The sequence below is a fragment of the Myripristis murdjan genome, chromosome 16, assembly GCF_902150065.1.
Source record: "Myripristis murdjan chromosome 16, fMyrMur1.1, whole genome shotgun sequence".
In the NCBI taxonomy this organism is placed as follows: Eukaryota; Metazoa; Chordata; class Actinopteri; order Holocentriformes; family Holocentridae; genus Myripristis; species Myripristis murdjan.
The window spans coordinates 25,652,760-25,795,733 of record NC_043995.1 but is presented as its reverse complement, the minus strand read 5'-3'; the positions used below and the strand labels follow the sequence as shown (position 1 = coordinate 25,795,733).

General features: G+C 41.3%; 7 protein-coding genes across 14 annotated transcripts in view; 4 read left to right on the top strand and 3 right to left on the bottom strand.

The window, feature by feature from the left end:
- Positions 1–33,495, top strand: part of gramd1a (GRAM domain containing 1A) — a 44,138-nt gene extending 10,643 nt beyond the window's left edge. The window contains exons 2-21 of one of the 4 annotated variants that reach the window (XM_030073482.1): positions 8,984–9,023; positions 12,030–12,246; positions 13,029–13,049; positions 13,420–13,504; positions 15,371–15,474; positions 15,660–15,755; positions 16,225–16,305; positions 17,445–17,563; positions 18,308–18,611; positions 19,411–19,564; positions 20,697–20,843; positions 23,686–23,807; positions 25,040–25,182; positions 26,014–26,117; positions 26,630–26,854; positions 28,145–28,229; positions 28,990–29,001; positions 30,071–30,178; positions 30,545–30,665; positions 31,743–33,495. In XM_030073482.1, coding sequence (XP_029929342.1) covers positions 9,016–9,023; positions 12,030–12,246; positions 13,029–13,049; positions 13,420–13,504; positions 15,371–15,474; positions 15,660–15,755; positions 16,225–16,305; positions 17,445–17,563; positions 18,308–18,611; positions 19,411–19,564; positions 20,697–20,843; positions 23,686–23,807; positions 25,040–25,182; positions 26,014–26,117; positions 26,630–26,854; positions 28,145–28,229; positions 28,990–29,001; positions 30,071–30,178; positions 30,545–30,665; positions 31,743–31,844 — 2,358 coding nt within the window. In that variant the 5' untranslated portion in view covers positions 8,984–9,015 and the 3' untranslated portion in view covers positions 31,845–33,495. Of the gene's footprint in view, positions 1–2,818; positions 4,097–8,686; positions 9,024–12,029; positions 12,247–13,028; positions 13,050–13,419; positions 13,505–15,370; positions 15,475–15,659; positions 15,756–16,224; positions 16,306–17,444; positions 17,564–18,307; positions 18,612–19,410; positions 19,565–20,696; positions 20,844–23,685; positions 23,808–25,039; positions 25,183–26,013; positions 26,118–26,629; positions 26,855–28,144; positions 28,230–28,989; positions 29,002–30,070; positions 30,179–30,544; positions 30,666–31,742 lie in introns of those variants that run through there. The other 3 variants (XM_030073478.1, XM_030073481.1, XM_030073479.1) reach the window with 3 other exon arrangements.
- Positions 33,496–37,056: 3,561 nt separating this feature from the next.
- On the bottom strand, positions 37,057–59,395 carry scn1ba (sodium channel, voltage-gated, type I, beta a). Of its 2 annotated transcripts, XM_030072181.1 has the most exons (6): positions 58,111–59,395; positions 46,759–46,925; positions 42,825–43,062; positions 40,643–40,784; positions 40,128–40,199; positions 37,057–39,625 (listed from the first exon to the last, which is right to left on the bottom strand). In XM_030072181.1, exons 1-5 carry the CDS (start codon positions 58,202–58,204, stop codon positions 40,133–40,135), a joined length of 708 nt encoding a protein of 235 aa, XP_029928041.1. In that variant the 5' UTR covers positions 58,205–59,395; the 3' UTR covers positions 37,057–39,625; positions 40,128–40,132. The 2 variants fall into 2 exon arrangements, with proteins under 2 accessions (XP_029928041.1, XP_029928043.1); XM_030072183.1 differs by lacking the exon at positions 40,128–40,199.
- Positions 59,396–65,260: 5,865 nt separating this feature from the next.
- Positions 65,261–71,226, bottom strand: LOC115373681 (uncharacterized). Of its 2 annotated transcripts, XM_030072179.1 has the most exons (5): positions 71,109–71,226; positions 69,844–70,209; positions 68,902–69,180; positions 67,167–67,226; positions 65,261–66,761 (listed from the first exon to the last, which is right to left on the bottom strand). In XM_030072179.1, exons 1-5 carry the CDS (start codon positions 71,197–71,199, stop codon positions 66,655–66,657), a joined length of 903 nt encoding a protein of 300 aa, XP_029928039.1. In that variant the 5' UTR covers positions 71,200–71,226; the 3' UTR covers positions 65,261–66,654. The 2 variants fall into 2 exon arrangements, with proteins under 2 accessions (XP_029928039.1, XP_029928040.1); XM_030072180.1 differs by lacking the exon at positions 67,167–67,226.
- Positions 71,227–73,586: 2,360 nt separating this feature from the next.
- On the top strand, positions 73,587–83,427 carry psmc4 (proteasome 26S subunit, ATPase 4). The gene is made up of 11 exons (XM_030072723.1): positions 73,587–73,675; positions 74,334–74,432; positions 75,122–75,308; positions 76,323–76,469; positions 77,548–77,657; positions 78,574–78,667; positions 78,972–79,139; positions 79,763–79,839; positions 80,864–81,032; positions 82,713–82,768; positions 82,924–83,427. Exons 1-11 carry the CDS (start codon positions 73,643–73,645, stop codon positions 83,035–83,037), a joined length of 1,254 nt encoding a protein of 417 aa, XP_029928583.1. The 5' UTR covers positions 73,587–73,642; the 3' UTR covers positions 83,038–83,427.
- Positions 83,428–86,055: 2,628 nt separating this feature from the next.
- On the top strand, positions 86,056–111,257 carry LOC115373984 (beta-1,4-galactosyltransferase 3). 2 transcript variants are annotated; one of them, XM_030072662.1, is made up of 8 exons: positions 86,056–86,262; positions 96,465–97,127; positions 97,570–97,907; positions 103,799–104,034; positions 104,853–105,040; positions 106,135–106,257; positions 106,363–106,467; positions 107,799–111,257. In XM_030072662.1, the coding sequence occupies exons 3-8, from the start codon at positions 97,634–97,636 to the stop codon at positions 108,055–108,057; spliced, it is 1,185 nt and encodes a 394-aa protein (XP_029928522.1). In that variant the 5' UTR covers positions 86,056–86,262; positions 96,465–97,127; positions 97,570–97,633; the 3' UTR covers positions 108,058–111,257. The 2 variants fall into 2 exon arrangements, with proteins under 2 accessions (XP_029928522.1, XP_029928521.1); XM_030072661.1 differs by having other exon boundaries at positions 96,465–97,907.
- Positions 111,258–114,654: 3,397 nt separating this feature from the next.
- LOC115373216 (serine/threonine-protein kinase nekl-2) lies at positions 114,655–120,536 on the bottom strand. Its single transcript, XM_030071487.1, has 5 exons — positions 120,398–120,536; positions 119,198–119,343; positions 118,527–118,665; positions 118,084–118,191; positions 114,655–116,911 (listed from the first exon to the last, which is right to left on the bottom strand). The coding sequence occupies exons 2-5, from the start codon at positions 119,341–119,343 to the stop codon at positions 115,916–115,918; spliced, it is 1,389 nt and encodes a 462-aa protein (XP_029927347.1). The 5' UTR covers positions 120,398–120,536; the 3' UTR covers positions 114,655–115,915.
- Positions 120,537–128,911: 8,375 nt separating this feature from the next.
- Positions 128,912–138,382, top strand: lsr (lipolysis stimulated lipoprotein receptor). Of its 2 annotated transcripts, XM_030073465.1 has the most exons (11): positions 128,912–129,128; positions 130,119–130,448; positions 131,674–131,793; positions 132,289–132,345; positions 134,107–134,253; positions 134,552–134,752; positions 134,960–135,016; positions 135,139–135,255; positions 135,738–136,029; positions 136,891–137,356; positions 137,605–138,382. In XM_030073465.1, the coding sequence occupies exons 1-11, from the start codon at positions 129,089–129,091 to the stop codon at positions 137,638–137,640; spliced, it is 1,863 nt and encodes a 620-aa protein (XP_029929325.1). In that variant the 5' UTR covers positions 128,912–129,088; the 3' UTR covers positions 137,641–138,382. The 2 variants fall into 2 exon arrangements, with proteins under 2 accessions (XP_029929325.1, XP_029929326.1); XM_030073466.1 differs by lacking the exon at positions 132,289–132,345.
- Positions 138,383–142,974: the final 4,592 nt, after the last annotated feature.

Here is a 142,974-nt window from a genome sequence, read left to right as displayed (position 1 = left end):
AAGTCATTTTTGACAGAAAAAAAATGCTCCCTTCATATTAACACTGAAACTATGCTGCATCAGTGGATTTGCCTATACATACTCAGTTTGAGCTTAGCTAAAGTAAAGCAAATAGACGTTTCCTCTTGCTGCCTATGTGGGACTTGAAAAACCGGCCAAAATGTTTACAGCATTTTACAAGAAAAACTGAACTGTGACTTTCATTTTTCGTGAAAATAGTATAAGGTGAAGGCTTGTGATTTCATAGGAAGCAGAGTGACTTTTATTATTGCATGGTCCGGTTCGTGTGATCAGCGTTGAAAAATAAAAATAAAAAAGGCCGATACAGTCAGAAATAGTTTGTACACACTTTATTGATTTTTATTTTGGAGTTAATTCACAGGATCCTACTTTACAGGAGATAGGACAGTGCTTTACCAGATTTCGAGTGCATCTCGGTGGTTGCAGGCAGACAGTCATCTGCCCACATCCTCTGAACAGTTATTTTCCCTGGACTGTACCACAAAGTTTGTTGTGGGGGGATTCGCTCTCCCTTTGTGGTGGTTGTGTGAGCTTTATAATATAATAAGAGGCTTTTAACCTCCTCTTTTGTTGAAATTATTGCATTTAAAAGCTATTATTTTAAATTACATAGGAATTTGTATCGTGAAAATCCGTCAAAGACAAGACTTCTGTGGTTAAGTTTACATCGCTCCCCCCGGCTTGCTCAGTTTCCCAGCCGACTCTCTGACTTCATTCCATTTTACATTCGACAAAAAAGCTGAGAGTTTAAAAGCCAGTTAACGTAAAGCTAGCTTTAGTGGTTTGCCGGACGTTTAGTTTGAAAACCGAGTTTTAAACCGGGATGTTTTTAAATTCAAGAAATAAAATGGAAGCTCTGTCTTTGCTGGAAATGATAGCCTGCTGACGAGATAGTCATCTTTTTGGGAGCCGTCGGCCATCAGAAGTCGGGGTTACTTGGCTGCCTACGTTAGTTAGCGTTAGCTGGCTAAAGCTAACCGTTAGCTGCAGCCGGTAGATGCTTTCCTGATAATGTTGATGTGTTCCTGTGAAAAAGTGGATTTTAATATTACCTCTCGCACCGTGGCTCGGCTTGTTTATGAGGCCGAGCAAGATCACAGAAACGGAGGAAATTCATCCAATGCGAGGTAGGAGCTCCCAACTTTTTGCTTGTTGGGGTTTTAAAAGTTTAACTGAGTTGATGCCAAGCCTTGAGGCCTTGGGTGTTGGACTGCACCCCCATGTAATAATAACAACAGGTGTCGAGGACTGTTCGCCTCTTGTCATATCACTGTAGATAGTTTGTTCGTGTTTGAGAAATGTGTTTCCTGACACAAAAGTAAACACAGCAATAAAGTCGACGAGTCAAAGGCGTGGGATCCGAGCATCATCTGTTCTTGGAAAAGCAAAGTTTGGCATGTTTGAACGTGTTGGTCTGGATCTGAAATGGCCCTGTTGTGTGAGAGATCACGCTGCTCGCTGGGAGCAACTTCACTTTTCCCGAGCTGAGTGTCTGCTAGATGGCCTGTGTGTTTTTAAAGCGTGTGAGACAGACAGGCCTGTGTGTGGACCAGAGAGGGAGCTGCACGGGGATTATGATGGATTACTCTGAGCAAACAAGACTGTGCCAAGATTGTTCTTGTTCAAACAGATCACAGCAAATACTGTCAGGCTTTGCTTTGGCCATTGTCTTAAAAGTGCCCTCTTTTAAGGCAAACAGTGGCGTGAAACATACACACACACTCAACACACACCTTCCTTGTTGGATGATGTTGGATGATAGGTCTGCAGTGTGTTTTCATGTGGTTATTTTTGCTTTGGTAGTCTATGGTAACAAGTAGACCAAGTAGTGTAATTATTGGTGTCTGCTGCCAAGCGCTGGGCAACAAAGTCAGATATTATGATATCTTTTCACAAAATATCTCTGTATTGATATCGTAATGATGATCGATGCATACATAAGGTATTTACACTAGGGCTGAAGAATTAATCTAAGTATTCACAATATGGCCAAGAGCACTATCTAAAAAAAAAAAAAAAAAGATGTGTGGCAAAACACTGTTGTATGTTGCTCTGGCCTACAAATTGAATTTTCCAGATGTAAGAAAAGATGTTTGTGTGGTACACTCAAATTAAGCCGTATTAAGCTTTAGTAATGAGGATATGATAACCAATTAGGTAGAGGCAAATAATACATCAGCTAGAACAGTCTAAAATCACACCCTTTTACTATAAAGTAGTTTCTGAAACCAGGAAAAGGCAACCCTTAGTTTCATGATATATCATGATCGCCCAGCCCTTCCACTACCGCATCTGGCTTTTGTTAGGTGAAATAATGTCTCTACGCTCTGTCCTTTCAAGGAGAGTTTTAGGACTTGTCTTGTTTTTGTGTGCATATTGGAAATGATGGCTTTCAGATTGCTGGTTTCCTGGTTTGAGGAGGGGCTTGTAAGGCTTTCCCTGCACCAACAGCGCTGAAATTCATCTCAGCATCTGTTATTGTGTCTGTCTGCTGGCAAACACACTGTTATGTGGTCTCCGTCTTTTCTTCTCGTCTTCTGTTCAACCACATTTGGCTGTTTCTGAGTTAATATTTGAAGGGAGCAATGCTGAATTATCTCTCAGTAAAATATTAAACAAACAATGCCATAAAGGTGGGCAATATTAAACATAGAACATACTCTAGCATAAATATAGCCTATTGATCTGCCTCCTAATGGGAACAATATTTCATGACAAACAATCTGTCATATGATACTACATATTCCTGGAACAGCTCAGGCTGACTATCAAAGAATGGACAGAAATAGCCTCCGCCTCACAATCAGTTGTCTGACTGGTGGGTTCCTTAGGTTTTATTTCAATAAGGATCATCACAGGATAGGGTAATGTGATTAAGGCTAGTCTTTTGAATGCAAAGTTTCTCCTTTCTTCGCCCCCCAGGTAGCCAATTCCAGACATAGATCTGTCTTTGTCTGAAAGTTCAACTCTTGCAAAGATGAGCCTGATTATGCAAACACATGCCTTGAGAAGTCTGCTGAAGGGAGGAGAGAGAGGGGAGGCATACTGAAGAAAGAGTGACACTGGACAGTGTGAGAGGTGCAGAGGAAGGGGTGAGGCATATAAGCTAACCACAAACGAGATGACAAAGCAAATTAGTCTTATCCAGACCTATGCTATACAGACTGGACCACTGAAAAGGGATTGCCATAAGAAGATGATTTCAGAAAGCTTGTGATGGCCCCCTCCCATCTTCTTGCTGCATCATTCTTGACTGCAGAGGAACACATGCTACATTGTCATCAAGAGTACTCTCCACCACTTTTGGAAAATTTAACTTGCCTTATGTGGAGGAATTTCTTTTAGCTGCCTAAAGTAACTGGACACATGGGAAGAACTGAATTGTCTTTGTTTCATGGTTAATGTTTGTTGAAAGGGTCACAGCTGATTTACCCAGCGGCGGAAGTTGGATGTTTTCCCAGAGAGTTCATAGAATAACTTAAATATAGGCATGACTGGAACATTCAGGTCAGTCATGGTTAGCCTCACCTCTCAAGATGCAACATGCCCTCGTCAGGGCCCTTGAATTGACTGAAACAGAAAATTGGCCAAGGTAAGTTCTGAGGATGACTATGTCCTCTCCTGCGGGACCAGAAGGCACCACTCTGGCTCAGCCCATCCCTATCCCCACGCTGACTATCCTGCCACCGTCTTCAGACACAGAGTCCTGGTCTTGCTCCCCCAGCCCCAGACAGTCCCGGTTTAGCCACCACAATCGACCCCACCGCAGCAGGACCCGAGCCAAGAAAAAGAATAAGGAAGAAATAGGCGGCTCTCCTACGCAGCAATGGGACGAAACACCGCGGATTGTGATACAGGAGGCTGAGGAGAGGAAGAACGCTCAACAGCGGAGCCCATCGCCTTCCCCCTCTCTGGCAAGTCAGACAGAGGGGGAAGAGCCTGGCCAGGACAGCCCTTCGCAGGACCTCCTCTTGCCTCCGTCTTCCTCCTGGTCGCGTAGTTCTTCCCCCAGCCGGCGTTCCCGCTGGTCCCTCAGGAGCCTGCTCAGCAGAGACTCCGATGGGGACAACTGCAGGTTAGTGCTTTGGCTTTGTCCCAAATATCTTATTGGAAGGAGGCGCCACCAAATTTAATTCTACTAGTACCCAAGCAGTGATAGAGGAACATAGGGCTCGTGTTTTCTCAGTTGTTTTCTCTCTCACAGAGTGGCCCAGACTGAAGCGTAATTTTTAGTCATGCAGTTACTGTCGAAGGTCCTCCCCTAAGGGTTGGGCTTGTTATCTTATAATAACAGCAGCGCTTAAGGATCAGTGGCTTAGAACAGGTTGTTCACACCAACAGCCCCACTTGGGACTCTTCACATGGGCAGTGAAGGCTTATAGTGCCACAAAACCACAGCCAATTTGCATTCAGGCCTGCTGAGACCAGATTTGCATCTAGTGAGGGAGTGGAGCAAGTGGCCTGTCATCTGTGCATGTTGGTTTCTAAAAAGAAAAAAGGAAAAAGAAAAAAGCTAACATCTGACAGAGATTTACATTTGGTTGAGTTTTCACAAATGCCAAGTCAGGCCAACTATGATGGAGCATACTGGGGTTAATTAGCTAATGGCTAAAGCCAGAGAGGACAGATTATGCTGTTAAAATCCTGATTAAGTCAAGTTGATTCATGCTATGGTATGACGTCAGACAAAAGCAGGCCAACAGTCAGATCAGAGAATTTCAGAACTAGCAAGTATTCATGCCAGGCCATACTAACAGTCAATACAACTACTTAACTCTAAGGATATGACTTATTCAGAATGCTCAGCTTCTGAATATTATTTTAGAAGATTAAACAGATATAGTTTTTTTTTGTTTTGTTTGTTTTTTTTTTTTTTTTTTATAAATGCACTATATGAAAAAAGACAAGGTTATGTAAACTGTAAACAGAAAGGAAGACTGCAGAGAGAAAAACAGAGCTGGGCCAGTCACAAGGAGTTAAAGGCGGGGTTTATGCGCCACTCATCCTTCTCCTTAAGTATGACATCACCTGCAGCCAATGGGAGCAGGCTCTCTGTCTGATGATGTCACGCGTGTCCAATCAGAGTAGGTCCCTGTCGGTGCTGCAGTGTACTCTGTGGGCCAGTCAGTGGGCTACCAGGGCAAGCAGAGGGTGTTTCTCTCCTTTGCTCCATATGAACAGCTGTGCCCTTGTCCTCCTCATTCACCCACCAGTTTATTGACCCACTTATATTGTTTTGCTTAGTGGAACATATTGTCTAGACCTTGGTTAGGATTTCATTTTTCTTCATATGAAGGTTGTTTGACATTTCAAAATGTAATTCTGGGATGCCTTGAGCTGAAAAAGACACTGAAAGATTTTAGGTTTGAAAGAAACTGGATTCAGCTTTACACATGGGCTCCTGTACTCAGATTTCTGTTCAGACTGGCAAGTGTGTAGGGCCCTCCGTCCTCCAACTCAAACCACCCATAGTGTTTTGGGTCTTTGCGACACTGACAAACATCTTAACGGCAACTTTGCTAGAGGCTTGTGTGTGTCTTTAGTCAGCAAAAACTGTCAGGTCATAAATATCCCAGTTGTCTGCTACCCAGGAATCTCAGTAAATGGGCCAATATATTCTGCATGTAACAGATCTTCCACAGAGGAGGTGAAGATAATTGACCACTTGACATCCTGATGGGTTCTAACCATGACGGGCCATAAAGAGGTTAATGACCATCACAGCTGTGAAAATCTCACCCTAAGTTAATTTGCACTAGGTTGCCCTTTTGTAATGCAGATAGACATAGATGAATCTTGATGCAAATGAACACTGCCTTAGCTGTTTTAGCAGCATGTTGTGTGGGAGGCTTAAACTAGAGAATGGCAACTGACAAAGACCAGTTTAGGGAGATACAGCATGACAGCATTGTTTTTGTAGCAAGGTATGTTCCTACTGCACAAGCCACTACATCAGTATGCATGTTTTTTTTTTTTTTTTTTTTTTTTTTTTTGTTGAGACTAAACATGAGGAGGTCTGCTAAGCTGATATAAAAACTTGTGGTCAGCTGCTTCTGTTGGATCATTAACAGATCTTAGGCACTCAGTTTGCTGATTGTTTGCATCTTACTGTTGTCAGAGTTGGCAAAGTTGTGTTTGTCTGCTGGAGACAAATTAGTACTCTTTAATGACTTTAACACTCTCAGTCACTGCTTTCCTGTTGATGTTTGAGTTCTGCATGCTCACTTTGCAGAACGCAGCACAAATGTATGTTCTATCCTTACACAGAGACCTCATCCTACTTACTGTGATGTAAACATGTTGTTAAATTGCTATAATTGTATGTCCAATGTTTTGGGACTCACAATGAGATAGATTGATAAACGGATCATTTCTAAGTTATTGGGTTTGTGTTTGACTTTGCAATCTTATGTTATGTCTTGAACATAAATTTGTCATGTGGCAGCCAGGCATAGGAGGATGCTGTCCAGATCAGGCCGCAAGATGAAGACTGTGCAGGAACTGTGTAACAAGAACAGGGGTTTTCCATCACATTTATTTTGGTTAAACCATGGCTGCCTTTTTTTTTTTTTTTTTTTTTTAAACCAGGGTCAAAACCTATCATATTATGTTGTCAATCAGTGCAACTCTGGAACCAGTCAGCTTTCATTTCCACCAAGAAACACTACACATATAAAAACATGATAGATTGGTGTTGAATTTACCTCAGGTTTTCAGAAGTTTCATACTTATTTTAAAGATAGCCTACCACTCTAGCTCTATTAGACAGTGTGCAGTGGTGAGTTAGACAGAGAGGAAAAGACGCTGACATGACAAGTAGTGAACCATCTTCAAACCTTCAGTGCTGTTTGTGTTTCATGCCTTCATGACTTTGTCTCCTTACATTGCATGGACCATAACAGCAAACAGCCAAATCTGAAAAGTACTTCAACTCTGAAACTTCAGATGAGGGGAGAGCTGCTGGCAGATAGTGGTTGATGATGATAGTGACCTCTTCTTCTTTGTCTGTTACACCCTATCTGTTTAACCTTGTGACCCTCTTTTCACTGACATTCCTCTAATGTTGTTCTTCTCTATGTGCTGATAATTTGTGCATTGTCAGCACACAATGTTGCTCATCATTTGTCTCCAGGCCTGAAACATTGTATCTACTGGGAACCTATTTTCAGCAGTCACTCTTGTTAGTCTTATTCAGAATTTAGACTTGCATTATGGATTTTAATGCAGCTTTATGAAGGAGAAAGCTGGCTCTCTAGACACAATTACAGGATTGCAGGCACTCCTGAAAATGTGCTGAGTGCATACCTAAAACAGCATTCTCCTAATTGGCCAAAAGGCATTGATCTGCTGTCACAGACTTTGACTTGCCTCACTGCCCTCTTTTATTTTTCTTTTTTTGTGCTGAAAGGAGAGATTCTCTGTCAACAAAAGCGTAAGGGAAGTGTTTAAATACCTCACACATACACGCTTACATCCATCCTACGCTCTTTAGGTCATGCGTTGAACCTTGCACTCTCTCTTTCTTATGCCTTTCATCATGCCCACTTGGCTCGTGAAACTCAAGAGATTATGACGGGCCATCGGTGAACCTCAGAAAAGCAGATTACAGAGAGGCAGAGACAGAACGGTAGAGATGCGGGCATGGCCGAGCCCAGTGTGGATTATAATGTGGTCTCTAATCCAGAGTGATGGTCAGAGAGATTGAGGGTTAAAGGATTGGGTGGGCTCTGGGCTCTGGCCAGGTGGATTCAGCCATGGCCTTCTTATTTATGATGCTATAAAAGCCATGATCTATCCTGTGTTTTTGCTTTCCCAGTATTACATATAGTACATGTAGTTTGAACTGAGGTTAAGAACGAACTATGCCGAGCAGGTTGTTTGACCCCAATCTCCAAAACATAGCTGTTTTGTTGGACCTAGATGTAATGTTTCTCAGCCGTTTTGAACGACAACCCCTGAAAATTTAGCAACACATACTTACCACTCCTTGTTGGAGCATAGACTTGCAGAAGAATGAACTTTGACACCAAATGGAGATTTTATTTATTTATTTATTTATTTATTTATTTATATGGATCTTCCTAATAATACTTAGTAAAGGCTATGTCAGAAAGATAAAAAAACAAACTAATAACTTTTATCACAGTTATCCTATTGTTTCAGTACTGGGTTGTAGAACTGTTGTTCTGTTTGACTTGCTGCCCAACATATTCCTCGTATTTTTCCTTGATGCAGCATTTCCTGTGTTATCTCCCCAAAATAATGCAGTTTGTCTATGCTCTCCTCCCCAACCACCGCGAAATGTTAAGAACAATATAGTAGAATTTGATTAACTGCTACAATAAGGCTCTGACTAGTTGTTATTTCACATGCATCACCAATAAATACATACATTGAGATCATTCATTTGTAAATTAAGAAAAGTGATTATTCACATCCCAAAAATAGTTTTGTGAGCCCCACTTCAGCCCCCTTAGTGGTGAGCCGCTGCTCCATACTGCACTGCATACTCACTGTGCTCTGATAAAACTCCTCAGCCCTGCCGTGTATAGTTTATCATCCTTATCGGTGCCCCCCTAGTTGAACATTAAGGCATCAGTGTCTCACATGGAGCCACCTCCTCCCTCACCCCTCCTCCTCCTCCTGCCCCCCTCCCCCCTTCACTTCAACGGGGATTACTGATGGACGCAGCGACGGCAGCTTGCCGGCTCCCAGAAACGGAATAGGAGCAGCGGTCGTATACCTGGCTGCGAGGCGGAGGGCGTCGGTTGTAATGAGGAATTAACCCGGCCGTGTGGTGATGGATGACGGACACATTTCTACCCAGGAGCCGTGCGTGTCTATAGCGAGGACAGCTAGACAGAAGAGCGGATATACACGCCGTAGCGTCTCGCCTGCTGTTGCTGCTTGCAGTAGCGGTGCCATATTGATACAGTAGTAGGCAACGTGTGTGTGTGTATGCGGTCATCAGCTTGATCGCGGACACCTCATGACATGTTCGAGTAAGTGATATATATGCGTAATTAAAGCTTCTGGCTGCGTGGGAGATGCGAAATTACATGTTTTTGTTTCTCTGCTGATTGTTTTTTGTTTTTGTTTTTTTGTTATCCCGTCCATCACGGTGCGTTTTGGTGCTGGTCAGAGGAGTCGCAGCTTTCATATCCCACTGGGAATATGGGTGGGACAGGCTTAGGGTTTTATTGTGAGGGGAACCAATGTGCAGCGTGCATGCGGTCGGATATTAATACCGTGAACTGATGACAGTCGACGTGTTTTCATTCTAGGTGCATTCGGTCGCGCTATTCATGACCCGAGAGTAACCCGATGTTATTTTCCTCCATCCGTTTTCACAGACCATTGTACTCTCCATCCTTGCATAATATAGTGCCATGTCATCTGCAACAACTTCATTCCCCACATATGCCACTTGTGACTCACGGTTGACTCGCTCCGGCAGTGTTTTTGCTCAGTTTGTGTATTCAAAACGAGTTCACCGGAGATGACACTTTCTGGGCAGCCGCGTGCTTTTTCTTTGCCGTTCTGCTCTAATAATCTGTACCTTAACCCGCCGAGAAGAGAGGACACTGTGTCAGACTGATAAATACAGCAGACAAAGAAGTACATGGAAGCTTCTGGCAATGTTGCCTTGTAGTCTTTCCATTGCGGCTGCTGGAGGATTTAGCCTCGGTTTGTAAACACAGGTTGACACAGATTCTCGTTGTCCCGGTTGGTCATACTGTCCATACAGGAAGCTTATTAAGGGCGCACGCTGCCCTTGTTGCCATACGTTTGCCTTAAGATAGCTTAATACTACTTGTCATAATGCCTCTCGAAATAGCACAGCTGCACTAGATAGGCTAATATACTTGGGATTTTATCCGAAACCACAAATCTGGATAGGGTAATGGATCCCGCATATTATGGGTTGGTTTTCATATTGAGATTGACAGCTCAGGTTTGCAAACTGTTCCAGCCTTCAGTGGCTGTTACTGTGGAGATGCTGATATTTACTCAAGGTACCCCTCCCCTCTTCCTCTCCAGATCTGGTCACTAAGACAACGGCAGCCCGGTTGGCAGAGCAGGAGCTGTACTGTGTCAGACTGTGAGAGACTACTGGCTGGGGAGGGGGGAAATACAAAGGAGACAAGACCAGGCAGAGACTGAAAAGAAGGCAACAAAATGTGCAGGCAGAGAGAAAATGAGTCGCAAAAAGGAGTTGACAAGGGAGTAGTTAAGGAAAAGGAGTTTGTCGTGTAAAAAAAGCATTTGGACTGGAATTATTTGTCTTTGAGTTGTTGGTTCAGATTGTCAAAATGACTGAATGTGTGTGCACCAGAAAGGTGATCAATGCATCCCACTGGTTGTACTGTTGGACAAGCATTCATCAAACTGAAGGACAGCATAAGCTTGGGCTTTGTCATTGCCCGTTTACTGATTTAGCATGTGGACGGTGACATCTGATTCATAACGTGAGCTTAGGCAAATTGAATTGACTGTAATACATAGCTAGATGTGGGTGTGATAGAGAGAGAGAAAGGGTGAGAGATTTACTGACAGCCTGAAAACAGTGGTTGTAAAGGGAAGAAATGCAGCTATGACAACTATGTTGTGGCGTAAATAGAGTCATTTCATAGGCCCATGACTTGAACATTAGATGTTCATGTTTTGGCAGCAACAGTGCCCTGATGAAGGATGTTATAGCTGAAACATGTTGGAAGCAAATGGCCCTTTTCCACTGACTAGGGTGAACCTGGGACGTGGCCAGGACCGGTGAAGTTCAGGTTCTGCCTTTTTATTTCATTTTCCACTGCATGGAGAACCAGTTGAGGATGGTGGGAAATGCTCCAGGCCTAGTGTTTTTGTTGTCTTACTTAATTTTCCCCATTTTGGCTGTGTATTGGATGCCTTGCTCTCCCAAATGCAGTGATTTTTTTTTTCTCATTCTAACCACTCATCTGTAATCTGTAATATATAATAGAGACAGTCGCAACACTCCAATGTTATGCATATATTTTTTGTTAAACTGTGCACATGAGGCATTCAGGATAGACACTCTTATTCTCCCCCAATACTGATGGGAGCTGACACCTGTTTGTACAACTTGCAGTTTGCCCTGTTTTGCCGTCTGTCTCTTTTTGTTTTTTGTTTTTTTCGCTGGCTGCTTTGTGCTGTTGTTCTCTGATATATATTTAAAGAAGGATTGCCAAGTCACCACTTGGACCAATCAAGATGACTGTCCTGCTAGCTCTTCTTAAAACTCCCTGTAACTCAGATTTTACTATCACCTCCCATGCAGGGACTAAATCTAGTTCCAGCTTAACCTCTAACCATGTCCTTGCCAATGGAAACACTTTCAGAATCTGTGAAATAGCCCTCATGCCGCGGTGCGCCTCAGGAAATTCTTGCTGTCAAAATGGCCAGAAGTGATAAGGAAACATTTTAAGTGTAACTTTCTTTTCATAACAGCAAAGTTGTAGTGCTTAGCTCAGGGATAAGACAACAGTGTAACTTTGTGCCTACATCCATGGGTAGATCAAAAACAGCTGAATGGACACACCCTTTCATTGGACAGTTTCTCTTTAATGCTTCCAGCTTGTTGTTTTTCCAATGTCACTTAAGTGCATCAGATGACAATCCTGTTGGTAATGTGCAATGACATCTTAAAATCTGTACTGAAACACAAACTTGTTGTGTTGTAGGTTACATTTCTTCATTAAGATCCTTTGCTAAATGTCTTTAATAGTAAGGTACCTGGGCTTGTTTGATTACTGTGCTAGTCAAAACGAGTTCAACTGATAATTCTGGCCATATGTTTGAAAGTCATGATATTGTTTTGGTCCTTAGTAGGGAGGTTGAGATGGTATCGTAATGTAAAATTGAAAACACTTCTTTCTGCAGAGCCACGCATCAAAGGCGCTGCAAAGCAGAATTCACCAGTGAAATATGGAAGAGTTTTTCAGTGTTGTTGCCTCAACTAACCCCTCTCTCTGTCCCCTGTCTGTCTCCAGTACGGCCAGTAACTCTCCACGCAGCACCCCTGGCAGCTCTCCTTCCCTGCGGCGCAGGGTCCTGGGGGGAGGCAGGGCCAGTGAGGGTGAGGGAGCGGGGGAGAAAAGCAGTGGAGGAGGAGGAGGTTCAGATAGCCCACTGCCCTCCATACCCTCCGCCTCCTCCCTCACCTCCGCCTACCCACTTGCCTCTCGACACTTCAGTCGCAATGCCAAGGTAATTAGGAACACTCGTGTGGATGTGGTATAGTAGAGCTAAGCATAACTCCTGGAATCACTGCTGTTAATGGGTTTTAGATGCATATGCAGTTTAAACTTTGGGAAAATTGGGAAAGAAACACCAACAGGAAACAAACGCACGCACTTCTTCCACACCAGGTGTTTTGATCCAACACTGCATGTCAGTTTTATATTTTTGTTAACCTGTTACTTTAGCCACGTCAGGCCTTATACATTTGACTGTCAGGAGACTATAAATTGATAATTGATTAATTCTGCAGCTATTAATTAGTAATGCATACAGGTGTAAAGAAGGGCTAGTAGTATTGTAGTGTTAGTCTGGTAGCTCTCATTCTTAGTCCCTGCATGGCTTCTGTGTTTATATTGAGGTGATAATTTCTTCTCACAGTGATTGTGTCTTGTTTTAACAGCTGATTATATTAGTGACTGTTCATTACACCTGGTCAGTGACACATGCACAGTTACCTCTTTAAAATGGAGAACTGCTGACAGTTCTGAAAGCTGTTATGAAGTCTCAAGGTTAAATGAAACAGGCCTAACCAAGAGATTGGGCTGACAGGATCACATGCATACAAGTATCCAACTTGCTTACTTTACCAGAAGCCTGCATGCTAACAGAGTTTCCATACCTGTAGGGAGCAGGTATGAAGGTGATTACTTGTAGCCAGTAGTAGTAAAAGAGCCTGTTCTGTCAGCTGATGTGTTTTCAGAGATCACTGAGTGCTGTTGGTCACTGAATATGCTGTTCTTTCCTTGCAGAAAATGCAGAGCTGGTACAATGTAAGTATACATTAACAGCCCCTCATTAGGCGTTTCCACTTCAGGGCGCTTGATTTTGCTGATGGTAGTCTGTTCCTGAATGAGAGAGGGTGAAACCTCTTGACGTAATGAAAGGGGAGCAATTGGCTCTGAAAATACAGCTCCCACCCCCCTCCACTCTACCGTTTTTATTCCAGAATTGAATTATAGACTCTGTGTTGAATTTCTAGAATATTGAGTTATGTTAAGCCTGTTAAAGCCTCTTTTTTCACACATGCATTTTTCATTTAGTTTAACCAAATTTCACAGCCCAGCCCAACACTGTTGGCTAATGCTGAGGCTAGTTGTGAGGTAGAGTAACAAGTTCTTACTTTTCCTGTCATCTTTTCAGGTTCTCAGTCCTACGTACAAACAGCGGAACGAGGATTTCCGTAAACTCTTCAAGAAACTGCCTGATACAGAGAGACTTATAGTGGGTGAGTGAGACGCACACAAACATCAAGGACATGTTTGTTGACAAAACGATAAACCCTGTGCATGCTGTGTTCATTAGCTTTTATCTGTATTCCCTTGTCTGCCTGTGCAACCCTGCCTCAACCACAACAATCCTCTGCCATCTGCCGTTTTCTCAAACGAGCAAGGACATAAGGAGGGAATGTTCTGTAGTGTCAGGACTGTTTCACCTTACATCACTTAACAACCAGTTTTGGTACACACTGTGCAGACTGACCACGCCTGCAGTCAAATTCAGTTTTGGGTACGTGAATTTCAGGTGTAGTGTGTGTGGTTGACAATCTCTTTAAAGGCCTGGGTGTTTTGGCTGATTTCTAACGTGGCATGTATCAGTAAATGCACTGCTGGCTTATTTCAGTAGCCTAATGCGGATGTGTTTGCAACACTGCAATTTGTAGCGTGTATTTTGTATTGAATGGTTTGTATTTTATGGTTCGGTTTTTGGTCTTTGGTCCATTAGCCGTTGCAGATTGTGCCTCTTCTGTGTTTTTGTCCTTCTCTGTCAGTCCTCTCCGTCATTCAGCCTAAAGATAGACCAACAAAATCAAAACAGTCCATTGATTTCAAAATTGGTCTATGTGGGAACAGAAGAGTTGCTCTGTGCTGACTGCTGTTCTCTGGGAGCTTACTCTCAAAATGACTCAAGGGCAACAAACCCTTTTTTCAACATCGTTAAATGAGTGAGAATGGCTACCTGCCTAACAGATTTTGAAATCCAAGAGGACTTTTTTGTTTTTTGTTGGCCAGACTTACTTAAGCTATATGATTTGGAAGCAGAGGCGCAGAGAAGACAACCTGTAGCAGCAATGGCTAATGGACTGAAGTGTGTTCATGGTTGTTAATCAGCACTGCCTTGTTCAGGCAGTGCTGATTAACACTAGCTCATTTGACCCATACCATTAAACTGGTGCAGGAACTCAGCAGGATTAAGTCACACTATCCAGTGTAGACAGTGTGACAACATGCTTTTTGCTGAAGTATGTATGCAGCCATCAAGGTGCTCTTGAGGAAAGGTACTTGACTCACTGAGGACTGTGGTTTACTGGGCAGTTCCGGTTCAGTTCAGGTGTGAGGGTATGTGAAGCTTTTAGTGTACAGCTTTTGATAAAGTATCCATCAATCTCAGACTTGCCCAAAATAGAAACAGGTCACTGTGCATAAAATGGGTATTCACTGTGTATTGTAATTGTTCTTATATTTACTCTTCATGATAGTGAGGGTACACAAAGATTAAAGAAGTAACCGTAACCTAGTGTAACTTGAAATAGCGGTGACAAAAAGTGGCTGCGGTGACGGAGCTGCTGAGGGAATGTGAGGATTTGGAGACAGTTTGGTTAGTCATAAATGTGTCAATATCCTCTAAAAAGCTTGGCACGACGAGTTTTGAAATGATTCACTTTCATAGCATTGACCGTTACATGTTACAAAAAGACATTTTCAAAAAAGTAGTGAATTGGATAAGCAAAATGGCAATGCCTTTACAAAAGCCAACACGACCAATCGTGATATTTAAACCAGTTGCAGATGGTTACACCATGGGGGTTGGTGTGTTAGGAATTCAGCAAGCCTGTGAACACTGGAGTCCAAGGCCAGTGTGGTGCTTTGTGTTTTTATCCTCAAAAGTGTTCTTCTTGCTGAAATTTGTGGTTACAGTAAATTACCTATAAGAATATGAAGTTGGCCAGTGCAGAAAGAGTACACACACTTAGTGGAAGCTGTCACTGTAAAATCAGTTTTCTGGAGTTGTTTGAATTGATTCCTGGTTCAAGTCAGGCTCTTGTGTGTGTTGTCATTGTTGGTTGAACTCATTCTCCCTTTTCTGTCCCCAGACTACTCCTGTGCTCTGCAGAAGGACATCCTGCTGCAGGGCCGCCTCTATCTGTCAGAGAACTGGCTTTGCTTCTACAGCAACATCTTCCGCTGGGAGACCACTGTAAGTCACACTCTCACGCTGTGTACACACCACCTGCCTGGTTAATATCACACCTCATCAGATAAGGATTTGTTTTAGTGCGCTCATTTGCAGAGCAATAGAGATATACTCAGGCCCTGGTGAGATAAGACTGACACACGCACAGTTGTATGCACACCATAAATCTTGCCCTTGCCTTGTTGCAGATCACCATCCTGCTGAAAGACGTGACCACTTTGACCAAGGAGAAGACCGCCAAGCTCATCCCCAATGCCATCCAGATCAGCACTGACCATGACAAGGTTAGACCCTGGCACACATCAACATAAATTGGCTCCTACTCCTCGTAGCATACTGGGATAATGCCACGGCATATAATTGACAGCTCAAAAGATTAGTTAGAAGGGATGATTTAATGGAAAATAACATGGTGTCCTAGTTCAGATATTTTCTAGAGTGTAATTTCTTCTGGGAGACTGCTGAGAAGAGCATGTGAACATTTTTTTTTACCCTTTACCAAGTTAAATGTTAACTCTTAGTTGTTTAGTCAACTGTTGAAAACTGTTGATTCAAATCCTCCTTTTTTGCTAGTGAAGCACTATGAAATGAGCTGAATCAACTCCATGTTGACTGACCGTGACAAAGCAAACATCCCCCAGAGAGGGAAGCAATCCGTCAAATCCACTGTCACATTTCTCTTTTTCTCTGTTCACTGTTTCTCTTCGTTCTTCCTTCCCTCCTTCCTGTTCCACTGGTTATTCGCCATCGCAGCACTTCTTCACATCTTTTGGAGCGAGGGATCGCAGCTACATGATGATTTTTCGTCTGTGGCAGAATGCGCTGATGGACAAGGTACCACCTCCTCTCCCCCACCCCACAGTGGTTAATACTACTGCCTCAGTAACAAAGCCAGTAGTTAATGTCTTGGAATAGAGCACAGTGTCAAGAGGCAGAAAGAGGAAAAACGCACAAAACATAAACTTCGCACTCCTTAGTTACAGGGGATAGAGGACAAAGGAAACCAAAAAGTAAAGTCTGCACGCTCTCATTATATATTGAGTAATGCCTATACTGCTGTAAGGTTTCAGTTGTACGACTGTGCAACTGAAACTTATCATCAGACGGGTTTGTCAAAAGTGTAGGTGTTTATAAATCCACCGTGGGAGCATAAGTCAGTGTGCATATTTTATTGTTTACTAAGAAGCTGGAGGCTTAGCAGGAGAATCTGTATTTGTCAAGCACAGTAAATGTACAGAGATTTGAAAGCCAAAAATCCAGCCAAGCCTAACCCTAACCCACACTGCATGAGTACACATTTATGTATCACAGTAAAAGTTCCAACACTCAGGACAGCAGTCCTCATATAAAGTGTTAAATGAACGTTCCTAGAAATACAGGGTGTCCACAAAGTCTCTTTACAATTTAAAAAATCTGTTACAAAAGCAATTGATGAGCTATGTTAATCAGATTTGTTCTATGTCTGTTCATTTGCTTTTGTAATAAATTTGTTAAATTGTAATGAGACTTTATGAACACCCTGTACATCAGATTGCAAAATGTACATGTTTGTCAGAATTTGACTTTTCAGCTTTACTACCAAGGGCTGGTAAAGTTACAAAAAAAAAAAATCCCTGGTGAAAATTTAAATGGGTGCATTTTGGACCGGATTTTTTAAGATTAAGCACAAAGACAAAAAAACTAAATTATCATTTTAAATGTTATTTCAAAATGGCAGTAACCAGTCTTATGTTGCACCCTTATTAATTTTTAGTAAGTACAAATTTTATCAGCATATAGCACTTTGCATGTGTCAATCTTGGACCTTGCTCTACAGTGTGTTCCACACACATGTAGTGTACCTATGAGTAATTCATATGCTGAAGCTTGAAATATGGCTAAATAGAGACCAAAGGCCCACATGTAGTGTAATAAAAATGTAAAGTACATTATTCCAGAAAGAAAAGCATTAATCATTGTAATTTGTCCTCCAGCCTCTGTCCCCCAAGGAGCTGTGGCACATTGTGCACCAGTGCTACGGCTCTGAACTGGGCCTCACTAGTGAAGACGACGACTACGTTTCCCCCACTGCCGAACACATGAACGGCCTGCTGTAAGTGTGTGTGTGTGTGTGTGTGTGTGTGTGTGTGTGTGTGTGTGTGTGTGTGTGTGTGTGTGTGTGTGTGTGTGTGTGTGTGTGTGTGTGCAGTGATACATGGTGAAGTGCATGCAGTTTGCATGGATTTGTTTAAGTGTGTTTGCATACACTTAGACTTTAAAAGTGCATGTGATTTGTGTGAATCTTTGGTGTGTTGGTTTACTTACTTACTAAATAGGAAGGAGTTTGCTTTTATATGTTTATATGTTTTATATTTTTTGTGTTTGAATTTCAGTATGTTTATGCAAGACAAGTATACAATCTTTCATTAGATTTAGTTGTCACTTAGGACAGCGTATGCTCCTTTCATTGTTTTTTCCCCTCCTCTAAGTACTATCGATTGCTCAGTTAAAAGCCACTGCTCCAGACAGTTAATCATGCTGTTGACTCTTGTCTCACCCTGTTGTTTCCTGTCCAGTTAACCAACTCCCACTTTCTATTATTGTCGCTCTGTCATTACTCTCTCTTCCATATCCATGTTCCTTTCACTCACGTTTGTCTCTTTTTAAACAATATCAACAAGCTTTATTAGTATCATTGTTGAGGTTACATTATTGCCACATCCATATTACCAAATATAAAATTGTGTCTGATAGGGGTGTCTCCCAAAATGAAGGGAAGTTTACTTTCTTTTGTTCTTCTGGACAAATTAGATTTAGATTAGATTTTCTCTTTCTCTGCCTTTATTCCCCCCTCCAGGCCAGGGGACGAGTCAGTGTCCGTCTCAGATCTGTTGGACCTGAGCTCAGTGTCGGTTCCCTCCACGGGCAGCTCCCCTCCGTCCCTGGTTCCCTGCGGCCCAGCCAATCCTCACTCAGCCACCAGCCTCGGGGGTTCCTCTCCCACATCCACCGCCTCCTGTCAGCCCATGGAGGTTCCCTCCTCGTCTGGCCGTAGGCTCAGCTCCGACCCGCCTGAGCTCAGCCCGCCCAGCTCCCACAGCTCGCTGCCGTCCACCACCCACACCAACGCCTCTGCCCCGGCCTCTGCCACCACCTCCTTTGTGAGTTTTCTGCTTGACATCCATGTGTCATGTATATTTTATGCATTTCTAAACCTAAAGCCCCGCCCTTTCAACAGCTCATATGAGTTCATTAGATATGGTTAGTTTTCATGCTAGTCTGATCATATCACCACTGATACATATGATAAATTATGTTATCAGGCGAGGTAACAGTCACTTTCTTGTGTGGTAAGACTGACATTGGTGGCTTTGCTAAATTAATCTTCTGGAAATAATCTACCTTATCAGATTATTCACTTCAATTTGAACTGAACTGACCTACACCCACACACTTTTCTATCAGATATCTCTGCCTCTAGCTCAGTTGTTATATATTTAGCCGGCATTTGCAGGCAGATAATTCTCTAGTGGTCCTCCTTGATGGTATCGTCGACGGTTGCTTGGAGATTTGCGACACAACTGCAAAGCCTCTGTACAAAAGAAAATTTAACTTTGATGCTTGTGTTTGTGAATCACTGGGCAGCTATTCCAGCTGGCTGTGTATCAGACCAGTGCTGCTCAGAAACAGCTGTCCTGATTGTTGCCATGCAGTCTTGAATTTTGACACAGCCAAATCAAGCCCAAGCCACACGAAAATGGATAAATGGAGTGCTCTGTTGACTGTTAATTGGTTTCAGATTAATGGCACGTCTACAGTGGTATGTCTGCTTAGGCAGCGTCAACAGCCAGTCAGGCCAGCTCGGGCCTCACTCTCTAAGTCATATGACGATGGGGTGATTTCCTTAGCAACCCGCCCGGTAACTGTCCTTTGGCATACCTTTTCCCCTCATTGCCTTAGAATCTGGAAGAAGGCGGGGACAGCCTCTCCGAGTCAGCCAATCACATGCTGCCTCCTCAGACCACCAGCCTGGGAAACCTCTCCTCATTGGACATCACCAACGATGAGGAACTGCCCACAGACCCAAGCAATTCCTCTGACACGCAGGAAGAGAGTGAGTGCTGTTTGGATGTCTAGTCTCACAACCACAAGAATCCAGTTAAATTAATGCAAACGTAGCCTGGATTTTTATCAAAAACAAGTGAGGAAGACTGATTTGAAATGCTCTGAGAATTTGAAACAGGGTTGGGATCCATTCTGTTTTTAATGCATTCAGTTTGTCTTATAACATGAAACTACACTTCATTGTACTCAGTGGTCCAACGTTTTCCTCTTAAGACTATTTTGGCTACATAATCCGTCACTCAATAAATAAATGACCAGTCACTTCACCACCAAAACCTGATGCAAAATCTTTTAACTTACTTTTTAAAACGTAGATTTATGAACTTAGTATTATATGACGTGTTTTATCCATTTGTTTTATCTTACATGTTTGTTTTTAACTGGATGTTAAAACACTTTGTAAATTCTGTGTGAAGAAAGTGCTCGTAAGGTTTAATATTTCCCGTTGCTCTCTGACCTGACAAAGCACAATTTCTGTAAAGTGCAGGTTTCTGCTCCATTGCCTCCACCTCTTCTGCCTTCCACTTCAGCGATAATTGCATGGGGGGGTTCAAGCGTTTCAGCGAAGTGATTTGCTGTCGTGTGGGTGAATTTCTCATGAACTAAATCCCAAGACTCCCTCAGGGACCTCTGTGTTCTACCAGTGCTAAAAAGAACATGGGTGTCATTACGGCTCAGTTTTTAGGCACAATCAGTTAAATCATTAACCAGAAATTACCTCCACATCGACTCAACAGGATGGCTTGAGGGTTTAATATCAAACTCAAAGTATATTTCAGGACAGTTGAAACTGTTTAGTAGGTGATTACAGATTTGTAAATCGGATATTGTTATCGGCAGTGTGTTTCCCATGAATTAATCAAGCACCACAACAAGAACACTGCCAGAGACAATGTGAAACTCCCCTCCGAAACACACAGATGTGTCAAGTATGTAAAACTGTCTTAACGTTAATGAAGTATCCAAGACATGTGGAAGCATTTGTCGCTCTGTAACCCTTACAGGAATTATAACACAGTATCAGAGGCCACACGAAAATCACAGAGGAAGTAAGAATCTAGAACTGGTGATTCTATTTTATTTATTCTAAAAAAATTTTTAATTCTGTCTTGCACTTCCAGGCGAAGTTGAGTCATTCTGTGCTGACCTGAGCGGGCGGCTGCACATCAACGTGGTGGTTCGCATGAGCGTGGACAAGCTGCACGACTTGCTGTTCTCTGCCGACACACACTTCATCCAGCACCTCTTCTCCCAGAGACACTTCACTGGTACCTAATGCACACACACACATTTACACAATTCCTGATCCCATGTCTAAAGGATCTCTGTAGGTTTTCCCTTTTCCATCACTGGATGCTCCTACACTGTGATGCTCAGTGTGTTCCAGGAGCTGTCTTGTGATGAAATGTTGTAATTTACTTTCTCAGTGTACCCACTTTATCCTTAATTACCATGTCTACTTTTGCTGAAGATAGTGATTTGGCAGAATAACTTCCGGCGACCCTCACAGCACATGAACTTGGTGTATATAGAGTTGTATAGTGCAAGAGTGACTGCAAGTGAGTGAGTTTGCTAACTGATCAGGAGTATAAGTTTTGCCCATAACTTAAAACCGAACACCCCGTATTTATAAAATCCAGCCCTGCATGGTGCAAAATCTGTTATGTGGTAGTAATGAGGTGATTGATAAAGTTACCGTTGTGATTGCTACCACTGCTGAGACACTTTATTGTAGAATTTTTGTCATGGTGGCTCAGGTGAAAGCCAATGAAAATGAGTATGCAAATTAAGGTTTCATCTGTACCACCTCCGTAACTGTCCACACCCATGTACAAGCACAAGTGAGTTACAAAGAACACAAAGAAAGCCAGCAAAAAAATGTACGAGAGGAGGTTGACACAGATCAGTCCCCATGCAATAACAGCAGTGGTTACGAATCAGACTGAATTAAATGAAGACTAGTTCTTACATACTTGAATAGCCAATAAATGCCAATTTAAAATGAAGTGTTAATTGACAATCAGTTTATCAAATATTAATGCATTCATTTCCAGCACTGGAGGAGAGCACTGAAAAACTGACAAAACATTCAGTAGCCATTAGTGATATTTTGGTTATGAAAGATGACCACTAGTGGTGCTAGTGAACAAAGGGTTTCCCTGTACAGCATCAAAAATATAATTTCTTAGCTCACACACACACGCACAAGGAGCACAAAGGCGTCATAGTACACAAGATTGTGTGGACAGGCCCACAATCTGCTCCAGGTTGTTTTTACTCTCTGCTCATTCAGTCATGTCAGCAGAAGAAAGAGACACAACTGACTTTGGAAATGTAGTGCTCTATAAAGCTTTTGACTGACGCAGCAAAGAAAAAGCATTTCATACTCTGCTATTAGTCAGTTTGCTCCTGCTAATTTAACCATTGTTACTTTTGTTATAATTTTTTTATTAAGATGGAAACTCTAGTAATGATTTACGGACGGGAAGTAGCTGAAATAGTTACCTGACACGCCTGCAACGTAACCAATGAATCACAGGGAGAGCCAGGAGCTTCCTCTCCAACCTGCTGCTCCGAGATCCGGATGTAAACATTAAGCCTTATAAATATTAAAAGCAAGACTTTTCCAACTATTTTTGAAGGTCATAAATTTATTCAGCGTAGCCACTGGGGTCCAACAATGTACTGTGTGTCTGCAAGTGAAATGAGGAATTTAAATAAATTGCCGTTGTTAATCTTCAATACACCTTTTTTAATACAGACAATCAGAAGGTGTTACTAAGCCAGCTTGCTAGGGCAAATGGTATTTTTTGTGCAGTGGTGTGCTTTTATGAGTTGCCTACAGGACACGCAAATGATCAGAAAGATAAAAAGCATAAGCAGTAAAACCAAGGTGGAAAATCCTGTTTTGTTAATAGCAAAATGCTGCCTGCCACAGTCTTAATGTTTTCTCATCAGCCCTACCTGTGATTTTTATGAATACGGGCTAATGCACAATATAGCTGTGTTGTATTATGGTTATGTATTATGGAAGCTGCTGTCTGAGCAGAAAGGGAAACTCCTCAGATTCGGAGGGAGGCTTATTGTTAATGTTTTAGATAGTTTTAAGATTGTTTTTCCATCAAACTGCATTTTAGCTGCACTGCAGATGTCTTGATGTGACATCACCTTGTCTCTGTTTGGTCTGTTAAGCAAATTAATAAGAAAAAAACACCAAAAACCAATCATGGCCCCAAAAATGCAAGGTGCATCATAGTTGTTTGTCATAGCTGTTTTTCTGCCGTGGTATAGGGTAGTTTTTTGTTCAGTTTCTCTCATGCAGGCTGTCATGCTATCCCAGCCTGGCTGATAAATGGAAATGGTAACGATTATTGATACTTTAGGCAGTCTTTATCCCCATCTCTCTTGCCCCCTCCCTCCCGGGAGACATACTGTAGGCCACTGTATTGTGCCACTAATGAGCATGCCACACTACTTGTTTACGCTGAGTTAACCTCCCTCCATCATTGGCTCTCTTTTTTCCTCTTCCCCCCGGTATTTTCATGCCTTGCCTTGGACACAGCAACACATTTTTGGGTTGCTGATTGTTGTCTCATTTGCACAAAGGCAGCTGAGTGTTGTATTCAGAAACACAGCATCAGTAAGTTGTACATTTTTCTGAATTTTGATCGCAGCAGAGGTGAAGCCGTGGAGTTCATTTGGTTGGTGGCCACCCCAGTCGGAGCCCCTGCCAGCCTGGGGGCATTGTGTCGCTCTAATTGGGGCATTTCTTTATTTCTTCAATTTCTTTATTGAAGGAACTAGGATTGACCATCTGGTTTTCACTCTCGCTTCACCACTATCACGGTCTTTCTCCTTTTTCTTCCCACTCATCGTTTCTCAAACTTTCCTGTGACTTTTTGCTCTCACTCTTTTAACATCAAATGTTTTTTTTTTTTCATGCTTTGTGTCTCTTGCATTCTCTGACTCACCCCTGTTCTCTCCTCTCCTCCTGCTTTTTCACTTGTTTTCTATCTTACTTTTTCTGATTCCCTCTCTGTTCTGTTCTCACTTTCTGTCTCATTCTGTCTCTCTTTCTATGTCTGTCTCTTCTTTTTCTTTCCTTCTCAGACCTGTCGGTGGGCGAGTGGCAGCAGGACAACAGCAATGGGAATACCAGCCGTGTGCTGAGCTACACCATCGCCATCAACAACCCTCTCGGCCCCAAGACCGCCCCCGTGGTGGAGACGCAGGTCAGTCCCAGACAAACACAGACCTTTTGTACTTCAGCCCATTCATGGTGCAGGCTTGATTATAATCAGATAAGCGGACACTAAAGCTGTGATTATTCATCCTGAACTTGCGAGGCGTCTCTGCAGTTTTATTTAACAGTGGTGTTTGGGGGTCCATTTAGTCTTGGCTTGCGGTCTGTTCCCGTTTTGTTCAAGTGCACATTACTGTGCTAACAGATTTTTTTGTTCTTGCCTTTACCCTTTTGGCATTTTGGTGACTCTTTGTAAACTTGGCTGTGCAGCAGGGGGTGTGCCCGTAACGATCAAGCAGCACATTGTAATTTCAGTGTCAAGGATTACTGGGATTTGTGCTTGCTTCGCCTTCCTGCTGCGACCGCGTCAAAAGTGCGTGGCTGAAAGCGCAGGCGTGTTTGTGGCATTGCCAAGCGATGGACACGTCAGCAGATTGTATTTTAAATCTTACCTGTTTGTGGATACGTTGGGCGAGCTGACTTGGATATAATTCCCTTAAGCAGGAAAAAATGAGATGCAGTTTTTTTTGTGGCTAAATATTTGTCATCCTACATAGGGCTGTTAGTGTGTGTCTTGACTCATAGAGTAGAGTGAGGATTGTGGAGGCGGCTGCATCCTCTTGAGAAGTCAGGGCTGTAGCCAAACTGCCCTGTTTGTCTCTACATGTAATATCATCGAGCAGTTTCATATGTTAAACAATCGTTCTCCTCGGACCAAAACAACACACTAACCAGATGTGTTATCTCCTCCCAAGATTATTTAACATTACCTACCCTCAGTGGCTTATTCAATTTACTGTGTACTAGCTTGTTCTGACTGTGCACCTCAGGCATGAAAGAAGTTTCTTTTCTCAAGCGGAAGCTGATATTCGCATCAGTTTCCTGTTGCGAAGAAGTTTCCTCTTGAGAGAAAAGAAACGTCTTCTGTGCCTGAGCTATTCCAGACTGTGCTCTTTCATCACCCATTATCAACCAGGCCAAAGTTGTTCTGATTTTAAAGTGAAGATGAAGAGGTGACTTTTGAGCCAGTTGCCACTTCCTGTGTACTGTTGACTGCAGGTTGTGCCACTGAGTAGAGCCCCAAGTGTTAAAATACACAGAACAAACCACAATCAGGCCACTGCTCATACAGACACAACAAAATACATGAGTAACACTGAATAGTAATACTGTGTTTCTCTGCTTGTGGTGTCTCACCTCCACCTGTCTCCCTGCCTCCAGACTCTGTACAAAAGCAGCGCGCGAGGTGAGTGCTACGTGGTGGACTCAGAGGTCATCACCTCAGGCATCCCCTACCAGGACTACTTCTACACCGTCCACAGATATTGCCTCACCTCCATCAACAAGCACAAGAGCCGGCTGAGGTGGGTTTGTCTGGTCTGCTGGTGTGGGTCAGATTTTTCCTTTTTATTTAAAAATAAACAGCTGACAGGCTCTGACACACCACGCTCAGACAGACAAGCCAGGCGAGGAAAACTATCAAGCGTTTAGAGTCTTGAGTTGAAAGCATTATTCTTCAGTGGGAGTTCATAGATCTCACACGAGAGAATCTGTAATTGCTGCATTATTCTGTTCCCACGTGGGTGTTGCAAGTGTTATATTTATTGTACTTACACAGCGATTATGCATTTAGAACCTAAAACAAATGTTGCTTGCACAGATTTTTACCCTGTGTAGTGTTAATGTTATACTGCTAGAGTTGGTAACTGTATGGCATCAATTGAATGTCATTACATTGAATATGGGATCCTTCTGTAGAGCTCTGCACATAATTGACAGCAGCAAAAATGATGCAAACGACACTCATCTGGTTAAATCTCCTGGGGCTGTGAACCCCCTTTGCTGCAGGAAAAAAAATCCAACCAGAGCTTTCCCTGCTGTATCTCCTTTTCTGTCTCCCTTTGCTGTTTTCCTGCTGCAAGTGTTCAACATAGAAAAGTCAAGGCTCTTGCTATTGCTACACATATTTATGCAACAAGTTCAGAGCTGTTCCCTGCACACAAATCACAAAATAATGCACTGAATATCAGAGACTGATGTATCTGAGAATGGATTTTTCTCTTACAGTAAAGTCAGAAAGACACCCTTTTGATCCTTTGTGAAAACAAGTAAAAAAAAAGACATGATCCAGGCATTGAAGTGTTTCTATGTTGCAAATGTTCTGAGCTGGATATGTTTGTTTTTCCTTCCCCTAGAGTTTCCTCGGACATCTGCTACAGGAAGCAGCCGTGGAGCCTGGTGAAAGCCCTGATTGAAAAGAACACCTGGAGCGGCATAGAGGAGTATTACAGGCACATGGGTGAGTCACATGGTCTGCCTTCAGTCTGCTGCTTAATACACACACCCTCTAGGAACCTATTAACCAACTTAGTTTTTTTCCAACTTCTTTTTTTTTTTTTATCACAGAGCAAGTTTATCATGAAACACAGTGTTGCCTGCTGTCTACTCTTTAATTCATCTATAGCTGTGCTCTGTTAATGAATGTTATTTTGGCATCTTGGCATCTCATCACACATTAAACACACATAGGTTTTTGATGTACAGTAAAAGCCATACATTAATAAAATATACACACGCAGAGTATCCAACAAACCCAGCTCTGCTCCCGAAATGTGTTGCTATACTGTTTAAATATGTTGATGATTTTGTTTTCATGGTGCAAACAATTTCCACTAAATCTCGAAATTCACAAAGCCTATTACCCAGCCTGTAGTTTGTCTGCCTGCCTCTTCCTGGATATATTTATTTTTCTCATTACTCCTTCTTCCCCTCTATTTCTTCCGTCCGTTTTCCTTCTCTTTCTCATGCCAGAGAGTGAGGTGTGCAAGCTGGAGACGCTGCTTCAGTCGGAGGTTTCCGTTGTAACCACAGGCGAGGCGGTGGGAGCCGACGCTGCCAAGACCCCGCCGTCCCTGCGCCGGCGGAAACGCACCTGCTCCCGACGGCAGGGGGAGAGAGAGAGGGAGGGAGGAGTCGTGGGCACCGGGGACCGAGGAGACAGAGGAATCGGAGAAGAGAGGGACAGAAGAGAAGCCGGTGAGTCAGCAGGATAAAAGTTTTGAAGTCCGTAGAATAAGGGCTGGAATTTCAGTCTTTGCAGCCAACCCTGAAGGTCATGAACTGAAACCGTGTAGCCAAAGTAGTGTCTTGGATTGAGCTCCATGCTCTACCAGCCTCTAGTGGAGCCGTTTGGTGCTGCATCACAGAAACATCATCAGGGTTTCCACTAACCATGGAATATCTGGAATATCATGTTTTCTCCTTTTATTAATAAATAATATAATCAGGGTTCCTACGCATCTTGGAAAACATGGGAATTTATAGACTATTTCTCCAGTCATGGAAAACACCTGGAAAATTTTAAAAACGCCTTGGAAATATTAGTGAGATCCTTGAAAAACTGTAGAGCTCACGTTTGGACGTTTTCATCAGCTCACATCGTGCATTCTATCTAGCTGCTGATGTCCTGTTTCAGTACCCATTACAGTGTCGCAGTGTGCATGAGAGGCCAAGCAGGTCCAACATGCTGTAAACAACAAACAGTGCATTGACGATGTGTGATTTCACATGTCAGTCTCCTGCAGTTTTCAGTTAGTGACACTTTGTCCGTTTTGAATCATTGTGCAGTTTTAGTGATGCGTGGATCCGCTCTGATGTTGTGTGATCCCGCACGTATGCATAAATCATCTGCCCACCTAAATTAATTATTTTCTCTGATTTAGTGACCTGCACCTGCATGGACATTTGCCACAAAAATAAAGCTTAAAATATGTTTTTTTATATATATTATTATTTTTTTTCTCATTAATCATGCATTATTTCCCCATCTGCTATTAACCAGAATGTTTATTTTTATGACTACCACCGCGATCCATGGATTATTCATGGAGCCCACACATATATCTGCATCATTAGAGTACATAAGTCATTGAGTATGTCCTCGAAAAATCTTTATGTATAAAATGATTTGGAAATGATGGGAACCCTGATAATTCAGAACTGCAATAAAGAAACTAGGGAAAATTTTTCATTTTACACATCTATTTGTAGTACCCTCATATACTTTGATCTCGCCAAACCCTCCCACTGTCCCACACATTCAAGGAGGGGGGAAAAAGGAGAGGAGAGGGGAAAAAAACATGGCGGGTTTCATGGCAAAAGACATTTTAAGAGGGATATTCCAGAAGGAGAAATTCTCTAAGGAAGTCAGAAAATATAATCAGATTCCAGAAATAAGAAATTTCACATGGATTTTAAGTTAGTGAAAATAATGAAAGTTTACATCATCACTGAAAGTAAAAAGTATTTTTATTGTTTTTGTTTTAGGTGGTCAGTATATGAAGCTGGGAGAGCGTTCACGTGGCGGAGGACACAACAGTATATCCACCATCCTCCTCATAGTCAGCTTCATGTAAGTCTTTGTATGTTTGTATGTGCATGTGTGTGCGTGTGTGTGTGTGTGTGTGTGTGCATGCATGCATGTATATCTGCTAGTATATGTCTGAGTCCATGAACAATGGCAGATATTTGTACAAGGAAGACTGAATCCTATCTTGAACTTCCTCTCTAGCCTTTTTTCATCCAAAATAGTTTCCAACGGCTCTATTTTTTTTTTAAATTAAATTGCATACCAAGCAGATGAGACATCAGGAGTCTTTTTTTTCTCCAGTCATGTTACTTGCAAAGAGTTGCTGTGGATTGAGACAATTTTCCAAACTGAGATTATCATCTGCTCAAAAAGTGGGATTTTATGTGTGTCCTTATTGCAAAACGTTAAAACATCGCTTTCCTGTATGTAGTTCTTTCCGAGCAATGCAGTCTTTGTTATATTGGTTAACATACAGGGGTGTTTTTTTTTGTTTTTGTTTTTTTGTTTTTTTTGTTTTGTTTTTTTTGGTGGTGGGTTGGGCTTGTGGTGAGCATGTTGCTCGCAGTCCTTTTGGGAATAAACAATCTTTTTTGGTTGTTTGTGTCCAGTGTGTGTCTGATCACATAAATATTTGTGATACTGTGTAGATGTGAATATACTTTGCTTTCTGCTTCCTGCTTCTGAATGCTCCCTTGTCCAGACATTGCTATGTATCTTTCCTCTGCATACTAACAGCCTCCCAATGCCTCTCTTGCTATTTCTCTGTCTTTTCCCTCCTTGTCGCTCTACTTCATATGCATAGGATCTGTATCAGGTACTGTATATGAGGCTTTGATACTATGTCATTGTCTGCTTGACTCATAACTATATTAGGATGGTGTTTTTCTTGCCGGTAAAAATCCACCCTCAACACAGTATTGTTAAATGAATTCAAGCAGATTTCTTGTGAAGTTTTTGGTTTACCCGCTTTTCTTCATCATCAACTTCTGCTTTAGTTAGCGATTTCCTGCCTTTCTCAGTGTGTCTTTCAACAGCCCCCAGAGAACAGGCGTGAACTTGTTGCAATCAGCTGTGGGGCAAGAGGTTTTCCTGTTGGGGCTAAAGCAAGAATCAGGCCCCTTACTCAAAACACAACCACATCATGTGACTGCATTGCATTCTGGTCTGTCATAACACTACTGTTGGTGGGAAAAAAGGGTACTTGTGCTTCTTCTAGGCTGTATTTCTCCTGTTTGATTGTTCAAAGTTGGTGCAAAATGTTGTGTCTATCGAAAAGCCCTCACTCTTTAATTTGGAGGGATTGACATCACTGCCTGATAGGGAATACCTTCTCAATTAACAGTCATGTTTGTAGCTGCTTTGGAGAGTTTGTCAATATTTTGTCATGCTCGACCAATTTTCTTAGAGAATAAGAAATATACTCCACCAGACAGCAAAATTCGTCCAGAAATGTGAGGTGCCTTTCCCTTAGGTGTTTATCAGCAGTGCTTTAGGGTGGATTTTTCTGCAAACAGCATGGCATTGTGCATGAGAGCTGGGTTGTGATTGAATGGATCCCCAGTTTGAGTTTCCAGATTCTCAAACATTTGAGTGTTTTGTAGTTTCACAACTCGTCATTTTGCACGGCAACCTCTGCCATCAGTGTGTGTGCTCGAGTGTGTGTGAATGGGTGAATGTGAGACAAACATTGTAAAGCGCTTTGAGTGAATGGTAAACTAGAAAAGTGCTATAGAAATGCATTCCATTTACCATTTTGTGACTCATTTAGTACTGCCGTTTTGCCTTTGACATCTTGTTGGTGTTCACTCCTTTCCTTTTTGAGCTTTTGGTGTGCATGTCAGCAAATGTTTATGATCGCCTCCCCTTCTCTGTCTCCCTATCAGTCTGGTGGTGCTGGTGGCTCTCAACATGCTGCTGTTCTACAAGCTGTACGCTCTGGAAAGAGCGGCTCATACACTGGAGACATGGCACTCCTACTCAGTCGCTGACAGGTAAACACTGTGCTATTTTCCAGCCAAATATAGAGCCCCTGTTATCACCATTTCTCACCCAGGGAATACTAGGTTTCATTAGCCTTCTCCCCCAGGTTTGCAGTTATTCTCGTGGGATCTGGAACATGTAGTGAATATAACTGCAGCTGGGTTATGAAATACTCCGCAGAGAGTTTTAGGTTATTGCACATCAACAGTTCTCGTTCTGTCATTTGTTCTGGTCTCAAAACTGTCAAAGACAAAATGTAGAAGCTGAAGCCAACTTGAATGACTCCTCTCTTTCCTCTCATCTCCTCTTCTCTCCTTTCTTTCTCCTGTCTTTCTTTTCTGCCCTCCTCCTCTCCTCTCCTCCCCTCCCCTCCTCAGTCCCCTGCCTCAGACAGCAGGAGAGTGGGCTCAGGTCCTGCAGCTCCAGCGGCAGTTCCACCAGGCTCAGCTCAGCAAGTGGCAGCAGATCCTTCAGTCCTCTGTCACACTGCTCGACCAGGTGTGTGTGTGTGTGTGTGTGTGTGTGTGTGTGTGTGTGTGTCAGAATGTCATAATACCAGAATTTTGGCAGTATACACCAGCACCAGTGAAATTCCACAATTTTCAACACCTGTTTCGATGGCACAGCAGACAACAGAAATCCTGTTCAGTACACACTCCTTTATTTACAAACTGTATAAACATTAACAAGTGAACACAAACTTTGTCTCTAATATTTAAACACATAGCCTATGTTAGAATAGGAACACACAGTCAGGAGACCAACATTGGCCTGTATACTGTACATTTAGCCAATATAGTGTCAAAAGCAGTGACAACTGCTCATGGGAAGTCAGCAGAGCCTTAAGTTGCGACCTCATATTGCTTCCTCAGTCTGACCAGCAGGTAAAAAAAACCCAAAGTAAGAATTTTATGATAAGAACAGTGAAAAGTAAGCAAGTCTTAGCGTTGCAGTGATTAGTAGTGAAGCTGCAATCAGCAGATATTTTTACTTGATAATCAGTTATGAATTCATATGAATCAGTTGACTAATTTTCCATCTTATTGACTAACTGATTGAGTGAGTAATCGTTTCAGCACTGCCTTCAAATAGAAAACAAACCACACCGACAAAATGCTGATTTAAAACCTTTTCTCATCAGAAGCTGTGGAGTGATCACAGCAGCCATGGTCATTGCCATTGCTGTTGCGCTGGTATACATCTCCAGTTTCATCTTCACTGTGCATCACACAGCTCTGGGCTGAGGTGTCAAGCTGTAGCAATACTGAAAACCCCAGTAGTGGTGCCATTTGCAAAATTTTGGTATTGGCATAAGTAGTTCATGTTTTTGTGACACTGCTTGTGCTGCGTGTCTGAAGTTGGCTGTTTGTCTCTGCAGGCGCCTGTTGTGAAGTAAACTGGTGATTCACACAAACTGTTTGTGCTCATCATGTTCTGAATGACATCACTATTTTATGTAAGCCCGACTTGCCTGACCTGATGTCCCCTCTTTCTCTTTCTCTCACTCTCTCTCTCACTCTCTCTCACTCTCTCTCTCTCTCTCTCTCTCTCTCTCCCTCACTCTCTCTCTCTCAGATGAAGCAGTCTTTAGAAAAGCTCCATCGGGGCATTGTGCTTCCTGAGGTGCAGCAGGACCCTCCCGCCGACCCCGTCACAGAGTCCCTAACTGAACCCTGAGCCCCCGTCCCGCACACCCACCTTTGGTCAGCACCCTCACAGCCTCCCCTTGTCTATGAAGAGATCCTGTTGGGACGGCTGTGTTGTGTGTGTCTGTGTGTATGCGTGTGTCACATGGTCTGCTCCTTAAAAACGGGGAGTGGGACGTGCAGGAACGTTGTTTTCCCATAACTCTCCCAGCCTGAGAGACTTGAAATGGTGAACTCAACCCCCAGCCTCAACAGAAACAACTCTCAGCAACTTTTTTGGCGACATTCAGACTGGAAGCTTTCAGGACCACAGCAATAACGTAACCACAGTGGTGAGCCAATCTGTACTGTACAGAATCAAGCCTGTTTGGACCATCCACTTTGCTGAAGCCGCTGTCCTGCTGCCTGCGAGTGAGCTCACCCCCACTGAGAGGACCCAAGAGACATTTCAACACAGCCAGCAGCATTTCAGAAGACTTGAACTCCCTTCATTTCAAAACCCTCTATCACAATGCATTTCACAGGCCTCAGCCGACAGACGATCCTTTTTGACCTACAACGTCCAGCGGGGAAGGTGATTCTGGAAAGCGGGAGGTGCTCCTAGTTCTGGTAACAGTCGACACCTTCGCCTCAGTTTGATGCCTGCTGGTGCAAAGGGGTGGAGGCGGGCCACCTCTCTCTGCAGGAAGTTTGTTCAGGACACCGCCGGCTGTGTGAACGGGAGGAACGGACACACGGACGGAGACGAAACGGGAGAGTGCTGACAGCAGCAGGAGGCGCTCAGTAATCCCCGTCTTGTCCTCCTTTCCTCTCGTTCTTTCCTTTGGGGATTTACTATTCTGTCTTAGACTCGATCCCAGCTAAACGCTGCAGCCGTCCTCTGCCTGTGTGAAGGGGGAACATTTCAACACCAAGACACTTTTTTTCCCTTAGTATTTTTAGATTTGACTTCTACATCTAAAAAAAAAAAAAAAACTGACACAGACACACTCCTCCCCACCCCTTGGGGGTTTTATCTTTTCAGAGTCAGCGTGACTGGGACATTTGTTAAGACTCCAAACTGCGTGTGACTGTTGCCTTGGACCGTTGCAGTATTTATTACCAGTGACTTTGGTTTTCCAAAAAAATAAGTCCTGTCCTGCTCTGAAGAAGTCGTTTTGTGGGTGTTTTTGTGCTCTGTTTTGCTGTTCCAGCACGGACCAAGAAGAGCGACACGTGAATTCTCTGAATGATTACTGGTCATAGCAATAAATGACTATAGTGATTCTAGTATTTTTTGAATGTTTCAGACAAAGTAGTATATAATAATGATAATTATGATAATAATAATAAATTGTGCGTGAATGTGTGTAGGGGCAGAAAAAAGACAAGCAAAAGAGGGTTCAGAGTTTGATATGACAGACGTGTGCGTTCATTAGGAGTTTGATGTTACACCTTCAAATGTTACATTTCATATCAAGAGTTTATGTTCGATTCTCTATCGCATTCGGTCGCTCACCTTTATCATAGAGCCAGACTTGAACTGTTCAGGGTTACTGTAGACTTGACCAGGTAGAAAACGTAGGTGCAAGAACAGCTACTTCATCGTCCAAACTGGGCTGGACTTTTCAAAAACAAAAACAAACAAAAAAAAAAGAGAAAAAGGACCAAGCGGAACTTTTTAGGCCCAGATGAAGAAAAGGGAACTATTTTGCAGTATTGTGTCTTTTTGTGTTTGTAAGTTGAGTACCCTTTCTCTTTTTATTGATTTCCTATTCATTTTCTATCTTCACTGACTGGTAGTCTGCAGCTCCCGTCTTTAGCTACTCTCTGCTCACACCTCTCTCCGTCCCGACTCCTACCGTCTGAATTTCTGCAAACCATCTCGTCTGCAGTCCTCCCTGTTCTTCTCATCTGTTACTCAGCCTGTGTGCTCCCTCGCTCCCTCCATCCCCCCACGCTCTCTCTCTCCCTCCTTTGCACTGAAAATATCATCTGTGGAAGCGTGTGGGCCCTGCTGTGCACGGCCAATCGTGAATTGTGGATAATGAAAGGATGCTATATTTATTAAGGGGCGGGAGGGTTGGGGGGGGGTCTGTGTACAGGGAGGGAGAGAGAGAGAAGGATGGGGAGCAGGGAGGAGAATGTACTGTAAAAGATTTGATTGTATACAATGCCATGGAGAGAAATGAAACTTCTAAAATATGCAACAAGTGCTTGGTTGTGTTTGATTCTACTTGTGTGTGTGTGTGTGTGTGTTTGGATGGATGGATGAAGTTGTATTTGTGTGTGTAACAGGTCAAAATTTACAGTTTTTTTTTTGTTTGTTTGTTTGTTTGTTTTTCTTGAGCCGATTCTCACCAGCATTATAATCAGGGCTCCCATGGCTCATGGAAAATTCTGCAAACTCTATTCCTGGCAGGGAAAGTCCCAGAATTTAATAATAGTTATGCTAGTTATGTAAAACATATGGAATCTAGTCAGTTTAGTTTATTAGTTGATTAGTTTATATGCATAACATGATAGCTGAGCCATTCTCTCCGTTAGATCATTAGTCCATTTGCATCTGTAGTTCCTGGGCAGGAAAACATTAAAGCAACTTCAACAACAACCACTTGAACAACCGCTTAAAGTCATTCACTGAACATTAATATTAATTTTCCAATGTGTTCACATTGTGTTCACTTCCCCTGCAGAGCAAACAAAGAAACTTCAACAAGACCTCTGAATCTGAAGAATATGTTCAAAATTTAGGTCAATGGCTCATGGAAATTCAACTCATGGAAATTCAACATTTTAATCATGGAAAAATCAGGGAGTTTCACGCTTGAAGTTTCAGTGTGTTTCACATGTTGTGTGATAGACTTTTCAGAGACAACAGACAGAAGTGAGTTAGAGCCCCAGCTGACTAAAGGCAGGCCTGTAATGATAAACCCAGAGGAGGTGCCACCTGCTCGGTGGTTTCACATATTTGTGGGAAATCAAACACTGTTCAGGTGCAAGAAAGTAAAAAGCCAGAGTTCGATTTCTCTAACTCACCGATAATCCTTCCCAAAGAGATTTTTTTATTTATGCTTTCCACTCAGAGAAATCCAGTGAATTGTTTGATGGTGGTCAGCTGTTTTCATATAAACAAGTTACTCTCTCAGCCTTCTGTTAACACATTTACACCGTGACTGTCTGCACGCAGGGCAGCTTGGAGGCTGTATCAGCTCTCTTGTGACCAGAAGGAATCGATTTGAATCCCTGAACCTACCGGCAAAATATCAGTGAACAAACATGACTAGCACTCTGGTCAGCAAACACTGCTGAAGTGCCTTTGGCAAGGCAGTGCGGTCTTGATGCTACTGCAGAATTCATCAGAACATGATGGCAGTGTCAGGTGGCACAGGTCTGACTGGTTTTTCACTGTTTGTACCAGTGGCTGATGTTCATCCTCAGTCTGCACAGTGAGGTTAGTTTTAGATATCAGGACGTGGATCGGCTGCCGGTCATCCTGGTACAGAAAGACGATTCCCCGAGGTAAATAATCCCTCACAGTACACGTGAAACCTTTTTTTTTTTTTTTTTTTTTTTTTAATTAATTTATTTTAATTTTCTGTTCCTACTGTGCTTTATTGTGCCCAAACTCTCACATAGCACCCCTTTTTTATTTGGGCCGTCTTTTAGAGCTGACCTAATCAAAATATGCACAAAACTGCAACATGTGAAAGTGCAATATCCAAATTGTTGCAGCGGTAGTTTGCCCTTTAAAGTTAAATGTGTGACAAAATACCAAACTAAATATTGTGGTGCTGCAGAGATGCACTACAAACTGTACTCTCCAAGGAAACATGTTTGCTAGTCCTCAGCACCCGGCAAAACTCATGATTTCAGTGCAAATAGCATTTGCATTAAATCGGTGAATCACAATATCCCGTCTTTCTCAATATCTGTCAAAGTAATTGCAATATGAGTTTTTTTTTTGTTTGTTTGTTTAGGTCAGATAACAGTGGATCTCAAACTGGGTCTAAAGTTTTGAAAAGCTAAAATGTGCAGAAAGTAAACATGGAAAACTGCACATGACCTGCAGTGCAAATTGACATAGGAACGTAAACAGTGGTAAATATGTGACACTGGTATTCTTCTTTTAAAATGAGCTCCCGAGCAACATGAGGCCTAAAAAAGAAGCGGCATGTGGTCGGTGATTGTTGACGGCCACCTGCTCCCACTCCCTCCCTGTGAGCGTTACGTCACAGAGGTCACAGAGGTCACGACCCGACCCCGGCCAAACAGCGCCTGCACATTAACTACTTTTATGTTTTGTTTTGTTTTCTTGCCCACACACACACCACTCAGCCATGGAGGGGATCATTGGAAAGTTTAGGAGAACATTTGAAAAGTTAATTTAATAAACTCTGGAGTGGAATGACCCGACTTCCCACTGCGGTCAGAGCAGCCCATCAAACTGAAAACTCATCTTTTACAAAAAACCAAAAAAAGTCCACGATGTTGCTTTCTCCATGCATCCTTCCCTTCTCTCTAATCGTGCACATAAATCCCCTCTACTTCCCTTCTCGTACGTGCCCTGTCCCTCATTTTATTTATTTTCCCAGCACTTTTCTCATGCACCATCACCCTAAAGCCACAGGAATCTGATCTGTGCTGTTTGCTGCTTGCATTGTCGTTGATCTGGGAATTACTGTCATCATCAGCTAAGCATCTAAAATGTCTTATTAAAAAAAGCTGTTGTGGCTGTTTTCACAGTGCCAGGGTGGTTAAAAACCCCACCTATCTGATGCTCCATGCAAATTAAAGCCAATGTTAATGCTTTTTGACCCGGGGCCTGTTTGTAACCCTCCTTCCCCGGGACGCTTGCTCACTCCCAGCCAGGCAACAAGTACCTGCACGCCTTATTTACACGACTCAGCACACACAGTTAGTCGTGCAACTGACAGCTCCACCCTGCTGGCCTTGCTGGGCGAGTGTTAAAAAAAAAAAAAAAGTGGTGTTTTCTGAAACTGCACAAGAAAAACAGAAGCGTGTGTGAGCGGAAAATACATAAGTAAGACTGAAAGTGCAAGAGGGTGTTCAACGCTTCAACAAGACCGACCTCGCTTCCAGTTGCATTTGTGCAAGATTGGAGCAATTAAAGTGACACAGGGGCTGGTTCTTATAAGTTTTATTTTTTCTATTTATCACTTTTTTTCTTTTTTGGCAAGCAACATTTTCACACCTACACATGAAGTGAAAAAGTGAGTTATATTTTGCTGAAATAAAAATAAAAAAAGTTGACACAGTAGACTAATGGTGTAGAGGGGGGAAGCATGTTTTTCAATTACTGGTTAGTTTGTTAGAGCAGGGAAAAGGTGCTTATTAAATGATTTATACCCAATAATATAAATCACCTGTATGGCCAAGGAGGGAGATAATACTTTCCTCTTATGGTTATATATATATATATTTTTATTTTTCCTGGGAAGGGTTTATCTGCGCTTGCATTCCCATCAGACATTCTGCATTTCGCCAGAATAAAAACATTCATTCTAATTTGGGCCTTGGCTAGTCAGCATCAGTAAAGCATGCACTTATATTCATTTCTTCTTTTTGTGTGTTTTTCTTTTCTCAGTATCTCAAAATGTATCAAAGCCAGTACCGGTACAAAAAAAGTGAACACTCGCATGCAGGGATGGCAGTGTTTTGCTGCCATCTGGTGGTAGCCGCTAGTCAAGACTGCCGGCTGCCAGAAAAGAGTGGCAAGTAAAGCTGTTTTACTGCATGTTCACAAGAGCTTTGCAACAATGCTACTGCTTCAACTCTGGACTTTACTCTAGGAGGCACACTGGACGGGTTTTGTGGCACATTTGCCCACAACGGTTAGATAGTAGCAACTGTCAAGCCCTTAGTTTTCTACAAAGACACCGAGACGTTTTGTGTGAAATTACACATTGACATCAATAAGAAAGTTTCCACTGTAGACAAAATTAAGCAAAGAGACTCTTCAACATCATGCCTCCAAGTAAATCGATAAAGTTGCCTTTTTTTTCTTTTTTTTTTTCTTCTTTTTGGGTTGGTGTGTGTGATGTTATTTTCAAAGATGGTGCACAGCAACAATGTGAGTGATCTTCATCTCAGGCATCACAGGAAGTCACACGATGGCTCCAGATGCGATGTGGTGTTTCTCACCAAAAGCAGGATACAGTGAAAGCTTTGATCAGCACTAACAGGTTGGACCAAATAGACTTTGAAGCAAACTGGGACTTTTCATGCATGTCAAATCAGAGTCGACTCCGTTTTTTTGTCTTCTTTTTTAAAAAAGAAAAGGCCTGGCTACTGTACAGCTGTGATAGTTTAAAGGGGCATTCCAACAAAACACACCTTTGATTGGTGGTTGTGCAAAAGTGGACAATGTTTCGGTTCTTCCCAGATCATTATTCTTATTTTTTTTTTCTTCAAATAATCAGGATTAAGTAAAATCCAATCACACATCAATGGTTTGCATTGTCTAAAATGGTTGAGAGAAAAACTCATGTCAGCAACTTTTTTTTTTTTTTTTGTCAAGTATAAAACATTTAAAACACGACTGGTAATATTCCATAAAAGCCAGAAGTAATTCAACGATGTCATGACTGCATTTTCCTTTATCTTGACAGCCAATGCCAAAACAGAGGACACATTCAAGTATCCTCCAATGAAAGTCTAAAAGTCTGTTTTAGTGGAATTCCCCTTTAACACTCCTAGTGTAACACGTCTCTCAGTGAAGTGACCGTGATCCTCGTATAAAATGCAACCCAGGTGGGAGGTCTCGCTCCTCTGGAGAGCTGCAGACAGATGCAGCTGAGTACATCGACTCTCACTCGATGTGTAACAGTCGTGACTCGAGTTTTGGCATCTGCTGCGATTAACCGACCTCGATGCTTAACATCCTCACAGCTGCTTGAACAGGAGCTGCTCTCAAACTCCTTTGTGTTAAAATGGCTGAACAAGAATAATGAACAGGTTTGCATGTACTGCCAGCTGGGATTTGACTGATTTGATGGGTTTAATGAAAAGCCGATATCGGCTTTTCATTGAAGCTATCAGCCAGTGATCAATATGATGGAGGCTCCTGCTTGATTACAGCTCCAGGAAAACAGTCTGCAAAACCTCTCAGTAGCGGTTTTTGGAAATTACTTTGTCATTTCTTGAAGATTTCAAGTGTCCCAAATGCTGTGCCAGCATTTGAATGTACACTGAATATTTGGCATTAAAATGTTACAATTTAAAGATTTAATATCAGCACAAAATATCAACTATTTTCAGCTTACAAAAAAGTCAGTATTGGCTTTTAAAAGCCCATATCAGTCAAACCTCGCTGCCAACACATTGTCTGTGATGAAACATGATAAAACGTTGAACTGACTGAAAACTAAGTTGAAAACATGACTATGACAGAACATCAGACGCATGTCTGTTTTTGACAGGCCTCTAAGCATGCAATTAGTGAATATACAGGGTATATTATACTCTCTAAGTGTTCATAATGAAGATTATCTTTGCATAATTACACACCTACAGTATATACAACTCTCTCACTCTCTCTCTTTCTCTCGCTCTCTCGCTCTCTCTCTGCCTTGTCGAACCACAACCTGGTTGAGTCTCCCATTCTGAACTTCAGAACGGCCGATTGCAAAGTCCTTTCCATCCTTTTGCAGAAAGTCAATAAAAATGCCTTTGTGAAGAGGGTTCTCCTCTTTGTGGTCCTAGTTTTCCGTCGAGTGGAGAGGATGGTGGGAGGCGAGCGACGGTCAGAGGGCAAAATAAGGAAACGGATATGTGATTCCTCATGGCAGCCTCTTTGAATCCTTCCTCGATCTGAAAGAAAAGACAAAAACAAAGAAAACTATGAAGAAAGTGAAACATAAATAAAGGTAGGGATAATCGGTAAAAGCAACGAGAACAAAAAAGACAAAAAAATCACTAACTCATACAGGACTCTTGATAAAAAAAAAAGTGTAATATGCAATGAGTAAATGTATTTGATTTTGCATAAGAGCATGAGAGACTGAGCGGAGGAAAGCACTAAAAAATGCACTACAAAAAAAATCTCCATCTTAACAAGGCATTTATTCTCATTCAGTGTCAAAATCATTTTACTCAGATGAATAATCTGCCACTGGCATGAGATAATCCCCAAAATTCTTCTTGAATCAGGTGTCATCTTCTTGTCTAGTGGGCTGATTGTCCTTATTCTGCCTCATTTCAATATATGTATACCAAGGAAAAGCAAGATTTCATGAGGCAAAATGTCTTATTAAAATGGAAACTTTTGCAGTGCGAAACCAGAAAACAACATTCAGTGAGAATCAAGACCTACCAGTGCTATTCTGCCACTTGTACCCCTGCACAATTATCTTTACTCTCCGATGCTATAGCTAAATACTCCGCCCTGAGGAGGAGAGAGGCAGACAGGAGAAAAGGAGAAACAGAGGCAGTCAGGATAGGTGAATAGAAGCAGAACGAGAAATCCATTGAGCAAGGAAAAGGAAAACGTTGGTTATTTTGAGACTGAGGAGCAGATTGAAACTGGATTTCCAAAGTGCAGCAGCAGGGAGAGAGGAAGGAGGGAAATCAGGACATTTGGACAGCCCAGTGGGATGTGGAGATGAACGGGATTGGCACAGAAAAGATGCTGGCTTGTGTGTGTGTGTGTGTGTGTGTGTGTGTGTGTGTGTGTGTGTGTGTGTGTGTGTGTGTGTGTGTGTGTGTGTGTGTGTGTGTGTGTGTGTGTGTGTGTGTTTACGAGAGAGAGAGAACAATAACATGGGCTTCCATATGTGCACTCCACGCCTGTGTGTGTTGCATCGCGTCTCCGAGTGTGCAGCCACTTACGCGCTCTCTCTCAAGGCTTCCTCTCCCGCTGCCGAGATCTTCCTGTAGCAGTAAATCATCTCAACCACCAACCAGAACTGCAGCCCGATGATGGAGACATACATCATCACCTCCGACAAGATGGATGCCATTCCCCTGGTGACTGCAGGGAGAGTGAGGATGAGATAAGGTGCAGCGTGAGGAGGGAAAAGGGGCTCAGATTTGATTTGTGCAGTGAAACGTCGTGCAGGCTGACAGATTTTCTGATTCCTGCTCCAGATGCAGTTACATAAACCCCTGATATCCACATGGGTTCAGTGTTGGGCTTCAAAAGTCCCACCGTTTCAAGGTTATTGCTAATCCCAGCCTGGCAGCGGAAAAACACCCACAAGTCAGTCTGCCTGCTACATGCAATGAATATGCAGGGGCCCGAGGACGGAGCCTTGGGGGACACCTGTACGCTTCCCAAAACATGGCAGCCAGCTGCAAAACATAACACTGCTGAATAACCCTGATAAAACCAGATTTACACACAAATAAATACCTAAGGTGGTCATATTTATCTTTCTTCTAAACAAAGTGCTGAGTTTCATTAGTATTTACATATTCAGAGTCTGGATTATAGTTCATCTTAGGAATTATCCATCCATTGTTTTTCCATACCTGATTATTCCTAATCAATGTGGCAGGGTGCTAAGCGCCTATCCCAGCATGCATTTGGTCAGGAGGCATGGAAACACCTAAGGCAGGTCGCCAGTTCATCACAGCGCTGTTAGGATTTATTATAATTTTATTTATGATGAACAAAATAATCCTCAGGATCCTGGCATCACTCCCATTGAGCAGCATTATTTATTTATGTTTATGAGTATGTTGGGTTAATTAAATGCTGATGAATTAATATAGAAAGTCAAGTTTATCAATAACTCATTTTCATAACTATTCTGTTAAAGTAGGGTTGAAAATAGGGCTGGTTTTTATAGTTACAGGGTCCACTGTACAGGATCATCCAGTATCAATAAATGAAAACTGTCCTAACTAGTTTATAATGTTTTTTTAAATGTTTTATATGATTTATTAAGTGTTTACCTAATGAATTAACTAATTGTACACAACTCATACCCCCTTACTATGGTAGTTTAATGGTAAAAAGGTAACCATATGCCTAGAAACAGTTCACCTCTTGGAAATTTCCAGTCTGTATCGGGGTTTGGAAATGTTAAAGAAGGAAACAAAATCCTTTACAACACTGCAGCCGTAGAAAAATGGCATGGAAATTGTAATTAAACAAAACTCAATGTGAATTCAATGAGAGCTTAATGATGATGATGCATAGAAATCCATAGCTACAGTCAAAAATCCCAGCTGGCAAAACATGCAAAGCTGCTTCTTTCATCCGCTGTCCACCGAGCGAGGCAGGATTTGTTCCTTTTGTTTGTTCTGGGACTTTTCAGCCGACCCAGGACAGACAGTGTTTAGCTAACACTGACACAGAATGTAATCACTTCTGAGAGCGCTGTCCTCGGCTCTTGGAGGAAAAACTCACCCTCCATGACGCTCTCACACACTGTTTGTGAGTTATTTGGAGATCATGTAGCCCACTTTCCCACTTTTACCCAACTTGTTTCATTTCTGTCTCACTTGGTGATTAACTGCATGAACGGTGTGCCTCCCTTGAGAAAATGGTATTTTGGGCTCTTCTACAAAGGATTCCTCCCTGTACGATTATTGAACCTCAGAGCAAAATATCAAATCCAGATATATATAATAGATTATACACATGTATATGCACACACACACAATATACATATATATATATATATATATATATATATACTCCTGTAAGTTGAATTATATGTATTATATGTACACAAGGCTGGACCAAGTCTGGGCATAAGGGACTGACTGCCACATAGAAATTACCTTAAAAATGACACATTATGATGTTTTGCAGATATATGTTATTATACTATATGTATAGGCTAGTCTATGCAAAGGTTCAAAGGTGAAAGGTTTATATGTATTCTATAGATGTATTTTAGTATATTTGATTTTTTTTTTATTACTCTTATAGGGTATGCAAAAGTTTCTCTTTTTTAAACTGATGTTGTTATTGGTTGTGCTTATTTTTCTAAAGATATATATATATTTCTCTCTTCCAGTGTTAGAAAACCCTGCTGGTTCCTCTGCCCTCCCTGCTTACGTCGTGGGACCACGTTCATGAAGATGGTCTTGCTGGCGTTGGTGTGGTACTCGTAGTTGGAGAAGGTCAGGATGCGGTTGAAGAAGCAGCGGTAGGTTCCCGTGTCGTTGTAGGTCACGTTGAGGATGTAGATGGAGCCGTCCTGCAGGTCTCTGGTCCGCTTGCTGCCGTTCCAGTCCAGACGTTCGGTGAAACGCTCGTCTGTGATCTCGCCCACCTCGTCCTCATAGCTGTATATCTGAAAAGGAAAATTATCGTTATTATTATTTGTTTAACGGGAAATGAGGCAAAGTAGAAGCTAGGGCTGTTTTGCATGAGGGGGGATCTGCTCCGCAAATAAGCCTGGGTGATATATCGGTGTAATATTTATATTGTGATATGAGAATATATACCGTCTGGGATTTTGATACCGCGATATATCCTGATATTGCACAAGTGTTGTGTTTTCCAGGTTTTAAAGGCAGCATTACTGTGAAGAGAACATACACCCAGCACATATTCGATAGGGAGACTCTGCTGATTATTTTAAGAACTAAAAATTCATTTTTAAGGTCATGCTTTTAATCTATTTAAGTAATGCAACTGATTTTTTTGTTTGTTTGTTTTTATATACAGTATATATATTTTTGTGTTTTTTATATCCAGAATTTGGTCCTACTGTCTGTTGTTTTTAATACCAGTACTCAACCTTTCTTATCCTTCTGTTTTTACTACTTTTTAACTTTCTAGAGTTTTTTTTATGCTTTTTTATTGTCTTAATATTTCCTATTTTAAATATCTGCCCCTTTGTGTTGGACACCCTTTTTGCTTGTAAAGCACCTTGAGCTGCAGTTTATGTTTTGAAAGGTGCTATACAAGTAAATCTTCTTATATAACCATATATTGCTTGGCCATCCTATTCATATTACTCGTGATTGTTTATGAAAAATAATGTCTGCAAGTATTTTATGAACGCATGAATAGTGATCTTTGCTGCAATACTGATATTGAGGAATTCAATTCATAGATATTGTGATATAGTCCCACCTGAGATCAATACAGGAGTTTGGTGCATAAAAGTATTTGATGCACATTTGGCTTTTTGTTTACACATCACACTAACAGTAATTCAAAAGAATATACAAAAGTTCAAAAGGTTTAAAATACGATGCAGCTACAATTTTGTAAATGAGGATAAACTGAGGGCAAAAAATGTTGAATAAACATGTAATTTTTCAGTGAGTCAAGAATCATGTACAACTGCCAGATGATATGATTATTCCATGTCTGTGTCAGAGTTTAATGTTCAGGGCCCAGTTTTGCAGAATGCACCTTTAAGGGGGGTCTACAGGAAGCCAAAATCTCATGGATCCAAATGCTCTGCTGGTGAGACCTTCAGATTCATTCAGTAAATATCCTTTTAACTGAGTTATTTTGGCGAAACATGAAAAACACCAGTAAAATCTTACTCTGATATTTTTGAGGTTTGGACAGAATTACGAATGCTGAATAAAACGGGACCTTTTCATAACTTCTTGCTGTCTTTGTTTGAGAAGTAGCTCAGAGCAGCGAGAAACTTGTAAAGTGAGCACAGTCCTTTGATCCAAAATCATCACGTGCTGTCACCTCCTGAATGTTTCCTGTCTGAGAGAGAGAGAGGGCGAGAGATGCAGCGTTGTGTCTCCTTCAAAGGCCTGCATCTGTTGCTTCTATATCGGCTTGACTAGAGAGAGATTTTCTAAAAATATGTCCCGCCTCGGCTGCATGTGCCATCTACTCCTTCTCTAGCTCCAATTAAAGAATCAAACAGCGTTACTAAATCCTGGAGAACAGGTTGGCGGACACACTCCTCTGTTAAGGGTGAAAGATTATTAAAGGGATAGTTCGCATTTTTGGACATGAAGTTGTATGAACTCCTCCCCGGCAGTGTCGTGCATGGTTACTGATTACTTAAGGTGTCCACTGGGCAAAGTTCTGCCCTCCTGAAGTGTTGAAATAGGTGCTCATTTGCTGGGGTCACAAAAATAAAAAGTTTTGCTTCTCAAAACAATGTGCATTCTAAATAGTAATAAATTTCCATCACAAAACCAACTCTGGGAAAAACTCAGACTTCACAATCACTTGGCACCATTTTGACGCTCCTTAGATACTGAAAGGGCAAATTTTTTTCTGACATTAAACTAACAACATGGTTACATTCCTCGAACACTCTGGGAAGGAAAGCTGAATGTTTTAGGAAAGCTGGGTGACTGTCCCTCCTTAAAATTTCTTAGATGTTTTTTTTCTGCTGTCACTGTTGTGTTCCCAGATCATTTTTGGGAACGCTCTGGACAGGTCACACAAAAATGTCACCAACAGGGAACCGATGAGTAACATTATTGTGGATACTGGAACATTTTGGGGATGTAACATTGCACGAAAACTTTTTTTGCTGCATTTTTCGAATGTGGTGTGTGGGTTAGTGAATTAGAAACCTAAAGGGGAACACTCTCAGGATGATGTGTGAGTGTGTGTGTTTGTGTGTGTGTGTTAGCTGGGCTTCTGTTTGACCTTTTCCCCGTCAACATTTTTGAGAACAGCTGAGGTCAAGGCTGCGATCCCTGCCCCTGCGCTCCTGTCGTCTGGTTTCTATTTTACAACATTCAAACATCTTCCACGGCTTATCTCGGATGTCATCGTGTGAGGAACACATTCCAGCTCCTGCATGTTTTTTCTCTAACTTTTTTGGACGCGATTTATAGTCTCTGGTTTGCGGTCTTATTTATTGATGTGTGTTTTTCTCTCGGATGGCAGCGTATTTCACACGAGGGTATGTAGGTGTCAAACAAACAGATTATTCAGCGTTGATATTGGTGTTCAGACTGAATGCCTTGATATACGTTTTGGTTTCCTTGTCGTAACGCCAGGTGTCTGGATCAGCTCCACCAGCGGTTCCTCCTGAAACTCGCTGACGAATGCTGATTGACTGAGCATTGATTAAATCCTGACCTCTAAACCCTCTGGAAAATTAGTGGAAGCAGAATTTATATGGGAACAGACCACTAATGGGACCTCAGCTGCTATCAGTCGGCTATAAAATGGCCCCTGTGCTTTGCTGGGTCAGGAGTGCCTAAGCGAGCGAGTGTGGAGTCTTCCAGCCGACACAGAGGAAAAGAGGCTATCATGAAAAATGCATGACTCTGCTCCCTCATGATAAATGCATTGCAGCCGTTTCACTCTGGGAGGAGAGAAGGCGACTCCCCTTCCACTCTGCAGTGGTTTGTGTCCCTGCTTTGCATTGCTTTTGTCCAGTGCTGTATCTGAGGCATGAGGCGTCTCACTGCAAAAATCATAATCATCTGAACAAGCCTTTCAGTCTCATATTCAATCTTGGAATCTCGTTTTTTTTTTTTTTTTTTTTTTTTTTTTTGTTTTTTTTGTTTTAATCCCCCAGTGGGTTGAGATAATCCCATTTGTGTCCACTGCAGCTTGGCTTGGTTCAGGATTTTTTTCTGGAAAGAAGTATAAATATGTTGAAAAAAAAATAGACTGAGGCAGATCGACAGACTAGGATCAAGAAAGTGACGCTTGATTCAAGAAAATTCTGGCAACAAGTTGATTAGCATTGCAGACAAGTGGGATTATCACATCTCATAGGAAGATTTATTCACTTGTTTTTGAGAAAAACAAGATTTTCAGCAGGAATATGAGACTAAATGACATGTTAAGATGGAGCAGGTCTTGGCATTTTCTCCAGTTTTTGTTTATGACATGAATTCCAGGTCAGTTGCCAACGTGTGGCAAAACATAGCCACACCCATTTTTTTTTTTTTAAACAATATAATGTCAGTTCCCTTCCAAACTCAATCCAGAGACTCTCCCCTCCGTCCCATCTTGTCATCATTTTACACTTTTATTGTTGTCACTTTACTGCATAACTAAGACAAAAAAAGCATGCCGCAGCAGGTTTACTCACATGAGTGTACTCGCTTTCATCTTGTGCCCTGAAGTACCAGTCGACTGAGGCTGTGGCGGGCACCTCGCCTCTCATCTTACAGGAGATGCAGCCCAGTTTGAAGCCTTCGTTGGCCACGGCCTCGGTGTCCGAGTCCACTTCCACGCAGGCTCCATGGCACAGAGACGCTACGGCACGGAGAGGATGAGCCACAGTTATGTAAAGTCCAGCGTTACTTTCTCACTCTATTTCTATTTCTATGGCACTGGGGGTTAAGTGGCAAGAGCTGTGGGGTGGCCATCATCCTTTTTTTCATGTACCCGTGGCTTGAGAAAAAGGTTGATAAAAAGGGCAAAGCACTGGTGAGTTCCAGTATCTCAATATTTGCAGGCAAAATGACTCAGCAGTACTTGACAAAACAGTAAAATGTTGTATTCACGTGCTTGTTCCCATCGCTCAAGACATGCTTGTATTTTTTTTTTTTTTTTAAATCGGGCATAGCTTTTTTTCTTGCATTTTTTTATTTCCACTCATCATTTCAGTTCGTTGTGAATTTTGTTAATCATGCTAAGCTATTTTTTTTTTCTGTTTTTGAAGTAATCTACATTTGATGTTTTTTTTTTTTAATTTGAGAAACTGAGGGGAAATAAACAGATTGCAGTGAGCGATGCTATTCTACATGTCCTTGCAGTCTGTCCATTAGTAATCGAGCTAAATTCATATATAGAATCATGACTCTATATATGCCATCATCATCATGGCACATACTGCTCATCGGCCGAGAGTAACACACCTGTAACTCCAAATGTTTCCCTTTCAAACTGCACCTTGCAGTTTCCACTGAGGCCTCAGCATCGCTCTCAACCAATGATCTTGTGCTATTCACAACTTTGACTTCTGGGGGTGCTTTTGTTTTGAATCGTAAAATGAGGGGGAGTGACGGGGAGGGGGGACAGGAAACACATAGCACAGGGCTGGTCAGATGGACAGCGACTGAAAATACCATCAAGTAGTTTGGCTGATATTGCAGCACCTCTGTGACACATAAAGTTAGCACAAAGAGAAATGCCAGCGAGAGAGAGGGGGAAGAGGGAGGACAGACAAGGAGGGAGGAAGGGAGGAGAGAGAAAGAGAGAGAAAGAGAGAGAGAGTTAGCACAGGCTTTCACAATAACACAGCCATTACTACAAAAGCACGAGGAGAGGCGGGAGGGAAGAAGAGGCCGAGTGCCAGCTGATGCACTGCAGGGAGAGAGGGAGGAGAGAAAAGGGGAGGAGGGAGGAGAGAAAGTTAAGATCACAGAACACAACAGACCAGAGGCACATGGCGTTCTCACTTAATTCAGAATTTGTTTTCACATGCATGGAGAACGGGTGGAGTTAGTCACACAGAACAGTACATTTGAGTAAAGGTGCATTAGATTCCTCCTGAAATGAACTCGCAGTTACTCTAACCTCCTGCAAAACACTGCATCTGAAATGCTGACATCATGCTGCACCAGAAAATTAAAATTTCAACCAGTGACGTCTTCACACAATCCTGCCCCTCGACCTATCCTCTAACAGTGATCCCTCTCCTCATTCTGCCCCATCTTAAAATCAAGTTATACCAGGAGATACATAAAATCAAGCAAGTAAAGTGGCACTTAATGGAGTCTTTAAAGCAAAACTAAACTTTGGTAAAGTTTGGGCAGAATAAGCTCATATTTTCACATAGTGGGGAAATATCCTCAGTAGTTATCCAAAATACTGCTTTCATGGTTCTCCATTCACTTAGCACATAAATAAACAGCAGATTATGCCAATGCAATGCATTATTATTATTATTATTTTATATTGACATAATGCTTTGTTTGTGATTGTTTATGTGCTGAAAGTGTTTTACCGTGCTATGGAAGTGAATGGGGACACAGAAATAATATTCTGGATTACCAGGGAGCACAGAGCGACTAGCGAGGACATTTCACCGCCATGTTGACTTGAATTTTGTGAAATTTTTAAGCTTTAAATAGAATTTTTTAGCGCCTCGTGGCACACAGAGGCTATAACATATCTGCAGGGAGTTGCTAGGGTTTTTTTTCGATGAATACAAGCTTATAAGCCAAAAAAAAAAAAAAAAAAAAAAAAAAGAAGTATAGTATTAGATTATTGTTACTACAGTATTGTTTTGTGATATATCACCTCTTCACCAGATGTTTATGTTGGATCTCTTCTCTATTTAGCTAGCTTAGCTATATGATGAACATGTGACTTTTTGTGTGTGTGTGTGTGTGTGTGTGTATGTGTGTATGTGTGCTGGCTATAAGCTGTGCCAGCTGTTGATGCTGCTACAACTTATTTGTTGCCAAACTAGAGCAATAAATGTCCTATGTTATGTAATGCCCTTTTAAAAATTCACAGGGTATTTTAGAGTTGGTTTTGCATAATTTTCCACATTTCACAACTCACCTGATGTTATCTTAATTAACAAATTATAGCGAACTCTACGAATTATTTGCAAAACACTATTTTGACCCAGCGCTGCAAGACATTTCCATCGGCTTCTGTCGTGTGGAAAGAGCAAAACACAGAGGCAGGCGGAGAGCAGAGGCAGAGACAGAGAGGTTAGGAGATCCAGGCAGACACAGGAGCGAGACGGTCCATGCAGAAAAACACAGAGAAGGGTTTGAGATGGCCGGCATATTGACTGCTCAGACAGAGAGAGAGAGAGAGAGAGAGAGAGAGAGAGAGAGAGGCAGGGAGGAGGTGGGACCTGGAACACAGAGGACACATTACAGTGCCAACACAGCACGCGTTTGACAGACAGCTCATCCAACAAACAGCAGGACAGGAGTGAAGAGGATGTCTGGAGACAGGAGAGAGAGAGAGATGGACATCTACCAAGATCTGTAGCATCACAGTACACACAAACAGTGTGAGCAGTCGTCCTGAGCTAAGTAGTGGTGACACAGCAAGACGTAAGATTTTGCAAGGCAAGCAGGGACGCTGCTGACTGTCCGAAGCTGAGGCAGCGAGTTGCGGAGGCAGGGAGAAGACGGAGAGGAACAAACAGGCCGGGAGACATAAAGGAGAGGCTCCAAAGTGCAAGCTGAACAGACTCAGGCCTGAACTGCCAGATCAGTGATTCTCACTAAATAAAAGGCAAACACACACACACACACACACACACACAGAGCGTGCAATATCCAAATCCATTGCGTAATCTGTGGAATACTGTGGTTCAGGGTTATGCAACGAATATTCCAGAAAAGGCAGATTAGGAGGTTTTTGCTGACAGAGAGGGGGGGCTGCCTGGCCGGCTGGTTAATCCCTCATATCAATTTATGCCACTGTATGCTCCTGGGACCGACAAAGCAGAAAAAAAGCTGACTTATCGCCTGAACTGCCCAAAAGGCTATCCACCCATGGAGGTTAGCTGGCTTAGTGAACAGCTGGAAGCTACCGGGAATACAAGAAGACTGGGTCAAAACCTAGAATATGGACCATGACTACATTTATAAAGCGGCTATTTAGACCTTGGTCCTGTGAACAGTGTCTGTACTAGACAGCAGTTTTCAAACCCTGATTATTTATACAGCTAAATAGCACTGATTTATTTTATTTATATGAAACAATTACCAGGGTGTGGACCTTGGTTTCCTCCTAGCTGGCTATGGCCATGAATATAATCCTGCCTCAATAAGGCCTGGAGGTTACGGCAATTGCAACAGAGCACAGTTAGCATTCAGAAAGCTGTTTTGAAGCCCTGAAGCTTTGAAACTTGTGTCAAGTAATCCAGGAAATATTTTGTGAGGCTCATATCAAGGCTTGTATCGATGATGTGTGTGCTGACATAGGAGCAGCGGCCAATGGGGAAACTCCAACACTCAGTTGACCAATCATTTAACTTTATCACTCAGCGACTCAGTGATGGACATTCATGTTTGTAAGGCTCGCCCCGCTGTTGTGCTCCAGCCAAAATGGATTAAGGCGAGGCCAGCCCTTCAAACATGAATGTCCATCATTCAGTCGTGGGGTAATTTCATCACTCAGCGACTCAGCGACTGAGTGACGTACACTTGCGTTTGTTTGGCCGGTCCGCTGTGGCGGCCCATCCTGGAAGGACCAAAGTTATTTGCTGTGCTAACCAGCTGAAGAAGAGCAAATGAGAGAAATGAATGAAGTGGACAGCATCAGTGCTCATGACAGAGTTTCCATAGACACGCACACACACACAAACACACATGCACACACATGCACAACCAGGGGAAAATGCCAAGCACCTGTGTCATTTCCCCAAACACTGAAGAAGCAAGAAACTTTCCACTTGAAGAAGTAGACCAGTGCACTGCTCCTCTGTGTACGTGTGTGTGTGTGGGTGGGTGGGTGTGTGTGTGTCACTAACATTTCACTCCACAAAGATGTCACATCTAGAGCAGCCAGCGCTAGTGGCTGGACAACTGATTGCACATCAGCTCATCGGTGTACAGGCCTGAGGAACTCCTGACTCTGACTTACAAACGATCTTCTGTCAGTCTGTGTTTTTCCCTCTTTGCGTCCGTTTGAAAGATTTCCTCTGTGGGGGAAGCAGCTGCTCCGCTGCTTTGGGACCACAGAACACAATCTCTGTTCATGTGTTCATGTTCACATGTGTCTGTCTGATTTACAAAAAACATACATGGAACAATGCTTCTTTATCTCTCCTGCCTCTTTATGTTCAAATTGTTGTCTGATCTTGCTTCAGGCAACTCGATGAAAAAACAGGAGAATGGCATTACTCCAAAAAAACTTAAAACAACAGCTTGCTCAGAACATTTGGGCAGAGTTGCATCACACTTTTATTCATTATCATGCTAACAAGTTTCTGCAAAAAATATTTTTAGCAGAGCAACATGCTCATACCAAAATACTTGTGAAAGACATGAGCAAACATATCCTTACCACATCCAGATAGGAGCAGCAGGCACCTCTATAAAAATCTAATTTAACCTGTTAAACAGCATAGTGTCAAAACATGTTTTTCACTTTTTCACTCTCAACATGTATTTGACTATCCTGTGAGTTTTGTGTTTTCAAAAAAATACATTTAGAATGGTTGATGAGGATGAAGACAACTGCCCTGCTGGTCTGGGTTGAAGGCTAGAGAGAATCTGCAGCAGAGCGAAAAGTTTCTCACCACTAAAGGTCGCAGTGAGGCTGTGCTGGTTTAAGTTATAATTGATAGGAAACAACATTTTAATACAGCCTGAGTTGAAACATGTCGAACCTATCCTCCGACTACAACTCTATAGAACAGAACTTTAAAATATATAGAAAGAAAACAGTTCACTGACGTCTTTGGTAGCACTTTGGCAGTTTACTAGTTACGTGGAGTACCTCAAGGCTCTATTCTGGGTCCGATTTTTTGTTGTTAAATATGCCAATACATTCACTGGTATGGCATCTCTTTCTACTGCTATGCCAATGATAGGTCTGTCTGTAAAGCCCAACAGAGTTGTTAAGTGGGTGGGGTTATTTTGGGCAGCCAGAGCTCCTGTGTTGAATCATAAGTACAAAACAAAGTGAATAGAATTGTTATTGGAAAGATACAAGAGTTTATACATAAAGACAACAGCAACAACAATTCCCACAGCGCATTGCCTCAAGACACAGCCAATTACCGAGCTTAAAATTCTGTTTCCTGCGCTGGTGAAGCTGAGGTACACAGCTGTTTGAATATTTTTCTTGGCTTTAGCTAACATCTTCATCCCAGTAACGGCCGATGAGGCCCAGGGGCACTGTAGTGTTGAGTGCCTTCACACATATTGAAACAACAGACAAATGTTACTTCCCAGAGATGAAGCTGAAACATTTAGAACAGCTGCCCATAACATCCTCCAGTAATATTTTTCGTTTATCCAGAAGAGTCCCGTGAGTCCATGTGAGTAATACTGAGGTTATTGTTGAAAGCAAAATTCCAAATCAGGGAAAGTCATCTGTGTTGATTCTCATCATTGTTTTTTCTGGTATGTTTCTTTTCATTGCTTGTTTATTCATTTGTAGAAAACAATAAAGTAAGGTTTATTATTACAACAATAATCTTAAGAGCACCTCGATTATGCTGGTTTTGGATTCCATTGACGACCCCGTTGCCAAAGAGCACTGTTCTATCACTACATGAACATTTTATTTCATGTTTATCACAGCGATGCTCGTTTCTCTCTGGGATTGATGCACAAAGGCTCTTAGTGAGTGTGAAGGCCCCTTTTTCCCCACTGATCTATTTTTAACAAACACAAAGGATGTATTCTTTCTTTTCCTAGTAAGTCTATGGCTCAATGGCCTATTCAGCTTGGTGAATGTTGTCTGACACTGCCAGAGCCCGTCTTGGCAGACAATATTTCATTATCTACATGAAGGGCTCTGGCAGAATCTCAGCAACAAAAAACGTGAAGGGATTTATGACAAAATACCACGTACCCACTGAAAAACGGCCTCTGGATTCAAGTAAACCTAAATAATACTTTTTCTTTTTGGTTATCTTGGATGTGAATTATCATCTTTTTCTCAGAGTGTCACAGTTTTCATGAAGGTAATATCTCATTTTGGAATAAATTTCTGCATGTCTTCTCTGTTCCATCTACCTCTCTCTCCACAAGCAAATTATCTGTCCGTGTCCTGATTCATAATGCTCATTCGTCCTTGTCTGCCCTTGTAAGGCTTTGACGTGGCCACACACACACACACACACACAAAAACAGACACACACACGAAACCACACACATATACACACGATGTCCAGGAGCACTACCTCAGTGAGGTAAGTGTACAAGCGGAGCGAGGCAGTGCGTCACTGCTGAGAAAGCACTGTGACAGGAAGAGCACTTACAAGCTTCATGTCCCTCCTCATTGGTCTCCCTGTCTCCAGGCTCAATGCAATCTTTCTTTTTTTCTTTCTTTCTTTCTTTCTCCTCACTTTCACCTTTTAAGAAACTCCACCACGCTTATGAAAGTCTTCTCAAACCTTTCATAAAAAAACAAAGTAAGAAAAATAAGGCTGCCATTTTTGAGAAAATAGAAATGAAGGTGCCGGCAGAATCACAAATTGGCTCATTTTGCTTGGAATTTACTATGTAACTACACTGAGTGTTGACTCACACGATGCACTCTTTCCTCCTTTCAAATCCTCCCGATCCATGGATTATTTTGGACTGACTCATTCATCACTAGTTGACATGTTGGAGATACAAAGGTTTCACCCAGCGACAAAATGTGGTATTAAAGCAGGTATTTTTGTGTATTTTAGACAAAGCAACTTTAATTCTGAAACAAGGGTTGATAATTGTTGGTGATGTTCAAATTCCACTGTGTCAACTGGAATATTTTGTTGGTGAATATACATATTGTATAGATTTTACTGATTGCAGTTCCAGATAAGTGATCAGTGATTTGTAATGGACACGCACCTTGCCAGTGTCATAACGTCAAGCTGTGTGGACACTCTTTTGATCGCCATCGATTCCCTCAAAGCCCCACTTTGCATAATTCAGGGCTTTGACTGCTGTCCTCCCACCACCCTCCACCAACTACAGGGCACCCTGGGACTGCTGACTTCTGTCTCACAGCTGGAGGAACAAGGGCTTAGGTGTGTGTGTGTGTGTGTGTGTGTGTGTGTGTGTGTGTGTATGAGTGATAGAGATGCATGTGAGGAGGAGACATGCAGCACACAATCACATCACAGCACCAAAGAGGCATATCTCAATTCGCTTCAGATTAGCAGATTAGAATTGATCCTGAGTGAGGTGTTACGTGAAATTGAATAATAAAAATGACTCAGTCGGAATCCCAATTAAAATTCATTCGTTTGGACCCGTGCAGCGTTGCAGTACATGCTACAGAGTCTTACAGCCGCACAAGAGTCAGTCGAATGCTCCTGTATAGTCTTTACAGAGGCTGCATAACCTTTTCACTGAAGTAACTTGCTCAAGCAGAAGCACTGCAACTTCAAAAGGACAGTTTGAGTGCAGTGTGTTAACTCTGATAGAGTCATAAACGGTTTTTAATGAGATGGAAATGCGTTTCCGTCTCCGATCATCATCGCTTCAATCCATACAGTGGAACACTTTTCAACTTGTCAGCTGTGTGACGACTCAGAGAAAGAGCGCTTGTCTGGAAAATTACACAGGCGTCGGTACAGATTTCAAAATACTTGCAAAAAAGTAGTCCAAATAGTTTCTAAAACATTAAACGATTAGTCATAACTGCTGCTTACTTTTCCTTTTAGCCTTTTGAAAAGACAGGCTGCGGTAATGATATGGTTTCCAGTCCGTGTGCATGCAGCAGTTCGGCTTAAGTGACGGAGTGGATTTCAATCAAATTGCTCAGGGCTAAGAAGGTCACGTGCCATTTCGCCTGCCCTTTTAACACTGACTTCCCTTGTCAATCAATTCATGCTCAAGCCATTTGCCAGCTAAATGGCTCTGTGCTGCATGTATAGGAGCAAAAGCATTTCCCTGCTGCAGCAGTTTTCAAGGCTGCCATCGGCTGCATTAGGCTTTATGGATCTCTTTGCTGGCTTGTTGTCAGGAAGCAGGGATGCACAACTCTGCCGATTGATCGGGGCAGTTTACATTAAGGAGCGATACAAGTCGGGAGCACTTAGGCTACCTTGCACATTGCTGTGATTTAGTAGGAGCTTAAGCGGGATGGAGCAGGGGCAGATCCTGAAATGTATGGCAGGCGGTGGGACTGAAGCCAATGTGCAGTCAAGTCCCATTTTTCTGAATATATGTGGTCAGTAGTTTTCAACTTTAAAACTCTCATAAAAGTCTCATATTCAGCAACATCTTATATATCTCTTCAAACAAGGTAAAAAAAAAATCTACCATGGGATAATCCCTCATTTCCAACACTAACCAACTTGTCTCCAGAAATTTCTTGAATCAAGTGTCATTGGAGGGGCTGATATGCCTTATTTTGCTTTGTTTCAAAATATTTGTACTTATTATCTCATCCCACTGGCAGATTTTTTCACTTGCTTGAAGATGAATCCAATTTTGAGACTGAATATGAAGCTACATAACTTGTTAAGATGCAGGTTTTTGCAGTCTATATTAAATTGGTGTAGTTTAGCATGCTGGGTTTCCTGATACCCCCGATGTCACTGGTCAAAATCCATCTCCATCTCTCCATCTCAGTGTGTGCCGTGCAATTTTTGCTAATGCTTTCCAATGTTATTCAAGTAATAATGCGGAAATGCTCTGAATAAATGTGCTTTTAAAAATAACAATAGCACGTTGCGATCTTTTCCTTTCCTCCTCTTTGTGGGGATTCCAGTCGATGCTCTCTGCTTTGTCTCATCTCATTTCCGTCGCCTTTGACCCGCTGCAGGTGTGCTCAGTCACTATGGTCCCTAACTATCCCACAAGCCAGGCGGCTGAACCAGCATCTATTTCTGTCACCTGGGTTGTATAACCTTCTGACTTCTCGCCTATAGCCTCTTTTCTCCCTCCACTGTCTTCTCCCAAGCGTCTATTTTTCTGCTCACTTGTAATCAAACTCTCTCCTTTATATAAACTTGCACAGCAGCTCACCTAAGACATAAAAAAACAACCTTGACAACAACAACAGCAGTAACAACGATAATGTGGCTGTGATGGTATACATTTATGCATGTTTGTGAATGCATGTTCTTCCTTTTTTGTGCTCCTGTTTAGCACCCGGTGCATCAGCAAATTCAAGATCATCCCTCCACCGCATGTACGAAAACCGTCTGCTGCTTCGTGCTGGGGTATTTCCTTTGCCAGGCGTAAATAGTGTTTGCAAATACTTCTAGCGTTTGCTTGAACCGTCTTCTTTGAGGACTAGACGGGTGAGGTCTGCCACACAGAACAACACAAGGGCTGCCAGAAATGCCCAATTCTATGTCAAGGTTACATTTTCCCCATTCATTCTGCAATGCATGCTGTATAATAATGTTTTAAAATGCAAACTTCATGGTGGCAAACAGCTTGAAATTAACTTTTCCAATGCACCGATTAACAGAGATGACCCACATAAAAACTAAATGGATGGGACACTAAAGTTTATTGGACGACGGGGATTATTTCCCGGCAGGTGATTGACAGGAACTGGAGCATAACGTAATGCGCTGCTGATATGAAAACTTTCAGCTACGGCACCATGAATCACAGATAAAACAGAAACTTTGACAAAAACCAAATTAAGGTTTGAGGTTTACTGTGATGGATGATTTCGCTCAGGCAGGTTTCATGTCTGCGGTAGTTTGTTTTTCAAGCTGTGCAAGAATGAGCGGAGGTAAATTGATTCTACTGAAGGGAGGAAAATGAGCACCGGTATCTCCAGCTACACAGACTGCATGCAGACACCCGCAGGAAGGGTGCAACCTAAACTACCCGCAAAATCTTAAAAACAAAAACACCAACGCGGCACCTCAGAAATAAATTCACTAGACATTTCAAGCACTGACACCTTGCCTGATGCAATCTAAATTGTCTCACTCTCTACACAATAATCTGACCCATCTAGTGGTGTAGCATTACTATACTTGCACAATGCTGTGAACCAAAGTCAATACGCATAGTGAAAATGAGATAAAATGCAGTGTAGGTTTCACATATGACAAACATCTTCCAGCTGGGTTTGTTTTTGTGATTCTGAACCTTGTTAGCAGGAAGAAAAATCTGTTTTGTATGTAAAGAGGTTTCTGTAAGAAATGAGTGGGTTAAAGTCACATGACCCGCCGCTGACATTCCATTCTGCTGACCACATTTTGGGGAGACCGGGAGGTCAGTCACCCTCTCTCTCTCACACACACACACGCACACACACAAAACAGAGGAACACTACGCCCCAGTTTTACAGACAAAGAGTAATTTATAATCGACACAGTTCCAGAATCTTCCATATTGCAGTGGCTGATCTGTGTGTGTGTGTGTGTGTGTGTGTGTGTGTGTGTCCTCCATTTTAACGCCACCACATGTCCTCATCTCATTACCCTGCTCTGAAAAAAAAAAAAAAAAAAAAAACCTGAACAGCTGGTTAAGGCTTTTAGTGAGCAATCCAGCACAATGATGAAACATACATCACACACACACACACACACACACACACACACACACACACACATCTGCATCTGTACACAGACACACATACAAACACACAGAGGGACAGCACACATTAAGTCACCCATAGGAGCACATATTTGCACACACACACACACACACACACATCTCCTCTCCAAAACAGAGCCAAACACCAGTGAGGAGCAACATCAAACAGCAGCAGACACCTCAACTATTGCACATTGACAACGAAAGGGACAGGATGGTGGCTCATGCATGCCAAGGCGTTGCCGTTGTGGCATCACCATGGCAACAAACCAGTGCCCGCTCACCTTGAAGCACCAGGAGGCCCAGAGGTAGCAGCAGCAGCGTCCGAACTGCAGACATCCTGGTAGAGGAAAGGTTGGTGGCTCTCAACGATGCCATCACACCATGCACACAAACACTGTCTCCTTCTCTCTCTCTCTCTCTCACACACACACACACACCTCAGACTGGAAGACACACACACACACACACACACACAGATTAACAAGACAGATCTGCAGGGTCTTGGTGTCTATTCCAGGTGTGACAACAGCTCAGCTCTTCCTTTCAGTAACAATGAAAAAGAGAAGTCTGGGCGATGAGGCAAGGTCCACTCCTCTCCTCAAGTGCTAGAGTTTCTCCCTGTAGTGGTGGGGCCCAGGGCGTAGTCTCCTCCTCCTCTTCCTCTTGTTGTGCAACCAAGGGGGTGTCCACTCGCTTCTCGGATCCCCTTTGGTACCCAAAAATGTGCCGGAAGTGATTAAAATCCCACACTCTGTTTTGCCTCGCCTCTGCACCTCCCCAGATCTAAATCACACACTCCTTGGCTCTGGAGTGTGTCCGGCCTCTGTCCCAGAGAGTGCAGGGTTACCAGACGAATCACTCCAGGCTTCGGGTTTCAGCTTCTTGTTGCTCCTAAAAAGTCTTTGTTCAACTATTTATAATCTGACACCCAAGACAGAGGAGTGGCGCACCCCGATGCAGCTTTCCAACTAGACTGTGTGCACCAAATAATGCCAAATAATGAGACGTAGATAGAGTTGCAACTGGTCAGTAAATGGCACCGTCAGTGAGTCATGCTAAAGAAAAAACTGGAAGACTTGCGCTAATCTTAGGCTGATTGTATAGGGAATGATGCTATAAGGGGTCCGATGGGGGTTTGTGCTTGCAATGGAAGACGTGCGTGAGAGCTGTGCAGTGAGCTTGAGCGATGTGCCATTCAGAGTCAGTTAAAACATCACATGCATGCCTCGGTATAAAAACATGCAGCAACACTTGCTATCATTCACTTGGTCAAGTTATGACTGCTGATATGACCTGAGCAGAAGAGGGAGGATGCTTAGATATAGAGCCACAGTGTGAGTGAAATGATCAATGAAAGTGGTGTGAAGTTTCTCTCTTGTATCTGCCTCTCTTTGGCCTTATAGGGGGAAAAAAATACAATTATCACACTGCCACTGTTATTGCTGCCTAAAATCAGGATTATTGCTTTCTTTCTATGGTCCAAACAGCAGAACCACTACTAGGCCTACATACCTGGCGCCCTTATATATGTATAATTAAAAAAAAAACAAAAAAAAAACAAAAAAAAAAAACAATACAAAACTGAGCAAATCAAAGGGAAAAACCTCCAGGCTACAACATGTACAGTGATCTAGGCCAGTGTCTGGTAGCTCCTTCTGTCGGGTTGGTCGCTTATTCAAGTGAAAACCTCGGCTGCTTGTTTACATCAGCTCTGCCGTGGCGCACCGGGGGGCTGAGCCATATGGTTTGATGTGGTGGCCTGTAATACCCTGCTGCATGGTGCTCACAGGCTGGGCTCGGCACCAGCAACACAGGTTGCCATGCTCAGGCGGGTCACTTGGAAAGGCAAATAAAAAATCAGTCTGACAGCGGATGGCGAGGCATGCACTGAATACTAACAAGCAGGCATTTCCCACAGTGCGTTTTTTTGTGTTTTCCTCGGGAGTCAAAGTGAGCGGTTCAACTCTGCATTCCAGCGGTGCGGCTGTAAACTGAGAATAGGGTGTGACTGTGCGTGTGTCAGCTGGAATAACAATAAGGAAACTATCATCCACCAATAAATCAACTTGCTTAGATTCCGCAGTAACAGACACCCCAATATCCGAAAAAATCCTACCGCCTTTTTATTGACACTTTCCCCTTTTTTCTGTCTTCTTCAAAATCCTGTGCGTCCAGAGCGCAGCGCCTCTGCGTCCCCTGCTGCCTCCACAACCTGTCAACTCTTTATCAAAATCCCTTCTCCATCCACAGCTTCTTTTTTTCTTGGTGGTAACCTTGAAACGTCTTGTCCTATTAGCGGGTCAGAGGTGGACAGCTCCCTTTCCCCGTCAGGCAGTGGACGTCCCTCTGCTGTCACACCGGAGACCGCTGGAAATTTTTAGTAGGAGTCAGGCACGACCCAAAAAATGAAAAGGAAAGAAAAGGGAGAAAAGGAAAGAAAGAAAGGTGGGAAATCCTCCTCCTCTTGCTCTTCTCCTGCTTCTTTTCGCCTTCAAGCGGAGACGCGCGATGGGTGTCTTTTGGAGATCCGCATTTTTCCCTCAGGAGACGGTGGCCGAGGCGTCAAAACGAGGAGGAAACACGGTGAAGTCCTGCCGTGCTCGGTGAAATTACATGGTGTGTCTGTGGAAGGACGCCGCGCTAATCAGTCTTTGGGATGGGTGAAGGCTGGGGGAGGGAGGTGGATGCAGGAGGAGGTGGGGGGGGAGGAGGAGGAGGAGGGAGGGAGTGATGCATTGCAGCAGTGGGATGGAGAGAGAGAGAGAGAGAGAGGAGGTAGAGGAGGGTGGGAGAGGTACAGAGCCGTTGTTATGGCAACTGTGATTTCATCCCATGCAAAAAACCCCACGTGTTGACGGACCTGTTTTGCGATGAAAATGAAAATTACAATGATTTTTATATATGTCATCCCGTAAAATAAATTAGATATAACGCAAATAAAAACATGAATGATAAAGTATTAAATGGGTCGTACATGAATATCAAAATATCGTGGCAAAGTTTAGTGATACCAAGGCTCACCTCTTTTTTTTTCTGCACAGGGAAATAAATATACATTTTTATCATGATTATCTCATAAAATAATTTTCACAGCTTGAAATCAACAAAGAACTGCATTTCTGCATTACCACTGCATTACCATACAGATATCCATGTTTGTTTTTTCACAGCAAACATTGTAGTGATACCACAGCAGATATAAACATACCACAATACAATCTATCTATCTATCTATCTATCTATCTATCTATCTATCTATCTATGTATCTATCTATCTTTCTATCTATCTATCTATCTATTGGTTACTTTAACCTTTTCATGAGTGACCCATACCATATCTATAAAATGTCTTTAAGAGAACCATAATCTGTAATTTTGTATTTTTAAAAAATAAATAAATAAATAAATCTGCATAATGCAAATAAAGTAAATGTACACTCAAATTCAGCAATTGAAACACTCCTGGAAAATATTTAAAGGTAAAAATGTTCACATAAATTGATTTGGATTCCTATCTTTTGAAATGGATCATATGAATTATTGTTATTATTGCATTTTCTATTTGATTGCACTGATGTAGACTTAATTCCTGTTATATCACAATTCTTTCTTTATGATTTCAGACCATGGCAGCAAAATCACAAATCAATCATGTAATCGAATTGTTTCCATTCCAATGCAAACAAGCCTCAGTTCAAAAACAATAACTGTAGATATTCCCTACCTCTCATATTAGAGCAAGTCCTACAGATTATAAAGTGGCATATTTTCAGAGCCTGTGATTAAGTTCAGTTTATTTCCTGAGGGCAATTTGGATTAAAAATGGACACACAATACAGAGAAACATGCTAAAAAAAAAAATACATTGGACATTCTTAAACACGCATAAAAACATGCTCAGACCCACACCTGTGTCCTATAAATGAGAGATGAAGGGATAAATGAATGTTGATGTATGTTTATCCTGAGCTCAGAAAGTGTGAACCGTGTGCCAGAGAGCGAAGCGAGAAACTCCTGATGCTGCCGATGAGTACAGCCTGTGATGACTGTGCGAGCTTTACTTGGGACCCGTCTGGTAAACAAATCACACAAACACATCTGTTTAACACCAGTGAGTTTACTGCTTACTGATGAACGGCATGATTCAAAGCAGACCTAGTTTTAACATTTAAAACAGCAAACTAGCATATTGCAGAGGAAACATTAAACAGATCAGATTCAGACACTCAAAAAACATAGATATCTGTTTTATAGGACCTTTAAACTTTCTCAATACAACCACTGTTGCCTTTTCTTACACACTGGGAGGGAAGTCTACAGTATATTATCAATAGTGGTACCAAATACCACTTGGAATTTAATGGTGGCTTGTTGGGCCACCATTAAAAAACACTTTTTGGTGCCAAAGTCAACGGTCATCTTTTTATGACTGTCTTTGTCAACTTTGTAGAGTCTCTGAAAAATTCTCACTTCACATTTAACTTCTTGATGAAGACATTTTCATCTGTAAATCTGGGTTGTTGCTTTTATTCAACACTCTCTCATGTAAAATGGTCAGTACCACAGTCGCCACAGCTCAGAAAACACTTCAGCTTATTGGATAAATAGTTCATCCAAACCCTGTCTGTTTTGTGTCACCCACTCACCCTGAGTAGTCTTGAATTTCGGACAAAAAGCAAGCCATAAAAGAAAATGAAGCCTCCAGAAACTGTTTTCTGATAGAGTGGAGTTGACTGTCCACATTAGGGGAGAGTGGGGTAAGTCGTGCCAATTTTTACTTAAAGTGCCTTTAAAGCAAGGGGATTACAGTTATGCCCCCAACTAAAATATGCACATATAGTTTAGGATGTTGCGTATCCCTGGGAACAATCACTTTGGATCTTATATAAACTGCTTGAGAAATATAGCTTTCGAAAAAAAAAAGTGTTTTTATGGCACAACTTGCCCCCGGTGCGGGGTAAATTGTGCCATTAGAGAGAATACACTGGGGTAAATTGTGCCATTGATAACTGAAGTAAAACAGATCATTTTAATCTCACAAATGATAATGCTATATAAAAGCAAAACAAATTCAATACAAAATTATTTATTTAACATTTATTTATTATTTTAACAAGATCACAGGCCACTTTTCTATAACAAGGTCTAGCGCCACATGAACACATACCCAGAACAAAATAAAAATTCCAAAATGAGCACCTGTAAATCATCTTTAGCTGAATCTGAATTGTTTTAGTGATCAAAGGTAAGAAGACAATGTACAATAACAATAAAATACAATAAAGTAATATATAGTATATAATCACAAGTTGTGCCACTGGCACAACTTACCCCAAGGCCCTTTGGCACAAATTACCCCAAGCCCACCACTTTGAAAAAAATGCATCCCCCAGCTGTTTTGAGCTAACGTCATGCTAACTGTATAGACTCATGGTGTAGCTTACTAAAGTACTAAAACCTGTGTGAACTGTTTTCAAAGTTTTCTATAATTGTTCAAACACAGCAATCAAAAAACCTTGATCATAGAAATTTTACTTTGGAGGGCAAAAAAAAATTTTTGAACTGAAATGTGCTTACCTCTCAAGCCATGTATCTCCCTTCTTTGCAGGATGAGTGAAATGGATGCCTCTTCAAAAATATGTGGTCACATGACCAACTTCTTCTATGGTTTTCTAGATAACAGGGGTGGCACTACTTGCCCCTTGGCACAAATTACCCCACTCTCCCCTATATGTATTTTAAAACGTCAGACACATAGGGGAAGTGTTTTTTTTTGTCATTCAAGACAACTCAGGGTCAGTACATGATATAAAATAGTTCGCTTTTGAGTGGAGTATTCCTTTAAACAACTAACCCACAAAATCAACAACACTGGAGGCCGCAGAGAAGAAGAGGACTAGAGTGAACATGAACACAATCGCACAGGAAAGATGAAAGAAAGTGCAGACTCTGGGCCGAGTGCTCAAATTATTTCTCCAGAAATGGTGACAAAAGTCCTGTCGGCGAGTGAGCTGTCTCAGTTCCTTCTGTGACGTTATGTTCCACTTCAACATCCTGATATAACAGGAAATACTGAGGCTGCTCGACACGGCTGCTGTGTGGGGTAAGGGGTATCAGACTTTTCAGGTTGGCTTTTGCTGAGCTGCATACGGCCACTGGACATGATTTTACCACAGTGACAAATTACCACTCATGACTACTATATTTTTAGTTATTTCAATTACTGTGAAATTATACTATTTCTTATTTTTCCAATCCGCATTTTGATCTAGATGACCCCTGTGGGCATCCAGACCCCACTGTATAACCACAGTGTGAGAGAGGAGGGCATTTCTCTTTCACACGTCCAAACCACCTGTCCAAACAGGGCAACTTTCAGCTCACAATCCCACCTGTCTAACCACTAGCCTCTCTGCTTCAGTCACTAACCTACATTTTGTCGGAAGCAAATCAAAAAACGCAGACAGATGTGAGCACACGTGTGTTGTGAACAAACACATACACACACACACACAACCATTTCATTCTGCCAGCACTGAGGATTACTGCACTGATTGCTTCCCTGAGACAAACACACACCGTTTCCAGAGTGTGCGACCTTCCCGTCCATCACTCTAAATCCAGCATCCTACTTTACAAAAAAAAAAAAAAAAAAAATGCGGATTATCTGCAAGCACAGCAGCGACACAAGTGGGGATGAAAATCAGTCATGGCCCTCATGTGATTCATGCCAACTTTTTATTGGAAAGAAAAAATGAGTTTGTCACATTACATTCAGTGATTACTATGATATATAACAGGTTTTGAGGTATTAGTATCTCAAGTTTCATTTAAAGCAGGAGGTAAATAGGACATTGCAGAGATAATGAGGCCAGAGGAAGTGTGTGTGTGTGTGTGTGTGTGTGTGTGTGTGTGTGTGTGTCTCAGTTCAAATCCCAGATATTGCCTTAAAATCTCCTTCAGACATTGGCAGACACACTGGTGGCCTGCTTCCTGTTGTCGTTGGTTTTTGTGTCAAAGGTCACCCGATACCACATGGCTGCATTACTAATCATCTCAGATGGCGAAACAAGGTTTAAAACAAAAAGAAAATAATGTCCACTCTGCTGTAATGCATGCCGTTGCCATTAGTCACCATTAGAGGGAAATGAAGTATCAGAATAATTTATCCTGTTTTAAAAGAATTTTAGTAACGTAGACTACGCAGTTTCCAAGAGGAGGGCACCGCACCTTGTATCCCATCATAAAAAAATATGAGGGTTATTTAAAAGTGTTTCATTTATTCTGTGGATTATTAGTCTTGGCATGAACCTGAGGGGTTTTATCCTTCCTCAGCCGTGTCCTTAACACTAGTAATCAAAGTGCTGTGCAATCCCATTTGAAACTGCATAGTTTACCTTCAATACAAAGGCAGACTATGCAGCAAATGTGTAAATGTTGTGAATGGAATTATCCTCTACAAATAAAAAAGAAGTCCCATTTTTTTGTAAACATAAGGAACAGAAAGATTAGTAAAGAAAGTGACGTTAGAAACCGCAGATGTAACTTAATGAGAAACAGGAACAAGTACGCTCTTCTGTTGAGGCGGGAACCGAGGAAATTCTGTGTTTTCTCTCTTTTTCACAGAATGAGTCATACATGGCAAGTTGTGGTTACATTTGTCTTCACCATCAGAGATTCGTTCTTGATCAAAATGCAAAATGTAGAACAAGTAGATGAAACAAAGCTTGTTATGTTGTTATTTTAGGTGATAAACTGTCATGGACAAGGCATATAGTTTCTCTTGTTGTAAAGATAGGAGGGAACATATCCGTTATAAAGAAGTGCTTTGCTTTTCTTCCACCAAACTTGTCCAAACAAGCCCTGTAGACTCTAGTTTTACACATCTATTATTGCCCATAGATATGGTCAAGTGCTGCAAAGACGGGTCAAGGAAAACTGCAGCTGGCTCAGAACAAAGCAGCTGGTCTTGCCCTTCAATACACAATAAAGTCTAATTTATACAACATACAAGTCAGATGAGACAGCATCAGCGTTATGTTCGGGTTTAGGTCAAGTTCGGTCACATCTTCGGTATTTTAATGAAGAATGATGGACCTACTCTCTGTTCTGGGCAATATTCTATACAGTGCTGGAGTTGACATGATGACGCTGAAGGCAATGCGTAGGCTATGTCAGGCAATAAATGTAACCTAGCGATGGAGGACAAGAAAAACATACAAGAAAAAACTGCCTGTCGGGTATGGGTCAGACTTAGTTACTATGCTCCCATCTCGGTTCGGGTTCAAACAAAAATATGCGTCCCAATCCGCATTTTGATCTAGAACACAATTAAAGCCAGTCACAATACTGTATTAAACTCTCCTCCAGCTCAGATTGGTAAAGCACCAACTTTAAAAAACAAGTGAGGCAGCACCTACTACCCCTATGCCTGTAACCACATTTTGTACTTTTTTTGTATAGGAATATCTATATGCATATCCATATGTTGTAAGATTTCACTTTGTATGTACGCTTTTCTGTTTTTAATTTCATGTGGTTGTTTTGTCTGTAAGCTTTTGTGTTTTATGCGGACCCCAGGAAGAGTAGCTAATGTTATGCATCATAATAAAATCCTAATCCCCAAGTCCTAGCAGTGATGGATTGCTCCCATCCAATGGGAGTACTGTATATTCTAGTCTCTGAAACAAATGGATATAGTTATGAATAATGATGATCTTAAGCCAAAATACATTTTGGAAGCCTAGCTCTGTTCTGCTGACAAGTTGAATCCCTGATTGCTAAGCCGCCGGGTGTCTCTCAGGTCAGGACAGATGTGGATTAACTCAGCATCTGCATAGCCAGACAGTGGATATGGCCAGCAGGAGCGTGACGGGCACCAGGAGCATCGACGCGTACAGGAGCCACGGTTCTGGGTACATCTTCTGCCCATCTGGTGGTGAGAAACACAAAACCACTGGTTTGAACTGTAATCCTGCATTAGATTAAACAAGATTAGATCACAACATCATAATTCATTCACTGGATATTAGTGAAATCCTCCCTCTGCATGCAGATGCACCCCCAGGTCACTGTAATGGAGTTAAAGTTTAAAAATCAACCAATAGTATAATTACACTCGTATTGTTGAACTGTATGAATGTGAAGCAGGATGATGGAGAGGTCAGCCGTTTGTGGTTGCGCTGAGAGCTAGTCAATTTTTCCTGAGCAACCACATTAACAAAAAGGCCTTGGTCATCGTCATTAGCGGGAATTCAGTCGCGCAAGAAATGATGAATCAAAACTTGAGAGCAAAATACAAAACTTTTTCCGAAACAGCAGTAACGGCTAAACTCACCATTGACGGCTGAACCTGCTGCTGAAAGATTTTTTCCACCATCTCCACCTCCGCCAGCCACTAACAAGATGACATTTTCAAAAGAAAAAAAAGAAAAAAAAGAAAAGAAAATACAGTAACAATCTGCTCAGCTCCTTTCCATCTATTGTTTGCTGGTAAAAAACCCAGCAGCTGTTTCTCAGCAAAAATGCTGACACAGGAGGTGATTTCTTTTTTTCTTCTTAACGACAAGCAGCAGCACAGCAGCAGTTTGTTGGAATAACTATGAAAAGAGCTGTGTAGGTAGCATGAGCACAGCTAAACAGACACACAGCACCACATGCAAAAAAGTCAAACTTTATCACCAGAAAATCCAACAAAAAAGACATAGCAGTAAAGAACATGCTGCATGGCCTTGTTTACACTTGGTTTTAAAAATCTCTCTTGATGATGTGAACACAGGTGGACAGCCAAGACACAGTCCCTGTCTTATCTGAGCTCAGGATTTCATCAGTGCCCACCTCACTGCATTCACTATGTCCTTGACGGTGATGCATAGCGTTTACACTTTTACACTACAAATGATGAAGGTGGTGAAATTGCAGTCATTCACACTTGTATTGAACGCTGTCCACGTGTGATCCCGTCACCTGAAAAGCATGTTAAAACCACGTGCAAACAGGGTCTTTGACTAACAGGTGGTCTTTTGGAAATGCACAACAAAAACACCACAATGACCGCTTATAGCCACCAAAAATGCCCCTAAAACCAAAATTTTGTCGATAATATCTTTAAGATTGACTTTAATTGCATAACTATATTGTCACATGATATACTGTGACACAAAAAGTCACAATATGCATCATGGAGCCAAAATGCATTATCACAATGCCACTGATCTCACCACCGCCAACACCAACTGAGTACAAGACCAGACCAGTTGACACCAAACCACCACTGCAGCTTGAAAAATTCACTAAATGAGTAATTTCGACCGCTGTTTCACATTCCCACCATGTGTTTGTGTGTGCACACACCAGCAGGAAATTCCACACTGCCTACTGACTGTAGCTCTCATCACTTTAGCCCCCAACAGCCTTTCTACAATTCAATCACCTCCCTGCAGAACAGTAGAGCCCATTAGCAGTCTTTGCTCCCAGTCCCAGGAACCAGGAACGTCTTCCCCTGGCCCGGCTCCTGGTATCAGAGTTTTACCAGATCTTCTCAGTTTGGATTGTATGGTGACGCGGTTATTAGCGAGTGTTTGTTTGGCTTGCCCCCGGCCTCCAAGTCCTCCTGGTTACCTTGCTAAGTACAAATAAACAATAGCTCAAGATCGCAAACCAAAATACAGTCGTGGTAGATGCTGCTGCTGAGTAAGCTGTACATTCTGTCATCTGCAACTGATTACATCCCTACATATCTCCACGTATGAGCAAACATCTGCACCAAATGACAGATGAAATTACAATTTACCCCTTGAGTGTCAATGGGCCTCAGTTGAAGACATTCAGTATTTTTATCCAGCAAAAAGCTGCCAGAAACCCCACAAAGCTGTTCCACCACAGACCAGCTTTTATCAGAATATCTAATATCAAGGTAAAATTGTGAGACCAGTATTGTGTTTTTTTGAAAATGATAAATTGAATGTATCTTTGCAGCCGTGGTTAACCTTTGTTTTTCCGGCAACAGCAAGCGCAGCAGCTCAGCAGCAAGTGTGTAATGTGTGTAATTTAAATCATGAGAGGAGCGTTACCAGTCAGGTTGTAGTGGAAGGTCTCTTTGGTTTTCTGGGTGGAGTTCAGGTGGAGGCGGCATTCGAAGGTTCCGCTCTTCGTCAGAGGCACAGTCAGAGAGAGTGTGACGTACAACGACGTATTGGCGTCACAGGTCTCGAGGGGTGTCGAGACGTTTTTAAGAATTTGTTTGGATCCAACGTGGAAGACAGACAAAACAAAACCTGGGTCCCGGGACACTCTGACCGCACACTGGAGCCACCTGTCACCCTCAGCCGTGGTGTTGAGCGATATGATGTCTAAAATGAATCACAAACGAGGACAGATGTGAACACACACACACACACACACACACACACACACACACATGCTTGCGTTGCTATACTTGTGAAGACCTTCATTAACCATATTTATATTCATATTCCTAGACCCCATGAAATCACTATCCGAAAACACGATTTTCTTTGAAGTGGTGGATGAGAGCAGATGTTTAAAGATTTGTGAAGGTTTTATTGGTTGAAAATTTTATTTACGCCCACTAGTGCAGGATGATGTCACTATTTAAGATGCTTTACAGGAAGTAGACGTCATGTGAGGTCATTTCATGGGGACTGTATACACTAACCTAAAAGAAATCCAAAAGTAAGGGGTTTCTGTGCATAAACTGGCTCTATTTGATGCGTATTTGGTGTTGAGGAAAGTCGAACCACTCAAAATAAAAGCTTCATTCTTCAAATTTTGCATTTCACATTATCTTTATACAAAAAGAACACAATTCTATAACCTTGAACCTAAAATCCACATCCCTACTTGTGATAGTCTGAGTATTTCTTTTTCTATTCATTGATATTCTCATTAGTATGAAATACATCCACACTCACAACAACATACAACCGTAAAACAACCTGATTTGAGTGATTCCTTGCAAAACAAAGCATAAAAATCCATAACTGTGTATTTACCATGAACCAACAGCAGGGTTCCACTTCCTTTTTTCCTCTCACTTCCTCCGCGCGCTGTGTGGATGGAGAGTTTACACTGGTACATGCCGCTGTCCTCCCACCGGACACTCTTAAAACGTATGGACTTGTTTGTTGAGTTGAAGTCATTGTCCAGACGTTCCACTCGTCCCATGTAATTTTCCGAGGCGGGCCAGACTTTGGGCCACATACCTGGCTGCTCGGATTTGAGATACTCCCAGTACAAGACGGGCACCTTGGTCAGCCTCTCCTCTCGGGACAAGGTTAGCTCGCAGGGCAGAGTGACATCATCATCCAGAGAGGTCACGACCACAGGATCCTGGTGGACGGTGATGAGGGAGTGGATTCCTGAGAAACACCCCAAAAAAAAAAAAAAAAAAAAACACAGAAAAAAAGGCTGGATGCTGAGTGATATCATTATCATTATCATATTTGGTAGTAGTAGACATTGGGGGGGACACATTTAGTGGGGGATCAGGGGGTCCTCCCCCTGGAAATTTTGAGCATCTTACATTTAATTTCCTGCATTCTGGTGGATATTTATGCACCCATTTACCATTTTTATGCATCAGTTTACTAGGAAAATAGGCGTATATTTTATTAAATGTAAAGGAAAAACAACATTCAGCTAGGTTAGGTTATAAATATTTGCGCCCATGGATGACACCACAGTAATATACTAATCATAATAAAATTGTACATCCTCTTCATCAAACACATCACATGAGAATAGAATTAGTCCCATAAATCAAGGATTAAAGAATTAAGAATTTGATATATTGTACTGTTTACACTGAATATTAACCACATTTAAGTAAGAGGCAGTCTCATATTAACACCAAACAGCACCAGCCGAGTCAAGTCTGAGTAAAGAAACACACTGTTTGTTTGTTTTTCTGGAAGGAATTTGCCACACACAAAGAAAACCTTGATCATCGTCATTATTAATTACAGCATGATGATGATGTTTTCCAAATTCTTCCATTCTTTGTAGGTTACTCAAGTTGCAGAGTTGGTATGTAGCAGTTAAACGTGCATTATTCTGGTGTTAACTGCTGAAAATACTGGAATAAACATCAGAATTAAGGAACCATACCCTGAGTTATAGGCGTGTAAAAAAAATTCGCCAAAATAAAAAAAATAATTCCAATCTACAAGTCAAGAGCCTGGGGAACACGTGCTGTAAAAGACCCCAGAAATTAAATGCTGAAATAAATTGTGTCTTAAAGAATGTTGCCATATTTCACCTGAAAGCATGAAGTAGATAAAAATCCACCGCATTCCACATTTCTCCAAGGCTGAGCTGTGATGCAACTCGAATGAAACTGTCTTAAGCATCTTGGTCGAATTAAACACAGACGTTACATCGCTCTCAGTGCTGCTCTACTTTGGCATGCACTGATGCAGTTTTATGTGGTCTGACCTACTTCCTGTTTTTTTTTTTTTCTTGTTTATAAGCTACTAATAGGCTACCAGATAAACGTGAAGATCAAGTTAATCAGTTTCTTGTGGCTCACCATGTTTAACTGGTGATTAAACGGATAAATTATAGGTTGAAAGTGAAATCGTGGTGAAATGATTATGGTTTCAAGTCAAAGGGAGAAAATAACAGGCCTGAACAGAACAGATGAGAGAGGAGACTAGAATAGTAGAGTATATTCTACTCACTAGAGGGAAGCAGCCCCTGCACTTTATGCTTTTTTTTTTATTTGTAAGATGAAATTTGAGAGATTTAATTTAGTTAGTGCTGCTCAGTCTCTGTTGTAAAGCACACTGTACTATAGAATAGAACAGAATAGAGTAGAGTAGAGTAGAGTAGAGTAGAATAGAGTACAATAGGACAGCGTCTTTTCACAAGCACACTGAGAGGTAAAACTGTTATTTGGGGTATTAACCTGTCACTTTTTCCTGTTTCAGGACAAGCTCTGCTGCTCTTTAAATAAAACCGCTTTCCTCCCAGTTGAAGCAGAGGGCTGGTGTTTAGATGGGGGACAAATTAAAGACAACAACAACAACAACAACAACAAAACTAATAAAAAAACAAAAAAACAAGCATCTTAGTAGGATGTTGGGCCAGCTGAACGCTGTGAGGGATGCTACAGCAGGACTGTGGTGCATAAATCCCTTGTTATAAAGACAAAAAAAAAAAAAAAAACACATTTGGGAGTTCAGTGATGTACAGACATGGAAAAAAAAGGGATGTGGTCAAGTGAGTCATCTGCCACCATGTTCTTGAGAAGTGGGCGAGGACCTCTGTGTTGGACCCTGTAGTGACGTGGGACATTTTCCACATGTCGTCCTGGAAGCGAGGCTCACTGCAAATCAATACAATTATTATTGATCACAGTTATTGATTACAGCTATTCTTCCTTCACCCTTTGATACACTACACATGTATACACATATGGATCTAATGTGTCTATTTTTTCTTATTCTACCTTTTCTGTTCTTAGGTGTTGATGTACATATTTTAATTTCTAATAGGGACTCAGAAATATCTATTTCTACAGGGATATAGTGAAAAAAAATCTTGCCTCGGTGTTAATTTCTTGCTTTGATGTTAACTTTGATGAGAACTACCGGTGCTGCATGTGTCATCTGAATCTTCCCCTTGGGAATCAATGAATAAATCAATCTAGACCTATCTATGAGGAGGCATTTGTAATCTGATGGGAGCGGTGTCCTCCAGGGGCACGAGGGCTCACTGCAAGGTTTGATGAGGATGAGGATGATGGGGATTATGTGCTGTGGCCTTCACCAGGTCACCAGGTCGCGACCCAGTTCAACACCTACAGGAGATTTAGGAGTGATGGATTTATCTCTTGGAGGAATGGGGATCCTATTTTAGCCAAGGAGCATTGAAACTGTTACAAATACATGCAGAAAATGCTTTTTCTTTTATCTTGTCTTCTGTCCGTATATGCATTTCTGATAACTGGGCTGTGTATTTTTGAAACGCTTTTCTTTCAGTTCCATCGACTGTTGCAGCCGAGACACACATGCAAACCAGGCTCAAAATGGAAAATGAGTAAGAGGAAGGCATGAAGTGTGAAATATATCTTCATTTGCTATAAACCACCAACAGGATATAGCGCTCCTCCTGCACACCTCCTGCATGATCAGAGACCCCCTGCACCGACACTTCCCTTGTTTCACAGCTGATATCAGACCACATACACAGGTGCTAAAAACTGTCATTTAATTTGTATTGTCTTTGGAATTAAAGTATTACTTTCATGTAAATTACACCGGTCTTGCTCCGTTTTTCCATGTCATATGCCATGAATTTTGGGAAGAAATGTGTGTTTGTCTTTAAGCTGCTGATGCTACAGTTATGATTTTATTTTGTTTTCTGTTGGCACTCTACAAAAGAGCAGGAGAATTACAAGCGATGTGATCACTGTTTTCTATTTACTTTTCAGGTCAGTTATTTAAATTTAATTATAAATCATCAGAACATAAATCATTATAAATATAAATCATCACTTTGCAATGAATCCATACTTGTATTCATTGTGCATAGAGAAGACTGCTGTGTTGGATTGTGCTATGTACCCCAAGTTGTTTGTTTGTTTGTTATTGTTTTGATGTTTGTGTCCAGGATTTTAAAATTAAGTTTTATTTGACGTTTACTTTACTTGAAATTCTCAACTTGCCATAATTAGTTGCATGTTGGGGGGAGGAGGAGGAGGAGGAGGAGAAAAAAACTACATTACCCACACACCCTTCTTTCCTACGTATTACGTCAGAGCGTCGCCGTCAGTTGGTAGACAAATTCAACATGGAGGACATCGTTATTGGAGAGAAGAACCCGGTATGAATCAGTAAAGATTGTTTTGAATATCAACATTTATACAGATTCGAGTCAATTTAAGAGGCTTTTGTTCGTAGTGTGGGTGTTAAGGTGTTGGTATGAATAACCGTTTGCTGTTTTCTCTTGTTTTACGTTATTTATCAGTACGGGACCGTAAACGTGCCAATTCATTCTCCGCTCGGTGCAACTGCTATGTCATGCAAGTTAGCTACTAGCAGTTAGCATGATGCTGGATATTTGTTGTCAGCCGGAGGAGCGACATATCAATTTAACATTTTATTATCTTGCGGTTAATCTTGAAGGTTTTGGGCATCTGCTTGTCGTTATTTAGAGATTCATAATTTTGCCAGCTGCTGTTTCCTGGCTCTAGCTTGCTCATCCAGTTAGCTGTTAGCTCTGTTAGCTAAAGGTATTTGTGTAGCTATGTTTCTGTCTGTCCAAGTTCATGGAAGTGATTCAACTAGCTAGGATTATGTGTTTGTGTTGTGTTTTGCTGTCACGTTTACTCGTTTACTGTCCTTTTTTTCATGTGCTGGAAATAATAAAATACGTAAAATTGACTGACAGCTCATAAGGGTGCAACAAGCTTTTATTATTTTGTGTTACACTGTCTTGCTCTTGTTAAATGTGTGTTGCATTAATGTCATGTTGCCCGCAGGACGACGTGCCAGCCATGCTGAGCTCCAGACCTCAGACCGGTCTGTCCTTCCTGGCACCAGAACCAGAGGATCTTGAGGACCTTTACAGCAGATACAAGGTATGATCAGCTGCTCATGATATGCCCCACATTGTTTCTTCATGAGCACACTGTGTTCATCGTGTTGCAAGTTACACCACACCTCACCTTGTTTTGAAAGGCCTGTGCCACAATAAGGACACCGCTGGCATGACTTTGAGTGGTGTTGTCCTTACTGACACACATGAAATGTTTCCTCTCCTCTTTAAAAGTTACCACCACTGCTGTACACAAATTATTGAAATGTCCATATATTGAGAATTGATGTTTGGTGATAAAGTTTTCAGAGAGGAAAATTTCTTTTCTGCATCTTTTGTTAGAATTGTAAATGGGACTAAATCAGGGATAGGCATAGAACACCACTTAAAAAAATAAATAACCCCTAAACACCACTATTATATCAAATTACGGAAATTACCAACACAGTTTGACCAGACCTGAGCTTTCTGCTGATATTTTTAAATTTACATTTTTGCAAGCTGGTACTGATATGACTTTTTGGCTCGAAGAGAAAGACAGTTCTGCACATTGATACTTTTACCATTGAACCATTTTTTGAAAAAACATTTCTATGACATTGTGTCGTTGTTGTATTGAATGGTGAACCTCATCTTGTATCACATCTTGAAATAAGCGTGTTGTCCCATCCCTGTCACTTGCCTCTCTGACACGCTCTCACCCCACTCTGCTGCTTTCGTCTGTGGTTGTAGAAGTTGCAGCAGGAGCTGGAGTTCCTGGAGGTGCAGGAGGAGTACATCAAAGATGAACAGAAGAACCTGAAGAAGGAGTTTCTCCATGCCCAGGAGGAGGTGAAGAGGATACAGAGCATCCCTCTTGTCATTGGCCAGTTCCTGGAGGCTGTGGACCAGAACACAGCCATTGTCGGCTCCACCACAGGTAATGTTAAAACAAAAAATCAATGTAGAATCCTCTGAGCCTGGCACTGTAGATCTTTTAGCAATACTCATAAAAAACTGTTAACTGCCTTGTACCAATTCTGAGTAATAAACTTAAAGCGGTGCACTGCTGACTAGCAGTATAATAGAGTATAATACAATATTGTTTCAGTAATGTGTGAAAGACAAAATAATATAGAAAAAGAAGAGGCATTGCTTTGTGTACTGATGCCTTACATGTTCCATTTGGTAATTGATTTTAGAACAGAGAAATTTCTGATGTACCCTATTGCTATTGCTGCATACTGTCTTCATGGTGTGCGTTGACTCAGAATGTTATTACCGTCAGTGTACATTTAATGCAGCAATTTCCACAGAGAATAGTGGTCAGATAACTAATTTATGACACAAGAGTGGAGATTTAATTCCCTTTGAACTTGGCTGCAGTTCACATAGAGCAACACATGTACTGCTCCATGGTTTTAATAGGAAGGGCGACACTGTTGATGTTGAAATTTGAAGGTTTTGTATGAAACAATTCAGTTTGCACCCCCAAAATGTTAAAATCGAGTGTTTTGGTAGCCAAAATTTTTGCTGTATGTGTGACAGGCACACATTCAGGTAGAATCAGAGCTCAACTTCTAGTTTAGGTTCCAGGTTTTATCCACTTCATCAGCTTATAATAAATAGCTTACTGGAATGCAGATTTCTCAGATAGGTATTATCTAGGGGGAAAAAAACAATGCTGCAAAAAAATATCAAATTGGATTGAAAAGTTAAGAATTAATGCAACAGCAGATGGTGCATACTACATACCAGCTGCATATTTTAATGCCTCATTGAGTTCAGCTGTTTGGTGTGCGCTGAGAGAACCTGGAGGAGATGCACTGTCTGCATAGTCAGATTTAAATTATTCAGTAAGTACAGCCAGCTTAGACATGTGGAAACATTTGTATTAAATCTGTAATGAGTTCTTCTAATGTGTTCCTCCTCCTTTTTTTCTTGCCTCTCTCAGGGTCGAACTACTATGTGCGCATCCTGAGCACCATCGACAGAGAGCTGCTGAAGCCCAACGCCTCGGTGGCGTTGCACAAGCACAGCAACGCCCTGGTGGATGTGCTTCCTCCAGAGGCTGACAGCAGCATCATGATGCTGACGTCAGGTATAACACTCACTACTGCTGTCTCTCTGAGGATGAGAGGCTGCAGTCTGTCAAGATTAAACAATCAGGGAAGCAATATGCCATGAAAAGCAAGGAGGTTCAAATGAAGGAGAGGACACAGGATCATATTGCGTCAAATCATTGGTATCATATCATCGATCACTTGGACTGTAAAGTCTGGTCTGTGCTTATGGAAGGGCTTAATAGATGGCGCACAATCATAGAACAGCAAGGCTACCTTTGTTGGAGCGCATCCCAAAGAGCACCTGAGCAGACACTATCCCTTTTATTTTTAGCATCGTCTGCTGTAACCCTCCAGTGTCCCAGCTGCAGTTACATTGCACATGTCAGAGGCCGTGTCTCAGCCTTCCTCTCATAGCACTGATGGAAAACATGAAGTACATGGCATCTTACTTAAGGCATCTTTTTAATCTATGCTTTCTGGTGGACAAGGAAGACACCATTTAAAGATACTACTTTCCAAGAATTAAAAGCAATGGGAGTTCATTTGAGAATGCATAACGCTAAGCTTTTCAGTATAGCAGACCTACTGAGTGCAACTGTGTGATTTCACATTTTACATAAGAAACAAGAAAACACAAATGCAATGATTCATTCTACAAAGCTGTGAAATCTGGTTGGTGATAGGGAGAGCTGGCAGTGGCAGAGCTGCTATAATTTTGTTAAAACTGTAGTTACTCTGCTCTCGCCTCTGTGCTGAGTTAATAATAATCTCGCTAAGCCATGGTGTGATCAAAGAAAAAGAAGTGATATGAAGAGCTTGTTTTGGATGCATTTCCTGAAACTAAAAATACATCTAGGTGCTGTCAGATAGATAGTAAATCCAAGCTGAAAGCATATGAATGATTCAACATAGAAGTGGATACACATAGAAAGTGGAATGATTAGCGCTGGAATAATTCACTATTATTTTGGGTCTGTAGATACTGACTGTCACTTTTTACTGTTTCCTTGTTTATTGCTGCGCACCCATTTCTCTCTGGTTGTATTCAGTTAATGCTAGATGAAAGGCTCTATATGTCATATGTAAACACCAGAACTACTTTGCTTTTCCCAGACCAAAAGCCAGATGTGATGTATGCTGACATTGGCGGCATGGATATTCAGAAGCAGGAGGTCAGAGAAGCAGTAGAGCTGCCTCTCACACACTTTGAGCTCTACAAACAGGTAAGATCAGTTGTGTTCACACTTCAAAGTGAAGTGGCCCAAATCAGATTTTTTTTTTTTCCCTGCACGTGACACAAATCAGATTTTTTTTTTCAAGCAGTGAGAACACAAAAATCTCATCAGGTCTTTGACCACTCTGCAGTGTTGTATTAAATCAGATACATACCTAGCTCCCGCTGATGTGATGGCTGTGCAAACGCCCGGGGGAAAATTCATGTGCTTTTTTTCCGCTGAGCAGGCACACATCATTGTCAGAGCATCATCACTCATGCATTGTCAGCGGTGGTGGCACCAAAAAGGGGTGATAGCTACATGTTGTAAATTTAATAGATATATGGGAAAATGTTTCAATCAAAGTCCTTTTCTGCCTTCTTGCCCTAAGTCTCAGCAGCTGATAGACTGTCACCATGCCACAAACAATTTGAGAAATGAATGCTTGGACTGTTATTTCATTCACTGTGATAACATACTGTTGTACTAATGATATTGTTGGTGGTCAGCAGCATACTGTGTATTGTAAATGTGAGCATGTGATGTCATGGAAGAGATCTTTCCACACTGACATATATGATATGGGCATACAGATATGGGTCACATAGTGAACAGTAAAGGAAAAAAGGTTGAATCTGACAGATTTGGATGCAGGTGTGCAGAAGTATTTTCTTACTTCCACATGAAGATATAGTAACCCGTATGGCAAATTTCTTCCAAAAAAATTTATCTCATCCAAACAGGATCTGGGACATTGTGCACTATGGCACAGTTATGCCAATAGGGAATATGTTGAGCAAAAATGCTAGATATTTGATAACACTGTTTGTCATAATTTCCATATCAGTGACGGTCTGCTGGAGGCGGACACAGAACTGAGAACTTTCTGTGAGTTATCTTCACCTATGATCATTTCTTTTCTCAGATTGGCATTGACCCACCCAGGGGTGTCCTTATGTACGGACCTCCAGGTTGCGGCAAGACCATGTTGGCCAAGGCCGTGGCACACCACACTACAGGTAGTCTGCCATCCCAGAAGCATGAAATGCATTTGACACTGCTGTGGACTTTTCACATGATACTATGATAATATTTTAATAGCTATGTTATGTACTGATGTTTTTTGTACAGCAGTTGAAACCACAGGACAGTTTCCACCTTGTGTGCACAAAAACTGCCCTCTATATGAACCATCTCATCGCTTAAATCAATACTTGTTTTCCAGGTGACACCTACAGTAGATATTCTGATGAGTGATTATTGACCAGCAGTGTCTGCAATAGACCTGTTGTCTCATCCATCTCTGATCTCTGTGTCTCCCAGCGGCGTTCATCCGTGTGGTCGGCTCTGAGTTTGTTCAGAAGTACCTGGGTGAAGGCCCTCGTATGGTGCGCGACGTCTTCAGGCTGGCGAAGGAAAATGCCCCCGCCATTATTTTCATTGATGAAATCGACGCCATTGCTACTAAGCGTTTTGATGCACAGACTGGAGGTACGAATCAACGCTTCACTTGTAGCTCACAGACCGTACATGAAGCAAACCAGGAATTGTTGAAACTTTCCAAACAGCCATCATACTGTTGTTGTTGTTTTTTTTTTAACCCTAAAAAGGTTAACTCTAAAAGTCAATCTGCCATCCCCACAACGGTCAGTTTAACAACTCTTCTGTATACTAGTAAATTCTGTTGACATTGGAAATGGTTCAGATGCTTCCACTTGGAAATGCAAACACACTTGAACACGTGGATCATTCATTCAGGCTGTTTTTAAACATAGTCAAGCAAATTCATATAGGATGCAGTAGGAGTCTCCCATAAACTAATTTCAAGCTGCAGTAAAAGCTGTGAGATGTTTTATTTTATTTTGTTTCCATTTCAGTTTTCCAAAGCAGTTTAATTAAACTTATTTTAATTTAATTTTGTTTTATTTTAGTTTATTTTACTTGTCCCAGAAAGTTAGGATTTCAGTTTTTGGGAGCAAACGATGCCTGATATTGTTCTAATAAAGATTGATTTCAAATTCCAGATATTTGTGAGCTGTCCTGATTACGTCCCTGTTTACGCAGTGGTGTCACAGTAAAAGCTGACAGACTAATCTCCTGCTTTTCCCCTGCAGCTGACAGGGAGGTGCAGAGAATCCTGCTGGAGCTGCTCAACCAAATGGACGGCTTCGACCAGAACGTCAACGTCAAGGTGAGCGAAGTCGACTTGTCTGAGACAGCGGTTTGCTGTTCCCCTGTGGCTGCACCATCTTCTTTCCGCTGACTTACTTGCTCATTTATTACTGTACTATGCCTCTAAGTGTACGTCCACTCAGATTAGAAAGCACTTCAAATGTTTATGTGGGCGCTCCACTGAATGGACTGTTTGAATGTTTTTTTTAGATGCACTACTACTCAAGCACACACAATTAAAAGCTGCACACTGCTTATGTCTACAAACTATTTTTTTCTCAGATGTTTCTTCACAGGCTTCAGGAATTTCATTGACAAACCCTGTTAACTGAGCTGCTGTGAAGTTAATTCCTGCTGCCTTAGATAAATGGCTCTCAAAGAAGGGTCTGGACCCAGAGTGATTTTTGTAGTGGCATTCCCCTTATTAACTCAAAAACCGAAATGTCAAAACTGCATCCTCTCAAAACAAAAAAACAAAAAAAAAAGTTTCACAAAAGCATTGTGAAGTGCATGCACAAACAGCTATGATCAAATTACAACTCGCCATGCACGAAATGGTGGTTAGATCAATAAAAGTCAATCATTACACTGGCTGGTCACTTTTTGAGATGACAACAGTTGGATGACTCAGTTTTTTTCTTTTTTTATTAGTTTTATTTATTTATTTACCTGTTTCACATGTCACTGCTGACCACTGAACAGAATTGGGGAAATGGCAAAGATGACATATTTCTATGGAATAATAAATAAATAATTATTCATTTTGGGTCCCTGCTCACATTAAATTTGAATTATTACAATTTTTTAACCATCCTTTGTTACTTTCAGACACTGTAAGTAAGCAGGTATGCAGTTAAACACAGTCTGTACTAAATTGCAAGACACACAATATTCTCCAGTGAATTTCTAGGTCTTTAAGCTTACTATATTAAACATTTTGAGAAACCCTGTCCTAGAGACTACATCAGCTTGTGTTTAGAGTTTACCACCATGATCACATGACCTCCCCTGACATTTCAAACCCCCCACATCTTCCCCATCAGGTGATCATGGCCACCAACAGAGCGGACACGCTGGACCCGGCCCTGCTGCGTCCCGGTCGTCTGGACAGGAAGATCGAGTTCCCCCTGCCTGACCGCAGGCAGAAACGCCTCATCTTCTCCACCATCACCAGCAAAATGAACCTCTCTGAGGAGGTCGACTTAGAGGACTGTATCCTTACGACCTGACAGTGTGTATGTGTGCATGGGTACACCAAAGTAAGAAATTAATCTTTTCCTCATACGTTTTTTACTATCTTGATCTGATTTTTTTTGAGTATGTTTTAGTCAGTCCTCAGTGCAGTGTTATACAAGTCTGAAATAATACAGCAGTTGCTTTGCATATTGGCAAATAAATGCTCATTTTATTGCTTCCAGCTGAAAAAAAGACACTCGAAAGACAATCCATTGCCATCTGATGTAGCTTATAGTCTGCTGTGATGGTGACAGAGTGAATGTTGAGCAACATGTGACAATTTACCCTTTTCAGAGTATATTTTCCAGTTAGAATATGGAGGAGCAAGCTGGATCTAACCTCTTCTTGCAGAGAACAGTGAGGCAGGTGACAGAAACCCAGCAATCCTATTCCTGCGTCTTTATTAAATATTTATGTCGTCGTTTCCTGCTATTGTCCAGCTCAGTTGTTCTGCTGCAGACTAAATGAGCCGTGATGTGAGGCTTTGATTCAGATGGTTGACTGCATCATTATCACGTTTCACCATGCAACTTTGATCATGCACATAGTTAATGCTTTTTCCCCTGACCTTTGCTGGTTTATTTTACTGTAGTGTCACAGCAAAGGTGTGAGACACACAGGTAATTTATGTTTTTAGAGGTTACAGCTTGTTTGGTGATGCTGCCAGTGTCTTAATTCCTTTAACCATAATAGTTTTTCTTAACCATTTTCATTGACAGCAGAGTCCAACAAATAACTGAAAATGAACACTAGTGTCACAGTGACAGAATGGCATGCTAATCAAAATACATAGATTTGTCTCACTGATAATCCAAAAATAGATTTTTAGCTGTAAATTTGATCTTCTAGTGTTTTCCAGATGCATTGTGTCTGTATAAAATAATTTATACACTTTCCTACAGTTCTTAAAAACCTGCCAAATTCGTTGCCTTTTAAAATAAATTTCCATACCTGGAAATGTCTTGGCAAATTATGAAGTAACCTTCATTTTTTTGCAAGGGGTCACAATGATTGTAATCTTCACAAGCCAAGCTAGATACATGATGAGACGGATTATTTCCTTGAAATCGGATTTCCTTTTAGAAAAACAGCCTGTCAGAGTCCAGATGTGGTGGTTGCTATGAGATGACAGCTAAGGTTGCCTGGTCTCGTCAGTCGTACCGGGAACAAGGGGCTCAGTCAGCCCGGGCTGAGCTCATCGCAGCTCGGGTGGTGCTTGTTTTTGCTAACGTTTCTCAGACTAGAACGCTAGCTAGTTGGCAGCCACTTGGAGTCATCGTCAGAATGAACAGCAAACATTACTTAAATAACGTGTGGCTGGCTGCTGAGAAATAAAAGTTATGGCTGAAAAAAGACAACCCAGGATGTGAGGGTGTGCAAAATTCTGTGATGCTCATTTATTTATACATGGAGTGTCTCTCAGACTGCTGGAACTGCAGAAAGCACTTTTAGGAATGAAAAATTACAAGTTTGTCATGCTTCAAATTGCAGTTTACAATGTCATAATGATGTTTTAAACTCCACCACAGAGGTATAGCCATGGACGTCTGTTATGTATTTACTGAAGAGTCATGAAGAAGTTGTGTCTAACTTCATTTTCATTTTGCATGTGGTAAACTGTTTTTGGCAGTGTAGTTGTCCTTAACTGATTTGCAGATGTGGCCAGACCAGACAAAATCTCCGGAGCTGATATTAACTCCATCTGCCAGGAGGTGAGCCAGAGCTTTAACAATCATATGGATATTTCTTTAATATGATTTCATAAAATGCTATCTAAATAATGTTTTTATTGCATGTTTATGAAATAGTTGTATGTACACAGTTGTTCATTTTTTGCTCAATGCCTATTTACTTTTTGCTGTCTCAGGCCGGCATGTTGGCAGTGCGTGAGAACAGGTACATTGTCCTGGCCAAAGACTTCGAGAAAGCCTATAAGACCGTTATCAAGAAGGATGAGCAGGAGCACGAGTTCTACAAGTAGACAGAGAGTACATCCAGACCCCGGCCTCCACCAGAAGAAAAGAGATGTTCAGACACACAAGTTTGTTTTTGGTTGACGTATGTGTCTGTATTTTCACTGTATCTTGTATGGATTTCCCAGACCCTGACTTGGACTGACACTGACCTTGGACTAAATTTACTCACTTTATCACAGGGCCAGCTTGAGCTCTGAGATTTCGCCCTTGAGAAGACGCACTACTATATGATGAACTTTTTTTTTTTTTTTTTTACAGGCACTCTGGACATTTGACTATATTTGACCCTGACTGTAGTTAAGACAACAGTGGAGCATTTGTATCTATATGTACCAACTTGACAAAACATTACTAAAAAAATATCCATTAAAAAATGTTTTCAATAAAAAAGCAAATGGCCCTCATTGTTTTTTTCTGCACTGAAATATGACTTTTGATTCATCATAATGTACTTAATTAGGAAACTAGTATTCTGTCATGATCATTTATGCCGTCATGTAAATGGTTTGTGAATAATGTGATCATTGTTAGAAAGTTGTGGGTGTAGCAATATCTGGCATGCTTTTTGGCAACAATGTGTGAGGTAAAAGTAATGATGTTTAAGCAACTCCTCTGGCACTGTTGCCCAGTGGCTTGACGTAATGGATACGGGCATTGTTGTCCTCAGAAGCAATTGAAATCTGTCACTGGGAAAAAAATCAATGTTGATGAAATGGTGGGTCATAAAGAGCAAAATATAATCTGAAAATTATTTATTGCCCACACCTGTCGAAACATTTTCCATGTTGTACAGGCCAAACACTCTGACATCAGATGTCCACTCAGCAGGCTGACCTTGGGAGGAACACTATAATTTGTGGCCACTTGATTTAGGGCTGAGTAAGAGCGTGGCAGGTGATCTTAGCCGTAGTAACCATACATCTGATGAAGATATTCCTGTGTGGATATGCTCCCACCAGTGGTTGGATGTTGTAACTGACAAAGTTGAGACATATAGGTGCTGTTGGCGGGACTGACGGAGTCAAGAAGCCTACAGGGTTGTCTCTGCTCCCTGTTGAGGGCTCGCTGCTTCTCTTGCTCTTCGTCTGCCCATGAGTCAAAGCAGTGCAGCCTGAGGTTGTAGCTCTCCCTGCAGACCACAAGGTGGAGGAGTTCATTAACTGCAGCAAGTGGATCACACTCAAGCTGCAGTATTATTAATACTAACATACAGGAGACATCACCTCTGACCTCTGTCCATGATCCCAGTGGACACAGCAGGGCCTCTTGTGGTCCCTCAGCACCACAGCACCCAAAGGAGGCTGTGCATAATCATTCAAGGTTAAAAGTAAGCAATAATGTAGTTTACCCACCAGTGTTGGCCTCTCTCAGGAAGGCGGCCTGTGACTTGGTCAAAATAGTAGGGGCACAAGGTCAAGGTGGCTTGTTCTGGGCACCAGGACATCCGGTGAAAGACATACTCCAGTCTGTAGTTTGGCTGGGGACACTGGCCAGAGAAAGTGTGGTACCACTGGTCTGCCACCAGTTTTCTCATGCTGACTTGAGCCGCTGAGCATTTCAGTGGAAGGAGCTGGTACAGGGCTGGTTCATTTGACATGATGGAGAGAGCTGGAGAAGCGGCTGACCTCAAATTCAGGGGGTCAAAAAAACATGGCACGTTATGTTACATATTCACTATGTTGCATCCACGAAGTGTTTTTTAGACTTAGAAAAGGACTTCAGTTTGTGTAACATATAAGCTATGGTGTGTAATTACTGTAGTAGTCTCTTCCCCATTTTTTTGAAATCAAAACCGAAAGATCTTACCTCGATTGAAAAGCAGCTTCAGGTTGAAATGTGGGCTTTTCTTTTTGTTTGTTTACTTTCAGTTTTGGCCCAGAATACGAATCCCGTTCCCGAACACATCATACTCATTTTTGTTTAAATTCCGACATCTGTTAAATAGTATTGTACTACTACAGCAGCCTATGTTGATGATGATGATAAAGCAGAGTATGATACGACATACAGCCAGGCATAAAAAATAAATGTGATAAATATTAAATTATATTTTCCATTAATTAACTTATTATTGCCATTAGAAAAAAATGGGAGCGATGAAAGCCAAGGAATGAACAGCTGTAGCCTACTGAAATTACATCCGATGCAAGGTGCAAAACACAGAAACGTGTGTCCGTCTAAGATATATTTACATTATGGAATAAAACAGCTTATTACGACAACTTTTACTATTTTACCTCTATCATAGGCCATTTCTGTTGATATCAGTAGCCTATCGGATTTTAATTGGCCTCTTCACAACCACTGATTAAACTCATGGCTACACTACATGTGATTTTTTACTATTTGTTTGTGCATCTTTTTATTTACATGTTTTGTTTCTATAGTTTTTGTTTCATCCATTTTGCTGTTGATCCTTGTTATCATTTGTCAAAGTTTGAAGCCATTTTGAAAAGTGTTATATAAACCTCGATCCACTTAGGCCAGATGAGCGACTTTCCTCTTCCACACTTTTACTTATGCAATAACTATGCAGAATAACTAGGAATCAATTCAAAATCTGATGCAGTAAAGTGATTTGTGATTCCACCTTAGTCAGAGCACAATAAACCGAGCTAGTCCATGAGGCAACTGGTTCAAAATCAGCATTACACTTGCTTATACACAAATTTATTAACTCCGCCTATTGTAGGAACAAAATCAAAACCTTGTCCACCAATTTTATTTTTTTACACTCAATAAGAATTTTTCTCACCATTAAAACTTCTTAATCAACATTTGACTTGTAGCCTTTAATGGTGTTTTGGATTTGCACCCCTACTAAAAAAAAAAAAAAAAAAAAAAAAACATATTTAATAAAATGAACACATCATCAGGTTACACATCACGAGTACAGCCTGGATAAATATATACTTCAGTAAAATGATGTTGCACAGACTCAAACACATGCTTCTCATATAGCTGAGCTTGAAACAGCCCTGCTGGTGTAATTTGTTAATTTTACATCCATCCGCCCACCCGTGACCACAGCGTGTTTCCCGGTGACGGGCTGGAGAAACGCCGCTGCGGTGCCAGAGACACAATATGCTCCGTCGCTCCTGACGGTCCCGCACTGCACAGCATCAACTTCAGCAAAACATATCGAAACCGCGGAGGAGGGAGCTTATTACCGGGAATACTGACCAACAACTTCTACCCTAACCAACTATAGAAGAAAAGAAGCTCCTCTGGTAAGAATAGAAAGGGAAATTAAACGTTTAACCCCCGCCGAAAACGCCACATCGTGCGCGGCTGGTAGCAAGCTATCTAGCTAGCTAGCTAACTAACGTCATTTAACCAGCAGCGGCTAGCTTGGCTTGGCTTGGCTTGTCTTTTCTCACAGCTGGAAGGGATACGGTTACAGATGCGGGAAAGAGCACAGTTTTCTTTATGGCTTTATAGTATGACACATTATTTGTTGTTCTCGTTAAACATTGTGTTAGTTATACAACAACTCAGACGCTAGTTAAGGTTAGCTCAACTTAAAAGTAAAGTCTAAACGCCCCCTTCCCCCTCTCGATGGATGTTAAACCGGCTGGTCTGTCTGCTTTTCACAGACAAGCCAACATCGCTTTTTTTCTGTTTTTATTTGTATTTGATAAAATGTGGAGTTTATTTGTTAGACTAAGTATGTTCGTTTTAGTTAACAAAGTCAATACTTGTCATAATGTTGGCCCAACTTATTGCCCAGTCCCATAACACACGGACGGACCTATTCAAAGTCTGGTCTGTCCACCTAAAGTTGGTTTCTACTTTGTTGTTGAAACGAGGCAGATCATGGTAGTTTAGCGTGTTTGTTTTGGTGTAGCTGAGTTAGACCTTGGAGTTTGGTCCAAGGGCTCAAGAGTCAATTTATTTATAACAGTGAGCTGACGTTGAGGACTTTCGGGTTGTGACAAAACTGTGACATTTCGCGTTCAACATCACGGAGTATGGATGACGTGTTGTTAACCGCGAGATTGAGATTTTACTTTGCTAATTTATGACGCTGTGTTCTCGCTTGGACAATTGATTGTAATCTGCGAGTAAGTTTTATCGCCTCAGTTCTTATTCCTGGGCAGAACAAAAGGCCCAGGCGGCCCCCTCCCCCTCTGAACTGTCAGATTGATTGACTCGATACTGGTGCAATGGCTGCTCCTTTTGCAGATGGAGAGGGTTATACGAGTTTTATCCTAAGTCAGCTGCGATGTTATCTTTACATTAAAACACGCACGCAACTTGTGCATGGTTGCAATGACCCAGGTGATGCCCCTCCGTGTGTTTGTGAGCACCGTTAGTGGAAGCTACTTGCATCCACACGTTACACTGTGTGTTAAGCAACTTATTGGTTTACACGAGTCCATCAAATTGAGGAAGTTTCTTAAGCAGAGGCAGTGGTTTACGGTTTACAGAGTGGGCTACAGTTTCCTTGTTGAATACTTTTCAAAGCACATACCCCACTCAGATGTGACATAGATCTGATTATGCCAGTGAAACTGACTTTGCTGGTTTTGTCTTGGTATGGTTGCGGCTGTACCAACACTGATCTTGTCCCATCACCATCTTTAATCAGTTTTTGTAAAAAAAAAAAAGAAGAAAAAACGATCAGGAAGGACATTGCAGTGATCTTAAAAAACATGGCTTCCTCTTTTTGGACTCCATAGTCTTGCACACCTTTCTTTTTCTGACTGCAATCCCACTTTGTCTAATCAGACCTAGCTGCTGTTTTAATTTTGTTCAAACAGGATTAAAATATGTTGATTCATTTGCTTGACACATAACCTGTTGTCCTGGTTAGGGTTTGGATATACAGAACTACATGGGTGGGGTGTTGTGTCCAGACATCGTCCAGAGTCGCTCTTTCACTCAGGTAGCACACAGCAGGAGATCTTGTCAGATGTGCTCTCACCTATTGGAAATACTCAATTTGATTTAGGTGAGGGGATGCAGGGCATGACGGAAGAAGTACGCTGAGGAAATCCAAGTGTTTTGTGTACAGCACGGCGAAGATGGTGGAAGAGGCTAGCAACTCATCTGTAATGATGACTGTTTTTGTATTTCTCAGTACTACACGTGTTTGGACGTACCCACAAAATCCTGCCTCTTCACCCTTGGATGTTTATAGTCTTTCGTTTTCGCACCAGTCAGGTTATAGAAACGTCATCAACATGCCCACTTGCTTGCTGGGAATTCTCCGGACAATGACAGACTCTGTTCACACATGGGCTCAATTTGATATTACACTGAGTTAGTGCTAGGGAGAATGGCGGGGCTAAGTTCGTTTAATGTTCGGTCCAATTTGTTCGGACGTTTGTGTTCTCATGTATAGCTGCTCTGGGTGATGTCTAGATAAGTTCAGAGTTTGCAGTGCATGTATGAAAGGGACTCATGGTTGCTAAGTTGTATAGTTGGCTGTCCCCGAGGTGTTATAGGTAGAGATGAGCAGCTGCACTATGGAAACTGCATGAGCACCAGAGGGAAGGGAGACGAGAGGAAAAAGTGGGAGGAGGGAGGATGTTTTTTCTCTCTCTCTCCTTTCTCTCCTCAGCAGTCTGTCCCAGTGGAATCAGACCTAAGGGAACAGCTATAGAGACGTGTACCAGCTGCACCCACGATGAATGGCCTGGGCGCTGGAGAGGTTGCCATGACAGGGACGTTGGCACTCGTTGTTATGCAGACACCTCTTTGCTCAGGGCATGTTTGCATATGATTTCATTGCCCAGTCTTTCTTAGCTGGTGCATGAGAGCAAAGGCGTGCTTGGGAATCCATAGACTGATATGACCTTTATTTTCGATATGCTTTCATGGCTGCAAGTGGTATTTGTGAAGAATAAGATATCCCTATTCTGTAAACCCCTTTGGCAGGCATGAAAAGAAAAATGGAGCTGTTGTGTAACACCGCACATCTTTTTTTGTGAACATTGATGCTCATGGCGTTTCACTGGTTGCTGACCCAAGACTTTCACAAACCATGATACCATGGACTGGGGCGGTGATGAGATTCTGGCAAGCTGTACACTGCATCTGGACCCCAGATCAGTTTCCTTCATATGTGCAGTATTACAATCATCCCCTGAACCAGTTTAACCACTGTCATGGGAGCCTGAGGGAACATGAGACGTATATATGACGGGGAGACGGGGAGGAACCTTACTTTTCTTGTTTAGTGCTTTTGGATAAACACAGACTTGCCTGTAGCCAAATGTTAACAAGCCAACATTCACCTGTTTGCACTGAATTTTCTTTTGGAGGAACTTTGAGGATGTATGTAAATAATTACTCAGTAATTTGAAATTGGAAACTCCAAACAATTCAAATGAATAGCTTATTTTTTTGTAGAAGATATATATATGTGTGTGTGTGTGTGTGTGTGTGTGTGTGTGTTTTATCATTTACCATTGAACACAGAGAAGACTAAAAGTTCTTATTTGTTTAATGAACCAGTGTGATGTGGTAAAGAATGAGGCCAACAAACCACTTACGGTCATTGCAGCACGTGTGTCTGTGAAAATTTCCGGTTACCATAATGTCAAAACTGTGGCGTATAACTGTAGGACACTAATAGATAAATGTTCACAAAATGAAATTGAAAACCAAACCTAGGCTATAATGTGATTAGTTTAACCCAAATCACCTTGGCTTTCTGTTGTTTCTTTTTTCCCATGAGAACACTGGTAAAATGAGATGTTCTTGAGTTACAAAGAAATTCTTCAGTGCTTAATGTTTAATCCTTAATGTTTTTGGAGTTCTTTGTTTACAGTATGCTTTCTGACAGACACATTTGTACAGCCTTGCTATTTACGGTACACACTGCAAGATATATCGCTGTGTTGCAATACATTTTTAGAAGAGGGCCTTCAATGACACAATTTAATTAAAAAAAAAAAGTCCTAACACAGTTTAAACTTTACTAAAGTACACAGTTACATAAAAAAGGAAGGAGACCAACAGAAGCTCACAACTTTACAAACAAGAGTTATTGCAGTCTCAAGAGAAAATAGCTGACTAGAGGAAAATAAAAGAACTGTGCGTGAAATCTGGTAAATATTAATTATATAATTTTATTGTTTCTATTTGTTGTGTAATTTAGCTAAATCAGTTTGATGTGAGGTGGCATAATAAACAACAGCTGGCTGAGTGATGGCTGATCATCATCTAAGTCTGTGGTTGCCTAGCAATATCAACACAAAAATGCAGCCGGCTGTTCTGCTTCAAAAAAAAAAAAAAAAAAAAAAAAAAGGCAGAGCAGCATGCCCTCCATCTTCAAAACACATCCTGTGTGATCTGACCCTAAAACTGCTCACTGCTACACAGTTATCATTATCGTCAGTGTTTACATTGCTTCCCACAACATTGCCAACTGCACTGCCTCTGCTGAATGAAGTAATGTCAAATTAAGCAATGTTGGAATCATTTCTATATTTATTCCCTCTGTGTAGCTGAGGCGGGCACTGGGCTGGAATATAGGCTAAAAGTTAATGCTAACTGCAAAAATGAGTGGGATTTGATGGCCTTTCCCTTGAACAGTAGTGGCTTTGAGCGGATTTGCAGGTCATGCATTAAAGAGTACAGAGCCCTCGCTTAGCTTGAGCAGGCCGATGTAAGGGGATGGACATGCATAGACCTGATGACACACTCCTGAGCAGATGTGAGATCTTCATCCTCTGATGCACTGCCTTATATGCTACGACAGGGTTGGGAGGTTAAGTCCTTGACCAATATAGCATTCTACTTCAGCTTGAATGGCAACCTTTGCTATCGTCTGCTTCTTCTTCTCCCTCTCTTGTGGGACAGATGCTGGCCAGATGTGCTCAGCTTCCCTAAATATTTTCATACTGCTTTCCTGACAGCTTATAAAGCAGTGGGTTTTGGCTTTCAGTTCATTCAGCTAAACCACATATTGCCTCTGAGGACCATTACTCAATATACTCAGTTCTTTTCAGCCCCTGTTCCTCATTGTCACAGCCACACTTTGCAGAAATATCAATTTAAAGGAGGATGCAAATCATGCAACCCATTCTTGACAGTAAAATATGCCCTTTGTCTTCCTTCAGTGGAGTACTACATTAGTCGGCAAAATCTGTTCCAGAGCAAGAATTGCTAGGGCTTGCAGGGTCAGGTGACAGGTTACATGAGCAGCTAACCCATCTCATATGCCCCCCCCCCCCCCCCCCCCCCCCCCCCCCCCCAACCATAATGTCCCCACCGGGAGGGGGGGGTTAGGGTTAGGGTTTGGTCCTGAGCCACCAGGACCAAATGTGTTAGCATGTAACAGAAACACATTTATTTACATTGCTACATATTGCAAGACTGTATTATTGGCAGTGTGCAGCCTGGCTGAGAGCACTTCATCTTTCTTTTTTTTTTTTTTTTTTTTTTTTTTAAAAAGAGCTCTAAGGCTCTATTGTAGTTCAACTCAGCCAGAGGTGGCCCATTGATGCTGAGAAAAACCAAACCTGGGTGGGGCTTGGGGTTTACTTGATGCTGACTGGATTTACTCACAGCGCGATGTGGTGTCAACAGAAAGCAAACAGCCGGGCACTAGGCGTCCCTAGCAACACGACCAACACTACCAAGCTAACGCTAACGTGCTAGCTAACGCTAACAACACACTTTTTAGCCGGCATTTTTAGGGACGCTAACGTCAGCTTTAGCGGACGTTAGCTAACGCTAACAACAGGCTTTTTTAACAACACGCATTTTGATGCCCCGGTCATGGTCGCGTAACTGCCCGGTAACTTTACAGGAACGTCCTCTCACTCGGCCTCTCAGTGGAGTCATGGCAGGTGAGAGGGCCGAGCCAGAGGACGTTCCTGTAGCAGCTCCTGCCCCCCAAATACTACCAGGAACACTGCAGAAGCCCCAGCCGCAAGCCATCCACAACCCGAAAAAGCGCGCAGCAGTAGGACAAAGCAGGGGGGTGATAACTCCGGTGCGTTTTCAAAATAAAATTAATTGCGGCGTAGTGTAACATGTCGTGATATTTAATGTATCATTTAAAACTCTGATCATAGTAAGTATATGTGCGCAAATATATGCTATGTGTGTATGTAGGGTCGTTTTCACAGGTCATTCATACAATATACTTTAAATTGTGTTAACACCCGAAAAAAAAAAAAAAAAATCATCATTCCCAAGCCGTGGCGGCTTTTATTTAGCCGTGGCGGTGCGCCACGATCAATTACATGTAGCGGAAACCCTGGTGTCTTATGAATATCTACCAATACTTTCTTCATTTCTACACTCTAGGCACAGAGATGGTCAGTGATGTGCATCCACCTCTGTATACATTTATTTATTTCAAATGTTCCTTCACATTCCAGCAAACAGTAATTTAGAAGGGGTGCTAACAAATTAGGAAAAAGCATGATAAAAGTATAGGCTAATCCAGGGAAAAATTTCCATTAATCCACTAGTCAGGGGTGGTAAACCATGCCCTGTGGAGGCCCAAGAGTCTGCAAGTTTTCATTCCAACCAAAAACTGCATAAGTTGATGTCAGTGACTTCCTCACCTTCCAGCAGAGAGGAGGGACTAATCACCTGGTGTAGTTTTTGGTTAGAATGAAGACCTGTAGACTCTTGGCCCTCCATGGTACATGTTTCCATCTTGAACAGGTGAACTGCACCACAGAACTGAACCATTTCACCCTCACAACCTCTTGTGATGATGAAAATGTAATCATTTACAAAAACTAGTCTATTATTTTAAGTTTTTCCCTTTATTTTATTTTATTTATTTAACTCTGTTCGCACCATAGATACAGAACCTGCATTCTGAGACTTGAACAAGGGCCTTTCCGTTCCTTCTCTGGAGCTCATTCAAGCATTTTGCCTGTGATCATGGTACTACGTTCATATTTCACCACCAAAAATGGGTAGCATTTCACTTTTAAGGCTTTACTTTTACAGTTCAACGATGGTAATGATGCGGATCAGTCATAGCAAAAGGACCATGTTGCTTAGATGTTGGGAGACCAACTTACTCCTGCTTTAAGTCGTCCTGGCTGCTTTTTCTTATCCCCTGGGGTTCCTTTGACTTTCCATGGGCTACATGTGTGCAAGGCAGCTCCCAATGGGAGCCTGAACAGCCATGCAAACTTAATTGCAATTCCTAGTCCCCAGATGATGATCTAAATATATATATATCACATCCTTATCTCTGACTCACCCCTCCCCCTGTTTATTCTATTGTCCGCTCCTCTCATCTCAACCCCCTTGCTAGCCTCTTTGGCTCCTCTCGCATTCATTCAAGTGTGTGCAAGCATGCATGTGGACATACCGTCAAAATGTAATATTAATGCCCCACAGGCAGGAAGGGAAATGTCCCATTTGTTGGCTGTTATCTGCCACCACCATCTGAAGCACATACTGCACAATGGAGTAAAAAATAAAAGAGGAGTGGGGATGCTGGGAGGAAGACCAGAAGATGCTTGCTTTGGCGTACTGGAGCCTGTTATGTCATGCCAATCCTGCCTCTTTTAAATTTCAAATATAGGAATGAGGGATATCCGTGCGGGAGAGACAATGAAGTTGAAAGCACATGGTCTAACCACGCTCTTGGCTGCCTGCTCATCACTCTCTCTCCCCCTCAAGCTCCTCTTAGTTTGCTCTGTCGCCTCTTTGGCTCATACCTCATCTTGTGTATTTCAGCTCAGCCTCAGTTAAACAAAAAAGAAAGAAAAGATGCCTCTAAATCTAGTCAGTGGGTCTCTTTTATATGCATGTTAAGTCAAGGTTCCTGGTTTGTTGAAGGAGGTGCCTGCTGCCAAGATCTGCCACTTTATACCCAGCTAAAGTACAATATGGTACCTCCGGCACTAACACAAGCCTGATTGACTGCTTTCTCCCCTTTCTGTAAAAACAAATATACAGTATATCCCATTACAGATAACGTGAAACCTTGAACAACAAGGATGTAGAGGGTGTAATTCAGGAACAGAAGCACACTTGATAAACCATGTTTTGTATTTGAAAACCTGGGAATTTTTCCAGGTTTTTGCCCTATTCCTCACAAGAGATTACTACTTTTCTATTTTTTCCCCCGGTATGTGCATTCCTGATCAGTGGTGATCTCTAAGCGGTGGAGTTTAACTCCTTTCCTGCGGGATTAACCAAAGTCTTTATGGCCTTATCTGTATATAACATATCCATCATCTCTGAGATTGTTTATACGGGGCAAAGCAACAGGGTCAGTCCCCCATCTGCTAACATTTCCACACACAATCAGATAAATATCATCTGCAGTGACAAGCGGAGGCCTTCGCACCTCGATTTTGTTCTACAGATCTAATTGCATATAACCATTTGATTTTATATTTCTCTTAGCACACCTGCTGTAGTTGTAAATTGTCAGCTCATGGTACTTTATTGCACTGAAGATATGGCCAATATATTATTATGGTAAAATAAGGTTGGGCGATTAATCAGATTTTATTTTCAATTATGATTTTGGCTTCCGATGGCTTATGAAACAAGATTATTCATAAAATGATTCTTATGCCACACTCTTTTTCACAATGATGCTCTATCTTATGTTTTGTCTTGCGTTATAAATCCAGCGCAGCCCTTGGCTCTCACCCCTCCCTAAAAACCCAAACTCACTCTCAGCCAGGACTTGGCACGTTTAGCTCAGTTTGAGCCAAGACGACAGTCGACAAGAAAGGTAAAACCATTCAATTGTTTGGAACCACTTTATTGTTGCTGTTGATGAGCAGCAACAATAAATACTTGGTAAGATTTGCGGTTTTGGGTAATAGCAGCACTACCAGCTTCGCTACATTTTTCATTGGCTTTGGAATCTGACAAGGAAGACAACACTCAACTGGCCAGATCATGGCACTTTTTTTTTTGTTTGTTTGTTTGAAAACAACACTTTGTTGATTTCTGCAGCCTTCCCGGTCAGTGGTTTCCAACTGTGGATAAAATAGCCCAGGGAGTAGAAGACAAAGTTTTGATTGTCTTGACTTGAGATAACTTCTTTGTGGCAGCTCTGATTATTGCAGTCAACAAACTTAAACACTTCTTTATACCGTGCTCAAATGTCCAATATAACTAGAATTCAAGTTCAGTTACGCTACAATTACTTCTGCATTTTGTACAAACATAAAACCTGTGACAAAAAGCCACCCCACTGTGCATCAGAACGCGAACATGCAAAGTCTATGCAAACCTGCAATATTACAAACTACATGCTTTTCATAAAAAGAACAGGACATCACTATGACACACAGGGTCATTTCAGGTGGTCTGAAATTGCTGTCCAAAAAAGATGGAAATTTTTTTTTTTTTTTTTTCAAAGTTAAATAAATTCATGTTTTTTCCAAAGTCATTGTGTAATTGTGTTTTAAAAAAAAACATGATCTCAATGTTGAACAAAATAATTGTGATCATGATTTTTGCCATAATTAAGTAGCCCTCCAATAAAATGTTTCATATCAGTCTACCACAAGAGTATAGTGTGTACTAGTTCCTGTTTGGGGTGTGTATCTATTTTATTGTTATGAGGCATGCAGCCACACATTTCTCAATTCCTGCTGTGTCATTCATGAAATACAATTATGTTAAATTATTGACTTTATATATTTATATTGAGGAAAATATATTATTGTTTCTCGACTATAAAAATAAAAAAATTCTTGGGAGACTAAACTTTAGTTTGACCTAAAAATAGCATCAGACTGGAAACATCCCTTGTGTGAGACAGTCCAGTAATCTACAGTTGTATAGCTGCTGAAAGCCTTTTAAAACACATCAGAACGTACTACAGATTTTAAGTGCCGTTGGACTTTTGGGACTAAAAAACTGTAGCTGCAATATCTATAAGTACTGGCAATATAATATTGTGCATAATGTGAGAGTACTGTCTCACCTTGCCACCTAAGTTGTTTTTGAATTCATTCTCCCTCTCTCTTTCTCGGTCTATATGCCATTCTCGCAGTCCTCAGTGGGATTAGGATTAGTGGTCTGTGGCTGTCTACTTTAACGAGCCCTAATTGATTTGTGAGTGTGGACGTGTCAGATACTGCAGCAGACAGCAGTAGAGTGTCTGGGATTATGCAACACTGGCGAACACAGCACTTGGCAGTCGCGGTTCTTGGCTCAAGAGGTTGGAAGTTTGATCCACACTGCGATGCATGTCTTCCCGTCTGTCCTCCACTGTGGGCAGCAGGCCTCACTCTGGGGAGGGATCTACACTGGAGCCCACGCTGGGGCCAGATTAGCCCATGCTGTCCAACTGTGCCACTGATTCGCCATGTAAACAAACGCAATGCATTTGTTGGCTCTGTATTGTGTGCAGTTAGTCATTGTTTGTGTGTGTGGGGGGGAAATGATTGCTGTAGGCAAAAATTGCTAATGTCAACAGTTTGTCAGTCAGCGTAACTCTCCCTCCTCCTCTGCTGTGTTTGTCTTTCAGAGCCCCGCTCGAGCGATTGGTCCAGATCCCATCCATCCAGTGGGTCGAGTGGCCCTCCTCCTCCCAGTCAGCCGTTCCTTTGAGGTGTCTCGTAGCTGCAGATTGCGTCATGATGGGACAATAGCAGAGGGCGTCAAAGCTCTCCCCCTTCCTCCTCCATCTCCTCCCCCGTTTTTCTTTCTCTCAGCCTCAACCTCACCACAGCCCTCCCCCCCTAACAAACATACAGCTACACACAAACACACACCACAGCCCTCTGACCACTCCTCCCACGCTGGTCATGGTCTACTCCCCCTGTTTCCTGATCCAGCCAGCCAGTCTGCCTTCCAGTGAGTTGGTGGAAGCTGTAATCCTCTGTAAAGTGTAGAGCCTATACGGCTGCATATGCTTGCTTTTGTCGCGGTGGCTGTTGTTGTTGCAGAGGCCTCCCTCAGGAGAGAACATGAGAGAGAACAGAAGGCAGCGTAAAGCACACAAAGGGAGAAAGAGAGAGGGGAAAGAGTGAGTGAGAGGGAGAGAGAGACGGACACTGACACTGCCATTTATTTGACCCGAGGAGAATGAGCTTTGCATGGCAACTGATGGAATTCAGCGGGGGTGAAACTACATGATGTGGGACTGGCATTATCACCCAGCCAACAAGAAGACCAGCACTAAACTTTGGTGATCTTTCATGTCCTGTCTTGGTCTACAGCAGGGAATGCAGTGATTAAACAGAAAAATATATAAGCCTTTTTTCTCCCATGATTAAGTTTTTTTTTTTTTTTTTAATTTAATTTTTATTTTGCCTTCCTTTTGGTGTGTATTTTTTCAATTTTCAGCCTACCAGAAGTGCCTTGGTATAGTTTTTTTCATACAGTTACTTTTGCATATTTTTTTTTCTTCTCATCAGCAACATATCCTTAGAATATTGCACTTGACTTAATATACAGTAACCTTCCTATTCACTGCCTGTTGCCATCATTAAGAGAAGTTAAATATTCCAATTTGGGTGTTTACAGCAACAACGCAAGCCTTCACAGAATATAGAGTCAATGATCAAAAACCTCGCTAATTTTTGTACTCAGAAAAGCGTTGATAGTCCCAATTAAAACCACTAACCCAGGACCAGCGAGACTCACTGTCCCGCCTCCTGAATCCTGTTGCTGTGACGACGCAGAGCCGTCACCATGTTCAGCATCCAGTCCAAATGGCGCTACCTGTTCATGTTCCTGGGCATCCAGCTGGTGGTCATGGCGCTGCTGTCCCGAGAGGGCTACCACAAAAGGGTCACCTACTTCATACGCATCTTCCGGAAGACCGAAAGCACCGTGCTGATGGCCCGCAACCACACGACAGGTGCAGCCGTTGGCGCGGACGTATATGCCAACCTGTCCCGCATGTCCAAGGGTCATAACGGTGGAGATGACATGCCCTTCTGCCCCAAGACATCTCCTTACATAGGTGAGTTCTCCTCTTTAGATCTGGGACCTCCTATAGTCCCTTTTCCAGAATTTGGCGTCCAAGTTAGATTACTCTCCTCCCTCTCAGCTTTGCCAGCAGGGCAAAGGTGAAGGCTTGTTCCATAAATCTCTAAATACTGCAGTTTGAAAAGTGTGACCTGTAAACAATTGGCTAGAGAAGCTAGTAACTATTTTTTATTGCTCCTTCATCTTTTTCAATGTCCTTAATTATGAGGACCCCCTGTCCCCCTGTGAGTACAGCCTCTTTCTGTCTAGCTGACTCATTTGAGCTGCACAATGTAACTCGGTTGTCATATTTCAAGTAAAGTTACTAGAGAGGTGTTGAATTTTGCTCAGCAACAGCAGCACCATTGTGCACTGCAGTGATAAATAAATAACTTAGATAAGTAGGTGGTTGGGCCTTCAATGGGCCATATGAATGGTATGCATATGAGGTAATGCAATAGGTAGGTAGCGCAATACTCTACAAAATTTACTGAAAAATGTATAGAGCGGATAATACAAGGTCTGCATAACACGTGAGTAGACTAGCAAAATATGCAGTATAATAAGATAAATCAGGTGGCAAACTGATTCAACACAGTTGAATTCGAAATTCCCATTCATGACAAAGCACTTAACGCTGTGCTGAAATGTAAATGTCCTAACAGCATATGAAAATGGAGTTTATTTAAATTATATGTATTGTATCAATACATATAATTTACAGTATAGTGTTGGAAAAAAAGGTCACAATACTCACAATATGCAGTATTGATTTTTTTTTTTTTTCCACAGCTACATTAACTTCCAACATGCTATAATTATATTTGAGAGGGTTTTTGATCATCTGATAACTTTTAAAAATAAAGGACCCAGTCTTAAAGTGTCAGCATTCATATTCTGTGCACCGACTATTTGTTTTTGCTTTTTTGCATGCTTGTCCGTACATTGTTTATTAAAAGTGTGTTTGCTGGTATATTGACTTGTCAGCATGTTGATATTGTGGATTATTTGGATTTGTGAGTTTATTCCATGCTTGTACAGACATTGCTCATTTGTAGTCAGCTGCAATAATTCCTAACCTACTGCAAATAAGTGAAAGTTGATAATAGGTCTTAGGAAATAGGAAAAAGCCTCAGTGTAATGTTACTGAGGCACAAAAGCAGTACCAATCAGCATTCAGAGTGGCCTGTCTTTCTTCTTTTCTTGATGAAAATGATTATAGTAATTAGAAAAAATTTTGTGTGGTAAAGTTACTCTTTGTTATGTAATGGGTTCCAGCTGTACCCGTTCTGACTTAATTTACAGCATTTTCCAGATTATTTAGTCAAGTTGTGCTACCAACCACCTGACCAACAACTAGCTAGTTTGTAGGCATATTAAGTTTTGATTATAGTAGTTGGCTTGCTTCTGTGCAGTCAATCAGTCTGATTATGTAGGGTCAAACTACAGTAAGACACTTGAAAACATTATGTGACCCCTGGAAAGAAGATGTTGTGTATTTAGCATGCTAAACACTGGCAGTCCAACATTGGCACTTACAGTTAGGCGCCTTGTATTACTTTGCTCTGCAGCCTTATTTACTGTCTTCTGTATCAGTAATACAGTAATAAAACGTTATAGAGCAACCTTATACAGAAGATATACAGTTCAAATTCCTGTGCAGAGCAAATTTTAAAAACAAGACAAACAATAAAATTATGAAAATGCAACAGAGAAAAAAAAGGAAAATAATTTTTTTTAATCACTAGTAATGAAAATTAGGAGTCATAGCATGGTTTATAACATTATATAGGTAAGTATATGCCCGAAGTAAGAGTCTAAATTATCCACTGAACCAGCCTCTCAGTGATGTTGAGGAGAGGGAACTCCCAAAGTGCAGGGGCAAAAACACTAAAAATTATCGTTGATCATTTTCCTTGCTGTAACATGGAACATTTAAAGGCATGTAGAGACCCAGAGAATGTCTGAGGAGACAAACATGCAAGATAGTCTGCAATACAGGAACCATATAAGCTTCCTTATAAGCTTGTGCTTTATTTAAGTATTGCATGTTTTTTTGTGTAATTCTCAAACACACAGGAAGCCCATGTGGCTCACTTAAACAGATGCCATGGGTTCTTTTAATACTTTCATGTTTTGCAGTCGCAGCTTTTGGAAGACATATACAACGAGTGTAACAGCAGTCAAGGTGGCTGTGTTCTCACATCTTTTTGGTTTTAAAGAGGTCTTGTTTGAAATTTAGCTCATATACCTCATTTTAACCGTTTTCGACTTCCTTTTAGTTGTATTTAGTGTTGAGGTGGATGATTGTGGGACACCAGGTTGTACTGTTTTGCCCTGTGAAGATGTCATTGGCCTATTTCAAACATCCACAGTGGGAGCAGAAAACTTGATAACCTCGGTTGTATAACCTGCACTGGCACACAGCCGTTTAGATAAGTTAGTGTACAGCCTCGCATGCCTGGTTTATGACAGCTGAGCCTTCATAAGTCTATAGGATGACTTCAAAAACAAAAAAAAGAATAGAGTTCCAAGCAAAACCAGTTTAGTGCTGTGGTCGTGCCTCTATAGTAGATGACATGAACATGTCACAGATCTATAGGTAGTTGCTGTCACATAGTGTCCCAATTCTGTTTTGGCAGTCATAAAAGTACAGAACCATACAATATAATCACTCATTTTCAGCAAAACCCCAAATAATAACAGCACTTTCACATCTGAACTGCTCTTGTGTGTCGATGTTCACCCTGAAACAATAAATGAAGAGGTCCATTTAAATTGGTCCACTGTAGAGGAGTTATTATCCCACGCTCAGAGTGGCTAATCCTGTCTAGAACTTTGATGTGATGGTGTCAAAATAAGATGTCTCAAGATGTCACTTGTCATTTTCTGTCGTCTTTGTTCAATAACTCACTCAGACACAGAAAGTTAAGCGTGTGTGTATTTGTGTGGTGAACGGTCTTTCTTCCCACATCGCCTGTGTTGCTGATATTTAGCTGATACACACGAACAAAGAACGCAAATGGCATGATTTACATTATCATTACTCATGTCAAACGAATAGACAAGAGCCACAGACAAAATGTCAGCTGTTACTGTTTTCCCGTTTTCCTCCTCTTTTGATGATATCCTCGGTGTCCCATGTTGTTGTATTTCCAGACATGGCTGTGTTGCTTTGTGTGATAACGTCAAATCATAAAAAGCAGGCAGATTGCGTCATGCAGGTAAAGTAAACCACAGCAGCTGGAAAAAGGCAAACATAATGTGCAGCCATTTATATTATAGTAGAAAGGAGATATTGATATGTGCTAGAATGCAAATATTTAGACAGTGTAATGTGTGGGCAAACACACTGTATGGACAGTGGAGCAGACAGTCAGAGATGAGCAAAAACAATTTAGCTTGTTAATATGAAATAAGTAATTACAAGCAGACAAGGCTGTTTTTTGTTGTTTTTGAGGCAGGGTTTAAACATACTAGTTTAGGTTATTAGGGTTAGGGTTAGGGTTAGGGTTAGGGTTAGGGTTTCAGTATGCAGTCATATCCTCCACAGCACCAATATATTGATTGTGTTCCTCTGTTTAAAACCTATACTTGTTTCTTCTATTGCTTTTGCCAGATCATCAGATCCTGCTCAGTGTTTGATTTATGAGCCATGGTACACAGTCACCAGGCTCTGCCCTCTGCCCCTTTCCGCCTTCGTCATTAACAGAAAATTTAAACCACATCCTGATATCTGAGCCAGAGGGTGTCGACTTTTACTGGAGGGTTTTCCGTTAATACTTCAAGGAAACAAAAGGACTGATATTATATTCCCTCACTAAAGCAGGTGTAGAATCTAAACAGACTGGTTGTGCCAACTCTAACAGGTTCTTTGGCCTTCACTCTACTCATTACAGTCATTTGTTAGCTGTGTGTTTCAGGCCTCCTCTGTAAATCTGTTTTCACTGCTTTGTGATTATTATATTTTTGTCACATACTCCACTTTTGGAAAAGTGCTGTGTGAAAATATTATCCACTATTGGTGTTGTGTTTAAACAGCATGGCTCCCCTCTTTACAGCAGTACACTGTGACTGATTGTGTATTACACGCACTCACAGTTGTAGCAGAGAATAGCAAAGTGGAAATGATCAGGAATGACGACATCAGGAGGGTGTAAAGCAGTCTGTGGTTTGTGTTACAAGCATAGAGGAAGTCCAGCATAAGTTCTGCTGAATCCTGAAGCAGCTGCAAATAAACTGTAAACACCTAAACACAGCCTCGGTTACACACATCTTAAGAGATGTGAGTGGATAATCCTTGAAAAACAGTATCTGCCAGAACTGAACTAATATTTGCTATCTATGTAAATTTCAAGTCCAAAATTTATTTATTCATTCATTTATTTGCACAACAAAATAAAAAGGAACAAAGCATCAAAATGCAACAGATTGCACAGGTGAGATTAAAAACCCCATGAGGTTTATAAGATTATCTCACTTCCAGACGAATCAAAAGTTACAAACTAAGCACCAGTAAATAAAAGAAAAACATAACCGATAAAATGTGATAATAAATCATTCACTGAAAGGCATGAAAAAGCTTCAGAATGTTGAATTCCCACAACAGGAACAGCTCTCTTGTCGATGGGCATTTGCACTGAGGAAGTAGATCAAATGGTGCTTGTCTTTTGTAAAGAAGAGCAGGTGGCATGTATAGAAATAAGTTACCGTATTGCATACTGGAATACGGTTTAATTGTCAGAACTTCAGTCAGTGTTCAAAGACCAGGCACACCTTGATCTGTACCTGTTACAAAACATTGTCATCCTGCGGTCACCGCACACAGCGACCTGGGTTTGAATCCGGCCAAGACCCTTTGCTGCATGTCATCCCCTGTCTTTCCCCTCAAAAAGCAGAAAAAGCCTAAAAAAAGAAAACTTTCTTATCTCCAAAAATGGGATCAGTTTGGCATTTTAAAACAATTAGAAACCCTTTCTCTGAAATCTGGTTTACCCCTTAACACATGTTCCACTGTCACATCTACCACGAGGTCATGTGCACAGAGCCTCGCACTTTAACCAAACCATTTGCATTCATGCCATCAGAACCTACTTTACCATGTTCCAGTGGGAGTCACAGCGTTTGTAATCATCTCCCATGGAGTGGCATGTAAATACAGGCCCGCAGGTGGTAAAGCTACTTCCTGTAGGGAGCTGTAGATAAGCACAGTTCACAGTATGCTAGAAGAAATATTCATGTGTGACATAAGTGATGCAAAAAGTGCCATTTTGTGCTAATATTCTGCATTTGCTCATTTACTAAGCTAAAATCATAATACACCATTATAGTTTATTTATAGGGCCCCTATAGGACTGTAAAAGGTGATTTAGCTCTAAATCAACTACAGCATATAGAGATAGATTTTCTTTGTATTGAAAACCTACAATTGTCCACACTCCTTAAAGTTTATCATCACTCTGGCCACATTTAGACATCCTGCTTGGTATTCATTTATTTATTTATTTTTATTTCCACAACATCATATTGACAGCATGCTAGAAGAAATATTAATTTGTTAGAACAGTGATCTGTTTGTTGAAATTTTGCATTTTGTACACAGGAATAAGACATGTAAGGATCAGTGTTAAGTCGGACAGATACATTTGTACCAGCTAATGAACAAAGCTTAAATGAAAACATGCACATACAAAAAAAAGAGAAAAAAAAACAAGAGACATGATGATAATCAAATAATGAAAAAGTGTGGTTGGTTTGGTTAGGCCAACAAAATAAACACAGGATTTTGTTCAGTAAGACAAGGCAGCTCTGCAGCAAACATGCAAAAAAGAAGTCATGTATTTTTTTTTTTTTAAATGTGCTGCCCCTCTTGGTTTCTGCTTTCAGGTGGGCCAATCCATGTCAGTTTTCCGTCAGGGCTCACTCTAGCCGAAGTCCAGAGGAAAAACCCAACAGTAGTACGAGGAGGGCGCTACAGGCCGCCTGACTGCGAGGCTCTTCATCGCACCGCCATCATCATCCCCCACAGAAACAGGGAGCACCACCTCAAGTTCCTGCTCTACTACTTGCATCCATTCCTGCAGCGGCAGCAGCTCAACTATGGAATCTATGTCATTCACCAGGTAAAACACACACACACACACTCATGCTCACACCATCTAGTCATTAACTATATTCAGCAGCTTTAAGAGGCTTATGACCGATTGTAAGAGATCAGACTGTGTATGTTTAGTAACTTTGCTTTCTTACAGTAACATTATAGTTTGGTAAAACCGTTTGTCATCATCTGTTTGGTTGTTCACTTGCTTTTAGACATGGGATGCTACACATACTGTACTTAATCCATGCAACATGTAGCTCTAGGTCACATGCAGAATGTTTGCTGTGGGAGTGTCCTGTTCTGCCACCTTACTTTGGCAGCTACATGGATTTCAGGCTGGATCAACACTGCCCTCTAGTGCGCTTTCACTGGACATGCATGTCTAATGAGTGAGAGTGCTCAGGTGATTTGAAGGGGTTAATCTCCTTAACCTCTTATAACAATCCATTCATGTTTACTCTCCGGCGTTTCAACTCTCACACCTCTCTTTGTAATCTCACAAATCATATGCTGATGCTGTGTGGTGTCTCAGTTAAGTCAAAAGTAAAAAAAAAAAAAAGCTTAAAAGTGCTGCATGATGTGTTGCTTACTGTGTTTTGCCTTCGTTCTCAGGATTGATTAAAATCAGGAAAATCACATTTGTGCAGCAAACACCTTAGGAAGAAGATGTACCTTCTCACTTAGGCACAGACTGAAACTTTGTTTTTAGCATTTGCATAAAAAGTTATCAGTGATGTGCAAGCACAACAATGTAGCTTGGTCCCTAAAATTGACAAGTGAATAAGTCTTCAGAACAGATCTGAGGTGTTAATGCTCATGCACACTGTATTTCCTCCACAGGCAGGAAACTACACGTTCAACCGGGCCAAGTTGATGAACGTGGGTTTCCGTGAAGCCATGAGGGAGGAAGACTGGGACTGTCTCTTCTTCCACGACGTGGACCTCATCCCTGAGGATGATCGCAATACATACACCTGCGACTCCAACCCAAAGCATGCAGCCATCGCCATGGACAAATTTGGCTACAAGTATGTACTTTCCCGCCCATTTATTTCTTTTTGATAGCTCACCCTGTCACAGATGTACGTGCAATGGAAGAACTGAAGAAAGAGCAGTAAGAAGCAGCAGAACAATCAATCATAGTTCACGTATATTGTTTATAGAGCAAACACATGACTATTATTGAACCACTGGGTGTGATTGCCATGTGCCGTCTCTTCAAACAGTGAATAAGAACTAGAGCTCTCCCTGTACACAGCCGATGAGTTAAACAGCGGTGTATTCCCTCAACTTGGCACTGTAGTTCACATCTAGTTTGCTTCCATGGCAACGCTCCTTAGTTTAAATGCCGTTTCAGTGAACCAAAGCCCTAACACAGCATCGTGAGCAAGAAATATAATGTAAGGTGTGTGTATGAATATCAGTGTTGGGTGTCTGCTTCATCAGGGTGTTGCTGCTTCCCACTGTGCGATGCCCCGTCCAGTTCACAAAAAGTGTGTAGTCGGTACCTCATAGATCAAGACTACATGAAAGAAGGCATAAAACAGGAACTGTCCCTATTTTTGTTTGAGTGGCATAATTTTATTATACATCCAGGTCACAGAGGGGTATCACAGTGACTAGAGAGACTGGTAACCACAACAGCCAGAGACAGACACATTCTGGATCATAAATCAGTCCTACTTGTGTGATTGATCAACGGACTGTTATCACTTATGATATATATGTGTCTGTAAAAGCTGTGGAGATGTGTTTGGTGTTTATGCCCTAAAGCAGTTTAGTCAACTTTATTTATGAGAATATGTTCAGGGAGCGTTGCTTTGGGAGCAAACCAAACCACAGTACCTACCTGCGGGAAGAGAGTTTTATATGTCATATGCAAAAAGAGAAATAGTTTTGTAATTTTATTTCAGTTTTTTGTAATAAGCTATCTTTAGTGCTTCTTCTTATCCAATAGCTATATTACTATAGGGTATTGATTTTGTCATTATAGGGTATTTATTGTTTTAAGTTAAATCTCTCAGCACCTAGATGATGTTTTAAGTTTGTCTTTAATCTTATGCTATATGTTGTTGTTTTGTGTGTGTGTACTTTTATTTTTATGGTCTATAATCATCTGCAGGCTTCCATACAAAATGTATTTTGGAGGAGTGTCAGCCTTGACTCCACTGCATTACCTCAAGATGAACGGTTTCCCCAACAACTACTGGGGCTGGGGTGGCGAGGACGACGATATTGGAGTCAGGTGAGGCCGGGTCAAGCCAGTTGATCTCAGGTTTAAGAGGTTTCTTTGTGGTCTGTTTGGACAGTATGAAAGACTGAGGGTTTTTTGTTTGTTTTATCCCCTCAGAGTGTCTTTGGGAGGAATGTACATCACTCGTCCATCACTGAAGGTGGGCCGCTACAAGATGATCAAACACAAGCTGGATAAAGGCAACGATGTGAACCCGAAGAGGTACAGTGAACCAGTGGCAGCATTTCATTTCAAATTGAAACGGCGCTGAAGATTTGAAATAGATAAGAGTCTTTTGAGGGAATGGGAAAACTCTGCACTGCTCTTTCATACATGCAGATAATAGGAATACAGTATTATGTGTTAATGTGTATTTACTAGGCAGGGCTCAACAGTACAGACTGCACGGGCGTCTGGCTATTTGTCTAAGCCTGCTAGCTGTGCCACAGGCCCACTGATTCTGAGGAGGGATGCGTCCTCAAACTCACAGAATTGTGTGGAGGAGACAAAGAAGTGCATGGACATTGTCTCATTGGGTTAAAAATGACTGATCAGTCTTTGTTTTATATCATTTGTCCCAAGTTTTGAAGTTAAGTGGATTAAGCTGGGTATTACCTTATCTGAATGTTCTGGTGGGTACTGTAAACACACTTTTGATGCCCATTACAGGAGCCAACATCACCTAGCCTGTGTGTTGGCATAGCTGTTAGCTGACAAGTCCTCTTCTGGTCCCTGTGTGCTGTGTCTTAACATTGTTTTCAGTCATTTTACAAAAGCCTGCCATCCACACTGAAATGCCTCAAGTGCTTAAAGTCTCCTGTCGAGCATGTGCAGACGTGTGCACATGGTCTGTTCATGTTTCAGCTGCAGCCTAGATCACCTGACAATCCTACATTAGCATTTTCAGGAAAGTAGCTCTCTAGGGGTGGGACAATAAATTGATAATGCAATATATCACAGTATTCTCCTCTTGTGATGCATTATCAATACAGTTGTGCCATGTTTAATGAGGTTAAGATTTAATTAAGATATTTAATTATGTTTTCAACTTGCACAGATGCACATTTGAGGTCCTTTGAGGCGTGTTTGTTCTGTGTTTATGCACCAAACTGGAACTGTTCTGTCATGTTCATGGTGCAGTTGCTATGCATATTTAAACAGTGACAACATGATTGATTCCTGCTTATTGGAAAATTATTTTGCCTTTTCCAGTGTGTTTTTTTCTTCTGTATTTACAGATATGGTGATGTAACATAGATGATTATCTTACAGTATATTGAATATTGTATAACAATGTATCAATCCTGTATCATGATACCATTTTTGTAGATAAAACATGGAGATAGTATCTGGTGATTACCTGGTGATTCCCACCCCTTGTGTTTACTTCCTCCACACTACAACACCTGACCTTTGTTTTTAAATGTACACACTTTGGAAAGCATTTTCAACACACCCTGTTTTCGTAGGTGGAAGACAGGGAAGAGGGTCAGCTAAATATGGAATGTAAATTAAGCTACGCACTCTGCTCCATCTTTGTTTCCCTTTTCCAGGTTCAACATGCTGGCCAAGACGCGTCAAACCTGGAAGCTGGATGGGATGAACACAGTTGAGTACGAGATAGTGTCACGGGAGTACCTGCCCCTCTACACCAACATCACCGTCAACATTGGCACAGAGGCCGGTCTGCACGTTCGTCCCCCAACGGCACCACCGCCAAAACCCCCAGCTGAAAAGCCGGCTAATAAAACAGCCAAAGGCCCGGCCAATCCCCCTGCCAAACTCAAAGAGGACCACAAGACCACCCAGTGAGCCGCCTCACTCTGCCTTTACTTCACCTGCAGTGATCGTTTCGGTGTGTGCTGTTGGATGGTTTAATTATTTCTCCATGGTGGCCTGGGGTTTCTCACACACCTGTAAACCTTTTCATCTGTTTCCTCTCCTGAATGTGACTCCCTTTTTGATTGGTGGAAGATCAGCTGCAGACCTTGCCACCACCTGTGAACGGTTAGGACACTCACTTGGGTGATTAAAGCACCCGTTTAAAAATAAAGACAGAAAATGCTGAATCTGCTCCAAGAGACTTCAGTCCTGTTATGCCACTGATTATTCTTTCAGCGGAGCGACAGCAGAGGGTGACCGTTAAAAGATGGACTCTATGAGTTTATATATCCACAGCGCTGTGGTCGCTGGTTAAACCTTGTGATGCCTTAGAATCTGATCTCATTTTTTTTTTTTTCTTTCTCTCTTTACTTTATGGTGTTTAGAATATCAGGTTCATATGAATCAATTACTGCAATTTCTAGCAGTCACATGCCAACATATTTGGACAGAGTTACTCATGTTTTTTTGTTTTTTGTTTTTGTTTTTTCTTGTTTTTGTTTTTTCAAGGCACTGAATATACTGTTAAAGGAGAGTGTCTCTTTTCCCAATAGAGAGTGTGAAGCTGCTACGATGAATATGGAAGGAATTGGCCAATTAGTGTATGATTAGTAGCGTAGAAGTGACACAAATATACTCTCCATCTAGAAATAACTGGGGCCTTGTTTATAAAACGTTCCTCACAGATGTCCTCCTGTCCAAATCAAAAGTGAGCTAGATGTCTAAAATTACATCAGTTCTACTGCAGTATATCAAGAAAAAGTGAACTCACAGTCTCTAATTATCAAAGGTGTGAATGCTGTAGAAATACTTTAGCTTTTTGCGGGGACATATTTTGTAAAATGTACAATGGAAAGTAGAATAAAGTCAAAGAGCACATTTATAGATGAGGCTCCAGGGCTGCAATACTGTACATAAAAGTCAAGGTACAGCTGCTCTGTACAGGTTTTATCTCGGTGGTAATCAGTGCATTCAACACAGCCTTTCTTCTCATGTTCTTAATATTTCAGCATATCCAATATCCACAACCTGTTGATTGGTATTTTTTACGTGTGCGGTTGTGTATTTGCCTTGATGAAGAGCGCAGGTCCTGGTGACAATGATCAGTCCACTGCCTTCAGATGAGCTGGCCGTTCACGTCAAAATGGAGTCTTTGACACTCACCATTTTCTACCACTTTGTTATTTTATTATATTTACAGTAGCTGCTTGTGTAAATGTATCATTAAAGGGTGCTGGTTTGCTGCTGCGAGTTTATATGCAGTGGAACTTAATAATCCGCTGTTTTTTTTTTCTTGTTTTTTTTTTTTTTTTTTAACATCTTTGACCCTTCTCCTGTCCTTCATCCACACGTTTCTGATAGAACTGAGCTACAAAAAGCAATTTGAATCCTCCATCAGAGGAGATGAGTGGAGGCAGCAGCTGTTTGAGGCTCAAGTGACAAATGAACCACTTTATCCATCAGGACTCACAAGTTCATTCACATCCTCGGAGGGGCTGGGAAATGTGACGACAGCTTCAACCAGAAGCAAAACAAAGCCAATATTTTTGATTGCTCTTCATGTACAGTTAAAGTGCATGTTGCAGTGTTCGTGGGAGACCCTTGAAACTCCAGTTTTGGAACTTCAACTGAAGGATTAAATCTTTGACAAAATTGACACTAGAGGTAGTTTATAAAGGGAGATATTCCAGCTTCAAGAATATCTGAGGCCACCTCCAGTGGGCGAGCTGAAGCGCTAAAACTGGGCTAAACCAGAGTAAAATTGAACAGTGGTCAGCTGGACTTGTACATAAAATCAGCTCTCTAAATTATACCCTCAACTTCACATTCAGCTTACAATTATGATGTCATAAATATTGGGCCATGCAACAATGACAGTAGAGGTCCAGTTACGGGTAAATATTTGGAATCAAAGGTAGTGATCATTTGTTCAGCCCCATTGATTACCATATCTTCTACTGTGTTTAACAAGTGCTCAGTGCTGAAACGGCCCCCGATTGCCAAACGAGTACTGCATAGTACTGCACTCCTTTGTCTCCACTTATTTCACAGCAGTCAATGGCCGTGATTTGTTTGAGAAACTGATTGTCATCAAGCTTTTCTAGCCACAGTGTGGAAAGACACGTCACAGCTGGAGGTTCCTGTTTTTGACTCGGCCATACAGTCACTACAAAATATGTCAGCTTCTTTAAAGTCGCTCTCCGTGACTGAGTTCCCAGAATCTTCCACTAGCGCCCGTGTACTGCATGTCACGCTCCCTCTCCTGTGCACTCTGACGAATGATTGTTTACACCAGAACACACTCACACACACACAAACACACAAAAAAATACCCCTTTACATAATGTTTGTGACCCCACTGGTTGGTGTGTACGCTGAAACCAAAGATGACTGCGTGGAAAGCTGTGCCCGCACACAGGAAGTGAGTGGGTGTGTATGTATGTGTGTGTATGTACATAAAGACATATTGTGAATGATATCTATCAAACATGTTGCCCTATCTTCACACACCGGCATATCATTCGTTCCTATCAGGTGTCTAATTTTCCAGCTGGTTTTGGTAGGTTTTCAAACAGATTGAAGTCAAAACACCATGTTATTCATGTTGACCAATATGTAAAAATGTCCTATATAATGTTTCTTTTTTTTTCTTTTTTTTTTTAAATTATTAAAAGGTTCAGGATATCTTCTGACATCTTTTAATGAGTTTTATGCTGGTAGAGACAGTTTTGTCAGATGCTTTTCAAACGGTGGAACAAGACTCTTGGATTTGGATGCGAAGAGAGAGGAAGTGAATCAGGCGGATGCTGGCTGTGGCTGCCTGACATTTTGTGTATTGTCTTTCTCATGTGAATTCATATTAATCTCCTATGGCCTTAGCAACACACTTAAAAGACTCGTAGTTGAAGACTCGGTCACTATGTATGCAATAGCATCTCACGCTGTATCAAGACTTAAATATGCATGGCACAAAACCTTTTTAGTGAGGTTATTGGAATGTACAGAGCACAATATAGACATGATACACCTGAGTTCTCATCTTGGTAACATGAAGCATGCTAAAGTGTTTATATGTTGTATGAAACTTTCTTATTGTGACATGAAATATATGTTTCCATCTGCTGTGAGTAGTGTCACCCAAAGAGGACCTGGTGTTTTTTTTTTTGTTTGTTTTTTTTTGTTTTTTTCCTTTCATAGGCTGAATATTTTTTGTTCTACATTTTAGTTTTGATTTGACTCCATTCTGATGTGGATAAGCTGTGAGAGGAAAAGTTCATTACAGGGTAGTATTGAGATAACCAAGGGCAATGTGACTTTCAGATGTATTTTTTTCCCCTCTCTTTTTGAATTCTGCACAGTCCAGAGTGGCCTTATCAGATCATTAATAAAACTGATTACTCAAAAGTGGAGTGTTTTTTTTTTCAATGAATATTTTGTTTAAACAAACTGCACCTATACAAACTGGGTCAACTAGACAAGTGAAACAAGACTGAGAATAGACTGTATTTGCATGTGTAAAAAGTCGCTCAATAAGTAGGGACAGTACAGTAAAAAGAATATGAAAGTACAATATGAGTGTGCTATTGGGAAAAAGGCAGAGCTTTTTTTTTTTTATCTTATTCATTTCATCTATTCATCATTAATACTGTATTACTGTCACTGTGTACTGTATATCAGATTTAGCATATTTAAAACACCGTGGTCCAGCGCAGGCAGATATAACCTACTGAATTTAACACTGACTGGCGGGACGTCCCGGTGGCTCACCTCGGAGAGAAAAATACACTAAGCTAAACTAAGCTTAAGTACAACAATTTAAAAAATATATATATTGAAAGAAAAGCGTTTGATGATTCTTAGGCCACACTGGCAATTCAAGGCTACAGTTGGTTTTTAAATGACTTGTGAGGATTAAAATGTATTTTCACCTCAAATGCAATCAGAAATAGACACGTCACACTTGGACTGAAAAAATAAATAAATAAATAAATAAACCTAAAACAGGCCTTCATTCCCCTCAAACTGCATTTGAAAGGATATGACCTCAAAACCTGAAAGCCTTCATCTTCATATCTCACTTCCATTCAAATCTTCTTCATCATCAACATCTTCGACTGTAACCCGCCAAGCATCGACCAATTTCCTGTGTGACCTATAAAACCAAAAATTAGTATCACAATGCCAGCCAGAATTTGTTTCTGTACCACAGAGAGAGATAATAAAGTCGTTTATATTACTCAAAGTGTTTAGCTGCATTTCCATATGATAAATAATAATAATAATAAAACTTTATTTGTATGGCACCTTTCATGCAAGAATTGCAGCTCAAAGTACTTCACAATAAAAAGAACATTTGAAACATTAAATAAAAAATAAAACTAAAAAATTAAAAAAGGAAAAGGTAAATAAAACAATAAAAGACAACATATAAAGTACATTAGACTCATATAAAGTACATTAGACTCATGAAGTACAGTAGATGCATATGAAGTACAGTAGATGCATATGAGGTAAATAATTCTACTTCACATTATAATAACAATAAATGGGTGCCAGCGGTCTCTCTACTGTATTTTTATGACCACCATTCATTTTTATTTTTGGAATCCAAGAGTTCCTGTCTGTCACCTGTGTAAACTGCACGCGTCATACCAAGAGAAGAGACGATCAGATAAACTCTCAGCAGCAGGAAACTCGACTCTGGGGTATCATTTCCCACTCAGTCTCAGCAGCAGGGAGGAATGCTGTCAAGCTGGTGCAGCAGGACAAGAGAATCCCCTCCTGTTCCTGAGAAAACCACCATTTTTTTTTTTTTTTTAACCAGCGAAGAATGCCAGTGGGATGAGATAATCCCACTTACAATAATAATAATGTTTCCAGAATTCTCGAGTCCAGTGTCATTTTGTTAATCTGTCTTTCCCTGCATGGTCTGAACATATACATTGGAAACAAGTGGGATTATCTCACCTCAGTGGCAGATTTTTTTTTTTTTTTTTAAACATATTTTAAGAAAAGACTGAACATGAGACTACATGACTTGTTAACATAAAGGTTTTTGCGGTGTTGGTGTGTTGCATGCATTGTGTAACAAATTAACAAATTACTTCAGCCTTCAAAATGAGCCAGTTTCTAATCTGAAGAACAGAATTCCATGAGTTTAAAATATTAATCTGCAAATTATTAATTTGCAGTAAACAGGTTGGGTTCAGATTAGGGTATAACATGTTACTTGGCATTAAAATGATGAAGATGTTGGCATTCAGGTGTCCACATATAAATAATGATGCCTTGGTCAAGCAAATGAGTTTTATTAACTAGTTTCTGTCAATTTAAAAAAAAAAAAATACATCCAAAACATTAACACAGTGCATTTTTAACAGTGTAACTGTAGTGTTTGTGACTTTACAAAACCGCCTGCATGGGCTTCGTACGGTCGTTTGTATGACCAACATCATGAGGAAACCACCCTCTGAGCCGTAAGAATGAAACTATTTTTGAATCCGCTGAAGAGCAACAAACACTCATAACAAAGATTCCTAAAACGTCAAGGAAGGTTCACAAGGCTGCTCATGACGATCTGGGACATTTCTTTGCAGCAGTGCTGACACGTCGACTGGCTAAGGATGACATTTTTTACTGAAATTCTCAGGATTTTGTAAAATCTTCCCCGCGTTCACAGTCACCTTGAAAGCCCTGCTACCTTTGTGACGTATGAGCTTCTTTAGGACATTCCTCACCATAAAAACAGTAGCAGTTCCGGTGAATAGACAACAGTGTTATCAGTCAACAACCATTCCTCTTAACAACAGGCCTAGGCTAAACTGGAGGATTAAAGATCAGCTTTGGATGATGGGTAAGCATACGAATCATTACAGTGTAGTTGAAAAGATTTAGTGCTTTGATCAAGTTAGTTGTTTGGAATTTACAGGACAGGACACTAAGTACAGAACAAGAATAAATAAATGAATAAATAGGCCTCAAATCCCATCGGACGCTCTCTGGCTTTTGCTTTTGAACAATGAGAATGAGGTGATGCATGATGACGTGATTATTATTATTTGGTTCCGCAATTCTGTGGAAATAGTCATAATTACCAGCCAAGTCATGCTTACGTGTTTCGGTCATGCGGCCGGACGGGACAGTCAGTAATCCTGCTTTCATCTTAATGTGCACCTCGACTCCTGAGAAATGGGCGAGTCAGCAGTGCTGGCAAACGGCCCGGTGAAATTTACCAGATGACGATGCAGGTTAGGAGCAGTTCATTACCTCGGCATTGTTGCATAAAAACAAAAGTACTGATCTGTGACACAAACGTCTCTGGTTTCAAGACAAACAGTAACACCATGAAACTTCTACTAATGCTAAATCTAAAGTAAATGTAAAATATGGCATGAAATTGTAATTAAAGTAGCAGTGGTGTTATACATAATACATTATATCCTTGTAATTAAGCATGTTGGTATCCTAAGTTTTATGTATAATGCATGAAAAAAAATCTCGGGGTGAGTGTTTTTTGTTTTTTTTTTAATTTGCTTTTCAGCTGTGATCAAAAATGCGATCATTACAAAAGGAACAATCCCTCCATATGTCAAATCGCTGTTTTCTGGTGAAAGTCTTACATCATAAAAGCATCTCTTCCTTGGAAAATAAGAAAAGCAGTTTTGTTCTTTGCCAGCCATGCTTTTTTTCAGGGTTTGAAAGGTTTTTGTCACTCAGAGGGTTGTAGAACTTAACCACAGAAGACCGTGTGATCCCCCAATTTCACATCAACAATCAGCGCTGGGGGTTATGAGGCTTTTACCCGACAGCCAGAATGTGAAAACGAGTGTTGCAGCTGCACAGCCTCTGCACACCAGGTCTGTCTGTGATGATGATGAATTATGAACATACATATAATGTGCTAGTTTTAAAATGCATGTGCCATGTTCACCGTCCTATTCAGTGGTTTCACACCCACAATTAAATAAGTCACCCTAACCCACAGTATTCACACATTCGAAAACATTCACAGACAGTTGTTCCTCATGCCTACAAATTCATGACACGGCCCGATATTGTAGCACGTTACTACATGACTGAAAACTTTTTCTTATACTCTTTTTATAACTTTGTGGTGAATCCCCTTTTAACTATACAACAACAGTTTAAAGTGAGGTCGTCACCTAATTCTGTGGAAATCACCCGTCTCACAGTTTTCGTTTGTCTTTGATTTTTTGGAGGTAAGAAAAATCTGAACTGACTTAAAATGCAAGTTCTCTCCTCTTAATTTAAACATACATCAACAATCCAGCAGGAAACGTTGAGAGAGGCTTTTGCAACAATGTTTTGTAAAGGTTGTGCAATGTTGCAACACAAAGCCTGTGTGTGCTCCTTGAGAAAAATGTTATTAGTCTTAACATTATTAATCAAAAGCAGTGTCAAATGTTCTACATTATGAATGTGTTTGTTGTCATTTCGCTTTGTGACCTACCAAAAAAAACCCAACAAAGAAAAATCACATGCAACATCTGTGATGAAAAAAGAAAAATCACAGTTCCTCACACATTACAGTACATTTCATTGAACAAGGATGGCAGAAACCATGTTTTTTTGGTTTTGATACAAAATCAATACACTCCTGAAGAAAATGTATCTTGTATGCTCTCCTATGTAAAAGAAAATTTCAGAAATTAATTTTCAGACCTCCACATAGCTTATCATACAGCCAAGCATGCACTCAGCATTTTACAAGTCACTGTGGGGAGAGTAATCCCCTGAATGGTATCTCCTTGAAATAGACCTCCAGTTCCTAATTGCTGTTAAACTTTACATTGTCGTACTTGACTATCCTCCCACCTTTCGTCACCACCTCCTTCTGCTCCCATGTTTCAACCTCCCCATTTTTCTCCTCGTAACGCCGCACCCGCACCATCCCTGTCGTCGGCAGGCCGCAGGGCAGATCCTTGGAAGCCTCTTGGTAGAGCATCATCTTCATAAAGTCTTCACTGAGGCCTGCTTTGCCTGCCGGGACCACGGCCTGGCTCTTGTCCTTGTCCCTGCCCTCTGTCAGGTGTGGGGACAGAGGGCGATGCACTGCGGCCTGAGGACGCAGCGCTGCGGTGCCCGGTTTGGGAGAAGGCGCGCGGTCCCATTTCAGCGGCGATGGCGACCTGTCCAGTGGTGACGGACCCCTGTTCATTGGTGATAGATCCCTATTCAGTGGTGACGGACCCCTGTTCATTGGTGATAGATCTCTATTCAGTGGTGATGGGCCCCTGTTCATTGGTGATAGATCTCTTTTAAATGGTGATGGAGACCTTTCCAGTGGTGATGGACGCCTGTTCAGTGGTGATGGATCCCTGTTAAATCGCGATGGAGAGGGGTCTCGGATGTTCGTGCGGGGTGCGGGTGGCTGGAGGTGGTCCTTTGGCGGAGGCCCAGCAGTGATTCCTCCACCTCCAGCCCTTCTTATGTCACTCATGACCCCGGCCATGGAGGCCCTGAGAGAGGGATTGCTCTCCACCATCCTACAGACAGCATGGCAGTACGGCTGATCCCGGAGCGTCTCCTTGATCTTGGCGGGACAGACGCTGGGGGTGTGCAGTCGAATCCGGGCGCAGAGCTCGGCGATGATCTTGCCCATGGCCCACACATCTGAGCGCTGGCTACGCTGGTTGCCCCGCTGCAGCACCTCGGGGGCCGAGTACGCCTCATTGCCCATGTCCATGGCAGAGTTGAGACCATTTCGGAAGAACTTTGCCAATCCCAGGTCGATTATTACTGCTCTGTTTGTGTTGTGCTCTACCTGGAAGACAACAGAGGGTTTTTGTTTCATGCTGAGCAGCTTCCAGAAGGATATATTAGTTTATTACAAAATTAAAGATCAAAATTAAAGGCAAAACTAATACAGTTTATGGTGATGTTTACATAATGGGTAATGTACAATCCATTGGTCAATCTGCTTCATCTCAGGGTCTTCACTTCACCCTGGCAGAGCTGGTTTTGTGATAGAGATATGCTCTGCATTGCAAAAAAATCTCAACAAGTCATCTACTCTCATATTCAATGTAATTTTTTTTTTTTTTTACAACAAGTGTAAAACTCAGATGTAATGTTTTCACTTGTTTCCAATGCAAATTCACTTGCTACAGGGTTTTTTCTTGGGAGCAAGTATAAATATGTCGAATCAAGACAGTATGAGGCAGATCAGCCCACTAGTACCAAGAAAATGACTCTTGATTCAAGAACATTATGGAAACAAGTTGATTAGCACTGGAAACAAGTGGGGATATCTCATCCCACTGACTTTTTTTTAAAAAAAATCTTGTTTTAAGAAAATCTAGACTTTGAGACTGAAGTCTTGTTAAGATGGAGATTTGTAGCATGTATACATTATCCTGTGAATTACATGGCTCCTACCAAAAAAAAAAAAAAAAAAAAGCAGGATTTACAACCATATAAGTATTTGTAGGTCGCATCATTGACTACACTGAAACCGAATGTAAACGCTGCAGCAAGTCAGGTAAGGTCAGCCTCTAACCTGCAATTAAAGGTTTTGTTTACCCTGTTTGCCCAGCTCTCGATGGGAAAACTCTAGAAGCAGGTATTTTGAGGAAGCTCTGGACGATTTCCTCGCTGGTAAGAAATTGATTGTAATATTCTAGTATGAGTCTTGACAAAGGCCTTTATGTTGACACACGATCGTCATTTTTAAACATTTGCCCACATAGTAAAGGTTTGATTTCTTTTCTTCACATGATAAAGAGTGTCTTGGCTTAATTTTTTTGAGCACTGCAAAATAGTTACCACACTAAACAACAGCAGGCGTCTTAAGATCTTGTTTGACAAAATGATAACTCCTTACTAAGCAGTCCTTTAACACATGGTCAAAGTTTTTTTCCCCCGTATTGCGCTTTGAAAATGAAAACTCTTTATAGGCCTACTGTATGTTGATGGTACTCTGCGGCCTGCACTCACCATGATGTTCTCGGGCTTGAGGTCTTGATGGACAATGTCTTTGCTGTGGAGGTGAAGCAGCCCCTCACACATGCCGATGATAATTTTGCCTTTGTTAGCTGGAGTCAGCTGCAGAGACAAGCGAGGAGCAAGGAGATCAGGTTCAGCCACACTGGCCACACACAACATTAAAGCCACGTTCCAAATACTGAGCTGCACACCGGTTTGCCTCAAGCTTCAACGAATCTGCCTCCACCCTTTCACACACCCGCCACTCATGACTGAGCTTACAGCCTCAGGTGAAATTGATAAAAGTATGAAAGCATACTTTATAGCTGGATCCATCTGGTTAGACTGCTTCATCAAAATAGGAAGTGGTTCTCATTTTATTGTGCACCCGGTTTGTATTCTAATCCTAATTCCCCCTTTTTGTCATGAATTCCCCTCCACCAAGATAACTGTACCTGTATTTTTGACTTTGCCGCTTTGAAGATGGTGGTCTCTAAGTCCTCGCCAAAGATAAACTCCAGGGGAATCACCCATTTTCCATCCTTGAGTGTTATGTTGCCCAGAAGCTTCACTATGTTGGGGTGCTCTGCCTTACTGTCGACCACAATGAGGAAAGATGAGTTATGTGATGAACTGATAAATTTGAAAAATGTTCTCTTACAAATGGCACAGCAAATCAAAAAATAATACTACAGCACGTGGAGAGAGACTAGAAAATTTAAAGTCTCGACTAGCAGAAATAAAAAACCTGTATTTAGATAGACATATCCCTGTCCTATGAAAAGAAGGCTTGCATGCCCCTTTGTAGGCTGAGAAATGTCTCAGACCTGCCTGACTTTGAAACTATTGAAAAACCTGCTGAGTAACGTCAGAATCATGTAGGTCAAGCTAAAAAAAAGACAAAAAAAAAAAAAAAAAAAAAAAAAAGCCAGCTGCGTAGAAGCCTACTTCCTCAAAAGCTGACGTTCTGGAAATACGAGGGTTTTACGCATCAGTTATTCTAAAGGTCATTTGTAAAATGACATCTTCATTTTTTCTTTATAATTCCCATCGTTTTATATTTGGCTTTGCAGTCGTTTTTGAGACAACAAACACTGACCTTTCTTATGAAAGCACTTGTACTTACTTGTACACATCACACTCTCTCTCCAGGTCCTTCCTGCTGATGAGCTGGTGAGGAACTCTCTTTATCGCAGCCCATGTGTCATTGTACTTTTCTTTGTAGACTTTCCCAAAACAGCCTGCTGCAATGGTGCCAGTGGAATACGCCATCTAGACAAAAACGATGTGGGTCGGAGGATTGGGTTGGAAAAGAGTTACCTTTTATGTTATGACACTGAGGTTGCGTAGAAAGAATATAATTATGTATCCTTAAGTCTCCCTTTTGTTCGGAGTGTCGACATTCCCCACCAACGCTCTTTAAGAAAAATATTCAAATGATAGGGGATAACCTTTCACAGGAAGGGCGTGCCACCTCGCTTGAGCAAGAGTGTGCCAGAAAGGGGGAATTTCATACTAATCATCTTGGAAGACAAGTTCAGAGCGGTAGAGCATGCATGACTCATCTCTGACAAATAAACTACATGAAAACAACATGGCTAATAAAAAAACGTGGTTTCCCACAGTGACCAACGAGTTCAAGCGTAACGGAGCTTGTTGTGTAAATACAGATCTCTTGGTGCTCAGGTGCACTGCCATGTTCACCGTTTTAAGGCTTTTGACCAAAATGGGGCCTCAGGTCAGCCGCTTGCAGCCTAATGCACATGACTCCTCAGACCTTTGAGCTGAGAGTGTTGTCAGAAGGGGTGATAAAAAAAAAAAAAAGCTGACAAACTGGTACATCAACCTTGGGAGACTCTGAAATAGCTACTGCGGGATGTTAGCAGCTGGCTTGTGAAGTAACCACATAAAAAAGGAACAATGGACCAACATGCTCCGAGTTACATTTGCATATTGCATAACAGTACAGTTTTTTTTACACAGTGCAGTCATCTTACAGGAACAAACATTCAGGACTCATTGCCTTGAAGCAAAACAGTACCAAATTAATGAAAGGGCAATCAGCAATTTATTCCTATTCAATAAACATTTTAAATAATTATCCATCATTGCACTGAAAAACAGGCCCTCTTCAACTAATATCTACTGTAGATGAGTTCAAGCCAAACCTACTGACTTCATTGCTTCATGGCAGTAGAGAACAGTAAAAGGCCCACTGCTGATTTTTAACACCAGACAAATCTGCAAGCGTCCGACAAACAGCAAATATCTCAAGAAAACCAAAAGCCTATGATGTTGTCTCGCAGATATTTTCTTCAGCACTTACCTTTATAATGTTGAGGCGAAGCTGCAATGTCAGGTCTGAACATGAGTTTACATAGTTGTGTCTTTAAACCTGTTCCACGCCTCCTCGTACCTGCTCCATGCCCCTGAGCTGGAGAGCCACGCCTTACTGCCGCAGCCATTGGCCTGGAATCCACCTGAGGAGCAGAAATACACCGCAAGTAGACGCTCAAACGCGAAAAAGGCCATTTGAATGCAGATTGCATAAGAGTAGGAAACTACACATACAGAAAAACACAGAAAAAGACATGACTCAAGGATGGAATAGGGCAGTAACACTGACAGAAGAAGGATAGTCCACTACCACCGTGACCACACATACAAAAAATAGATATAAACATAGGCCTGTGGAATTATAAGACACTTTGGATGAACGCACACAACAACAGGTTTATGTTAAAGTGTGCTATGGTGGGAAGTGGGGCATAGGTTTACACATTGGACGCTGTTATTGCAGTGCACAATTTAGAAATAGTTCATAAAACTTTTAATAAACTCTGACCCCCTCGGTATGAAATAGTCTACAGAAATAGAATCAGAACTGAATGATATTTACTTAAAGCCCCCATATTTTATTAGTTTTTTCCTCAGTAATTTAAAATATGTATTAGTGACCTTTAAAACATCTGTTTGTGAAAGAATATGGAAAAAAAACACCTACATGCAGCTCTTGCAGTGTAATTTTAACCTCCTCTGCGTCTCTTTTGTCAAAATCACGCCATTTTCTGCTAAAATGAAGAGAACAGAAAAAACCCTGCTCTGATTGGACAGTTTGGTTACCAACGGCTGTGACGACAAAAGCAACAGCCAGTGAAGCTCCAAAAGTGGCTAAGAATGGTAACCCCTCTGCCACGTGTTAGTCCTGCGTGATTTCACTAGGGTTTCAGAATCAAAATGGCGCTTAAAATAAGGAAATAACGATGAAAGAGGAGGAGTCTCAGATTTTACTTTTCCCTGTCTATTCATACGGCGACAAAATATATCGTAGGGCAGGGTCGTCTGAAGAACCTGTGAACTATGGACATGAATCAGGATGAAACTGAAAACTGGATGAGGCCGGCAGTGTTCACGAAAATACCAGTGTGTGTGTTGTTTCTGTGGCGTGGTCGTCTCTCTATTTGTCCTCTCTCTGTTACTCATTATCATCGTTGGCCGTTTACTGAAGCTCGGTTTGTTGCAAAATGACTCGCTCTTCACAGTTACATTACAGAGTCATTTTCCCCACTGAAACTGGAATTACTAGGCTACATAGAGAGCCAGGGACACTGCAACATTAAACAAACTAAAACAACAACTATTTCAGTTCGGAAAAGATGTGGCAGTTTCCAGTTTCACTTTCCCTTTTTTTCATGCACTGATAATTTTAGTCAGATCTCCCATGGAAAGGAGGCTGTTGATCTCTGAGATGAACATGGCTAAATGAAGGTTAAATCAAGATAAACGAAAAAGGTATATGGGACCCTGCTTATTTCTGTGAAACATACTCGTGCTGCCAGCCTGTGTGACGTCTGAGTCAGGCTTGGTGACAGCCAGTAGATGGAGATGTTTCCATATAGTCACTGACACATAAATCGACTCATCATTTCCTGATAGTCTCACAGAAAAGGACCCAGACAATTTCACTGCGGTGTTGCTGTTTATCTCGGCGACAATGTCTCGTTGCACGGATGATTTTGTTCAGCCTTGGACAGAAAGTAAGTTTGGCAATATTTTCCAGCTCATTTGAATGCATGAAGTTAAGATTATGAACTCTATTTCTCAACACCTCGTGGTCAGCAGGGCTGAGCGGGCGTGCTACACTTCTCATTCATTTTCACGCCGAAACAGAATTTCATGGACCGAGTTCCGTAGAGACTAATGATTTTGCATTTGATAAAAAAAAAATAAATAATAATAATAAATAAACATCGGCGTTATTATTTTTAGGAACAAGACAGATTAGCTTCCTTTTCTCTTTGTGGTTGCAAAACAGCTGAGTAAGTTAATGGACCGCTTAAAGTTTCTCCTGATACAGTGCAACAGGCCTTTGTCTCGTTCCGGGGAAATTCCTATAGGAACTTGTGTTGCTGTAATATTAATACACTATTCCTCTGTGGGATTATAATTATTTTTACTCTGGTGTAGTGTATTCTGCAAGAAAAAAACAAAACAAAACAGAATTTAGGCTGTGGTACCTCCTAAAAATTATTTATTTCACCTTTTTTTTGGAGAAATCAACTGTCTGCTTTTGAAGCTAATGACAAAATTTCTATTTAATCTATGACTTTAATGATTTTAACATTAAAATGGCTTTTTGATCTCCACTATGACACAATAGGGCTTATCTGTCGTTTACATTAGGAAATGACTGCAATCGTCATCAAATGATGGGAAAAAATATAAAGTATGAATGATTTCATTATTGATTATCATTGCAGGCCATTATCAATGTGGCCGGTCCCTCCATACCCAGGAGAGCGGGTAAGTGCGTTTAAAACCAGACACTTTACCTTTAAAACCTTTCGGCAAACTGTGGGCTAAACTGAATGTAACATATTAATGCAGTGCTCCCCTGGTTTGTTTTAATATGATGATTTTAAAAAACATATTTCATACCTGCACCATTATTTCTCAAGCACGAGTGGCACTTGTTGCTCGCAGTGGTTAAAAACTCTCCGTGTTATCTGAAATGTTGTCTCTCATGTCATTTCGAAGGGAGAAAAAACATTTCCTTTTTCACCTCACAGTTATGAAGGCCTGTCCTCAAACATGGTGCACTTCTGGAGTGAGGAGTACCGTACATGTGACGCTGGCATGCCTGTGGCCGACAGAGGCAGCTTGGTCAAACCCATTCCGATAGAGGGGCAGGAAATGTTAAACAGTGGTGTGATGGCAGAGGATTTCGCATCAGTGAAGGAATCTGCAGCTCACGACCACACCCAGCTGCCATCACCTGATTCAGAGAAAACTCCACGACAAGGAGGCATAGATGCACAGAGAGCATCACCTGGAGACACTTGTGATGCAGAGGAGGGGCCGGCTGGTGCAGAGCAAGTAAGAAACGGTGACGGGCCGTTTGCCACAAGTGGAAAGGGAAACAAGAGAAAAATTTCCAAGCTCATGCTGGATGCTCCCAATCAGGAAAAACCAAAGGCCCCACCAATACCTCCTGAGAGAGAGAGAAGCAGAAGTCGCTTTCACAGAAACAACAAAAGGAGAAGAGACATGTGGAGTGAGTACTATTGCAAATATTAAGTGTTAGATGTTTTGACTAATAGTTAACGCCTTCTCCTCTGCTCATCCCATTAACAACCAAGCGGTGTTCAAACCCACAGAGCTATTATTTAAATTCTAGTGGAGATCCATAGGATGGACTGTATGAAATGATGAGCAAGACAAGTAGATATTGTTTGTTTAAGGTAATGCTGCAGCCTTAAATCCACGACATCTGTCTATCTATATGTCTATTTTTGGTTTGAATATTTCACTCAGTATCAGAGGGGTGAAGGGTTGCAACAATATTTATGTACCATTGTACTATATGAAAGCATGTTTTCCTTACTTTAAAGCTACTTAAAGGGGGAAGTTAAGGGAAAACTGCAGTTCAAAAGGTCAGTATATAATTAATTTATCTGATATTAAGGTTCTGTTGGGTTTTTTTGCCACCTTAGCTAGATTTTTTTTTCCCGAAGAAAATTTGTGGGGGGAAAGGAAAGGAATCTCTACCCCTATACCCTATTTATGTAATAATAATAATAATGATAATAATGATAATTTTGTCTATTTTCCTCATGTTTAGTGTTTCAACTTTGTGTGGCTGTCGGGTTACTGCGTGTTCCAGTGACTCAGGCGCATGTTGGTATGTGAGAGACATTCATTATCACACCCTCTGTATGGTTTATTGAGAAAAGTCGTTTGAAATTTTGAGATACTTTAAATACCCTCAGTGGTGACTAACAGATGATCTTATTTAAAAAGCTGCAACATTTATAAATACTTTGGTTTGGTTTGACACGTAAATTACATGATAATCAGGATTCGTTGTTGATGTAATATTTCATTGTTGTCGTCTCATTTAGTGTTTCTTGTCAAAAGTACCTCTAAAACTAATTGATATTTTCCTTACATTTTAGCATTTCCCAGAGATGCTCAACATGCAGTGGATCAAAACCGTAAGCTGAATCATTCTGTATCAAACTGTGTAACTCTTGTAATTTACCAAGCAAAGACTTTGCTCAGCACCCTCTGTCTTTTATCGCCCTTATTCATTCTCACTTTGCTTTGTTTTGATGCCAGTGACCTGTTTTGCTTGCATGAAAGACGGATGTCAAAAGCTGGAGACAATCTATGGATCACACGATACTGTTCTGTACAGCAAAACCAACAACGGGACGTTCCCCGAGTGCTCCGACCTCCTGCCACCTCCTCCTGACAACTGCTCTGTGTGCCTTGTCCAAGGAAACACCACCATCGTCTGCTCAGGGACTGACAGCCGTTTAGACGTGGAGGATGCTGCTGGACATAACTACCATGCCTCTACTAGAGGTATGTCACATATATGGATATTTAAAATGTTAACTTCTCTGAAACGTCATAGAGCTCTACAAGTTTTAATGTCGATATTGTGGCCGGGAGTGTAAACTTCCTTTTTCTGTTTACCTCTTCAAGCCTGCCGATGCCACAGGTGGGTTTCTCATTGCTGCATGGCCAAGCTTTGATCAAACCCACCGAGCTTTGTTTTAAATTCTAGTGGAGATCCCAAGGTTTCCAAAAATACCAAACATGTGCTACTGAATTAAAGGGAAATGTGTATAAATGGTCTGCAAGACGTCCAGATTTTTTTCTATTTGGTGTAAAGCTGCAGCCATGAAATAATGGCATCGCGGGTGTGAATATTTCTCACGGTCTAAGTGTGATGTACCTTCAGTGAAGCCTTTCAAGCAGCAGATATATTTCAGTGTCTTAACACTGCTGTTAAGGGAAAAATCAGAGTTGAAGGAGTAAAACATACCTTGCCTGTAATATTTTATTTTTTATTTACTTTATTTACTTTTATTTTAAAAAATATTTTAAACATCATTTGCATGAAGTTATATGTGCATATGTCAAGCTTAACTGAATTATAATCCTTATTTTACGATTAAATAGCCCATATGTGTCACTATAAACTGTTTTCTTTTTTTTTTTTTTTTTCTCTTCAAGACTGTCCCACCATGAAAACCTTTCCTAGTAAGCCAGGTATTGGACCATAAAATACTGTCCATAATGCACTGCACATGCATTACACAATGATTAACTAATATATACATAATAAAAGTTAATTGATGAGTTAAATGCAATTTCAAATACACTTCACAGGTCCAGATGATGAGCCCAAGAGTCGTTGGTGGTTTGGTTTGATTGGAGGTGCTGGTATGTATTTTACATAAATATTTTAGGTAATTATACCCATACAGAAATATTCATCTTTTACTGTCTCACATGTATGGATAAATTGTCTCTCATTTTACAGTTGCCATCTTGGTGGCTGTGCTGCTCTACCGAGTAAGTAGGCCTACTAGTCTCTTCAATATGTTATTGCAATATCAGTGTTATTATATTATTATGAGTATATTTATGTGTTTAAATGACCAGTAAGCAAAACAGAAATCTATAACCAATGCTTTGTCTCACCTGTAATTGTCAGATTTTAGTATTTAACCTTATTTTTTCTTCTTTCCCCTCAGTGCTGGTGGGCAAGAAGGTGGGTTCGGTCTTACCCCTTACTGACTGAATTTATTTACAATTATCTAAAAAAAATTAATTGTTTATGTTTTTGCTTTCAAGCAGATGCTAAATTATTGGTGGTAGAGTGCTTCCAATTCAGTTCTTGGTATGTGTGAAATATGCATCAACAGACACCAGTGGGTTACATACACCACCTCGGCTGCATTAAGACCGGAAGGGGATTTCGCTACAATAATCTACAAGGGGTGTTATTTCTCCCTCTCAACCCACGTATTAAAATCCCCAAGGGTTTTGATGTGCATAAATGAGTCATGATCACCTGACATGATCTAAGTGTCCTTTGAGATCTACCCTAAACGGCGCTCTAACTTGATTGTTTGATTATTTATATTGAAAATACACTTAAAAAAAAAAAAAAAAAAGCCAAAATAAGGCCCACGGGATTATGATGTTTAAAGGCAAAGCAGAGCATGTCAGTGACAGTGTGCTGGCTTTCATGTTCCTGTCCTTCACAGGGTGGAAACTGTCCCACTGTGAAGAAAACCTGCTGTGACTCCTCTTCATGAATTTGCCTCAGAGAAGAGAGGCGGTGTTTACTGCTTGAGTTCGACCGTGCTGCTTGGCATATTGATTAGCGGCTGTTTTGTCTTTTGGGGGCAATACGGGGCTTGCAGGGGAACGATTTGACCTGATTTGTGACATTTCTGATTATGAAAATGTCTAATCATCATGCATATAAATGGAATATAACAGTGCTTTGCCATAATAAATATTAATCACCCGCTTGACTGTGTGTGTCATTAGCCTATTCCTTGAGCTAAAAGGAGGAGGAATCCCGCACACTGAATAACTTGCATAAAGTATTTACTGATGTGACGTTTGACAAATGCATTTGTCTGAGGAAGGTCTGAATAAATACTTTATGCAAGTTATTCAGTGTGCGGGATTCCTCCTCCTTTTACATTAGAGTCGGGACCCAGCGCTCCCAGTCCGACGCACCTGAAAAAAACGGATGTGCGGAGACACCTCTCCATGATTATTCCTTGAGCAGACATTTGATCAGGTCATGATGATAGTTAGTGGGTTTTAACACTAGTGGACTAGGCTTACTACTGCAAAACTGTAATGTCATGAAGGTAGTGTTTTAATGATAGTAGAGAATTCATAATAAAGCAGGGACACTAATGACTCCTCTCTCTCATCGCAAAAAAGCTCACATCACAAGTTTAGAAAAGCTTTTATGGCGCAGCCAATCACACACTGTAAGATTTATTAAATCTATTATGATTGCATTTGCCTGATGAAGTTACTGTAGCCTATGCAAAAAGCCACTTTCTTGCTTCCTCTCTCTCTCTCTCTCTCTCTCTCTCTCTCTCTCACGCACACACACGCACACACACGCACACACACACACACACACACACACACACACACACACACACTCTCTCTCTCTCTCTCTGTCTCTCTCTGTCTCTCCCTCTCTCTCTACGGCAAAGACAGCGTGCGCGCTCTTGTGGTTTGGAGCAAACTTGTGCGCTTCTCTGAAACCATTTGATGAGAATACCTGGGTGGATTCGGTTTATCTTTCTTCCATCTTTCTTCAGAATGATTCATCCGGTACTATTTGTCCCCTTGCGTTTATAGGCTACCTTATAGAGAAAGTTCTTGTTCGTGTATTATAACTACAAAACTGACTGGATAATTGTATATCCTATTTTTCATATCCACAAACCTGCAAAGCTTGTTTCGTTTCAAGGCTACTCAAAACCTACAAGTAAAAATCTACCACCATCACCTAACAGTCTACCTCATTTATTTGCTTGTGCATTTATTTCTTACTTATTTATTAATTTATTAGGCCTAACAAACACTGCCTGCTGATATTGCACCTTAACATTTAGAAGAAATGGTAGGCTACATATATGTGCCGTTTATTGCTTTATAACACATACATATACATTTTTGCCTCTGAAAAAGGTACACATAATTGCCTTGAGTTGCAACAATGAGCCTTGGGGGGTGCATTTGTGTAGATTGTACCTTGGGGGGACAGAAATTAACTGTTACTGTACCCCTATTTCTGACTGTGTGCTGTGAAATATTTTCTGCTACGTCTTTACCTTTTGACAGGCTAAAAACATGAAAGTGAGAAAATTAAAGTAATAATAATAATAATAATAATAATAATAATAATAACCAGCTGCAAAGCCTTGTGTTTAGGCTTAGTCAGTACATCAGCCATCATCAACAATAAACGCTACTAACACACCTGAGTCCACAAGCTAAATTAATGAGACTTTAGACCATTAGGCTAATTAGACTAGAACTGTCCATTCTAAGGATTTAAATAAATCACGTTAGTGCATCACAGTAATGTTGAGTGTGTTCAACTTAACATAAGGACACACACACACACACACACACACACACACACACACACACACACACACACACACACACACACTCACTTGTTTTCCCAGGCGCAGGGTTGAAAATTAACAAACAGGGCTCTTTGATAGCGTTATCATTTTTTCTGGACCGTACCAACTAGCTCGGAGGGTCAACGATCGTAAATCGGTCAAATTTAGATGCATATTACTGAGAGGAATTGCTCAAAAAAGTAAAGCCTCACTTTCACAAAACTTTATCCGGGTCCGCCGCATTGTATTTTTTGGTTAAAACAATCCACGTAACATTAAATTAACCCAGAGAAAATGTCGTCCACCCCTGTGTCTGGCACCGTGTACGGGCGCTCACCTGTTGTTGTTTGGGCGGTTGACGTGGGGCGTTCAGGTACACCCCTAGTTTCGCCTACAAGACACGGAGATACAAAATGGAGGCGACGTTACCTGGCTAAGAAAAACCGAACGGATAGGTGCTTAGTAGTATGTGAACCCATCGAGTTTCACTTGCAGGTAGCGGAATAATAGTTTAGTCGACAAAGAAACCCGGGAAAAGTGGATTAAAAATGTTGCTGACTGTGATCGCCGCCGTCTTAATGGTAACAGGTGAGTTTCAGGGCCTTTTTTCCTCCACGGACTGGGTGGGCCCTCTTCCTTCCGTTCTAAGAGTTACTCTAACCCTTGTCAGCTTTGACACCTCAATTTTTTAAGTCATCGTTTACATATATATATATATATATATATATATATATATATATATATATATATATATATATATATATATATATATATATTTTTTTTTTTTTCCCAAAACTAAAAACGTTGGTCATTATCAAATATAAATATGTACTTCCAAAACTAATCTAACAGTGTCGAAAGGTAATGTTACGTTCACGACGTCAGGTAGCTAACTTAATGGCTTAACTGCTGGCGATGTGTTACAGCACCACTAGTCTCAAAACACACAGCAGTTAGGCTGTGAATTATAACTCTGCAAGTTACACCAGAAATGTTGATTTTTTTCCCCCCCTTCATGTTTTCCCCCTTCCATATAAACAAATTAACTTTTCCTGTCATAACTCAGTGTTACTGTAACTCATTTGACATTTGGAAAAAGTGACCACGAACATATTAAATGCTAACGTTACCTGATGTAGTTGTCAGGCCTTGTAGTTGATGTTAAAGCTATATGTCAGATTATGAAAAATAATAATATTACGCAGCATCTAACATGGGTGCCTGCCTACACTAAACATTTCCATCAGAGTTGCTTGAATGTTAGAGGAAATGTAGTTGGGTTAACCAGAGAAGGTTTTATCAATAGGGGTTAGTGATTGCATTTTCAGTCACATATGTTGGGCTAAATTCAGCCCACTCCACCTCCGGTTTCAGCAGAACTTGGCCTTAGTGGTCAAGATCTTGGCAGAAAACGCCGCCTGTCTGGTGACTCATCACACCTACTCTCAGTGATACTAGTTGGTGTTGAGGAAACGCTACATGACACACCCTGTGGGCATCCTGTGCACACACAACATAATCTTTTCACACATTCTTATCCTGTAAAATCCCTTTTTTTCCCCTTTTCCCCTCCCACAGGGTCTACCACGGCCATCTCGGTCCGGTGCCCAACCAAGAGGTACATTGTCATCCTCTTCCAGCCGGTCACCCTCACCTGTGAATACCAAACGTCCTCCATTCAGCCTCCTGTTGTCACGTGGAGGTACAAGTCATATTGTCGGGACCCCATTCAGGCTGCCCTGAACCCCAGCAGTGCTGAAAACATCCTGTCCCAGAACAACCCCAACTACGACCCCAACATCGAGTGTGGCGACAGCCAGAGGACGGTGCGTATTGTGGCGTCCAAGCAGGGTAACGCTGTCAGCCTGGGCCAGGACTATCAGGGCCGCAAGATCAGCATCCTAAACCGTAAGTTGAGTATCCTCTAAAATCTCATTCAGATTTACTGAAGGGGATTGGCATGGTTTCCTATCTAGAGACACAAAATTAGGAAATTTTTTGAAAAGAAAATCACACAAAGCGATACATCTCTGTAACATGAATATAAAATATCAATGATTTATTCATGAGATATCGAACATTTTTTCCAGTGAGATAAGCCTAAGAGAGTAAAGGCAGTGAATGTTTTAACCAAAATTTCTTTCTACTTTTCATAGAGACTTATTTAATCTCCAGTGTTTTAAATACAAAGTATATTTACATTAAGCATGATGAAATAAACAACACCCCAAATGTCTAAACATGTTGTGTAGTGTCTAATGACGGCGAGTGAATACACATAAATATTCATGATAAAATACAACAACTTCTGACTGTCTTCAGGAGAAGAGCAGCAATTGTAAGAAAGGGTTCCACATTATTGGGTGTTCATATTCCCTGAAAGTCCATTATCAAAACAAAAACAATAATTTCTCTTTTATCAGAGGATAATATATTGGCCAATCACATACTGTGCATCCCTATAAAAAACTTTGAACAGGCTGAAGACTAAAAAAGAACATTGAACTAAATATGTTGCCCAAGAATGTGCACTGAGTCAAAGGTGGTGATTTTTCTGCAGCCGATGTGTGTCATTATGAGTAAGCACCATGGTATTGTTTCCCTTTTGTAATCACACATGAAGTAATGGATTAATAGCCTACCTCTTAACTTCTTGTGGACTATGTGTTTAGATCTGCCTACACTTTGTTTTTAGTGCTGGTGCCTGACAAGCAAATTCTGGCATTGTTTTGTACATCATGGAGTGAACTAAACATGTACAAAACAGCATGGCACTCAGATGCTGACATTACATTATCCCAATCACAAAAACATTGCACAATACTCAAACAAAATTAGCACAACAAATAGTGCTGAGGGAGCTAGACATCAAGGGTCATGTGGCCCAGAGTTTAGAGTAATTTTTTTGTGCAAACCTTCACATTGGAAAGCACCTCGAGTCCCCACCAGTTTCTGGAGTGCTGTTTCATCATTTTTAATTCATCATTCAGTTTAAGTGAGCTGAAAGAAAGAGAAACAAAATCCAGTATGGAGCTGGACATCCTCCAAATCCAGAGTGGATGCTGAAATCTCTAAGGCTACTTGACAGGGTCCATCTGGTACAAAACTACAAATATTCTCTTGTTCCTCACAGAGGCAGATTTGAACATTGCTCAGACGGCGTGGGGCGACAGTGGTGTCTACGTCTGTTCTGTGGTGTCTGCCCAAGATCTCACAGGGAACAGTGAGGACTACACTGAGCTGATAGTACTGGGTGAGCAACTCCGAAAACTGGCATGGACACTCACACTCACTCGCGCACACACACACACACACACACACACACATACTACAAACTACAAACTATGCGGTGCTGGGAAAAAATTCTGTCCTTTAACTTCTTCCACTGAATTCTTCTCCTTTTGCTTTACTTCATCTCTACCGGTCAGCTCGAATGAGATCAAACATAAGATTCACTCGCAAAAGAATTAAACAATCTTTGACACAAGGAGTGTGAATAATAGGTTAAGTAGTGTAGAATCAGTTTTTTTTTCCCACTATAATATTGCGTTATAATTTAGCCTAACAAGTTGCCTCAATAGTTAATGAATCATTGGGGGAATACACAGTTACTACCCTTGTGCTTTCCACAAGTGGGACTTTTAAATAAATAGTCTTGAGAGCCTTTGAAGGAAAGCTGTAGGCGGAATATACAGAAAGACACCAAGGCACACTTTCAAGTAATTGTGGCTTTATCTTTCTTTCACAGAGAGAAAGTCAAATACTACTGACCTCCTGCCTGGCATTGACTTACTGGTTATGGAAGGTAGTACAAGCCACTTACCATAGTTCAGTGTTACTGTTACTTTGTCCTGCAGTAGAGGTGAATGAGGTATGAGGTTCTGCATTAGGGGGATGTCGTTGGCATATTTAGACAAAACTAGAATATATTTGGTGCCATTGCATGAGGAACTTTGGCCATCATAAATCTTTCTGTTTAACATTTGCTCGGTGTTTGTTGTGATCCTTGGCCAGTGCTATATGCTGCTAAATGTTTGACTCATTTCGAAAATAGGTCACTTGCATGTGCTGCTCTAACTATAAACGTCCCACAAAATTACCCCAGAATAACGTAATACATTAACAGCAGCATATGAGCAAATACTATTGTGTAGTATTACACTTTTTTGCCCCTTACCTTACACCCCCTCTTTCACTATCTCTACCACGGTTTCTCTTATATGGCTTTACACGCAACCACAGTTTCAGTCCTGAGCACAAGTTGCCTGTTGCTACCTTCCCTGAAGCAAAAGGGCACTCAGCGCGCAGTTCCTTATCTGCTTCACTGTTCATACCACATAATGTTTTTCTTTGCAGAATGATTGTCCTATGCCAATCCAGGTGCCGTTTCAGTAGATTAAAAAAAAGAGTGAATCTACCGCCTACCGCTACCACTGTTTCTGTTGTCTTTCTTTCCTGTGAAGCATGTGGAGACTGAACTGAGTCATAATATGGAAGGGAGAAACCTGTTTTTCTGGTCTGTCGTAACCAGTATTAGTCTATGTGGACTGGAAGTTGTCAAGTGACGGCCCAAACACACCAAACCGACATCAACAAGAGGCTCACTTGTGCCTGTGGTGAGGAAGACAGCGCAAAAACTAAGGCCACAGACCTCACTGACGGTCAAACCTCACTGACGGTCAAACATTGCCGACCATGAGCGTGGTGTGTTTCATTTAATCTGTTCATTTGCATAACGTACTGTTGGAAAGTAGATTCACTCGACCTATCCACTGAACTCACCCTCTTCCTCCTGCACACACACACACACACACACACACACACACACACACACACTAAACAAAACAAAACAAGAGGGAATATTCCCATAATAAGCATGCAAAAGATGTTATTAATTACATAAATTAATGACAAATCAAGTTAGTTAACTGAGGGGCAACAATACAGAGGGCAGCAGTGCAATACAAAATGTAACAAATACTCTAGTGACATTTATTAACAGTTAGACCTCTAGCCATGTGTGACAAAGGGATGGGGAATATATTTTTAACAGGAAAGGGAAGGCAAAGACATGGAAAAAAGAAACAACAGAGAAGTTATGTAAATTGAAACTCTTTGCTCTTGCTCTTCCATGTATGACAGAAAGGGTAACCACATGAAAACCTGCCCTCAGTTTTGTCTCTCTAAAGCTATTGCTAAAGTTATCTTTCTAATCATAGCAAAAAAAATCAGATAATTGTCATTAGATATATCAGATGTTGGCAGTGGTTTTGTTCTGTTCCAAAATGAAACACATTTCTCATCAAAATATGTAATTGTTATCAGTAGTTTACATTGTGTGGTCTTGGATGGATCTCAACAGCAAACAAACATAAGTTTGCTGTATCCCTAACAAACTGGGAAAATATGTCTTTATTTTCTTGATTTAAAGGATCTACTTAAAGAGGTAATGACGTTTTGATGTCATGTTGAAATAGGATCGTAACACTAACGGAAAAAATAAAATCAAATCAAATAAAGATGATCATCTAATGATGTCTGTTTCATCCCCTACTTTTCCTCTCAGACTGGCTGCTGGTTGTCGTGGTTATATTGGGCTTTGTGTTGCTGTTGATCCTTATTGGGATCTGCTGGTGTCAGTGCTGTCCACACACCTGCTGCTGCTACATCAGTTGTCCCTGCTGCCCTGAACGCTGCTGTTGCCCACGGGCACGTAAGTACCAAATTTTGCATTTTTTATTGTTGTACAGCATACAGAATATAAAGACCATTAAGTAGAATTTTTACATTATATTTTCCTGTCCAGAGAGATCACACTGCATGAAATGCTTTAAGATCTCCCTTAATATTGAACCAGCATTTGGCACATGTGGTTATTAATTTTTGACCCTGCAACAAAGACTCAAAGAATAGCTCCACTGACCTGTAGGAGCAGTATAATTGTCTCTCTCTCCCCAACAGTATCAAAAGTAACACTATTAACAGTGGATGAATGTTTTCTTGTTTCCCAGTGTACGAGGCAGGGAAAGCGGTGAAGAAAGGTGTATCTAGTCAGTATGCTCCAACCCTCTACGCCCCCAGTATGTATGCACAGCCAGCGTATGTTGGGGGAATGAGCCAGCCTGGTATGCCCCTGCTTCCTTTACCCAACGGGATCGGTGGCCCCCCTCAGCCGAACAGTTACAGTCGCGAATATGACAGAGCAAGCTCAGGTGAGTGCACAGTCAGAAACAAGTCTAGAACTGATTTCCGCAAGGCATTTTTTTTACCCAACCTTCAGATTTTGGTATTGTGTTGAGTCATTACTGACACAGTTCTCAGAATGTCTCGAATTCCAGTACTCTCGGAGCTGATCAGTTATTAACCCCGAACTGTCATCGAGGCATTACTGTAACTGGTTTTCTGTTTTGACTATGCAGTGGGACAGGGCTCTCAGGTACCTCTGTTGCACGACCAAGACAATGGAGGTGAAAACAGTGAGTAATTGGAAAACGTATTCTGTGGTTTCACCTCACGAACAACTTTAATCATTTTTTTCTGTTGATGACATGAATTTGCACGAGGCTGCATCTCTGACTCCCTCTCCTGCTGTCACCAGGTCGCAGTGGGTATCGTATCCAGGTGGATCCGGATGGGAACGCCACACGAGCCATCTATTACATGGAGAGGGAGCTAGCCAACCTGGACCCATCTAGGCCAAGCAACTACAACCGCTGTGAGTGACTGACCCACAGTGATGTCCTAGACACTAATTTAAACTTGGGCACTTACTGTCTCAGAAAGCTGTGGATAGAAAAAAATATTTCCCTACTCAGCCTTCTGGTTACATAGGAATTATATGGCATTATAGCTGTAACCCATTTACCTTTGTTTGTGGGTAGCTTGCATTTCCTCCAAATCATTTTACAGTTCATGCCTTGTGTAATTGGAACTTGAAATTAACTGCTGTCCTAGCTAACAAAGACACCCTAAATAGGAAGATATGGATGTGACTGTAAAGGTCTAATATGACATGATTTTGAGGGGAAACTTTTCTCCGTGTGGCAGATAAGTGACTGGTAGTGAGCAGTACTGGCAGCAAAATATTTTTCTGAAGGAAAGAAAACATCCCCTGATATCACAACTTTAAAATGCACCACTATTGTATTCAAAATATGGTTGCTGTTTCCTTCTATTCTTCATTATTTCTTCTTCCAGTGGATGGCATGAGTGAAGTGAGTTCCCTGCATGACAACCTCGACCCCAGAGGACGTGGGGGCCGTTCACAGCCCCCGCCCCTGGCCACCGTTTATGACGGTGATGAAGGCATGAGTACCATCAGCAGTGTCTCCCAACAAGCTCAACGCCGTGGTCCGGGCCCATCTGGAGGCTACATGGGAGGCCGTGCACGTGCTCGCTCCATGGACAACCTTGACGACATTGGACATCGCTACTCCCGAGACGACTACCCACCTCAGCGGCGCAACGACGGGCCCAGAGGCCGGAGGGGGTGGGTTGTTACTCTTGCCTAGCTTCAATCGTGCGCCTGCAATGTTGCTGCCTCTCTGCAAAATTTGTCGTTGGAAATTAAAAATGTCACATCCAAATGAATCATGTAACTCTGAGGAGTTTTACCTTTTGGTTGGCGGTGTGGCACAAGTTAGCGTGCATCAATCACTGGTGTTGTCATGGCAGCCAAGTTACTGCATATACATGGAATTGATCGAAATGAGCTTCTATTGCTCAGTTAAGAGGTGTGCATCATCCTTGTGTTTTTTGTCTCTCCAGACATGAATTCACTGTCAGCTATGAAATCAAAAGTGAAACTCAAAGTTTTTCAGTGTGCTGCAAAGTGGACATTCATAACGGTGTCTGTCAATACCAAGAGATGCATTTTAAGCCATGTAAAACTGCCCAACAATATGATTGATAAATTCTGTTAAATCTGCACCCTGCTCAGTACATTTTTCTGATGTATTTATCTCTCCTCATTGACAAAAGGTGTCCAAAAGATTAATCAGGAAAGTTTCAGAAACAGAGAGATAGTGAGACCATGGGCTGCGTTCACTGCAAGCTCTGAAAACCAGCCAGGTCAGCAGCTTTCTAAGTTTCCATCTTATGACTGGAGGGTGGGACTTCTCAGCCTACGCAAAAACTGAACAGGAGGGGGACTTTCCCCTTTTCTAATTAACGGTTCCTACCAAAGGAAATGGGCTGTTGTACTGAAATATGGGTCGTCGTACCATAAAGGACGTGCCTTACAAGTATAAGCTAAAACTTGTACATACAGCTATTAATAAATAGGAACAGAAACTGTTACTCATTTGCCTTGCACAGTCATTCTCTGATTGGTTGTTCTCTGTGTCTTTAGCTCGGATGATGAGTGGAGCACCAGTGCACGTGGCGGCTACGACCGTGACTTTGATGACCGCAGGCGCCGTGACTATTCCCCAGATGATCGCCGGAGAGGAGGTGGTGCCTATGGCGGCCTCCAGGGGAGACGCAGCCGTAGCCGTGATGATCTAATGGACCTGGAGCGGGCTCACCAGCGGGGCGGTGGTGCCAGAGGTGGGCGGGACGCTTACGATGACAGCTTCCTGCGCGAGGCCATGGAGAGAAAAAAGATGGGAGAGCAGCAGAGAGCCCGAAGCCGTGAACGCTTGGACAGTGAGAGCGACCGGTCAGACCGGGGAAGGGGAGCACGTGGGCCTCCGCCCCTCCCCGTGTCACCACCCTCTGGCTACCCTGGTCGCCGTGACGACTTCCCACCTCCTCCGCCTCCACCCTACAGTGAAGATGAGAGTGTGTCGTCCTCCAAGAGAAGCAACCTGCGTAAGGTGAGTCACGCCAATATGTTGGCCAAGGCTAATTATTGTATGTCACCTTTCATTGAAGCAGGTAGGGAGCTAAAATGCCTTGCTCAAGAACTCTTAGACAGGATACATGGAACTTGATGGGCACATTTGGTGTTGTGAAGATGGAGCCTATTGTTTTTCTGTGAAGGGACAGTCCCTTGAGCAAGCAGAGCTATTCTTCCTTTGTGGTAATTTTTAGTCTGATTGAGGTGTGAATTCTTGTCTTTCAGAATGGGGCTGTGAGTCGGGAGAGCCTGGTGGTGTAAAGAGGAAAAACATGAGCATTGTGTCCGTTCATACAATTATGATCCACCTATAAAAGGAATAATGAATTTTAAAGATTGTAAATATTATTCATATTACTGATTTTATATTGCATTTTATAATGCATAACAGTAACTGCAACACAATTTCATACTGGATTTTTATGTGTAAATATCTAATTTGGGAAGACTAGCACAAATGTAGTTTTTATGTGCTTTTTCATTTATGAAACATTGTGGCTGCCACAAGTGCCTTATGATGTACAGAATTCTTCTTTTAGACCCAAAAGTTAAGTGATTACTCTTTAAGTTACATTATACAGTTCAAAGTGGTTTAAGCTCTCTTGATTTTTAAAATTGATATGTAGTTTGTTTAATGTAGACAATGTAAGCATTATATTAGAATTATGTAGGTTTTATTGTGTTGATAGCACTGAATTAAGATTTGGGGCTTTTTTACTTTCTGTGAAAAAATAAATTCTTGATAAGAAAAACTGTATATTTTGATGAATTTGACTTTAGCTTTATCTTAGTTGTGTTATTACATTGTTTCAGGACTTTGCAACCATGGTAAGAATAGTCTTGGCTATGATAGATTTTTGAGTACTTCAGCTTTAGTTTTTTGTTTTGTTTTGTTTTTACACCAATTTTCTTTTTTAACCTACATTGTACAGCTTACGCCTGAAAATGCTAATGTTTGTGATGTGATGAAATTACATTTTACAATAAAGCTTTTATTACCTTATTACCTTTTATGACTTATTACTTGACTGCTCTGTTTCACCACTAGATGTCGCTGTCATGCATGGTAGGAATGAAACGCTCTCAGGCAGCTCCCCTGTGTGTTCTCTAGAGCTCTCTCTAGAGCTTGTGAGAATCCTCAGTTGAGCAAGTTTTCTAGTTTTATTTGTAGCTGTTTGGTGTGTTATGTTCATTAATTGAAGATCTATATCAAAGACTTTCAGTACTGGGCAATGACACAGGAAAAAAACCCTGATTTTATTATAAAAAATAATAAAAATGGAAAGCTTCTGTCTTACTGGTTTTGTCTACAGACAAACTGAATGAGACTGGTGTAGGTCTTGACTTTGTCCATATACAATGCAGAAATATACATCAGTGTCTTGTGTAATATAATAAGCAATTAAGTTTACTGTTTTACAGTGTATTTCTATTCAAGTACACAACCTGAGTAGTAAGACAAATTTCAGTGTTCCTCCTGTAAAGCAGCCAGCTCTGGAATGCTGTAGCCTTGTATTACTTGGCCTCATTTCGACAAAGGAATAATTTCTAAATCTATTGTTAAACTGATAGATTCTCTTGACAGTCGGTGGGGTCCTGACCTTTGACCGGGAGTGACTGAACGCTGCAGGCCGGTCCTCACATGTTCCCTCCTGCTGATGCTGCTCACTTGTGTGACTTCTGACCGTAACACACACTCCAAACACAGCTTCCCACCCACCTGCCAGCCCTCAAACACCGCTTATACTCTCAGTTCATGACTTCAGACGCCGTCCCTCAGTGTTGAGCGGCGGTCCAGCTCGTTCCACATGAGCTCCTCCAGTGAGGTCTGCAGGGTGTCTCCTGGGGTGTTTGTGTAGCAGACCATCTCAATGCCTGTCTGTCTGTCTGTCTGTCTGTCTGTCTGGACACTGAACCAAAGTAATGAACTTTAAATCCTGTCTGCTAGTGCAGTCCTAAAATTCACTTCAGAGATTAATGTCAGAATTCTGATATTAAAGTCAATCAATTAAATTCAGAAAAAACAGTCAAAATTTTGAAAATAAAAAAAATTGAAAGAAGATAGCCTATACGATTAGGGAGAATGTGTATTTTATACTTGTGTACTTTATTTTATACACATATACTTTATTTGTACTTTATTTTATGTGTACTTTATGTGTACTTTATTTTATATATATATATATATATATATATATATATATATATATATATATATATATTACATTATATATATATAGATAGATAGATAAAAAGATAGATAGAAAATGTAAAATATTTTTTAAAAATACAAAAATATATATTAAATATTTTTTAAATATATATTTTTAAATATATTTTTTCTTAGAAATTGGGTCTTTTCAAAAATCAGATTTTACTCATTTTACTCAGCATTCTTTTATTCTTTTTCCGCCTCAAAATTATAAGGTTCAATTCAGATTTCTTGCTTTTTTCTTTCAGAATTCCGCCCTCTTCTGAGATTACAGTCAGAATCAGAATTGTGACTTTTCCCTGACTGATATTAAGACTGAATTGTCAACTCGTGACACACTGTTTCCATCATCAGAGTGGCTCAAAGCTCGTGATTCAGGGGTCTGGAACCAGGCTGTACTTTCCCTTGAATTTTGACTTTAATATCAGAATTCAGAGATTACAACAAAGACAAGGAATTCAGTTCTTTGTTTCCATGACGCCCTGATCTTCTTCCTCTTCTTCCTTACCCATCTGCAAGGTGAGGCTGCTCTTTCATAAAACGTAAGGCTGTCTCTTACCACAGGAAATGTCCCGCTCATCCCATTCAACAATAGATGCGAAAGTGACTCTGCGGCCAGTGTGTGAGGCTCACATGAGGTCAGTGCTCAGGTGCCTCTGTGAAACATGACACCTCAGTATGTATCATTTTAACTCATGAAATACGACGATGCCCAATCATCCATGACCAGTAAAGACTTTGAAAAGGTAAACCTGCTTGACCTTTCCAAAGATTTTCTCCTTATATACCGACACAACCACTAACTTCAGGATATATAACCAAGATAAATCCAACATGCACAGGAACAAGTTGAGAAATATTGAGCACGCAGACACAGTACGGACCCAAAATGCTGCAAGCGTGAGAGAGAGAGAGAGAGAGAGAGAGAGAGAGAAAGAGAGAGAGAGGGTGGGAGGCAGAGGCAGAAGGAGATGAGGACTTGCCGGCTCCTCTCTGGTGGACATTGCCTCTAATCTCCTCACTGGGTGCAGATCAGCTGACAAGGTAAGAGCTCTGCCGCTCTGATCTCTCTCATTATTCATTGCTCGTAGATTCGCTTGTTTGCAAATTCTGAAAGTGCTGCTGGGTTTTGTCCCACTGCAAGTCGCAACCAAGCTCTATTCTCTGTGGGGTTCTGTAAATACCCCTACTTTCAAATCCCTCGCCTACAGTTATTAGTGTTATGTTGTGACACTGAAGTTGCCTGTGGATTGATGCCTGCTGTCTTCTGGCACAGAATCATATCATCATGCCTATATTTTGACACTGTAAGATTCAAGGCATTAAGGCTTTGTTAGGCATTTTATATTCAAGGCAACACAGCCAAGGATGGTTAACAGAAAGCAGCTACCATGCAAGGTTTTCTCAGTTCAAAGTCATTATGGGCTTAATTTTACCACCCAGCAAAAAGTGGTGCTGAGTGATCAGTTGTTGTCAGTGTGATCAGGGACCGACTGGGGCGAAGAAACACAAACCAGGACTTTTTGGTCCACCACGACCCCGTACCTCTACCCATGTGCATCGCAGCTATTGCTCACTAATGTAAAGGCCTACTGCACACAAATGCAACACTATTTTTTATTACGGGGTGCTGCAGGACACAGAAACACACACACTCTGGAGTGTAACCCCTCTTTCAGGGGTTAACAGGCCTGCAAAACTGAGCCCACTTAAACAACATCCCATCATCTTGCTAATTTATCAAGTAATTATTAAAACCCAATATTTTATAACAAACAAAGCAGAATCCCCACCCTTAGACATAAAAATTGCAACACTTTATAATAACGTTTATTTATGCTTCACTAATAATCCTCAATAGTATTTTAATAGTCCCAATGTTGTGGCTGGCTTTTTTTTTTTTTTTTTTTTTTTGGCTTGCTTTTTTTGAAGATGTTATTTTCTGGACCTAGAATAACCCAGAACAAAGGAACAAAAAAAAGACAATTGCACTCTAAATCCAAATTTCTGGACTTCACATTGCTCATTGTAGGTCATTTCCAAACATACTGTACTCCCAGGCATTATAATGACAGGCTCTGGTTTTCTACTGAGAAAAAAATATATATTCTAACACACCATTTCAGACCATTCGCATTACCATGTGTATTAATCTGTAAATACAGATTTGACAGAACAGGAAACCCATCGCAAGTCGCGTTAAAAAAAATTGTCTATACAAAAAGCATCTTTGCACAAATTGTGGCTAACAAGGCTAGTGAGTGAAAGCAGTTCTCGCTGTGTTTTCTGGCCGGCCTCCCTCCCTCTCGCTGGCTGCCATAAGCTGCCTCTCCACGCTCTTCCACTTTGGCTGCTCTGTCTTGGCGGCTCGTGCTAGGCTGAGGCTCATCGTCAGATAAGCTCTCGTTATCTACCAGGACCTTATCATTTCTTTCTTGATTTTTTTTTTTAATCTATTGGCGCAGCACAGGGCTTGTGAATTGATCAGACTTGTGCCATCGTGCCCAGACGGCGAATGCACGAGTCATATTTTGGCTTTGAGCGAGTTACAGACTCGAGACAAAAACAAACAGCAAAGTTGTGGGTCCTATAGTTTTTCATCCTCACCATAACAGAAATTATAAGCGGCACAGCTCCTTTTGTCCACACCAATTAGTTTTCAAAGCCCGAAAAGAATCAATGAGCGGGAACCTTTCCTCTAATCCTGAATGATAAGAATCAGCAGTTTGCCAGTAATCCCCTTAACCTGGATGACAAGAAATCAGCTGGCCATCAGAATCCAAACATGAGCGCAGCTGATTCTTGTTGTTATGACCCTGCTTAATGAGCCGCAACACAAAGTGGAGACAGACATCAGATCAGATATAATTTTATTTAAATAAGTTTAAATGTAGGGGAGCAGTACAAAGTTAGCTTGTGGTGAGAATGCAGCCTCCCTCAGGAGACAGGCTCCCTGCTTTTTATCCACACCTGAGATGTGAGGACAGTCAGGAACCACCCAGGACTCTTGCACCGCCACTGCAGGGCCAGAGGTCGTGCATTCAGACTTTTTCTGATTTCTGTAAAAAAGCAGCTGAATGTTTAAAAGAGTGAGTTTTGGAAATTCACCTCACATTATCTGCCTGCATGTGCAACTGTCACCCTGTGATGCACGGCCCAGGAAACAGCTGAGAAAACTAAAGTGAAGGTTGCACTTTGTCAGTATTTATAACGAGGAGTGTAAACATGGCACGTTTTAATTGGAAATGTTTAAAAAAGTGCCAAACTCCCCTCACACCACTTCACACGTGCAGAGTGCAGAGACTTCAGCAGCGACAGGTCACGAAATGCAATTAAACCGCTGTATCCTGAAGTCTAAAAGCACTCTGTGTGGATGAAGTTGA

What these genes read in the sequence shown, in the direction of transcription:
- scn1ba (XM_030072181.1), bottom strand. Translation starts at nt 58,204, where the DNA reads ATGGCATCGTTGAGAGCCACCAACCTTTCCTCTACCAGGATGTCTGCA. An exon ending in ATGAAAGCGAGTACACTCAT is followed by an intron (nt 43,063 to 46,758) that starts GTGAGTAAACCT and finishes TTTCCTTTTCAG; the next exon opens with ATATACAGCTATGAGGACGA. An exon ending in CATGAACGTGGTCCCACGAC is followed by an intron (nt 40,785 to 42,824) that starts GTAAGCAGGGAG and finishes CTCTCCCTGCAG; the next exon opens with TCACCAGGGGAATGGCATCC.
- LOC115373681 (XM_030072179.1), bottom strand. Translation starts at nt 71,199, where the DNA reads ATGCTTAAGACAGTTTCATTCGAGTTGCATCACAGCTCAGCCTTGGAG. An exon ending in AACCCTGCTGTTGGTTCATG is followed by an intron (nt 69,181 to 69,843) that starts GTAAATACACAG and finishes GATTCATTTTAG; the next exon opens with ACATCATATCGCTCAACACC. An exon ending in AGCAGGTTCAGCCGTCAATG is followed by an intron (nt 66,762 to 67,166) that starts GTGAGTTTAGCC and finishes TCTCACCACCAG; the next exon opens with ATGGGCAGAAGATGTACCCA.
- psmc4 (XM_030072723.1), top strand. Translation starts at nt 73,643, where the DNA reads ATGGAGGACATCGTTATTGGAGAGAAGAACCCG. An exon ending in CATTGTCGGCTCCACCACAG is followed by an intron (nt 75,309 to 76,322) that starts GTAATGTTAAAA and finishes TGCCTCTCTCAG; the next exon opens with GGTCGAACTACTATGTGCGC. An exon ending in TTTTGATGCACAGACTGGAG is followed by an intron (nt 79,140 to 79,762) that starts GTACGAATCAAC and finishes TTTCCCCTGCAG; the next exon opens with CTGACAGGGAGGTGCAGAGA.
- LOC115373984 (XM_030072662.1), top strand. Translation starts at nt 97,634, where the DNA reads ATGTTCAGCATCCAGTCCAAATGGCGCTACCTGTTCATGTTCCTGGGC. An exon ending in CAAGACATCTCCTTACATAG is followed by an intron (nt 97,908 to 103,798) that starts GTGAGTTCTCCT and finishes TTCTGCTTTCAG; the next exon opens with GTGGGCCAATCCATGTCAGT. An exon ending in GACGACGATATTGGAGTCAG is followed by an intron (nt 106,258 to 106,362) that starts GTGAGGCCGGGT and finishes TTATCCCCTCAG; the next exon opens with AGTGTCTTTGGGAGGAATGT.
- LOC115373216 (XM_030071487.1), bottom strand. Translation starts at nt 119,343, where the DNA reads ATGGCGTATTCCACTGGCACCATTGCAGCAGGCTGTTTTGGGAAAGTC. An exon ending in AGAGAGTGTGATGTGTACAA is followed by an intron (nt 118,666 to 119,197) that starts GTAAGTACAAGT and finishes TGTGGTCGACAG; the next exon opens with TAAGGCAGAGCACCCCAACA. An exon ending in CGGCAAAGTCAAAAATACAG is followed by an intron (nt 118,192 to 118,526) that starts GTACAGTTATCT and finishes TTGTCTCTGCAG; the next exon opens with CTGACTCCAGCTAACAAAGG.
- lsr (XM_030073465.1), top strand. Translation starts at nt 129,089, where the DNA reads ATGTTGCTGACTGTGATCGCCGCCGTCTTAATGGTAACAG. An exon ending in GCCAAGCAACTACAACCGCT is followed by an intron (nt 135,256 to 135,737) that starts GTGAGTGACTGA and finishes TTCTTCTTCCAG; the next exon opens with TGGATGGCATGAGTGAAGTG. An exon ending in GGGCCCAGAGGCCGGAGGGG is followed by an intron (nt 136,030 to 136,890) that starts GTGGGTTGTTAC and finishes CTGTGTCTTTAG; the next exon opens with CTCGGATGATGAGTGGAGCA.